Genomic DNA, 144,179 nt, shown 5'->3' on the forward strand with positions numbered 1-144,179 from the left:
AAATATTTTAAAAGAGTAGTGAGGGGTGATGGGAAATTTAGATGTATGAAGCACATGTTCGCTTGCAGGTTTTTTCAGAGGGAGTGGGATTTGGGGCTGCATGGAAACTCCAGCTTGTTTAGGAGATCCAGGCACCGAATCATTCAGGGGCTCCTAATTTTTTTTTTTTGATTTGATTAATTAACAACGAAACCATGAAATAAGCATCTGCATTGGTGTTCCTGTGCTTCTTGAAAACCGACATTTTCACCAAATTTTCACGGTGGCAGTGGTAAACCACCAGTATAATATGCAGTTCACCATTCAATTGCATATAAGCCCAATTCTCAAAAACTATAGATAACTGCATCACCATATTTTCACAGTGGTAGTGAAATACCACTAGGAGATGCCCCTGAAAATTTCGGGCCCCAAATATGAATTCTAAATTTTGAATTGCGAACTGCGTTCTAGAACGCAGTTCACTAATCAATTGCGAACTGCGAACTGCGTTCCAAAAACCGATTGCCCAATGTGACGTATAGCCCAATGTGACGTATAGGCTATACGTCACATTGCTGTTTGACACAACTACACAAAGTCCAAGCTCTTGTTAAAACGGTTCTATATGATGAGACTTCCCCAGTACATGCTTACATTTTTAAGGAATAAGGAATTATTCTTTAAGTATCATGAGGCTTTAATGGATTTCAACCACGCCCCGACCGAAATTATCACCTCATAATATTCAAAGAATGATTCCTCATTACTTATATTTATATTATCTCCAATCTGTACACTTTAATACAACATTATTCTAAAACCACTATTTCTTTAGTAGCACATGCTATGTTTTACTTCGCAGCGCAGCCAATACCGTTTTTTTTTTCGGTTATGCTATATAAGACACGCCCATTTTGTGTCAACCATGTTTTATGAAGCTATTTGGTTTTATGGTTCAAAAATGATTCGCAATGTTATCGCAGACAATTAAAACAGTTGAAAATGTAAATCTTTTAACATTATGCATAAGGATGCTACGAATTTGGTAACAAAGTACTATTATACGTATTGAATCAGTGCATGTACACGACTTCAATGTGGAACGGTTTTCATATCGGTAAAATGTCATTAAAAATTGCGCAGGTACCTTTGATAGATTTAGTTTATAGCATAATTTCCTCATAAACATGCTGAATTAGGTTAAAAAAAAACTCAATGATAACTTAAGTCGACTAGTTTACGTGCAGAAAACTTGTACAATCATTTTTATCAGAGTTATCTTTCTTAACGTAATTCAAGATGACGTTAGTTTTAGAAGAATTTTATTCATACTATATATACATACTGTTACATCATGATACATATAAGCATATAGAGTGAATAGGGATTAAACAGCAGTCAAAGTAGCCTTTATAATATTTATTCTTGCCATTATAAAGATCAAGGTACATAATCGGAACATCGCTCGGCCTTTTCCGTCAATTCTCGACTTGATGGAAAAGCCCGAGCGATGTTCCGATTGGGTACATATACAAATGTATAACAATAGTAAACTGTTCTTCGTTGCTTAAAATGAACCGAGATTTATACTTGTTTTTAACTACGTGTTTAAAAGAAACAATCAAAAATGAAAAAAAATAAATGTAGTTTTTCATTTCAATCAAACCCATTTATTATTTCTTTTAATTGCATTGATATGAGGGCAACTTTCTTCAAAATCGGATGAAGCGCAATGTAATTCTAGATACACGTGCAAACTTTGAACATGTAGGTTAATGTATTTTTATGATCAAGATAACAAAATTACATCACAACATTTAAACACGGTTAGTGATATTTTTGGTATCAAGCAATATACAGAAAAGGCAAGGATAACGATTCCCTATCATTCAGTATATTGCATAACCCATGCTTCGTATAATTCAATAAACATTGATCGTTTTTAAAAAAAATTATCCTGGGCTTGCAGACGGTATTGTTCTGTATATTTCCTGTATTACGTAAGGTGCATTTACATTGTAATACACGTAAAGTCAATGCAGTCTGCTGGGGTATACACATATTAAACCGTGCTAATTTTATGAATATACATTTCATGCGCGAAGCCAGACATTTTTTTTTCGGGGGGGGGGGGGGGGGGGGGAGAGAGAGAGAGAGGGGTATTTAAGTTTGCCAGGGGGTCTGAGGCATATTTTCGGTAATTTTAAATCAAAGAAATTTTGAACCAACCCCCTCCCCCTTCCAGGTCCGCGCATACATTTCACATAACAAATATTGATACAATACTTGTATGATTAAAAGAGAGGAAGTTGTTTTAAGTTAGCTCGTATTTACATCTGCAAGCCAGAACAATGTCAATGACTTTTTAAGCCGCATGATTTGATGAAGTCGTCAAACGATAGCTTCCCGTCGCCATCTTTGTCTGCCTTTTTCATAACTTCATCCATATCAATCTCAAGCTGTCTCATATTGCGCTCTTCAAGTGTCGTCTGCAACTCTTCGCGCGTGACGTAGCCATCTTTGTTCCTGTCAAACTTTCTAAAGATGTCCAACCAGTCAGCTTCCCTATCAAATATGAATGTGTAACATGTACTAGGTGTTCCAGGCATTACTTAGAACTGCTGTTACGGTACATTTAAATATATGGTTTCTAATCAGAGAAATGATACTAAACTCTCTCTCTCTCTCTCTCTCTCTCTCTCTCTCTCTCTCTCTCTCTCTCTCATATGTATAAGAAGGCTTAAAGATTGCTCGGTAAGGTACCAGATTTCAATTTGGGAGCCATTTGCAACTATTAATTTTGTCTAAATCCTTTTTTTTTATAGTTATGAGAAAACGTCTAAAAGATTAATGATGTTCATGATGTGATTACAACTGACGTTAAGAATCTGAAGTCTCTCTTCCCCATCTCGTCCATATATTCCTCTAAGGTCACCTCGCAATCCCTATTGGCATCAAGGTCAAGAAACATTGTCTGCAATACAAAGAGAGTTAATTCTTTTTATTCCCAAATATTTTCTAAAGCCACATAAGTGTGTCTCTCAATGTCATTGGGTATATACAGGAACATAGTTAAACATTACTTCGATAATTACCGGAAGTGTTCATTACATGGGGTGTTTTTTTTCAACTAACGATATTTACACATATTTTGCCGAATTGTACATGTCATCTTGTCCCCAAGCAAAATTACCTCATCACCCCCCCCCCCCCCCTCCCCCCCCCCCCCAAAAAAAAACCCCCAATAAATAAATATGTTTTAGCTACGAACAGAACAAGCATTCTAAGTATATTGCATAAGCAATAGATGTCCCCTATCTGCACCCCAATTGTTTGACATTTCTTCTTCACATGGTTATCAATCTTAAATAAAAAACCTAAACTTGATTTGTAGTTTCTCATTATGAACTACACACAACAAGTTCCGAATCAATTCAACAAAACTTATTTAAATTACCAACAGCAACAAAAGAGTTTATTATACTTTCATGTTAAATACTGAAATCTGATTGGTTTAGACGCATTTGATAATTCGTTCTATTACCCTCAGCGTTAATAACACACTTGGCAACGGGTAACACAACGAATTGTTACATGCGCGTAAATTATGCGCGAACGGTTCGCTATAGAATTTTTAAAATTAAGACATTCAGTATAATACTAGTGCCTGCATGTTTGGGAGGGTAAGAGTTGAAATTGACACCCCTCGAAAACCATTGTCAACCTCCACTTCGCGTCGTTTGACAATAGTTTTCTCGGGGAGTCAATTTCAACTCTTACCCTCCCAAACAGGCACTATTTATATAATAGCCCCCTCCGGTTTCGTAGGTTGGGAACTCAATTCCGATTAGCTGTGCATGCCATTCTGTGGATCAACGGGATTGCCGGAGATTAAAAATTCCTCCCATACACTCAATTTACGGCGCAGAATAGCTTGTGTGAGTTTGGGCAGACTAACCTAATTTTCTAATACATATATTATGAGCACAAATATTCAGTACCAAAAATTTGTGCTGCAGTTATTAAATTAGAAATGCATTTCTGAACAACTTCGTATTCTAATTACATAATCGCTTTGTTAGTCCGATGAAAGGAAAATCTTTATTAAAAACACGATGGCTAACAATTACGTAATATTGTAAAGGTATATGCTGCATGAATTAGCACAGTTTTGATTCAGGAAGATTTAAAATGTGCTAATTTTACAGACGGAGAGTATTTTTAAAGACGTGTTAAACGAACATTCTGACTCGGTTTTACATCTAATAGCATTATGCCTACAGTATACGCATGTTGCTTTCATATTTTTTAAGAGGCTGGGTGGTAAACACATTAGATATCAGATCTACCTTAAAATGTTCATATATCAAACTCTTCCTCTCAAGGAGATAAAAAAATTGCCACGACTATTGATCCCTCTTAAAAACTACAGCTCATTATGCGCGGATCTAGAATGGTCTAGAACAGGGTGGCCCGGGGAAAAAAATGATGTAATGTTTGTTTGCTAAAGTCAATATAAAAGTGGTTAAAGTGTCTATATAATATTCTACCAAGTTAAAGCCAAAAATAAGTTCATGTGTTTTTATGGATTTAAATTTTTTTCGATTGTTTGAAGAGAAAGTGATTTATAACAAAATATGCATGGTGTGTGATATATACGTAATAAGAAATTTAGATTTTAACATGGAATCAATGTTGAAAATATTCCTTTTCCATTACCGTTATTTCTGAGTCCTTTCCCGAGAATCCTTGCTTGCGCACAGCTGCAGCAAACTGACTAATTGTCAAAAATCCCAAATTCTGCGTGTCTGCTTTTTTAAAGAATTTATAAATCACGTCCTCTTGCAATTGTTTATTTTCTTCTTTCGTATCTTTAAAATTTGTTAAACTTGCTTTTCTGTCTGGTTTTTCCTCTTTCTTTGCGGTGTACATATCACCTTCTTTTTCATTTTCTTCTTTCGTGTCATTCGCCGAATTTGCGATTCTACCGGATAGTCCGGAATCCTCTACAGTAATAACATCTTCTTTTTCGTTATCTTTGTTTTCGTTTCCTTCTTCCGTATCCTTCTCTAAATTTGCGATTCTGTCGGCCTCCTCTGCTGTGATCAAATCTCCTGTTTCGTCGAATACGAAACCAGCTTCCTTTGCGGTGATCGGATCTCCTATAATTTTGACTTCTTGTTTTTCATTTTCTTGTTTCGTTTCTTTCGTAAAATTTGTGATTCTGCCTTCCTCCGGGGTAAACGTATCATCTTCTTTTGTGTCTTCTTCTTTTTCGTCCTCTTCCTTTTCATCTACTACATTATCATTTCCTTCTGTCGTTTCTTTCGGGAAAAGTGTGTTTCTGTTCGATAAACCTAGATCCTTCACCGGGCTCTTCTTGTCCAATTCTCTATAGTTCTCTTCAAATCTCTGGGCGATACTTTTTACGTTGACCTTTAAAGGGGTCGAATCGTCCGAGGTCCCATTGACTTGGGTCTGTATCACCAGGGTATCATTTTCGTCGTTTACCTGTGGCTTGTCTTCATCCATTGTATAACTAAATGCAAACTGGAAGGTATTTACTTCTGCATGCCTTTATATACCAAGCAAGGAGATCCTCGATTCGGTCAAACATTTTTATCTACGTTTGTTTGAAAAGACATTTAAATCCACAAAAACGCAGTAAACAAATGAAATATGAATTAACAAATTGCTTCCTGTTACATATTTTTTTCATGACAATGTGGGTATTTATTAACTCCCACGTTAAATAAAATGATTTGTTTTACCCAGTAAGAAACATTATAGTGACACTGTTAAAAAAAAAAACAACCAAAAAAACCCTCGGGATTTCCTCGAGTTGAAATGAGAAGAAGGATTTGACATAATCACGTGTATGTATACATTTTTTTTACACAAACGGATCTTTTCATAGATATAGATTATACTCTTGTTTAAAAACTTTATCTGATGGTTACATGTAGAAACAGTTAAATAAGAATTTAATTCATTTCTGGGATGCAATTACAACTTACATTTGTATATAGGCATTCTAAAATATACGTAGTTGCTATGCTTTTAATTATGACAGATTTAACAACTCGAGTATTAGCATATAGTAACTTATATATATATATATATAGAGAGAGAGAGAGAGAGAGAGAGAGAGAGAGAGAGAGAGAGAGAGAGAGAGAGAGAGAGAGATCTCCATTTAAAGATGTACATAGTATATATAAGTAGGTGTCTGTTATCGTATATCTTACGTTCATTATGTAGACACTGATATTTGATACTGAAACTATGTAACAATTTAATCTATTTCACAATGAAGGTTATGAGGATGTGTATAGGACATGTCAATGTCGCCCAAGTCTCTCTCTCTCTCTCTCTCTCTCTCTCTCTCTCTCTCTCTCTCTCTCTCTCTCTCTCTCTTATATTTTCTTCCCAAGTTACGAAGTCTAAAACAAAGGAGGATAAATTATGCAATAATCATTAATCTATCAAAATAGCACTATGTGTCATTTAAACTGACCGCATGAACACTGATAAAAGCTTAAAAAATCTTCGTGGATTTCTTGGAATCCTTCAGCGTTACTTAGAGTCTATATTAGAATTTGATGAGTAATTCCGGCTACTCCTCATATATGTTTCAAAGCAAAACAAAGCTTCCAAATCAGGGTATTGTAGCTATAGGATTACATGTACCTGCAGTACAATACATTGCCCAAATATTCTAAGAAACCTGTAAGAATAAATCGTCCTTAATTTAAAAATTCTACGAAATAAAACAAAATGACGCACATGCCGCGGTTTTGTCCCGATTATTCATGGAATCATCGATATTCTGGTTATAAGGTAATCAATTGATTTTTTCTGAGAAAAAAAAAACTGGTTCTTATGTGTCAGTGTAATAAAACAGACAGTCTTTACTGCCTAGTTAGGCATACTATGAACTTTTTTCTTCTATATAATATAATTACATGTATTACAGTCATGTTGAAATGAAGTGATACAATAAAATTTATTGAAATCCAAGACATAGCATGTGCAAAGCCCTTCCTGAATTTTGCTAGGACTCATCGATGATTTGATTATAAGTTATAATTGATTGATTCTTTTTCTGAGAAATAAAAATTGGTTCACAGTAATAAAACGGACATTAACCTATAATTATATTAAACATGGAATAGGACACGTTAATGGTATTGGATCCCGGGTAAATTTTTAATGGTGATAATGTACTGTTGGCAATGAGAATGCACAATGAATTAATGACGATAAAGGATAATATATATGTACATAATGCATGCGCGGATCCAAAAAAAAATCAAGGAGGGGGGTTGTTCCGATGGTTATTTGAGTTTGCCAGGGGATCTGAGACATATTTTGGTAATTTTCTAATGTTTATATAAAGAAATTAGAATTTTTCAGTTTTGCAAGGGGGGGGGGGGGGGGGGGCCAACATAATCTAGAGATCATGAAAAATCCGTAACTATTATATTCAAAATAAAAAAATTAATTAAAACGAAACTAATTTACGTACTTTTTAATAACATGAGGCTACTAAGAGCATGGTTTGCTGGACTGAATGAACCATTTACCATTTGAGATTTGTAAACGCGAGGAATCAAACAAAGATGAAACTTGTTACATAAATTACATAAAATGCTTTTTTTTGGGTGTAACTTACAATAATCAGATATTTTTCAAATACATGTAGTTCTTAAGTTATATGCACGAGGGATATAAATTACATGTGCTAAAGTATAAACTTCGGTGAGAACACTGCATAGGGCAATTAATCAGAATTTATCTTGTTGATCATTTTGGTTTAAAATATTGATTTCTTTTAGCGTCAAGAATTTTTCAGCAGATTCATCAGGGGCTACAATTTCAGCACATGCGCGATTAATTAGAAATGGTCACCTTATACATGTATGCATGTCTCAGAAACCTTCCTAATTATCAAAACTATATTTTGAAATGTACAATTGTCATTTTTTTCAATTTTATAAACAAGATTGCCCTTTGCGGACGCCATGTACATGTAAATACATGTATAATCTTCCTTGGCCCTATGGGTTAAATCCAGGCGAGCTAAAAAGTGCCGATAGATGTTTCACTTGTGCATCATACAAAATAAGAATTGCTACAAGAACCGAAAAATTGGAGTCGATTCAAAATTTAATACCATGACAAGATTTTTTTTCAGTTCAAGAGACATTCTTATAGTGTATGAAGTTTGTTTTTTTCTTTTTTTTTGGGGGGGGGGGGGGGGGGGGGTGGGGTGGGGGTTCTAAATGTATAAAAAGAGGCCCATGGGTCACATCGCTCACCTGAGAAACAATAAGTAGGTATGATTAAATATGCTTAATGGAGTCATAATACAAACTACACTGTATCTGGACAATGTAGTGTTATACATGTACATGTAGATCCCGAATAAATAAAAATCCATTTTTTCACCCTGGATATTCTAATGTTAAAATTCAAGTCCCTTTTCTAACAGGATGATTTCATTGTCATATCACATGTTGAGCATTGCAGCTCTCAAAATGATCCGAAACAACTTTTAATATATGGGATATAAACCTACATCAAACTCTGAACCCCTTGTGAGGGACAAGAATCGTCTAGGGACCAAGTGTAAACAATTTCAAAGATCAGCAAAATGTCAAAATGCTTGCATGTAAGTATTAACCAAATATGGTAAGATTTCATTTTTTTGGGAATAATTAAAATATTTTCCTTTGTAAAATTGGATCCTCAATGTGGCCCTACCCTACTTCTCAAGATTTTGATTTGAAAGAATTTGAATCTACATTATCTATTGTTATACTTTCATGTTAAATACTGAAATCTGATTGGTTCGGACGCAGTTCATAATTCGTTCTATTACCCTCAGCATTAGCAACGCACTTAGCAACGGGTAACATTAAAAATTGTTACATGCGCGAAAATTATGCGCGTACGGTTCGCTGTAGAATTCACGTTATTCCTATATAAAAGCAGTAAAATTTTCTTAAAAATTAAGACATTCAGTATAACAAAATAAATAGTGCCTGTGTGGGAGGATAACAGTAAAAATTGACACCCCTCGAAAACCATTGTCAACCTCCGCTTCTCGTCGGTTGACAATGGTTTTCTCGGGGTGTCAATATCAACTGTTACCCTCACAAACAGGCACTATTTATATAATGTTGCTTTTAGTAAAGTTACAGCTTTTCAAGGAAAATGGTTTTTGGTAAAAAAAAAAATTAAAGATACTTCTCTTTATATTCCTATGTAAATTTTGCCCCCCCCCCCCCCAACATTGTGTCCCAATCCATCCTCAGAGGATCATGATTTGAACAAATCTTGAATCTACCCTACCTTAGTTTCAGCTTTCCTGGCTGAGTAGTTTCTGAGAAAAGGATTTTCAAAGATTTACAAAATATATTCCTATGTAAAATTTCGAACCATGATTTTCACAGCTTTGAATCTACACTACCAGAGGATGCCGCCACACAAGTTTCAAATTTGGGTTCTTGAGAAGATATTTTTTATTTCTCAAGATATTTCAATAATTCCTCATTAACTCCCCTTGAAAAAAGGTCCTTAATTTTTACAACTTTGAATCCCCTTTACCTAAGGATGCTTTGTGCCAAGTTTGGTTGAAATTGGCCAAGTAGATCTGGAGAAGATGTTGAAAATGTGAAAAGTTTACAGACAGACAGACTGACAGACCAGACAGACAGACAGACAGAAGACAGACAAAATGTAATCAGAAAGGCTCACATGAGTTTTGAGCTAAGGTGAACTAAAAATGGAATCATCCAAAACTTCATATATCAAATTTTCAAATAAATCACTGACTATGGTGACATTGTTTTTCAATTTTTTTCAGACAATCTAGATCTGATCCAGTAGTACTGTAAAACATAATAATTTTTTTAGTATGGATTGGCACATCATTGAACCAAACTTAGAGAAACTTACTGACATTGGGCTAACTTTTTACAGTTTTTTATTCTAATGTAAACCAACTTTTATTCACGTACAAGAAAATTTTGCGAGAACCTCGTCGTCGCAAATATTTCTCACCACAAACCACCCTTTGTCGTATATGGTTTTGATAACAACATGGGGCTTTATAGGGCTAACTCGGGAAATCAGTCGTCGCAAACCAGTTTATCATCAGTAAATCACCAAATTTATATACCGTCTTGAATAAAAGTGTACTTTATGCCCATTTACATTTGGCTCCTTCACATTTTTGTGGCAAGAATCTCTCAAACATATTTTAATCATAATATTAACAGTAGCATGTTTTTAAGAGGGCTGAATGCATGGTTGTGGCCATTTTCTGACTAAATAAATATCCTAAACTTATGAAAAAGAGCTCTGTCTGAACTTATACATATATATGTAAACATTCAAAGTCTGACTGGCCAAGAGTTTCTCATTATGACAGAAAAACAGAACTAGACACAATTAACTATATAATCACTGGTTGAGAGTTTCTGACAATAAAAGAAACAAAACTAGACACAATTAATTTACTATCACATTTTTATTACAATCATTTCACATCTGTACACAGTTATAATTAACAGTCTTTATAATGTGCGCTCTCCGCTCTTCCCATCGACACTGAAAAAATCAACCTCATGGGTCTCTGTCACGATAACAACACAGCACATTCTATATACATGAACTTCCTATGCCTCTATATTTGTGTGCATCTCTACATAGCTGTCCATGTTCTCGAGTTTTTCCGTGATGCTGTCAATCTCCTTTTGTTCCGCCTCCGAAGGCGTGACTGGTGCCAAGGGCTCGTATTGCTCGTAGAAATTCTCCACGGTCAAACTCCGTCCCTCCAGCATGGTTTTGACCTCAGAGAGTCGAGCAGGGTCACATAAAAACTGAAAAAAAAGTAGAAAATTAATAGATAATAAAGGATGGAATGATTAATATTCAAGGTGGCTTAATTTGATTTGTTTAATTAACTTAACATGGTTTAAATTTTAGAGCAAAGAGCAGGGTCGCAAGGGAAATTCAGAAAGGGAAATCTCAAAAATGGAAAATTCAGACAAAAATACTATGAAATCATTGATATTTATGGAAGCTCAGAAAATTTATTCCTATTTAATTTCTCTATAATGTAAAAAAAAAAAAAAACCTCTGAAAGTAGGAATGGGTTTAGGTTAGGCCAAAAAAAAATGTATTGGTTCTCAAGGAAAATGTTCAAAATCTAATGAAGCAGGCAGGTATTTTTTTTTTTTATTACAGGAATTGCAAAGGGGAATAATATTTTACCTTAAATTGAAAATTAAGTTATTTTTCTTTTCAATATGGCAATAAAATGAAGCATTTTGATGCATTTGACCTTAAGTGGCGGTGCCTGAAAAATAAAACATTTACAGTCAAAACTGCCGAAGCGGTCACCCCTATTAAAGTCCCTTTTTGTATGGGGTCTTTTTATTTCCACCCAATGAAATCTCCTATATGATTGTCCACTAAAGAGTGGTCACCTACTTAAAACGGTCAGCGGTCATCGTATTTTTATCCAAGACTGTACAGTCGACATGCATTAGGCGGCCATTTTGGTCGGTCACATGATTTACATGGGGGATTTTAAACATGGCTCCCAAATGTCAGGTAATTAATGTAAACAATAACTATAGGCCTGAGGCGAGAGAAACCAAATCCATTGATGTATTTATAAAATTGGCAGTTCAGATACAAATGGGTATCAAGCAAATTGCTTAAGCATGTAGTAAAGTTTGTTTGATATACAAACTCATGAAATAAATGTGAAAAATGTCCGCAACGAGGCACGAGAAAATCGTTTGATTGAAAAATTTGATTTTGAGTTCAGATACGGTCGGTTAAAAAATAAATTGTTGAATTGTATTAACAGTGTTTGTTTCCTAAATAATCGTTACTCACGAATATAGTTAGTGATATTATTCTGAAAATGTCAATGACCAGCTTTACCACTTAACCAATTTTTCAAAAATTTAAAAAAAAAATAACAATTGCATGTACAATGCATTGTTATGTATTTGTACTTTTTTGTAAATATAATGAATCCTATAAAAAAACATAGGTAATCACAGATTACAAAGCTCACCGAGACGAGGCATCAACTTTATGAGGCATCACCTTTAAAACCACCTTTATCATATGATATGAAAATCATAGTTAATGATCTTGGATATTCATGGATACTGTTTTGACACAATATCGTATATCATATGTAAAAAATTGTATGATAATCCTATGTTCATTTCATACATTATTATAAGATACAATGTTTATCAATACAATAATATAAAATATGATATTGCATCCAATGATACTTACAATATATATCATTTAATACAATATAATACTGTAATAAATATTGATGCAATATGATTTTGTAACATATAATATGACATTGTATCGTGTTATACATTATTGTATTTAATCACATAATACAATATCATAATATCTAATATAAATACAATATAGCATTATTTGATACTATATCATATCACATAATACATCACAATATTGTAACATATGATATTATATTGTATAATATAGTATAATTTTGTATTGTATGATATTGTATCATATTTGATACACAATATTGTATCATATGATACAATATAATTTGATAAAACATTGTTTCATATCATATGATACAATATCATCTGATACAGTACGATATTATATAATACAATATCATTTTATACAATATCATATCATATGATACAATATCATATTATACAATATCATATTATATGATATCTTATAATATCATATAATACAATTTCATGTATTATATAACAATATATTATATAAACCAATATCATATTATACAATATTTTATCATACGATATGCTATAATTATAATATACAAAATCGTATCATATGATACAATATCATATATTGCAATATAATATGAAACAATATCATTCGATAAAATAATATATTATACAATATCATATTCTACAATATTGTATAATAATATACAATACTATACATAACAATATCATAATACAATATCATATAATAATGTACAAAAAAATTGATACAATATCATATCATATCATATAACTTTTTACAATATAATGTATGATATTACATTGTATCATATAAAACAATAGTGTATCATATCATAGAATACTATATCATAGGAATCATGTTAAATCATTTAACAACAAACACATCTATCAAGCAGGTTTGAGTGAGGTAGGAGAATTTTTAGCATCCTTGATAATGGAGATCAGGCTCTGCATCTGAAGCTACCTCTGCAATTCATTTATATTATAGTTAAATCAATTATGCAAGCTATTATCTATAAAACATGTAACCTGTTCCAAAAAACTAAACCTCATCCAGCATCCGAAACCTATGGCTCAGATTCAGCATTCAAGCCTGTCAGATGCATCAGTATCATGAGATGCATCATCCCTGCAAGTTTGGTGATGTAAGGACCAGTAATAACTAAGATATAATCATCAGAGGGCACCTGCTCTAAAAACTTTAACCAGCTCTTAAAACCTTAACCTCATCCAGCATCCGAAACCTATGGCTCAGATTCAGCATTCATGCCTGTCAGGTGCATCAGTATCGTAAGACGCACCATCCTTGCAAGTTTGGTGAAGTTAGGACCAGAAATAACTAAGATATATTTTTTAGCATCCTTGATAATGGAGATCAGGATCTGCATCTGAAGCTACCTCTGCCATTCATTTATATTATAGTTAGATCATATATGCAAGTTTGAAATAGTGCTATTACCTACATATATTAAACATGTGACCTGTTCCAAAAAAACTAAACCTCATCCAGCATCCGAAACCTATGGCTCAGATTCAGCATTCAAGCCTGTCAGGTGCATCAGTATCATAAGACACACCATCCATGTAAGTTTGGTAAAGTTAGGACCAGTAATAACTAAGATATGATCATCAGAGGGCACCTGCTCTAAAAACTTTAACCAGCTCTTAAAACCTTAACCTCATCCAGCATCCGAAACCTATGGCTCAGATTCAGCATTCAAGCCTGTCAGGTGCATCAGTATCATAAGACGCACCATCTATGCAAGTTTGGTGAAGTTGGGACCAGTAGTAACTTAGAAATGGCTATCAAAGGGCACCTGCAACAAAAACTTTAACCTGCTCGAAAAACCTAACTTCATCTAGCATCCGAAACCTTCGGCTCAGATTCAGCATTCAAGCCTGTCAGGTGCAAAAGTATCATAAGACACACCATCCATGCAAGTTTGGTGAAGTAAGGACCAGTAGTAAGTAAGATATAATCATCAGAGGGCACCTGCTCCAAAAACTTTAACCAGCTCTAAAAACCTTAACCTCATCCAGCATCCGAAACCTATGGCTCAGATTCAGCATTCAAGCCTGTCAGGTGCATCAGTATCATAAGACACACCATCTATGCAAGTTTGGTGAAGTTTGGACCAGTAGTAACTTAGAAATGGCTATCAAAGGGCACCTGCAACAAAAACTTTAACCTGCTCCAAACACCTTAACCTCCTCCAGCATCTGAAATTCATGGCCCAGATTCAGCATCCAAGTCTCTCAAGTCCATTAGTAGGTCCAGATGCATCATTCATGCAAGTTTGGTGAAGATAGGACAAGTAATAAGTTAGATACAGGACCTGCAACAAAAACTTTAACCAGGTCCGGACGCCGACGCCGACGCCGACGCCGACGCCGAGGGTATAGCATAAGCTCCCCCCGACTTCGTCTCGGTGAGCTAAAAATCAAATCAATTACTTTATCAATCATTTTGATACATTATTGTTTTATTGTGATAATTCTTTTAATAAGGTATATGATGTTGGCAAATTCACAAGTCTTTATTCAAAGGTCACCTCTGTTGAGAGGTCACTTTGGGTGCCACCCGCAGGTGACTGCTTGGTACAAGTTTGACTGTATTTTATTTTTTTGGTCTTAGCGAACAAAAACCCAGAACTGACCTTGATCACTTCTTGACCTTCTTCATTTGTTTCCTTGGTTACGTCCTCAGCCTCACACTCGATAGCAATCTCCTCAAGGTCAAGGTTGGGGCGTTCGGGGTCAGGGGTCACGTACAAAATTCCCTGCTGCTTGAATAAGTGCAGACTTGAAGGGGAGTTGCTGACTTTCACTCTGTATTAAAATCATAGCATGAAATCAAAGCCGAATTATAATCAAAGGGATTATACTGATCTCACAGTGGTAAATATGGACATGAGACAATTATTAAAATATACAAGACTATTAGTGTATTTTGATATCTAACTTTAGAAGTTAAGATTTATTCATATATATTTACATTTTTCAGTGTCTTTGCCTGTGATAACACTACGTATCAATTTTGTACTATATAACCCATAATTTCAAATGACGCCATTTGCTTTTTTATATTTAAAAATTCAATCGTACGATGCCTTAAAATTATATAAATATAAGTAATAAGGAATCATTCTTTGAATATTATGAGGTGATAATTTCGGTCGGGATGTGATCAAATCTATCATAAAGCCCTTCGTATATGTCATCTTTGCTAGCCAAGGGTTTTCGGTCCACTTCTCTCCCCATATACCCTTGGCAGATCTCATTACAAAAACTCTGTGATGTGGTGGTGAGCAACTTGAGTTGCGCCTTGCATATGTACTTTACATTTTAATCGAATAAAAAAAGGGGTTACATACACGCTACAGCATAAACACAACTTAAAAACATGTTGACTAGAGAGTTTCGGAACATAATTAATAATGCTATTAAATACAGGGATCAACATTAACGGTTGCCCAGTTGCCTGGGGCAAGTAAAAATGTCATTTTTGGAAAGTGAAATTATAAACTTACTGGCAAGAGAAAATTTTGATAGAAATATTTAGTGAAAATAATTTAAAAACGTAAAAATAAACTTTCACTGTGCATCTTTGCATATGGAAACTCGGAAAGGCCTCTGTTTTGATTTGAGATATGTAGTCCAGTATTTCCGCATAATCAATTATCAAATTTAATTCTACGTGCCCTGCTAGATCAAATAAATTATACCCTCATCTCATGAATATGTTACATTCTTTTGATAAAACTGTACTTTACCTTATTTGCTTACTCACAGAATTTATAAGATCTTATTTTATAATGTCTTTTTTGTTAATAAATTGTTAGGGGAGAAGCATCCATCAAATAATAAACAAGACATGTTACTAAATGTTAGCAAGGTTTAAGATGCCAAAAATTGTGGTCCAGCAACTGAGCTTACGAAATGAAACGTATTTGGTTATCATATTTGTGAGTTACTCAAATAAAATTAAGGAATGTGGTGTTGTCTTCTTACTACAGCGTAATTTCGGGCTACCAATTTTTATATTCGGGAAAGTCAGAATTTCAGTTCACTTGCCCGAAAGGCAAGTGGACTGAAAAGTTAATCTCTATCCCTGAAATAGGAATGAAGATATAACCTAAAGAAAGCAAGGAATGTTTTATTTGTAGTATTTGTAGGGACCTGTACTGGGAGTGAAAAAGTCGCCGATATATGAAAGCATTCATTCTATAAAACCAGGTATCATCTTCGTGAATATTGCGGACAAAAGAAATTTAATAAAACACAGCTCATTGAACATCTAAAAGCAATAGCCATAAGCAGGAACTTACACACTAACGGGATAGGCAACTTCCGAGGCTACTTTCGCCATGTTTACTTCCCATACTATCACACTAGCCTTGACAAGTTTGTAAATCTCAGTTCAATGCAGTTAATTATATCGTTTTTTAGAGCAATCTGGTTAGACCGTCGTTTGGGAGGCAATGTACTCAAGCACTTGTGTCTCAACTTGTTAAAGCACCGAATATATTACAAAAGATCACACGTGTGTTTCTTTAAACGTTTATTGACAAGCGACTGTTGTAAATGCTGCGATTGGATCAGCTACTGACGGCTGCAGCCAATCATAAAGCGGAGCTTGTCATCAAGATTTCGTAACGAGATCTGCCAAGGATTAATGGGGAGCTGAGTGGACCGAAAACCCTTGGCTAGCGAAGATTGTCTACAGTAAAATTCATCATTATGTAGAGATTTGAACTAGTAATCTGCTTTGACTTAAATTAATACAGATTTGCACAAAAATTTCTACATAGCTGCTTTAACAACTCATACAAACTTTAATACAGATAATGTTTCCATTTCTACCTGAACAACAAACAAACTTACGGATGTTTCCTCATTGCAGCTTTCACCTCTGTCCTAGCACTGACTTGGTTCGTTGCGTCTACCATAACCAAGAAAATGGAGTTGGCTGGTCCACAAACTTCTATCATAATATCTTTGTATTCTTTATTTTTCTTTCAAATAAAAAAAAGTTCAAAAGTAACATATTCTATTCAAATCATAATCTTTAATTTGATAATGTTGAGAAGGGGAGACTTGTTCATATCCAGTCTAATCAAAATTGGATCTTTGATTCACTGCAAATAGATCAGTACACAAAGTTTGAAACATGACAAGGAAGTTGTTTAGCGATCCATTAAAAGCACGGATCAAAGATCTAATTTTAATTAGATTGGTTCATCTCCTATCAATCATATACATGTACTGAACATGTATATAATTACGTGTATATATGTTTTATGTCATGAAGGGTGTTAAATTGTATATTACCTATTTATTTTGTAGGTCATGAAAATCTAAATCAATTTTAATGTTACAAAATCCAGCAAATCTAAATCAAAGTTCTTCCTACCATTCTTTCAAGTAGTTTTTTTATGGTTTCAACACCCAGGCTGCTCTTCTTTGCACTTTCTATAACCTGGGCCAGCTTGGGGTTAAGTTTGGGATCAGTAGAGCCACCCACTGAAATAGAAATAACACCAAATGTAACTATTTAAACAATAAAATGCCTTCTTGATTATTAATTCATGCAAAGATGGTGACATTGCAGAAAAAATACATAACCCACATGAATCGTCAATTTTTCTTAATAGGTGGCGGAAAGTTTCAGCCAATCAAAAAATGGGGCAAGTAGATTTCAATCTTGTCAGTTTCTACATAGCTTATATGAATCATACATGTACTTGGTGGATGTAAATATAATACAGTTAACCAACTTTAGCTCACATGGCAGGGTTTTTAACTAACTTGAATTTTTTGCTAGCCATGTGGGCTACTAAACTTCGTCATTCCAGGGGCCCACATCAAAATTTAGTTGCCCACACTTTTCATTTAAAAAAGATAAAATAAGAGGGGTTTTTTAAATCTCATTTAATAACATGCCATTGTACATATATATTCATTCATATTAATTTTCGATTTTTGTTCAAATTTTCAAACACTTCATTTTCTAAAATTCATAACTCAAGTCTTCTGAATTAACCACATGTCTTGTTGTTCCTTTACATCTAAATTGGTTAATCTATCTCCTATTACAAATAAAAATCCTTTTCTTTTGGCTGGCTGATACAACCATTGCCATAAATCGAAATATTATAACAATGCCGAAATCAGACGCTTTGAAAGTAATGTTTCTTGGTACACTAGCTATGAAACGCTTGACTGATGAAGACCTTGAGTATTCTTGATCATCAAGACGTTTAGACTTCACAGTGAAGATAGGTAAAGATAAGCATCTGAGTGATTAACCTAAATTAAAATACGAAACATTCAGACAAATTTGGAAAGAAGATGTGTTGGCATCAGGAATTGTTTAATCCCCATGTGGGCCCCTGGAATTGCATTTTCAAATCACCCACACGAAAACTTAGTCGCAAATGGCGAGTGGGCGACTGTTTATTTCAAACCCTGCATGGTAAACAAATTAAAATTTTAAGTTTTCCAACACACTTTTCATAAAAACAAATACTTCCAGCCAAAGAAGTAATAAAATATTTTAAAATTTATTTTGATTATTTTCAATGCCCAGCTCTTGGTCTTGAAAACTAGTTTATCTATTAATAAAAAATCAATGAATAAACTCATTAAAATTAAAAGGTGCATATCATATATATAGAGTGTGTGAATTATATTTTTTTTGGGGGGGGGGGGCTGTAAATGGGTTGATTTATTTTTTTTATGAGTGTCGAACACCTACCTCAGCAGAGATTTTTTTAAGAATATAAATTAAAAGTTTAATTACTGGTATGTGAGGTTTCAAAAAATTAAAATTTTAAGTTTTTCATAAAAACAAATACTTTTAGCCAAAGAAGTAATGAAGTATTTTTGTACTTATTTTGATTACTTTCAAGGCTCAGGTCTCGGTCTTGTAAACTAGTTTATATATTGATAAGAAATCAATGAATAAACTCATTAAAATTAAAAGATGGTATGTGAAATTTCAATATACAATACAATCTAGGAAGCTTTCTCTACTTACTTTTTACAGCTGACTGTGCTAGCTTGACATACTGTCCCATCAGTGCTGACTTTTTACTGTCCTGCGCCTCTTTCCGATGTTTGATGTTAGAGAATTTACTGTGCCCTGCCATATGTCTGTTAGTCTGCCAGTAAACGACAGGCAACATTTGGAACAGAGTCCTCTCGGCTACAATATCTGACTTTGTGCTCAATCTAGCTGCAACTAGTGACTTTTCATTCACACGATTTTGAAAGAGGCGTGTGTGACACAGGCTGATTCTAAGGCAACTCACAGTCTGGGTTTTGTGTAAAACACGAGGTAAAGTTCTCAATGTTAATTCCATTTTCAAAATATCACAGTCACTATCTGCAAAATCAATAGACATGTTGAAAAAATTCTATAAGAAAAAAGAAATGAGGTTAATAAATTTAATTTATCAAGCTTTTGGTAAAGTTAGAATTCAGAAATAAAAATTTGATATTTAATTTAGAGATAATGGAAAATCTTGAACAACACAGACATATGTCAATAAAAACAATTTTACAATTAATAGCCCCAATGGGATAATAGGATATAAATTTAAAGTGCAAAAATTAATTTTTTTTGGATTAGGTAATTTTTTACATGCAACACCTTTGGGTAGCAAGTTTTCCAGAAAGCATATAGTTTGCAAAATTGACCCTCAAGAAGTTTTGGATATACTGAGGGAACAATCTGTGTAATAGAACGGTTACAGAAAAAGTTGTTAATCATAAGTTGTTCCATTTCATGTACATGTATTCCTATGCGGATTTACCATATTTTTAGCTAATTTCAAATTTTTAGCACTTAAAATTCATATCCCATTGAAGATAATATCTCCCAAACGACAATAATATTCCATTTAGGCGACTGGTCCCAACCTGTTTACATAATTCTTCAGATATTGTACTGTTGTACCTCAACTTGATCTTGAGAGTGATGAGACAGGGTATATTCAACAAGATAGAAGCGTCTTTTTCTTTTGTCAGGGAGATGAGTTTGGAAATAAATCTTTAAAAATAGTACCTTCTAGTCAGCAAACAATTTTTTTTCCTCCAAAGTAACTTTGTACCGAATATGTTATTTAGAGGAAATTCGAACTAAACACGTTTCGTAATGTTTACGAAGAAAACAATGGTTAGAACTTTATCATTAAAAGTCTAGATTAAGCATCATCAACTGGTTTGTAAAATGCATACCTGTCAATATTCACTCCTTAGTTATCTACATTTGGGCTCTGTCTAAACGACCATAACGGCTAACTGGCCTTGGTCGGGCAAACAAATTTACTCTTTTTAAAAGAAGGTAATTTTAGTACATTATTCATAAAATTTAAACCGTAAGCGATACGGTATAATTCCGGATTAGAGAATTAAAAAAATTGTGACATAAAAGATTTCAAATATAACTGAATAGTTTTTGTATGCCTCTCTTTATATTTTTTCTAAACAGAAAACAAACATTCAGAGAGAGAGAGAGAGAGAGAGAGAGAGAGAGAGAGAGAGAGAGAGAGAGAGAGAGAGAGAGAGAGAGAGAGAGAGAGCTTTGACTAATCACATAAACAAATTTTGCACCTCAATTAAACTGTTATACAAGAAGGTGAAATACCCGAAGAGTTTTATTGATTTAGCTCCTTACATTTCCATGACAGAATTTCTTTTTGATAATTGTTATGGTTTTATCGTTAGTTAATAAATAAGACATAACCTGCTATTGAAACTGCTTTTTTATAGTTTTAGGATTTTCAGAGTCTCGTGATATCTAACGTTACAAAACTGCATGTTTCTTTAAATCTGCTGAGGAGGAAAGTTCACTGACATAAAATAATAAGTGAATTGATCGGGGGGGGGGGGGGGGGGGGGGGGGGGGGGGGGGGGGGGGGTGGGGGGGGGTGATGTGTCCAAACCTCAATGGAGAAATCAAACATGGTATTAAAAAATAGACATAAGCCTCGTCACCCCCCCCCCCCCCCCACCGCTTATTCCTTTACCCCCTTTCAACTCCCAATGAAAATACAATGTACTAGTATATCACTTTCTCTTGAAGTGAAATTTGTAGAATACTGTGTCACATGATCAATGTATGAGACGCTGTAAACAATTGTTGGATCCTAATAGATCCAATATCAGTTAGACATAATTCGTCATGTTATCTATAAGACAATCACCTCCGTGTAGCCCCCCCCCCCCCCCCATCCCCCCCACACATTCCCTCCATGCGGACGAAATCACAGGGACCGAGCCCGTTTTAACATTAATTTCAATGTAACCATATGATAAATGAAGAAAATTTATGGTTACATTGAAATTAATGTTAAAACAGACTTGGCCCCTGTGGATAAAATGCCTAATTTTGATGAATCATTTGCCGCCACCATGTTAATGTACAAACAAAAACAATTAATTAATCTGGTTGCTATACATGATTTGTTGTAATCTTAAATTTACATGTATTGTACTGTGTGCATTCTACTATTACAATAGTATATCATATATCATAAGTAAATATCAAATTAGTTATGTATGTGTGAACATTTCCTTTAGTCGTACAATAACTCAAAATGTGTGATGAAGTTTTTATTTGAGCTCATGACGCATGACTAGGCTAAGTGTATTCAAATGAAATTGAACATCGCAGATTTTCAATGCAATCATAATAATATACACTGAATGTAAATATTTATTAATACATAGTATGAAATACACGTGTTCTGCACCCCTGATGTGAACAAAGTTTACTTTACTTGCAACAAATCATCAAATTCATGGAAATAGTCTTGCTTAATTTCTATCACCCAGTTTGGTGTCTATCTGAGAAATTTTATTTTCTTTACATTGCCGTTAAAATGTTCTGATACAAACAGATTGTCATTGTTGTCCACACATAAACCACACGGATACTCTAGATCACAGTTATCAATGGAACGGAGAAACTGTCCATCCTGATCCAGAATGTGGATACAATGGTTGTAACAATCTGCTGTCAGGATACGACTTTGACTGTCTGTTGTAATACCAACTGGTTCAAATGGTTCCTTTTTGGTAACTGAGGGATGACCGATGTATCTCCATCTGAGTTTCCCGTCCTGATTAACCACTACAACTGCATTAGCCTCAGAGTCAGCTACACAGATGTCATGGTTTCTGTTCTCAGTGATGTATTTAGTCTTTAATTTCTCTGAGTACAGAGGTTTACCTTCATCATCAAATTGAATTGTTTGTTTCTCTGTAGATCCCGAGTAACGGATAACTTTGCATTGAGTGAAATCATCACTGAACATGGTAACCAGGAGATCACCATTAGAGGTGACACACAGGTTACAAGGACTCCATCCCCGTAATCTGATCAACACTTCTGTCTGTCCATTCTTTACTTTATTCACTGTCCTTGATATCCCGTCAATGAAAAGTAAATTCCCCTCACTGTCTACAGCTATATCATTGGGTCGTTGTTTTGATTTGTTGCTAACTGTATGAAGCAATTCACCTTTAATGTTAAAGCATTTGATATCCTTTGTCGATCCAAATGTCCAAACACAATCTTCATTTAGATAGGTAACATTGTAAACCTTTTCATACCCTGTCTGTATTGTGGCAACAAGCTCCGGTTCATCCAGTAGTTCTCTCACTGAAGTGTTTGGTTGGTTTAATGACAAGACATTCTCTTCTGTAGCAGTAGACAAAGGAGTGATCTGTCCAAACAAGCGATTCAACTTTTTATGGTCTAATGGTTTTGGAATGAATGTTGGCACTGTGATCTTCAATTTGGGAGGCAGCTTGCTGAACTCTCTGATCTTAGAGCTGTATTCAATGGTAGGAGATACTTCAGTGGATTTCTTGAGTTCCTCAATGGCTAGTAATGTATGTTTTATGAGAGCCTGTGTCTGTTTGATTTCATCTAAGTGTTTCTTTAAAAGGTCTCTGTGTTTTACTTTCATCTCACTGATTTCAGTTTTCATTTTATTGACAACGATGTCAATTTCTCTGTGCCATTGCTCTCCTTGTTTGGACATTGCTGTCGTAAGTTTCTCATATCCTCCATCCAGGTTGGCAAGCTGATTTTCCAAGTCGAGTGCACTTTCTTCATATGAAGGAGAAATAAGTTTTTCTAACTTATTTGCCTCGTCCGCAATAACATTTTTCTTTGTCGTGTACACTTCGGAAACTTCTACAAAAATATGTCCTTTATGTGTTTCTGATGCAGTACAAGAAGAACAAACAAATATGTCGTTGCAATTCTTGCACTGCAAGTCACAGTTTTTGCGTGAATGTGTCGCACATTTTGGGTAAATCAGAGTTGATCTTCGCTCCCTAAAAGGGACTATTTTATGTTTGTCATATCCATCTGAGATGTGATCTACTACACAGGGCTTGCAGAGGTTGACATGACAAAAGTCACAGTAGCTGTGTACTATGGCAGTCTCACAAAGGTCACATCGGTGCACGTCCTGGGCACTAGAACGAGGATCCATCGCTTTTCTAAAAATTTAATGAAAAATTAAGCGAAAAATTAAAATGTACTGTTTGTAGAAAATGTAGTATTATTTGTTAATATATTAAGAGCCAACATGAAAAACATATGTTGCCGTCCTGCTTTATCCAGATAGAATAATTATAAAACTTGCATTAATTGATGAGTATTTATTCATAAAATATATTTGTTAAAGGTCAACTCATGCAGAAAATTAAAACGAAAGTACTTATCTGAAAGATATTAATTTAAAACAACTAACATTACATGTAGGTATCTCAATTTTTGTCTAATAAATAGGCAATTATTAGCGGCACAAACCTTGTTTATAGTCAATCAATTTACATATTCGTCAAATTGGACATCAAACATGCAGACGTCTACACGTAACTTAAACATGGCTGAGCTTGCTTGTATGGAATGTGGTCACCTGACATCAAGAATTCAAAACAATTAGAGTTATTCCCCGTGTATTATAATTCTGCACCCCCCCCCCCCCTTTCCTTACGAAACAGTTAATACGATGACTTAATTTTAAGTGAACTACATGGAGGAGTTTTGACAGATATTGTATACAGTATAGAATTCAAAATAAACCAATGCAGCGTTTTATGCATGAATCTCATTGTGTTTCTAGTATGAATTAAATCTTCTGGCACGTACAATATTCAGCGGCCCATTTTTTAAATGACAGCTTGTAATGTAATACTTCTTACATTCTTTAGATAATACATTATAATGGGTAACAAAAGTGCATGCTGCCATGTTTTACTAATTCTTTTATTTTTTTACTTATTTAACCTACTTGTATCTGAACAAAGGAGTACACGTGCCTAATTGCGCTTAAGTATTCTATGGGTTTAAAAATAAAAGGCGATTAATTATATGTAAAAATTACACACCTACATAAATAAAGTAAATAGAAGTTCTGTAAACAAGTTATCGTTCTATCTTGGATAAAAAAAAAAAATCCCATACAGGTTGATATAGATTAAAAATAAACCATGACTTCCAACATTTATATTTTGCCAGCTTACTGAAGGCTGTATAAGCATATTTAATTAAGGAGGTTCTTAAAATAATTAGCAACTGACATGGAGGTGGAATCCGATTTTTGAAAACAAAATGAAGATGCAGGAAGAGCTCTGGAGAACATGGGGGAATAGCTGCTCACTGTTCAAAAGCTGTTCCAAGTATACAAGACAAATTATGAAGTTTTTAAGATGTTCATAGTTTTACCTTCTGTTATAAGATATAAAATATCAAAAAATATTCATTGATAAAATTATCAAAAGTAATTCAAATCAAATCAAAAAATTCTTGAAATTTATAAAATGATCATTTTTCATTATTTTCATTACTATTTGAAATCGGAGTGTCTCTTATTCAAGAATGACAATGCATACCATCCAAAAGATGTGGAATGTGTTTAAGATATCACATTCTTGAATGATTGTTAAGATTACATGGGTTGGATAATGCTTCTTTATATAAAAAGTTGACCTTGTTGACATTCCAAAATTCTCTAAAACAGTGGTTTAGCCTGGACAAAATTGCACAAACAGACTGATAGATTTATTCCAAAATTCTCAAAACTTTTTCATTTACAAATTCAGAACACAAACCTATGCATATAATTGTATAATTTGTCAAACTATGTAATTTATAAAATAATTACCTAAATTAAGGTCTATGTACAGTGCATGTGTTTCATGATACTTACATTTATGTTCAATTTTCAGCACTGTCTACAAAAAATAAAAATTCGGCAACACGAACCAACTGTAAAGATGAATGCAGGTATATGCAACATCGGAGTGTACAAATATTGATTTTTGATTCAAACTGAGTTTCGATGAATATTTTCATAATTCTGGCTCTCACGCTATATTGAATATTTTTTAAAAAAATAGGTGTGTATGAATTGGCCAAATTCCCATTACTATTTAGAGTTGAAGTACATGTATATGGGCGTGCTTGAAAAACATATAAAACAATGTACATGTAATATATATATATATATATTTAAAGTTACCTACATTAAACTGATCATATTAACACACGATATTGACCATTTCTTATATTTTATTCTTGTATCAACACGAGAGTCTATTGTTTTTGTTTTGTCTTTTAAAAACTTGAAATCTTTTCCCTGGCCGTGGTTCATGGATGGACGGAAGATAACTTGGAAAATCTCTTCCGCGTAAAACATTTACAATTATTATACTTCCCTGTTAAATACTGAAATCTGATTGGTTTAGACGCAGTTGATAATCCGTTCTAATACCCTCAGCCTCAGTAACACACTTGGGAACGGGTAACACAACGAATTGTTACATGCGCGTAAATTATGCGCGTACGGTTCGCCGTAGAATTCACTTCATTTCTATATAAAAGCAGTAAAATTTTCTTTAAAAATAAGACATTCAGGATAATAAAATAAATAGTGTCTGTTTGGGAGGGTAACTGTTGAAATTGACACCCCTCGAAAACCATTGTCAACCCCCGCTTCGCGTTGGTTGACAATAGCTTTCTCGGGGCATCACTTTCAACATCTACCCTCCCAAACAGGCACTATTTATATAATGTGCATAGTTCTATTAGAAAAGCATACCAGTTTAAATGATGTAGAAAGTAGACCACATTTACTACTAATTATGCCTTTTAAAACGTAATGCGTAATATGTTGTACAAATGAATACAATCATATTTTTTAGAATATCACAATATCAAACAAGCAATACATGGAAATCTCATTTTTATGAAGATGTAAAGTTTCGTATCTCTATAGCCATTTCGTATTGCTCAAACTTCACCAACAGGGTGTCTCTTCGTAATAGATGTAGATCTGTAGCTCTCTGGTTGAAAAATAATCGGATAAACAAACTGATTTGTCTATACAAATTTTTTCAACCAGAGAGCTAGTAAACAGATCTGCAGCTTTCCTTCGTAACAAACGTACTATGCCCTTGAACCAAAGTCATATCACATCGCTGAGTAAATCTTAGTCAGGAGCATATTTTTTTACTACTTTGCTCAAACAGTCAAAGAATACTCACATCACCTAAAGGATTCGAAGTTTCCATAGCCAGAGGTCAAGGTCACTTGGTCAGAGGTCAAGGTCTTATGAATTCATGCAAAATCCTTGTCCAAGAATATTTTCTCTTCCTTTTGTGCGACTCATTCTTCATCTTCAGTGTTAACATGAAGAGTGCAGTGACCTCGAGTTGTTTCTAATGCCAAGGTCGAAACAACACTTTTTCTCTTTTCCTTTGTCCTTATTTGGTCATACATGTACCCATCCCTCCCCCGGTCAAAATGAGCATAAATGAAGGATGTACAAAACTCATGGACTTTGTTCTAGAGTGGTACTCATGGAATGGCATGATAGCAATCCTTGCCCCAAGCAAACTATCTCCCCCTTTTACACTATCTGACTCGCACTTAACCTTTTGAGGTGTTCACCCCCCCTATTTAGTTACACCTCCATCTCGACATCAACAAATCATCTATCTTGTTTTAATTTGCCCCCCCCCCCCTTAGTTATAGGTTGTTTGTTGCCCTTATTTTTCACGTTATACATGCAGAATACAGAGATATGTAACAGTTCTGTTTTCTCACAGATTTCAAATCGGTTGTAAAAAAACAAAACACCAGTATCATTTGTAAGTTGAATTTATTAAGGCACACTTGGCTGGTTACCAGCCCTCGCTTCCCCAGTCATACACCACCAGTTTTATCTTTATATATAATAAACATATGTATATACCACATTATGAAAAAAAAAAATTACAGAAAATCTTTACAGACTTGCAATTCTGACAAGTTTATACAAGTGTGCACATATTTATTGCATTTCTATCCTTTTTTGATGTGCACCAGAATTGATACATACATAAACATCTAAATGACCCCTCCCCCTTTTTTGCCATTGAAAAATAAAATAAATAGATGGTTTTACATTTATATAATACAGTCAATGCATTTTTTTTTCAAATTCTGACAATTATATTGATGCACCTGATTAGATACATGTATATACTTGTACCATATGGTATATACCATAAAAGACAAGATAAATGAAAACAAGCAGATTAAATTATACATTTTCAGTTAATGATGTATTCTATTATGAAACATCAACAAGACTTGAGAGTGAAAAATATCAAATATTTTAGTCTTAATTAATATACTGAAAAGTAAAGAATACTGAAACATCATTATGTAGATATAGACAATTATTTTGAAAAATTAGAAAGAGAGAAAAAAAAAGAATACAGTTTTAATCAATACTTATTCAAAAATCAACATGTGAATTTGAAGGATAATACATGAGATTAAATTTACATATAGATCACACAGGTTTAGTTTTCAGTCATTCTTAAAGACTTGTAATGAAAAATACATAATGAAAACTGATTATAAAACTGTTAAATAACAATAATAAATGAATTAGACATGAATTGTGCTTCAGAATAGAGAGAAACTCAAAATAAAAGATCTTCTCATGCATACATACATGTACTACTAGTTTATACATATTTAGAACAAGAATCAGAATGCCATTTTAACTGCTTTACTATTTCTCAAAAACATGTGAAGATTGAAAAAAGGCATTCATATTAATTTCACACATGCTGATCAGAATAATCTTGCTCAACAGCTTGAGGATATTGTCTTTTTTAAGCAATTTCATAAGTTCCAAATTCAATAAATAGGACTAGTTGCTCGTTGCCATTTTTAGACTATAATAATCTCCTTGAAACAAAGAGCTCTTTACAGAGAATTAGGCAAAATATGAACATTTTAGAGCTAAAATATTTGAATTTTTGTTTCACTAAATAATAGTTATAAGCCAAAAATATTATAATACAGGTAATTGTTTTTGACAGATCTGATGAATAACTTGTTGTTTCACTAGATACAATGCAATGGCTATTAGCCAAAAATATCATATTACCATAAACTATTTTGAGAGATCTAATGGATAATTTGTTAACCGTCCACCCTCCTTAAGTAGGATTGTTGTAAAAAATAAAAAAAAGGTGTTTGATAGATAAACATAAGTAAATGTGCTTCAAAATTGATTACATGTATTTCAATTAACTTGTATTTGCAGATCAACCACATGTGTAAAGGAAACAGAACAAATTCTAGACCAAACTCAGCAGACTGAAGAAAACAGGTGACAGATAATTTAGGTATCCAGTTATAATTTTTCAACATTAACCTATGTTGGCTCTTGCTCTCCTTTCAACAGAGAGAGAGAGGGAAAAAGAGAGAGAGAGAGGGGGATTATATAATCTGGTCAGTCATATCTGGTCAGAATACACATTACAGGGCACAGCCTCTAGTACATGTAACATATGCAAATTAGTACATACATTCTAAAACAAAAAATAACCAATTAAGTTTATTATATCAAATATTCGCCCACTTCTACAGAATCACATATATAACACAATGGGTATTGGATTTCATTGGTACTGATTAAAGAAGTATGTAATACTAATTCTTACATATATATACATTAAAATATACAAAACCAAAGACGTTCCACATTATTCAATAGCATATAACAACATCAAAGTAAATATATACTCTTCATTATACACAAAGTAAAAAACAAACATGGAATGTATCGTATAAAGGAGACTTTTCTTACTATACTTAAGGCTTTAAGCAGACACACAGTTTGACCTTAAGTGGATGGCATGTCCATAATATATATGCCTATTTTTTGCAAATAAAGGCTGGATAAAGGGATGTTTAAAGCTTGGACCCCTAAAATTCTACAACAAAACTGTCCAAGACCTTTAGCTGGGTCTATGCAGTAAGAAATGCAAGCTATCTGCTTAAAGTTTGACAGTCTGGATTTCTCCTTCATGTATTCATAGAGGCTTGTCAAAAAGAATTAAAAGTCACTAAAATATTAGTCAATCTCACTTCATATTCAAAACCAAGCTAAATGCCAAATACATACACTTGAAAAATCCCACCAATGAAGATCACATATTGTGTGTTTAACTGGAATTTTCAGAAGATAAAGGGATATTTTTGCTGCTAGAAAGGTCAATAGCCAAAGAGAAATTATAAACTTATTCTTATATAAAATTTGAGTCATTAGTTTAAGATTGGAAAAAATAACAAAATATAAATGTACCTACTTTTTGGATCCTAACATGTCTGCATTAAAAACCAGTTCTACATTGTACAATACTTCGGGATAAGGCTATGTTAGTGTATTGTGTCAATTCAGATACCGGTATACAGAAAAAATACTGAAGCTATTTGAAAAAATATTCTTTTAAGAAAAAAAAGTGATAAATAAATACACATGCATGAACAATCTTTAACAAGAAAAACAACGCTTTGAATATATTGCCAAAATATTTTGTAGCCGACAATTAAAACACAGATACATAATTTAAGATAGTTTTAACAAACAAGCATATCCTTTAATCAACTTTAAAGTCAACTTTTTGTGTAGTTTGTGATTCTCTGAGCAAAATCAACAACAATGGGGCAGGAATGTCTGGCAAAAAATCACAGACTTCTCTGTATGACAAATATAATTATCGCAAAATGTGAACAATATAATTCTTAACTAACTAGCACCAATTAGATCTTGAAAGCTTGAACGCTACTTTGAAAAATTAAATGATAATTGCAATAAAACGCTGGCAGGTACCTTATACATTAGTTTTTATGATAAAGCATTGTAACATGATAAATAACCCCAAATGAAAATAACTGATCATTAAGATACTTTATTTCGTCTCAAGATTTTTGAATACCTATGAAAAAATTCATGTGCTTTATCATCTGAGCAAAATCAATTCTTTAATGAAAGATAAATCAATCAATTAATTTTTAATTCCATATAGGGTAGGCCAGACAAACAAAATTAATGTATTGGTTCTCAAAGAAAATGTTCAAAATCTAATGAAGTAGGCAGGTTTATTTAAGGCAAGTGGATTGAAAAGTTAATGTCTATCCCTGAAATAGGAATGAAGATATAACCTAAAGAAAGCAAGGAATGTTTTATTTGTAGTATTTGTAGGGACCTGTACTGGGAGTGAAAAAGTCGCCGATATATGAAAGCATTCATGCTATAAAACCAGGTATCATCTTCGTGAATATTGCGGACAAAAGAAATTTAATAAAATACAGCTCATTGAACATCTAAAAGCATTAGCAGGAACTTACATACTAATGGGATAGGCAACTTTCCGAGGCTATTTTCGCCATGTTTACATCCCATACTATCACGCTAGCCTTGACAAGTTTGTAAATCTCCGTTCAATGCAGTAAATTATATCGTTTTTTAGAGCAATCTGGTTAGACCATCGTTTGGGAGGCAATGTACTCAAGCACTTGTGTCTCAACTTGTTAAAAGCACCAAATATATTACAAAAGATCACACGTGTGTTTCTTTAAACGTTTATAGACAAGCGACTGTTGTAAATGCTGCGATTGGATCAGCTACTCACGGCTACAGCCAATCATAAAGCGGAGCTTGTCATCAAGATTTCGTAATGAGATCTGCCAAGGATTAATGGGGAGCAGAGTGGACCGAAAACTATTGGCTAGCGAAGACTGTCTACGATAAAATTCATCATTATGTAGAGATTTGAACTAGTAATCTGCTTTGACTTAAAATAATTCACAATTGCACAAAAATTTCTACATAGCTGCTTTAACAACTCATACAAACTTTAATATAGATAATTTTTCCATTTCTACCTGAACAACACACAAACTTACGGATGTTTCCTCATTGCCGCTTTCACCTCTGTCCGAGCACTCACTTGGTTCGTTGCGTCTACCATAACCAAGAAAATGGAGTTGGCTGGTCCACAAACTTCTATCATGATATCTTTGTATTCTTTATTTTTCTTTCAAATAAAAAAAAGTTCAAAAGAAGCTAACATGTTCTATTCAAATCATAATAATTTACTTTGATAATATTGAGAAGGGGAGACTTGTTCATATCCAGTCTAATCAAAATTGGATCTTGATGATCACAATTGGATCACAAACATGACAAAGTAGTTGTTTAGCGATCCATTAAAAGCATGGATCAAAGATCTAATTTTAATTAGATTGGTTCATCTCCTATCAATCATATACATGTACTGAACATGTATATAATTATATAATATATGTTTTACGTCATGAAGGGTGTAAAATTGTAAAATGCCTATTTATTTTGTAGGTCATAAAAATTAAACCTTTAATTAAGGTCAGACGACACGTTCCTCAATTTTAGATAACTTTTTCCAGGAATTTGTTAATGGTTTACTACTACTTTGACAAGCTTTCTTGTAAAAAATTAGGGTAACCTACCAGGCATTTCTGCAAAATACTAGAGTATGCAATTTCCTATATAATCTTCTTGAAAATACACTTGAATTTCTGATATAAAAATAAATACATCTACAGCAAAGCGAAATTCACTAAATTAGAACTATATCTCCCCCGGGGCGGGGCTTTGAACTCACGACCTCTAGAACCCATACGCTACTTACAGTGCGTGGCCACGGTTCTAACCACTCGACCATGTACCCATATAACCAAATTGAAGTAAATTTTGATCATTTTTAAAGTAATTATGATATTAATATTTTTTATTGGAACTCTTTATTACGAGGAGATACAAAAAAGATTCTCGAGGAACGTGTCGTCTGACCTTAATGTAATGGTATAAATTATTTACTGGTAATAATATATATGTACATGATCTTTGAATTTGTATATCAATTTGAATGTAACAAAATCCAGCAATTCTCAATCAAAGTTCTTCCTACCATTCTTTCAAGTAGTTTTTTTTATGGTTTCAACACCCAGACTGCTCTTCTTTGCACTCTCTATAACCTGGGCCAGCTTGAGGTTAAGTTTGGGATCAGTAGACCCACCCACTGAAATAGAAATAACACCAAATGTAACTATTTAAACAAAAAAATGCCTTCTTGATTATTGATTCATGCAAAGATGGTGACATTGCAGAAAAAATACATAACCCACATGAATCAAATTTTTCTTAGGTTGCTGAAGGTTGATGAAGGTTTCTACCAATCAAAAAACGGGGCGTGTAGATTTCAATCTTGTAAGTTTCTACATAGGTTATATAAGTCATACAATATATGACTTTGTGCTCAATCTAGCTGCAAGTAGTGACTTTTCATTCACACCATTTTGAAAGAGGCGTGTGTGACACAGGCTGATTCTACGGCAACTCACAGTCTGTGTTTTGTGTAAAACATGAGGTAAGGTTCTCAATGTTAATTCCATTTTTAAAATATCACAGTCACTATCTTCAAAATGAAAGGCATGTTGAAAAAATTCTATAAAAAAAGAAATGAGGTTAATAAATTTAATTAGAAAAGCTTTGGTAAAGTTAGTATTTAGAAATGAAAAATTGATATTTAATTTAAAGATAATGGAAAATCTTGAACAACACAGATATATGTCAATAAAAACACTTTTACCAATAATAGCCAAAATGGGATATAAATTTAAAGTGCAAAAAAAATGTTAATTCCATTTTTAAAATATCACAGTCACTATCTTCAAAATGAAAGGCATGTTGAAAAAATTCTATAAAAAAAGAAATGAGGTTAATAAATTTAATTAGAAAAGCTTTGGTAAAGTTAGTATTTAGAAATGAAAAATTGATATTTAATTTAAAGATAATGGAAAATCTTGAACAACACAGATATATGTCAATAAAAACACTTTTACCAATAATAGCCAAAATGGGATATAAATTTAAAGTGCAAAAAAAAAAATTTTTTGGATTAGGTAATTTTTTACATGCAACAACTTTTGGTTAGCAAGTTTTACTGTAAGCATATAGTTTGCAAGATTGACCCTCAAGAAGTTTTGGATATACTGAGGGAACAATCTGTGTAATAGAACGGTTACAGAAAAATTTATTAATCTTAAGTTGTTCCATTTCATGTACATGTATTCATATGCAGATTTACCATATTTTTAGCTAATTTCAAATTTTTGGCACTTGAAATTCATATCCCATTTAAGATATTATCTTCCAAACAGACTATAATATTCCATTTATGCACTGGTTCCAACCTGTTTACATAATTCTCCAGATATTGTACCTCAACTTCATCTTGAGAGTGATGAGACAGTGAAAATTCCACTAGAGAGAAGCGTCTTTTTATCTTGCCAGGAAAATAAGTTTAGATCTAAATCTTTAAAAATATTACCTTCTAGTCTGCAAACAATTTTTTTATACTCCATAGTAACTTTGTACCGAATATATTATTTAGAGGAAATTCGGTTTAAACACGTTTCGTAATGTTGACGAAGAAAAAAATGGTTAGAACTTTATTATTTAAAAGTTTAGATTAAGCATCATTAATTGGTTTGTAAAATGCATACCTGACAATATTCACTCCTTAGTTATCTACATTTGGGCTGTACCTAAACGACCCTAACTAACCGGCCTTGGTCGGGCAAACAAATTTACTCTTTTTACGGGAAGGTAATTTTAGTACATCATTCATAAAATTTGAACCGTAAGCGATACGGTGTAATTCCGGATTGGGAAGTAAAAAAATTAGTGACATAAAAGATTCAAAATATAACTGAATAGTTTTTGTATGCCTCTCTTTATATTTTTTACTAAACAGAAAACAAACATTCAGAGAGAGAGAGAAGGAGAGAGAGAGAGAGAGAGAGAGAGAGAGAGAGAGAGAGAGAGTTTTGACCAATCACATAAACAAATTTTGCACTTCAATTAAACTGTTATTCAATAAGGTGAAATACCTGAAGAGTTTTATTGATTTAGCTCCTTATATTTCCATGACAGAATCTCTTTTTGATCGCCAAAAAGCTGTAATATTGCTGTAATTGTTATGCTTTTACCGTTAGTTAATAGATAAGACCATAGATATAAATAACATAACATAATAAATTGTAATTTATGTCTCTGATAAGACATAGCTAAACTGCTAGAGAAACTGCTGTTTTATAATTTTATAATTTTCAGAGTCTCGTGATATTTAACGTTACAAAACTGCATGTTTCTTTAAATCTGCTGAGGAGGAAAGTCCACTGACATAAAATAAAAAGTGCATTGATCTAGATTGGGGGGGAGGAGAAATCAAACATAGTATTAAAAAATAGACATAGGCCTCGTCACCCCCCTCCCCCCTCCAATTCCTTTTCCCCACTTTCAACTCCCAATGAAAATACAATGTATGAGTATATCACTTTCTCTTGAAGTGAACTTTGTAGAATACTGTGTCACATGATCAATGTATGAGATGCTGTAAACAATTATTGGATCCTAATAGATCCTATGTCACTGTAAACAATTATTGGATCCTAATAGATCCAATGTCACTGTAAACAATTATTCGATCCTAACACAGGTCATGGTTACATTGAAATTAATGTTAAAACGGGCTTGGTCCCTGTGGATAAAGTGCCTAATTTTGATGAATCATTTACCGCCACCATGTTTAGTACAAACGAAGACAATTAATTAATCTGGTTGCTATACATGATTTCTTGTAATCTTAAGTTCATGTGCATTGTACTGTGTGCTTTATACTATTACAATAGTATATCATATAGCATAAGTAAATATCAAATTGGTTATGTAAGTGTGAACGTTTCCTTTAGTCGTAACTCAAAAATGCGTGATGACATTTTTATTTGTCCTTTGACGTATCTAGGCTAAGTGTATTCACATGAAATTGAACATCGCAGATTTTCAATGCAATGATAATAAATTAAACTGAATGTAAATATTTATTAATACATAGTATAAAATATAAGTGTTCTGCACCCCTGATATGAACAAAGTTTACTTCACTTACAACAAATTATCGAATTCATAGAAATAGTCTTGCTTAATCTATATCACCCAGTTTGGTGTCTATCTGAGAAATTTTATTTTCTTTACATTGCCTTTAAAATGTTCTGATACAAACAGATTGTCATTATTGTCCACACATAAACCATACGGATACTCCAGATCACAGTTATCAATGTAACAGAGAAACTGTCCATTCTGATCCAGAATGTGAATACAATGGTTGTGACAATCTGCTGTCAGGATACGACTCTGACTGTCTGTTGTGATACCAACTGGTTCTAATGGTTCCTTTTTGGTAACAGAGGGATGACCGATGTATCTCCATCTGAGTTTCCCGTTCTGATTAACCACAACAACTGCTTTAGCCTCATAGTCAGCTACACAGATGTCATGGTTTCTGTTCTCAGTGATGTGTTTAGCATTTATATTCCCTGAGTACAGAGGTTTATCTTCATCATCAAACTGAATTGTTTGTTTCGCTGTAGATCCCGAGTAACGGACAGCTTTGGATTGAGTTTTATCACCACTGAACATGGTAACCAGGAGATCACCATTAGAGGTGACACACAGATAACCAGGACTCCATCCCTGTAATCTGATCAACTCTTCTATCTGTCCATTCTTTACTTTATTCACTGTACTTGATGTCCCATCACAGAAAAGTAAATTTCCATCCCTGTCTACAGTTATATCATTGGGTCGTTGTTCTGATTTGTTGCTTACTGTATGAAGCAATACACCTTTAATGTTAAAGCATTTGACATCCTTCGTCGATCCAAATGTCCAAACACAATCTTCATTAAGATAGGTAACACTGCGTAGTTTTTCATATCCTGTCTGTATTGTGGCAACAAGTTCCGGTTCATCCAGTAGTTTTTTGACTGAAGTGTTGGGTTGGTTAAGTGACAAGACATTCTCTTCTGTAGCAGTAGACAAAGGAGTTATCTGCCCAAACATATTATACAACTTTTCATGGTCTAATGGTTTTGGAATGAATGTTGGCAGTGTAACCTTCACTTTGGGTGGCAGTTTGCTGAACTCTATAATCTTTGAGCTGTATTCAATGGTAGGAGATACTTCAGTGGATTTCTTGAGTTCCTCTATGGCTAGTAATGATTGTTTTATGAGAGCCTGTGTCTGTTTGATTTCATCTAAGTGTTTCTTTAAAAGGTCTCTGTGTTTTACTTTGATCTCACTGATTTCAGCTTTCATTTTATTGATAACGATGTCGATTTCTCTGTGCCATTGCTCTCCTTGTTTGGACATTGCTGTCGTAATTTTCTCATATCCTCCATCCAGGTTGGCAAGCTGATTTTCCAAGTCGAGTGCAATTTCTTCATATGTAGGAGAAATAAGGTTTTCTAATTTATTTGCCTCGTCCGCAATAGCATTTTTCTTTGTCGTGTAAACTTCTGAAACTTCTACAAAAATATGTCCTTTATGTGTTTCTGATGCAGTACAAGAAGAACAAACAAATATGTCGTTGCAATTCTTGCACTGCAAGTCACAGTTTTTGTGTGGATGTTTCCCACATTTTGGGTAAATCAGAGTTGATCTTCGCTCCTGGAAAGGGACTATTTTATGTTTGTCATATCCATCTGAGATGTGATCAGCTATACAAAGCTTGCAGAGGTTGACATGACAAAAGTCACAGTAGCTGTGTACTATGGCGGTATCACAAAGGTCACATCGGTGCACGTCCTGGGCACTAGAACGAGGATCCATCGCTTTTCTAAAAATTTAATGAAAAATTAAGCGAAAAATTAAAATGTACTGTTTGTAGAAAATGTAGTATTATTTGTTAATATATTAAGAGCCAACATGAAAACCATATGTTGCAGTCCTGCTTTATCCAGATAGAATAATTATAAAACTTGCATTAATTGATGAGTATATATTCATAAAATATATTTGTTAAAGGTCAACTCATGCAGAAAATTAAAACGAAAGTACTTATCTGAAAGATATTAATTTAAAACAACTAACATTACATGTAGGTATCTCAATTTTTGTCTAACAAATAGGCAATTATTAGCGGCACAAACCTTGTTTATAGTCAATCAATTTACATATTCGTCAAATTGGACATCAAACATGCAGACGTCTACACGTAACTTAAACATGGCTGAGCTTGCTTGTATGGAATGTGGTCACCTGACATCAAGAATTCAAAACAATTAGAGTTATTCCCCGTGTATTATAATTCTGCACCCCCCCCCCTTTCCTTACGAAACAGTTAATACGATGACTTAATTTTAAGTGAACTACATGGAGGAGTTTTGACAGATATTGTATACAGTATAGAATTCAAAATAAACCAATGCAGCGTTTTAGGCATGAATCTCATTGTGTTTCTAGTATGAATTAAATCTTCTGGCACGTACAATATTCAGCGGCCCATTTTTTAAATGACACCTTGTAATGTAATACTTCTTACATTCTTTAGATAATACATTATAATGGGTAACAAAAGTGCATGCTGCCATGTTTTACTAATTCTTTTATTTTTTTACTTATTTAACCTACTTGTATCTGAACAAAGGAGTAAACGTGCCTAATTGCGCTCGAGTATTCTATGGGTTTAAAAATAAAAGGCGATTAATTATATGTAAAAATTACACACCTACATAAATAAAGTAAATAAAAGTCCTGTAAACAAGTTATCGTTCTATCTTGGATAAAAAAAATCCCATAGAGGTTGATATAGATTAAAAACAAACCATGACTTCCAACATTTATATTTTGCCAGCTTACTGAAGGCTGTATAAGCATACTGTGATATTTAATTAAGGGGGCTCTTATAAAAATTAGCAACTGACATGGAGGTGGAATCCGATTTTTGAAAACAAAATAAAGATGCAGGAAGAGCTCTGGAGAACATGGGGGAATAGCTGCTCACTGTTCGAAAGCTGTTCCAAGTATACAAAACAAATTATGAAGTTTTAAGATGTTCATAGTTTTATCTTCTGTTATTAGATATAAAATATCAAAAAATATTCATTGATAAAATTATCAAAAATAAATCAAATCAATTCAAAAAATTCTTGAAATTTATAAAATGATATTTTTTCATTATTTTCTTAACGTTTTGAAATCGGATTCACCGGAGGGCACTTTATTTTTCCTCTGCGTCCGTCAGTCCGTCCGTCAGTCTGTCTCTCTGTCCGTCCGTCTGTCCCACTTCAGTTTTCCACACTTTTTTTTATGCATTTGAGGAATAATATGACATTTGCTGAACAGCTTCAAAATGTCGAACTTCAGATCAAATTTACACTATTGTATAGTCTAGTTCTGGTTGGCATATTTTCGGAATAACAATGCATACAATCCAAAAGATGTGAAATGTGTTAAAGATATCACGTTCTTGAATGATTGTTAAGATTACATGGGTCAGATAATGCTTCTTTATATAGGAAGTTGGCATTGTTGACATTCCACAATTCTCTAAAACAGTGGTTTATCCTGGACAAAATTGCACAAACAGACAGATTGACTGATGGATTTATTAAAAATATTCTTAAACCTTTTTCATTTACAAATTCAGAACACAGAGCTTTGCATATAATTGTATAATTTGTCAAACTGTGTAATTTATGAAATAATTACCTAAATTAAGGTCTACGTACAGTGCATGTGTTCCATGATACTTACATTTATGATCAATTTTTAGAATTGTCTACAAAAAATAAAAACTCCGCAAAACGAAACCCAAACTGTAAAATGATGAATGCAGTTATATGCAACCTGGGGGTGTACAAATATTGATTTTAATTCCGAGTTTCCATAAATTGTTCATAAGTCTGGTTCTCACGCTATATAGAATATTTTTTTAAAAAATAGGTATGTATGAAATGGCCGAGTTCCTATTACTATTTAGAGTTGAAGTACATGTATATTGGCATGCTTGAAAAACATACAAAACAATGCACATGTATTATATATTTCTTTAAAAAGTTGCCTACATTAAACTGATCATATTAGCACACGATATTGACGATTTCTTATATTTTATTCTTGTATCAACACGAGAGTCTATTGTTTTTGCTGTCTTTTAAAAAAATTAAATGTTTCCCATGTGGTTCATGTATGGAGGGAAGATTACATCATAACTTGGAAATTCCCTTCCGCATAAAACGTGTACTAATGTGCATAGTTGTATTCGAAAAGCATACCAGTTTAAATGATGTTGAAAGTAGACAATATTTAGTGCTGATTATGACTTTTAAAACGTAATGTTTAATATGTTGTACAAATGAATACATATATTTTTGGAATATGATCACAATATCAACCAAACATTACACAGAAATCTCCTTTACATAAAGATGTAAAGATTTGTCACCTCTATAGCCATTTCGTGTTGCTCAAACTTCACCAACAGTGTGTCTCTTCGTAATAGCTGTAGATGTGTAGCTCTCTGGTTGAAAAAAATCGGAGAAACAGACTGATTTGTCTATCTGAATTTGTTCAACCAAAGAGCTAGTATACAGATCTGCAGCTATCTTCGTAACAAATGTACAATGCCCTTGAACCAGTCATATCACATCTCTGGGTTGAACTTAGCCAGGAGCATATTTTATCTCTATTTGGCTCAAACAGTAAAAAAAATACACACATCACCTAAAGGATTTGAAGTTTCTATAGCCAGAGGTCAAGGTCACTTGGTCAAGGTCGTATGAATTTTCCATTCAAATTCCTTGTCCAAGAATATTTTCTCTTCCTTTTATGAGACTCATTCTTCATCTACAGTGTTAACATGAAGAGTGCAGTGACCTTGAGTTGTTTCTAATGTCAAGGTCGATACATTTTTTTCTCATTTCCTTTGTCCCCATTTGGTCATATGTGTACCCACCCCTCCCCCGGTCAAAATGAACATATATGAAGGATGTGCAAAACTCATGGACTTTGTTCTTGAGTGGTAGTCATGGAATTGCATGATAGCAATCCTTGCCACTAGCAAACTATCTCCCCCTTTTACACTATCTGACTCGCACTTTACATTTTGAGATGGTCACTTTCCTATTTAGTTACACCTTCATCTCTACATCGTCTATCTTGTTTTACCCCTCCCCCCCCCCCATTTCAGGTTGTTTGTTGTCCTATTTTTCACGTTACATTTACCTTTTGAGATAGTTAGTCACTACCCTATCATGCATCTATCTTGTTTTAATTTGCCCCCCCCCCAGTTAATGGTTGTTTGTTGCCCTATTTTTCATGTTACATACGTGCAGAATATAGAGATATGTAACAGTTCTGTTTTGTTACAGATTTCCATTCGGTTGTAAAAAAAACCAAAAAACAAAACACCAGTATCATTTGTAAGTTGAATTTATTAAGGCACACTTGGCTGGTTACCAGCCCTCGCTTCCCCAGTCATACACCACCAGTTTAATCTTTATATATAATACACATGTATATGTATATACCACATTATTAAAAAAAGAATTGAAGAAACTCTTTACAGACTTGCAATTCTGACAAGTTTATACAAGTGTGCACATATTTATTGCATTTCTATCCTTTTTTGATGTGCACTAGAATTGATACATACATATACATCTAAATGACCCCTCCCCCTTTTTTGACATTGAAAAATAAAATAAATAGATAGGTTTACATTTATATACTACAGCCAATGCATTTTTTTTCAATTCTGACAATTATATTGATGCACCTGATTAGATACATATATATACTTGAAACATATGGTATATACCATAAAAGACAAGATAAAAGAAAACAAGCAGATTTAATTATACATTTTCAGTTAATAATGTATTCTTTTATGAAACATCAACAAGACTTGAGAGCGAAAAATATCAAATATTCTAGTCTTAATTAATATACTGAAAAGTAAAGAATACTGAAACATCATTATGTAGATATAGACAATTATTAAAAAAAAATTAGAAAGAGAAAAAAAAAAGAATACAGTTTCAATCAATACTTATTTAAAAATCAAGATGTAAATTTGAAGGATAATACATGAGATTATAATGACATATAGAAGAAACAGATTTAGTTTTCAGTCATTCTATATGACTTGAAATGAAGAATACATAATGAAAACTGATTATAAAATTGTTACTAAGTAACAATTATAATAAATGAATGTATCATGGATTGTGCTTCAGAATAGAGAGAAATTTAAAAAACAAAAAGATCTTCTCATGCATGCACACATACTACCAGTTTATACATATTTAAAACAAAAATCAGAATGCCATTTTAACTGCTCTACTATTTCTAAAAAAACAAACGTGAAGATTCATTCATATTAATTTCACACATGCTGATCAGAATGATCTTGCTTAACAGCTTGAGGATATTGTCTTTTTTAAAGCAATGTCATAAGTTCCAAATTCATTAAGTAGGGCTAGATGGTCGTTGCCATTTTTAGACTATAATAATCTCCTTGAAACAAAGAGCTCTATACAGAGAATTAGGCAAAATATTAACATTTTAGAGCTAAAAGATTTGAATTTTTGTTTCACTAAATCATAGTTATAAGTCAAAAATATTATAATACAGGTAATTGTTTCAGAAATTTCTGATAGATAATTTGTTGTTTCACTAGATACAATGTAATGGCTATTAGCCAAAAATATACTATTACCATAAACTTTTTTTGGAACAGATCTAATGGATAATTTGTTAACCGCCCACCCTCCTTAAGTAGGATTGTTGTAAACAAAAAAAGGTGTTTGATGGATAAACGTATGTAAATGTGCTTCAAAATTGATTACATGTATTCCAATTAACTTGTATTTGCAGATCAACCACATGTGTAAAGCAAACAGAACAAATTCTAAACCAAACCAAGCAGACTGAAGAAAACAGGTGACAGATAATTTAGGTATCCAGTTATGATTTTTCAACATTACCTATGTTGGCTCTTGCTCTCCTTTCAACAGAGACAGAGAGAAAAAGGGAAGAGAGAAGGACAGAGAGAGAGAGAGAGAGAGAGAGAGAGAGAGAGAGAGAGAGAGAGGGAGGGGGAGGGGGGTTATATAATCTGGTCAGTCATATATGGTCAGAATACACATACAGGACACAGCCTCTAGTACATGTAACATATGCAAATTAATACATACATTCTAAAACAAAAAACAAGAAATAACCAATTAAGTTAATTATCTCAAATAGTCGCCCACTTCTACAGAATCACATATATAACACAATGGGTATTGGATTTCATTGGTACTGATTAAAGAAGTATGTAATACTAATTCTTACATATATATACATTAAAATATACAAAACCAAACACGTTCCACATTATTCAATAGCATATAACAACATCAAAGTAAATATATACTCTTCATTATACACAAAGTAAAAAACCAACATGGAATGTATCGTATAAAGGAGACTTCTTTCTATACTTAAGGCTTTAAGCAGACACACAGTTTGACCTCAGGTTGATGGCATGTCCTTAATATAATATATATGCCTAATTTTTGCAAATAAAGGCTGGATAAAGGGATGTTTAAAGCTTGGACCCCTAAAATTCTACAACAAAACTGTCCAAGACCTTTAGCTGGGTCTATGCAATAAGAAATGCAAGCTTTCTGCTAGAAGTTTGACAATCTGGATTTCTCCTTCATCTATTCATAGAGGCTTGTCAAAAAGAATTAAAAGTCAATAAAATATTAGTCAATTTGACTTCATATTCAAAACCAAGCTAAATGCCAAAAACATACACTTGAAAAATACCACCAATGAAGATCACATATTGTGAGTTTAACTGGAATTTTCAGGAGATAAAGGGGTATTTTTGCTGCTAAAAAGGTCAATAGCCAGAGAGAAATTTTATACTTATTCTTATCTAAAATTTGAGTCATTGGTTTAAGATTGCAAAAAACAACAAAATATAAATATACATGTACTTCCTTTTTGGATCTTAACATGTCTGCATTATTTACCAGTTATACATTGAACAATACTTCAAGATAAGGCTATGTTAGTATATTGTGTCCATCAAGATACCGATATACAGAAAAAATACTGAAGCTATTTGAAGAAATATTCTTTTAAGAAAAAAAAGTGTGATAAATAAATACACATGCATGAACAATCTTCAACAAGAAAAACAATGCTTTTAATAATTTGCTAAAATATTTTGTAGCCCACAATTAAAACACAGATATAGAATTTAAGATAGTTTTAACAAACAAGTATATACTTTTATCGACTTTAAAGTCAACTTTTTGTGTAGTTTGTGATTCTCTGAGCAAAATCAACAACAATGGGGCAGGAATGTTTGGCAAAAAATCACAGAATTCTCTGAATGACAGAATTTATATAATTCCTACAGGTCCAGATCTGTCTGTCTATCCTTGTGCAGGTCTTCATGGTCAGCTTCTGTCCGTCCACGCTGGTCTCCATGCACTTCTGTGTGTTGGCATGGTAAATGGAGTTGTCCTGTTCATGAAAGTTACATGTGTGAAAAGGAATGTACATGAATACATGTACTGTTCACCCCACTTTAATTGATGGAGCCAACGTTCATTAAATGCCATAATTTACAATATAAATGTACTAAATATTATCTACTTGGGGGAGAGTTGTTTAAAAAATTAAAAAATCTGAAGTGTAGAGCTAGCTAAGCACGTTTTATTCATTCAAACGTAGTTAATATGATAACGTTGCCCAGCTCTTGCCACGTGGAGGCCATCCATTTTAAGAGCCAAAATTTAGTATTTTTGGAAAAACAAAAAGCCAAAGTTCCGATATGTCATCTAAATTATTAATAAAAAATGAATTTCTTGATAAATAAGTTAAATCGAACTTGGTCATTATCGCATGTGGATCAAACTGACACAGTGTTCTTATACTACTTAAGAGGTTGGTCGCTAGAATAATTACGAATTGAATTGACTGAAATAATTGGGAGAAGCCATATCACTTATCAGCTGCTTATAGTTAAATTATTAAAACAACAAGATAATCATTGTGTTGTTTTAAGAATTAACGGCACGTGTATGGGTAGCCCTCCTTTATACATACAATTATATCATAATTGATATTAATGGGCTATGCGGAGTCGACAATTTGAACTGTTAAATATCTAATGAGATATTTCATTATTATGTATAAAGTTTAATAGGCTGACTTTTCTAAATTTTAATATTAATATTCACATTAATATTCACATTCATTCTCTTAAGATGTTACTGACTATTTATTAAACATCCATCAATTTCATGTATATTATAGACGTAAGAAATTACTGATCCGATAGAAGTTTAAGAATTTCTTTGCTCACTTTTTCACAATCACTATGAAACCATTTTTTAACAAACGGCACAGAACAAGCAAGAACGTAAACAGTTCTTTTTGCACGCACCGCATGGCCACTCGTTCTTCTTTTTGATAGTCTGACGGCGAACCATGATGAAAATCTGAAAATACCAAGCGACAAAAAAAAATTCAAATAAGAAAAAAAAAATCCGGTCTTATAACAGTTATCTTTTTCTATAAAATCAACTTAGTAAAATTTTACTAGAAAAATAAATTTGTGGTTGAAAAAAAAACTATCTGGGAATATTAATAAATGTAAGCCAAGGGCTTATTTCTTATATCGGCTAAGTGATTCAAATTCCAGTCCGAAACTTGTGTGATGAGAGATAAGTGAAATGAGAACCTGCTTTTATAACACCAATATCTCATAATTAAGTTCTCATGTTTTAATTAATGAAATTCTATTGAATATTTTAATCAACTCAATTATGCACGATCATTTGATTGGAACAACTTATAATAAGTAATTAGTTAATTACATTACTAAAAATAATAAATTTTAACATTTTTATCGAAATAAATATAAAATCTTTATAAAATCATTCCCAGTAATTCCTTTTGGGTCCTTTTGTGTTCCTTTTAGAATATAAACACAGAAAAAGTTCTTAATTTTAACATTTTTTAAAATAAATATAAAATCTTTATAAAATCGTTCCAAGTAACTCCTTTTGTGTTCCTTTTGGGTCCTTTTGTTTTCCTTTTGGGTCCTTTTGGGTGTCTTTTGGGTGTCTTTTGGGTCCTTTTGGGTTCTTTTGGGTCCTTTTGGGTAAATCGATGTACCGAGTAGCGAGTCTCGGGTGCGTCGATTTACCCAAATGGACCCAAATGAACCCAAATGGCGATTAAAGTGGAAAACAATTATAATAAAATCCTTATTACTAATATTATCACTTGTTTTAGTCATTTCATGGGGTGGTTAGCCGTTATTAAGAAAAATAAAGACCCAAATGGCGACCCAAATGGCGATTCAAGCGGAAAACAATTATAATAAAATCCTCATAATTTAGGGAAATTTGGAAAAATAGAAGCCGAAGGTCTAAAACAATAATTAAAATTATTTCAGTATATCTTTAAAAATTGTTTTTGAAAAATAAAGATGAGCATTTTATCTCGATTTGTAAAAGTATATAATGTATGTAATTATATTCAAATAATATAAATATATATATTATATAAAAATAAAACAACTTTTTAAAAATTTTTAATTATTGTTATGGACCTTCGGCTTTTATTTTTCCAAATTTCCCTAAATTATGAGGATTTTATTATAATTGTTTTCTGCTTGAATTTGGGTCCATTTGGGTAAATCGACGCACCCGAGATCTCGCTACTAGGTAAACATGGCTGTCATAAGGCGAGTTTTTTAAAACGATGACATTCCAAGGCGAAGGATGGCCGTTGTGAACCATTGAAAGGAAAACAAAGTAAGCAGAGTTAGGGTAAACTATATGTTTAATTAAAAAATCCAATTTTTTAGGCGGTTGAATGCTTTTAAAGTCGGATATAATTCCCGAAGCGAGCGACACAAAAACGGCGGCGTAAATCGGAGGTTTTTACAACGCTTGGAACTGTAGCTCTCTGGTTTGTCTATCCGAATTTTTTCAACCAGAGAGCTACAGATCTGCAGCTAGGATTAAAGTTACTGCAAATATAAAGTCACTGCAAATAACTGTGGAAACATAAGATTTTATGGTGGCTCAATTTTCGTGGAATTCGTGGGTACCTCTCATCCAAGAATTAACATCCTCCATAAATTTATATGTTAGGATAAAATAAGCCATATTTTCGTTGAAGGTTTTAGAGAATACACGAAATTAAGTCCCCATGCATGAATATTTAAAATTTAAGCAATCCATGAAAAAAGGCCCCCTACTAAATTTATTGATTCCACAGTAATTAAATTATGATATTTTTTTTCTTTATTTGACCTTGACCTACCTCTCTGTATTGCCACTCCTGATTTCCTTTCTGGCCGTGACACGGATAAACAATGACGCTCTCTCCTCCAGAATAATCCAGGCATCCATCGTCTCGACGGATTTCTCCATTCTTACTCAACATCCAATACTACAATTATACAATAAAATCATCAATTCCTGTCGGATTTGAAAAGCCATAGAATCTTGCACTCCAGACTTCAAATACTATACTGTTCTTAATATTTATAAATCTTCATTGAATTAGTGTATACCCTTCAACTATAACATTATTGGTAAGTCCCAAACATATCTTGAAATTTGATTTTTTTTTTTTAAAGGCATTTTAAGTACTACTAAGGACAATTTATTTTCACAAAACCATTTTCAATAAATAGTAGATAATTTGTAATTTTAATTTTAATAATCATATTCATATCAATTTAAAATAATTTTAGGAGAGAACATTTATAGGCATTGTGCCTGCTGTTCAATCCAATTCAATGTATTCCTTTATGCTTGAATAAGATAATTATCAAATCAAATCAATTAATAAATCAATCAATAAATCAATCAATATCTGTGAATTTGACCACACCCACCTGGTTGCCCCCCTGGTTGTGACAAGGCCACATGTTGACCGGTTTGTGGTAGTTGTGGTTATCCACCGCACTGTCGATACACATCGGCTTGGCCTTGCTGCGGATCTGTAACCAATGCATAACTAATAAACGTTAAAATTTAAGCAAACTTTAAAATTGCCAATTTTCTAATATATTAGGCTTCAATGGCAGTGGGTACGCGTGTTGAATAAGCTAAATATATGTAGTTTGTTATGCAGTATTATCATAGTATTGCTAACATTTTAAATAACCTGATTATGCGTGTTACTCTTCATTTGAGAAAATTAACTGTACTGTTGTGGCTGACCTATCCAACATTGAAATTCAATATAGCAACATAAACTAGAACTGTCCTAATGGGACTAATACCCCCGCAAGGCTAATTTCAAATGGGACAAAAATAAAGGTTTGGAACACATACAAAAAAAAAATTCTAGAATTGTAAAAAAAAAAATTAGTTAACAAAGAAAAATTAATATCAAAATTGTCAGAATTTCACTGTAAATACATATCTATAACAGTAATACATTTACAAATGTATGTATCTGATGATATATTTTTTTTTTAAATTTAATTGATTTAAAGAAAAACCAACAAAATGACAATAACCCCTTCCTTTGCAGTAAATGGAAATACCGGTAGCCAAGCAATGCTCATATGTTGATAAAACTTTCAATATCTTTCTAATAAGAGTCTTGACACATGCAATTAGTTGTTTCAAATTTTCCTCACTTTCTCCTATGGCACAATGGAACTCCATATCAGAAAATTGATCCCATAGGACTATGATTTTCTTTGATGAACTTGTTAAATTTAATAAACTCCCAAAACATTACCATAATTACCCTACTATGTAAAAATATGTAAAAAAGAAAATTTAAATATTACAAACAATTTTAAAATTACCAAAACACTACAATCATATCAGTAATTTTGAATTTCATTTAAATTAATGCCCAATAGGGTCACTTCATCAACTTACTTGACAAATAAATTTAAACAACCTCTAAAAATAGTTTAACTTCTTTATTAAAAATGATATAATTATTTATTTCCTTATAATGATAGAACTTTTTGTTTACATGAAACAGTTTTATAATAGCCCAAAAACCATCACCCATTTTACAGATTATCAATTTCCCCTAAACACATGCTCCATCTGAACCATGGCTCAGATAATGGCTCCCTTGGGACAAATGAATTCAGCCACACTTGTCTTTGATGTTCTTATTAGCTCCTAAGAATTTATCACTGACAAACAACAACTTTGCATTGTCAGTTGATAGAATACTTATAAAAAAATTTTTTTTTTTTATTAATTAAGACATAAAGACAAAAAATCTCCATCTGGATGTATTTATATAAATATATTTTAGAGTGTTTTCTATTAATTAATTAATAAAATCTGTAAGGATTACCTCCCTTACTTTTCAACATTAGTGTACAATATATAGAATAAGGAAAATGAAAACTGTCATAAAATCATTAAATCTTGTCTGATCTCAAAAAAAATTGCAGGTGCACATCTTCAGATGGTGTTCAACATATGTACAAATTTTCAAACTGTTCCATGCAGTAATAAAAAATTCTTTAGGGGGGACAAAGTTGCGTCTACAGACAGACGGACAGACGGACAGGGTGAAACCAATATACCCCCCTAAACTTCGTTTGCGGGGGTATAATTAAAGCAAGTCTATTTCTTAGGGCCGTAAATATCCAATATGGCACAGGATTAGCTCTTTGTTTACTTCAATCTTGTCTGTATTAAAAAAAAAACATGAAAACAATGAAAGATGAGACGATAAAATGATGATATTATCTTCCGTACCTCTCTAGAAGCAATGGCTTCCCCTGGAACAAACAGGTCTGGGTAGACATTTTTGACGAACCAGTCAAAGCTATGGCACTGCAAACGTTCCCGGAGCTTCTTTCTGTCGGTGACATCTCCGTAATCTCCCTATGGAAAACAATGTATTTATCTATTATTCATCTAAATTTGTTTAATTAGATTATTGTTGACTTCATATTATACAAATTATTTTCCAGATGAATATCCTTAATTTGTTATTCAAGAGTATGTCACTTTTCACACTCTTAATCTAACTGTAGAAACAAAACATATATTATAAATCGAAGTGAAATAAAAATGTCTTAATCATAACAAATTGAAAATTTTGAGAGTATTGCACAACCAAAACATAATCTACAAGCTGCCAAAATTTCTATTTCTGAATCAGTTCTTAAATTCATCCAGAAAAAAATAAGCTAAGATAAGAGGGGCGGGCCAGACTAACTGACAAACAGACACACATATAATCATTCTCCTTTAGCTTCACATTCAGGGAACTAAAAATCAAAAGAAATTTTTTAAAAATTCCATACCAGATCATAGTTGAATCTTTCATAATAATAGTTCTTGTATTCGTCCATCCAAACTTCGGCCAATCAGATTGAGTTTTTCTTGACAACGTTGACACCAGTCCTCCACTTGTACGGACTTCTCTTTCTGAAGATGTGACCAACATGAGAGCATGGAATGATTTCTAAGTTACCACCACACATCCAGACCTTCAAAATGAAAAATAAAATCATAACAAACTGTCATGATATCATAATAATTTATAGTAACCAGTTATAAAACAGTATCACAGAAAATGAGTTTTGAAAAAAGTTGAGATTCATCAAACATGAATTTAAATTATATCACAAACTGTAAATGTTCTTTCAATATATCAGAATGGACAAGAAAAAGAAATTTGGTGCCATGACCAGGATCCTGCTTACTCTAAATGACAGTTCTAAGTTTTCTCCTCCCCAGATATTCATTCCAGGGTCGTAGGTTCCGAGTTTCGTAAAATATTCTCTACTGATGGAGAAAAGACCTCCGGCCATCGTGGGCGACCTGTGATATCATTAGTTTAAGAATAACATAGGATTAAAATATTAAATGATGTTTCAAAGTTCAGTATATAAATTTTGCTTGTCATTTACTTTTATTCAGGTCTTTGTCGAAACATACGTGAAAGTTAAAGATTCTAAGCTTTTAAGTGTCTTAAATTCATTAAACAAAACAAGAATATTGGAAGACAAAAAAATTTTACAACTTAAAAATTCTATAATATTTGATTATGTTTAAAAATCTTACAAACACATATTTTTTTTCAACATTTTTGTTGCATGTATTGGAAAAAAAATTCTATAATTAGCAGAATAATGTCACCGTGATTATATTTTTCTAGCAAGCAGATGAAAAAGTATCGGAAGAGACGATACAAAATGCATGCACTTCTAATTTGGATTCTAATTAATACAGTAAAACTACTTCAATCAACAAAATCAATAATCTTTAAATCTAAAAAGATTATTGAATAATTGAGTGATAAGTAAGTTGTTTTAAACAGTTGCACTGTATGTAATGTATTTTAAGGTACATTATCCCTTTCCTCCATTAACTTAATTTCTTACCTGTCTGATGTACACTGCAAAGAGGACTGAGACGATTGGTAGAAATACGGGTATACAGGTGTCAAATTTCACCGTTGGTGACAAGACAGCATCCCGCATTGTTTATGCGCCATTGTTGAACTTTAACAAGGGAGACAACTCCTGAAATTAGAAAAAATGAAGTTTAAACAAAAGTTACATGTTTCTCTTAAGGTCTCACACAAGGAGTTAATTTCACTATAAGTTACTATAAAGCTTTAATTCAGTTAATTATTTAACTATACTCTCAACATATAATTCATGAAAGAGAAATTATAGTTAAATGCTTCAAGAAAAATTTTAGATCAGAAAAATAACGCATTATGCGGCTTCTAAGAGAGATAATTGAGAGTAAACATACCTACCCCCGAACACACTTATAATGAACTGACACTTACAGCAAAGTGAATTTCGTTCCCCGTGGCTGTATTACATGTTGTAAACTTAACGGATATAACGAATTATGCATATAACGAAGTAAAATTGAACGTCCCTGGGACTTCGTTATAAGCGTGTTTTACTGTAATTGAGAGTAAACATACCTACCCCCTAGTACATGGAGGTTCTACATGTTGACAAACAAGCTCAGCACCATCCAGGAAGTTGCATCATGCGCATCTAAAAAAATAGTTTCATTGAAATTTGTGTGACAATTCCACTAAAGTAATAATTCTCCTAGCCAATGGGTCTAAATTAAAATCAATACTATAGGCCTAAAATAAGGTGCCAAAAAAGGAAGAAAGAAAAGAAATTGTCTCTATATATATGGAACTACAATTGACTAAGTTCAGTTCGATTGGCTATTTCCATGCGTACGACCTTTAAGACAACTAAATGTTCATGAAATTTGCAGTAAATGTCTAGTAGGTATCTATTTTCTATATGCTAGTGTATGAAAATCTACTTTTGACCGGAAGGGATTAAAAAAGTAGGAGATAACTCTTCTTAACAGATTGCTGAAATCTGGAGTAAATTTCTGTTAAAATTCATCTACAGTACATGTTTTCAAAACTAAATAAAATTTGATTAGTGAGATGTTGTGAAAAGAGCTTGGAATGAAATGAAACCTGAATTGTTGGAGTTTATGTGTATGTGCTTTTAAAAAATTCAGCTCTAATAACATGAATAAATAGACATTAATTAGCTAGGAAAAAGGAATTTGACTTAAACATTAGAATTAATTGGCAAAAAGTTGTTAATTTTAATTCTAAGACAAAGACAGAGACTGGAAAAAATAGTGCCAGAAGAGTCTTCAATAATGTACCTTGGAACTTTGATAACGGTGGTCACTGATTAATGGCTAGTGATTAAGATAAGGGGTTCTTAAGCAATGGGGGGTAATGAAGCTTTTCCATCAGTCATCAAAGATGGGGTTCCTCTTAGAAGACATGGCAGCTCTAAAATAAATAAACAGTATGGAAGTTTACAATACTTAAAAATTTGCAACACATACAACATCATATTCTTAGAAAGTCTACAAGTGTACAGTTCAATATAAATCATGCCAAAGAAAGGACCAAAGTGGCTGCATCGACATCAGTACAAAAAAGAAACCATTCCTCACAACAAGGGCCAGAAAAGTACAGGGACCACCAGCCCAGTACAGTGTCTATGTCCTATAAGAAGGCTGAGTAAAGAAGAGTTTCAGGACGTCGTACAGCAGCAGAAGGATGGAATATTCACAGTAAGCGATGCTTAGCGTAGAAGCAGTCAAATGAAGATTTTGCAACCCAGGCTGAGTGAAGTGCAGCCGGTAGACTCCTGCATGAATGCAGAGTCACCGAGCCCTAATTCCAGACTTTACAAAGTACTCCATCAAGAAAAAACTGCTAAACTATGTGTGACGATTGTGACACGATATAGAATTGTATTTTGATATTGCACATGCATGTACTACTTTTGACATGTCCCCCTTATTTACCATTTGCATTTCACAGCGAGATATCATAATTTGTACTATTATTACTTACTGCATCAGATGAACGTGATTATTTGATTGTATTTCAATCTTCCAGGTCTATTATTTTCGTTGGCAAACTCCACTTTAAATGTTTTCATGATTTTTCCAAGCATGTACTTTTCGTTTTTACATACCGCCATTAGTGTTATGGAATTTCAGTATATCACGCCCGATGCAAATCATAACTTTTGTGCACTAGGTTTTATTGCGATTTCTGTATTAAATTGTATTGTTGTATGAATTGCAATAATTTTACTTGTCATGTGTTGTGTAAATCACCTAATTTAATTGTTGAATTATATTTTATACATTAGTCTATGTTATTGCCGGGGACTGCCAGTGATCCTTAGGGAAGCGCTTGGGTCATCGGGGGGCTCCGTATGTGTATAAAAAGGGGAGATCACTCTATCCGGTGGACTTGGGGTTTACCAATTGAGGTTCAAGGGTGTTTTTTAACTACTTCGATTATTTTAGGTATAATTAGGGGATTTTTAATAATTTATTTTTTTAATACATTGTGGTATTACAGGTTAATCTTGTTGACACGATATTAATTTATATTTAGGGAGTTTGTATTGGATTAATTTCGATACAGATGACATAGTTCATTTTATTTACAGTTAGACGAAGTCTTACCGATTAAATAATTAGTAATCGTTAATAGTTCTTTGGAATTTTATTATTTTTAATAATTGAATTATCGATATTTTATAATGGAATAATTTATACATATATTCAGATTTATTGTTGAAAATAATTGGCAAAGTTTTGCGTTAACAGTTAAGTCAGATATAGTCTGGTAATTCTAGATTATTTCTCGATTTTTATAATATTTATTTGTACAATATTCAGGTCATTCTCGTTTAGTGCAACCCCCCCCCCCCCTTTTTTGAATTAATGTACACACGAAGGTTGTGCTGTATTATCACTGTTTGATTTTGGTAATCCCGATTGACAGTGAATTAATTATTTCTTAAATTTACGTAAACTTTAAATAAGTCTTATATTCAATTACCCTCGGTAATAACTTAAATACGAGTCCAAACACAGGTAATTCTTGTGTTTTAACGAAAGGGGCAATATTTACGAGAAATTCGTAATTTGGTAGAATTATATTCATGGGTTATTCTAGTGCAGGATTGCGTATATATACTTGTGCAATAGCAAGCACTCAGGTCCATTACATTTGGAACCATGCATTTTAAGAGCACTTACAGAAATTACAGGACTACGACGGTTCACTGGACTGGAACCAGCATGGGGAGGAAAATAGAAGCCTGGCATGGATCCTTTCCATTCGATGTAAGAAGTGTCATTACACCAGTCACCGTGAAAAGCTGTACGAGGAAGTCAGTCGATCAGGAAGGGGACGGAGAGCCACACAGCTTTATGTTGCCATGGCTGTCATCTACTTGGGTACCAGCCTTACAACAGAGGGTATGAGTGGTATGCCTCTTGGCGCAAACATCAAACCAGCATCAGCCACCAACATTCATCAGACCTGCAACAAAGTACGCAAAATCATCACTGATGTGAACAAAAACAGCATGAAGAAAATAAGGCAGGGCATTCAAGAGCTTAACGAGAAATGTGGACTTGCCAATACACCTACATGTATAAGGGCCCGCTATAACAATGCCACCTTCAGTGCAATCGGGAAAACACCATTTCAAGCTGCCACACAAGTGACATACACCTTAAGTGAAAATGTTACCAAGAAGAAGAATGTTATGGCAGTGTTTTGCAGCAATAAACTGTGCAAGAAAAGCACCCATCTTAGGGCCAAAGGAAAGGAAGTTACCTGCCCAGGACATGAAGACTGCACTGCAACCATTCCTCCAGAGACCACCATTGGACACAAAAAGAGATCGGCTGCGGAATGCATCAGTGAGCTGCAAAGTGATGACCGCCCATCGTCATTTCCCATTTCACCAGTGATGGAGATAGTGCCGCTGCTTTCGATGCATCTAAAAAGCAAGGGCATATGATTGAAAACCTCAAAGACTTGCGCCACTTCTTTGGCTCTCAAAGAAAACAGACTGCTAAGGCTCTTTTCAGCAGCCACATGTTTCCTGGAAGAACAAAAGCTATGAGAGAATTCATGCAGAGAAGATTTGCCCTTGACCTCAAGCTTAGATGCAGGACCGAGTACGAAAACTGCTTCGAACACTTCTCCAGTGACTTACCTTTGATGAAATGAGCCATGTCAACTCTGTCCGTTCCATCATCAGCTGCTACCAAGGACAGTGCGGAAAGTCCTGCCAACTTCATTCCTTCTCCTGTCACAGACTGAAAAACAACAAGTGGAACTCTTCAGTGTTGCCTCGTGATTTTGAATTAAGCATGACAGAAGAAGACATCTGGTTGTTAAAAGACTGTATAAATCTGACTTTGGGACCTAATAATCTTGATAGAATTAAATATCACACTTGTACACAAAAATCTGAATCTGTGAATAGGGCATATTTAAAATCAAATCCAAAATGTATTACAAGTAATAGAGATTTTGAAAGTGGAATACATAAAGTTGTGCACTCACTCAATCGAGGTCATGGAAATTTAACATTGGAACTTTGTGAATCCGTAGGGGCACCTGTTGTAAAAGGTAGTAGAGTGGTCCATCATCTAAAACAACAGCAAAATAGGCAAAATTACTTTAAAATGAAACAAAAACTATTAAAATATAAATTCCAAAGAAAATTTTACAGAATGATCTAAAAGATATCAGCTCTACGATAAAAAGTCTAAAAACACTTATAGTAAGTCACTAACAGATCCAAAGTGAAACAGGAAGTAGCTAAGTGTGAAAGGGGGGGTGTGTGTTATCATGGGTAGGTGGGGGGGTGTAGTTAGCATGTATGAATTATTCGTTATAATATACCTGTCATGTGAATTTTGTATTACATTTAATGATTGCTATGTTTTAATAATGTGCACTGAATGTATGGTAATGTGTGAATGATGAGAGTGTGTAACATGTGACATGTCCTTTTATGAGGTGCTCTGCTCATGTAAATATGTTATTTTTCTCATTGTTTATCTTATTGAAATATTTGCAAACAATTATCTTGATTTTCAGGGTATGTTCTACTAGAGAGAAGCGTCTTTTTTTGTCAGGGAGATGAGTTTGGAAATAAATCTTTAAGAATGTTACCTTCCTGTCAGCAAACAATTTTTCTTTACTCCAAAGTAACTTTGTACCGAATGTTATTTAGAGGAAATTCGGTCTAAACACGTTTCGTAATGTTGACGAAGAAAACTATGGTTAGAACTTTATTATTAAAAGTTTAGATTAAGCATCATTAACTGGTTTGTAAAATGCATACCTGTCAGTATTCACTCCTTAGTTATCTACATTTGGGCTCTGCCTAAACGACCCTAACGGCTAACCGGCCTTGATCGGGCTTTTTAAAGAAAGGTAATTTTAGTACTGTGAACCGTAACCTATACGGTATAATTCCGGATTGGAGAAGTAACAAATTAGTGACATAAAAGCAGATACATAAATTATTTATGTCTCTGATAAAAGATTCCAAATATAATTGAATAGTTTTTGTATGCCTCTCTCTATATTTTTTCCTAAACATAAAACAAACATTGAGAGAGAGAGAGAGAGAGAGAGAGAGAGAGAGAGAGAGAGAGAATTTTGACCAAACACACAAACAAGTTTTGCACGTTAATTAAACTGTTATTCAATAAGGTGAAATACCTGAAGAATTTTATTGATTTAGTTCCTTATATTTCCATGACAGAATTTCTTTTTGGTTGCCAAAAAGCTATAATATTGCTGTATAATTGTTAGAGTTTTACATGTGTCGTTAGTTAATAAATAAGACATAGCTAAACTGCTAGAGAAACTGCTATTTTATAATTTAATGATTTTCAGAGACTCGTGATATCTAACGTTACAAAACTGCATGTTTCTTTAATCTGCTTAAGAGGAAAGTCCGCTGACATAAAATAATAAGTGCATTGATCTGGGGGGGGGGGGGGGGGGGGGGCGAGTCCGAACCTCCCTGAAAAATCAAACATAGTATTAAAAAGATTGACATAGGCCTCGTCACCCCACATCCCTTTTTCCCCTTCAACTCCCAATGAAAATACAATGAACTAGTATATCACTTTCTCTTGAAGTGAAATTTGTAAAATACTGTGTCAGAAGATCTATGTGTGAGATGTTGTAAACAATTACTGGATCCTAAAAGATCCAATACTGTGGTTTCATTAATATTCAAGGGCATCAATTTTCGTGGAAGAAATAAAAATCACAGTTTCAAGGATAGGTAAATTCGTGGCAAATGACCCTATCAATATAAAATGTTAATAGAAATTGCACTTCGATGAACATTTAATTTCGTGGATCAACTAAACAACGAAATCCACGAAAATTGGTATTCAACGAATATTGATGAAACCACAGTATTCAGTTAGACATAATTTGTCATGTTGTCTATAAGACAATCATCTCCGTGTAGCCCCCCCCCCCTCCCCCAACCAAGAGACACTCCCTCCATGCGGACGAAATCACAAGGACCGAGCCCGTTTTAACATTAATTTCAACAAATTGTAACCATATGATAAATAAAGAAAATTTTATGGTTACATGGAAATTAATGTTTTAAAACGGGCTTGGACCCTGTGGATAAAATGCCTTATTTTGATGAATCATTCACCGCCACCATGTTTAGAACAAACAAAGGCAATTTATATAATAATTAATCTGCTTGCTATACATGATTTCTTGTAATCTTTAGTTTACATGTATTTTACTGTGTGTATTATATTATAGCATATGATATTATATATCATAATAAATATCAAATTGATTATGTAAGTGTGAACGTTTCCTTTAGTCTTACAATACATGTAACTCAAAATGCGTGATGACGTTTTTATTTGTGCTCTGACACATGAATATATACTAGTATAGGCTAAGTGTATTCACATGAAATTGAACATCGCAGATTTTCAATGCAATCATATTAAATAATATACACTGAATGTAAATATTTATTAATTATTAGTATGAAATACACGTGTGCTGCACCCCTGATATGAACAAAGTTTACTTACAACAAATCATCAAATTCATGGAAATAGTCTTGCTTAATCTATATCACTCAGTTTTGGTGTCTATCTGAGAAATTTTATTTTCTTTACATTGCCTTTCTTTACTTCTGATACAAACAGATTGTCATTATTGTCCACACATAAACCATACGGATTCTTTAGATCACAGTTATCAATGTAGCGGAGAAACTGTCCATCCTGATCCAGAATGTGAATACAATTGTTGTAAAAATCTGCTGTCAGGACATGACTCTGACTATCTGTTGTGATACCAACTGGTTTAAATGGTTCCTTTTCGGTAACTGAGGGATGACCGATGTATCTCCATCTGAGTTTCCCGGTCTGATTAACCACCACTACTGCACCAGCCTCATAGTCAGCTACACAGATGTCATGGTTTCTGTTCTCAGTTATGTATTTTACCGTCATATTCCTTGAGTACAGAGGTTTACCTTCATCATCAAACTGAATTGCTTGTTTCTCTGTAGATCCTGAGTAACGGACAACTTTGGATTGATAGTCATTACGACTGATCATGACAACCAGGAGATCACCATTAGAGGCGACACACAGATAACCAGGACTCCATCCCCGTAATCTGATCAACTCTTCTATCTGTCCATTATTTACTTTATTCACTGTACTTGATGTCCCGTCACTGAAAAGTAAATTCCCCTCACTGTCTACAGCTATATCATTGGGCCATTGTTTTGATTTGTTGCTAACTGTATGAAGCAATTCACCTTTTATGTTAAAGCATTTGATATCCTTTGTCGATCCAAATGTCCAAACACAATCTTCATTTAGATAGGTAACACTGAAAATGTTTTCATACCCTGTCTGTATTGTGGCAACAAGTTCCGGTTCATCCAGTAGTTCTCTCACTGAAGTGTTTCTTTGGTTTAGTGACAAAACGTTCTCTTCTGTAGCAGTAGACAATGGAGTGATCTGCCCAAACAATTTATACAACTTTTTATGGTCTAGTGGTTTAGGAATGAATGTTGGCAGTGTAATCTTCACTTTGGGTGGGAGCTTGCTGAACTCTCTGATTTTTGAGCTGTATTCAATGGTAGGAGATACTTCAGTGGATTTCTTGATTTCTCCAATGGCTAGAAATGTTTGATTTATGAGAGCCTGTATCTGTTTGATTTCATCCAAGTGTTTTTGTAATAAGTCTCGGTGTTTTACTTTTATCTCACTGATTACAGTTTTCTTTTTATTGATAATGATGTCGATTTCTGTGTGCCATTGCTCTCCTTGTTTGGAAATTGTTGTTGTAAGTTTCTCATATCCTCCATCCAGGTTGGCAAGCTGATTTTCCAAGTCGAGTGCAATTTCTTCATATGTAGGAGAAATAAGATTTTCTAACTTATTTGCTTCATCTGCGATAGCATTTTTCGTTCTCATGTAAACTTCGGAAACTTCTACAAAAATATGTCCTTTGTGTTTTTCTGATGCAGTACAAGAAGAACAAACAAATATGTCCTTGCAATTCTTGCACTGCCAGTCACAGTTTTTGTGTGGATGTGTCGCACATTTTGGGTAAATCAGTGTTGATCTTCGTTCCTGGAAAGGGACTATTTTATGTTTGTCATATCCATCTGAGATGTGATCAGCTATACAAAGCTTGCAGAGGTTGACATGACAAAAGTCACAGTAGCTGTGTACTATGGCGGTCTCACAAAGGTCACATCGGTGCACGTCCTGGGCACTAGAACGAGGATCCATCGCCTTCTAAAAATTTAATGAAAAAAATTAAATGAAAAATTAAATATATTGTTTGTTTTCCATCCAGAAGAAAATGTAGTATTAACAGAGACATAAATAACATTATTTAATTTATGTCTCTGGGTGTTAATGGTTAATATTAAGAGCCAACGTGAAAGCCGTATGCTGCAGCCATGCTTTTATCAAGGGTTTACAATAACCAGATAGAATAATTTTAAAACTTGCATTAATTGATAAGCATTTATTCATAAAATATATTTGTTGAAGGTCAACTCATGCAGAAAATTAAAACGAAAGTACTTATCTGAAAGATATTAATTTAAAACAACTAACATTACATATAGATATCTCAATTTTTGTCTAATAAATTAAGTCAATTATAAGCGGCACAAACCTTGTTTAAAATAAATCAATTTACATATTCGTCGAATCGGACATCAAACATGCAGACGTGTACACGTAACTTAAACATGGCTGAGCTTGCTTGTATGGAATGTGGTCACCTGACATCAAGAATGGAAAACAATTAGAGTTATTCCCCATGTATTATAACCTTTTATCAAAACCACCCCTCTCTTTCCTTACTGAACAGTCAACATGGTCACGATGCGATGATTTAATTTCAAATGAAGTACCTGTATGCAAGAATGAAGTAAATGGAGGGGTTTTGACAGATACTGTATACAGTATAGAATTCGAAATAAATCAATGCAGTTTGTTATGCATGAATCTCATTATGCTTATATTATAAGATGAAATCTTATAGCACGTACAGTTCAGCGGCTTATTTTTTATACAGATTATATATTTTGTCAAACTATGTAATTTATGAAATAATTACCTAGATTAAGGTCTTCCTACAGAGCATTTGTTCCATGATACTTACATTAATGTTCAATTTTTCAGCATTGTCTACAAAAAATAAAAACTCGGCTAAACCCCAGCTGTAAAGAGGAATGCAGGTATATGCAGCCTGAGAGTGTACAAATATTGATTTCAATTCTAACTGAGTTTCCATAAATATTTTCATAAATCTGGCTCTTACGCTATATAGAATATTTTTTTAAAAATAGGTATGTATGAATTGGCCGAGTTCTTATTACTATTTAGAGTTTAAGTACATGTATATTGGCGTGCTTGAAAAACATATAAAACAATGTACATGTATTATATATTTCTTTAAAAAGTTACCTATATTAAACTGATCATATTAGCACAAGATTTTGACCATTTCTTATATTTTATTCTTGTATCAACACGAGAGTCTATTGTTTTTGTTGTCTTTTAAAAAAATTAAATGTTCCCTTGTGGTCCATGTATGGACGGAAGATTACATCATAACTTGGAAAATCCCTTCGGCATAAAACGTATACCTATGTGCATGGTTGTATTCGAAAAGCATACCAGTTTAAATGATGTTGAAAGTTAACCACATTTACTGCTAATTATGACTTTTTAAACGTAATGTTTAATATGTTGTACAAATGAATTCATTTTTTAGGGAACATGATCACAATATCAACCAAATATTACACAGAATTCTCCTTTACATAAAGATGTAAAGTTTCGTCCCCTCTATATCCATTTCGTATTTCTCAAACTTTGCCAAGAGGGTGTCTCTTCGTAATAGCTGTAGATCTGTAGCTCTCTGGTTGAAAAAAAATCGGATAGACAAACTGATTTGTCTATCCGAATTTTTTCAACCAGAGAGCTAGACATAAGTTTACAAATCTTCATAACAAATGTACAATGCCCTTGAACCAAAGTCATATCACATCTCTGGGTAAATCCTAGCCAGGAGCATATTTTTCCTCTACTTCGCTCAAACAGTCAAAGAATACTCACATCAACTAAAGGATTTCAAGTTTCTATAGCCAGAAGTCAAGGCCACTTGGTCAGAGGTCAAGGTCGTATGAATTCTCCATGCAAAATCCATGTCCAAGAATATTTTCTCTTCCTTTTTTTGCGGCTCATTCTTCATCTACAGTGTTAACATGAAGAGTGCAGTGACCTTGAGTGTTTTCTTTTGTCAAGGTCGAAACAATATTTTTTGCCCCTATTTGGTCATCCATGTACCGACCCCTCCCCCGGTCAAAATGAGCATAAATGAAGGATGTTCAAAACTCATGGACTTTGTTCTAGAGTGGTAGTCATGGAATGGCATGATAGCAATCCTTGCCCCACGCAAACTATCTCCCCCTTTTACATTATCTGACTCGCACTTTACCTTTTCAGATGGTCACTACCTTATTTAGTTACACCTTCATCTCGACATCGTCTAATCATCTATCTTGTTTTAATTTGCCCCCCCCCCCAGTTAAAGGTTGTTTGTTGCCCTATTTTCATGTTACATACATGCAGAATATAGAGATATGTAACAGTTCTGTTTTGTTAAAGATTTCAAATCGGTTGTAAAAAAACAAAACACCAGTATCATTTGTAAGTTGAATTTATTAAGGCACACTTGGCTGGTTACCAGCCCTCGCTTCCCCAGTCATACACCACCAGTTTTATCTTTATATATAATACACATATGTATATACCACATTATGAAAAAAAAAGAATTACAGAAAATCTTTACAGACTTGCAATTCTGACAAGTTTATACAAGTGTGCACATATTTATTGCATTTCTATCCTTTTTTGATGTGCACCAGAATTGATACATACATAAACATCTAAATGACCCCTCCCCCTTTTTTGCCATTGAAAAATAAAATAAATAGATGGTTTTACATTTATATAATACAGTCAATGCATTTTTTTTTCAATTCTGACAATTATATTGATGCACCTGATTAGATACATGTATATACTTGAAATATATGGTATATACCATAAAAGACAATATTAAAGAAAACAAGCAGATTAAATTATACATTTTCAGTTAATGATGTATTCTTTTATGAAACATCAACAAGACTTGAGAGCTAAAAATATCAAATATTCTAGTCTTAATTTATATACTGAAAGTAAACAATACTGAAACATCATTATGTAGATATAGACAATTACTTTAAAAAACATAGGTAATCACAGATTACAAAGCTCACCGAGACGAGACATCACCCTTATGAGACTTCACCTCTATGAGACCACCTTTATGATATTAAATGAAAATCATACTTCATGATCTTGGATATTCATGGATTCTGTTTTGACACAATATCGTATATCATCTGTTAAAAAATTGTATGCTAATGATATGTTCATATGTTAATCAATACAATAATATAAAATTAATATATTTACAACTTATATCATATAATTCAATAAAATACCATAATAATCAATGATGAGATATGATATTGTAACGTATGATATGACATTGTATTGTGTTATACGTTATTGTATTTGATCAAATAATACAATATCATAAAATATAAAACAATATAGTATTATATTACAATATCATATTACATAAAACATCATAACATTGAAACTAATGATATTATATTGTATAATATAGTATGATATTGTATCATTTTTGATACATAATATGATATTGTACCATATGATGCACTGTAAAATATTATTTGATACAACATTGTATCATATCAAATGATACAATTTTATATGATAAAGTAAAATATTATATAATACAATATTATATTATACATATTGTATCATATGATACAATAATATATTTTACAATATCATACAATACAATTTCATGTGATGTGATAATATATCATATTATAAAACAATATCATATTAAACAATATCGTATGATACGATGTTATATAACAGTATCATATTATACAATTTCATGTGATATTATTCTATATTACAGAAACCAATATCATATTATACAATATTGTATGATACAATATCATAGAATATACAATATTGTATCATATGATACAATATAATATTTTGCAATATCTTATGTAATTGTATCATGTGATAAAATAATAAATTAAAAAAACAATATAATATTATACAATATTGTATCATAATATACAATACTATACATAGCAATATCATGATACAATATCATATCATAAAATATAAAAAAAAAATTGATACAATATCATATCGTATCGTATAACTTTTTATAATATAACATATGATATCATATTGTATCATATCAAACAATACTGTTTCATATCATACAATACTATATCATAGGAATCATGTTATATCATTTATCAACAAATACATCTATCTATCGAGCAGGTTTGAGTGAGGTAGGAGATTTCTTTAGCATACTTGATAATGGAGATCAGGCTCTGCATCTGAAGCAACCTCTGCGTTTCATTTATAATATAGTTAAATCAACTATGCAAGCTATCATCTATAAAACATGTGACCTGTTCCAAAAAAACTAAACCTCATCCAGCATCCGAAACCTATGGCTCAGATTCAGCATTCAAGCCTGTCAGGTGCATCAGTATACATAAGACGCATCTCCATGCAAGTTTGGTGAAGTTCAGACCAGTAATAACTAAGATATCATCATCAGAAGGCACTAGCAATTAAAACCTTAACCTGCTCCAGCATCCGCAACCTATGGCTCAGATTCAACATCCATGCCTGTCAGGTGCATCTGTATCATAAGACACACCATCCATTCAAGTTTGGTGAAGTTAGGACCTGTAATAACTAAGATATATTTTTTAGCATCCTTGATAATGGAGATCAAGCTCTGCATCTGAAGCTTCCTCTGTGATTCATTCATACTACAGTTTAATCAACTATGCAAGTTTGAAAAAGTACTATCATAAATTGAACATGTGACCTGTTCCAAAAAACTTAACCATATCCAGCATCTGAAACCTATGGCTCAGACTCAGCATTCAAACCTGTCAGGTGCATCAGTATCATACGACGCACCATCCATGGAAGTCTGGTGAAGTTAGGACAAGTAATAACTAAGATATAATCATCAGAGAGCACCTGTTTCAAAAACTTTAACCAGCTCTAAAAACCTTAACCTCCTCCAGCATCCGAAACCTATGGCTCAGATTCAGCATTCAAGCCTGTCAGGTGCATCAGTATCATAAGACACACCATCCATGGAAGTCTGGTGAAGTACGGACCAGCAGTAACTAAGATATAATCATCAGAGGGCACCTGCAACAAAAACTTTAACCAGCTCTAAAAGCCTTTACCTCCTCCAGCATCCGAAACCTACAGCTCAGATTCAGCACTCAAGCCTGTCTGGTGCATCAGTATCATAAGACACACCATCCATGCAAGTTTGGTTAAGTACGGACCTGCAGTAACTTAGTTATTGCTATCAAAGGGCACCTGCAACAAAAACTTTAACCAGCTCAAAAAACCTTAACCTCCTCCAGCATCCGAAACCTATAGCTCAGATTCAGCACTCAAGCCTGTCTGGTGCATAAGTATCATAAGACACACCATCCATGCAAGTTTGGTGAAGTATGGACCTGCAGTAACTTAGATATTGCTATCAAAGGGCACCTGCAACAAAAACTTTAACCTGGTCCAACAACCTTAACCTACTCCAGCATCTGAAATTTAGGACTCAGATTCAGCATCCAAGCCTTTCAAGTCCATAAGTAGGTCCAGATGCATCATCCATGCAAGTTTGGTGAAGAGAGGACAAGTAATAGCTTAGATACAGGACCTGCAACAAAAACTTTAACCAGGTCCGGACGCCGACGCCGACGCCGACGCCGATGGTATAGCATAAGCTCCCCCTGACTTCGTCTCGGTGAGCTAAAAATTAGAAAGAGAAAAAAAGAATACAGTTTTAATCAATGCTTATTCAAAAATCAACATGTGAATTTGAAGGATAATACATGAGATTAAATTGACCTATAGATCACACAGGTTTAGTTTTCAGTCATTCTATAAGACTTGAAATGAAGAATACATAATGCAAACTGATTATAAAATTGTTAAGTAACAATTATAATAAATGAATGTATCATTGATTGTGCTTCAGAATAGAGAGAAATTTTAAAAAAAAGATCTTCTCATGCATGGACACATACTACTAGTTTATACATATTTAAAACAAAAATCAGAATGCCATTTTAACTGCGTTACTATTTCTCAAAAACATATGTGAAGACTGAAAAACAGGCATTCATATTAATTTCACACATGCTGATCAGAATGATTTTGCTCAACAGCTTGAGGATATTGTCTTTTTAAAGCAATTTCATAAGTTCCAAATTCATTAAGTAGGACTTGTTGGGCATTGCCATTTTTAGACTATAATAATCTTCTTGAAACAAAGAGCTCTATACAGAGAATTAGGCAAAATATTAACATTTTAGAGCTAAAAGATTTGAATTTTTGTTAATAATAGTTATAAGCCAAAAATAATATAATACAGGTAATTGTTTTAGACAGATCTGTTAGATAATTTGTTGTTTCACTAGATACAAGCCAAAAATATCATATTACCATCAACTTTTTTTGGAACAGAATTAATGGATAATTTGTTAACCGCCCACCCTCCTTAAGTAGGATTGTTGTAAACAAAAAAAGGTGTTTGATAGATAAACATATGTAAATGTATTCCAATTAACTTGTATTTGCAGATCAACCACATGTGTAAAGCAAACAGAACAAATTCTAAACCAAACTCAGCAGACTGAAGAAAACAGGTGACAGATAATTTAAGTATCCAGTTATGATTTTTCAACATTAACCTATGTTAGCTCTTGCTCTCCTTTCAACAGAGAGAGAGAGAGAGAGAGAGAGAGAGAGAGAGAGAGAGAGAGAGAGAGGGGGGGGGGTTATATAATCTGGTCAGTCATATATGGTCAGAATACACATACAGGACACAGCCTCTAGTACATGTAACATATGCAAATTAATACATACATTCTAAAACAAAAAACAAAAAATAACCAATTAAGTTAATTATTTCAAATATTTGCCCACTTCTACAGAATCACATATATAACACAATGGGTATTGGATTTCATTGGTACTGATTAAAGAAGTATGTAATACTAATTCTTACATATATATACATTAAAATATACAAAACCAAACACGTTCCACATTATTCAATAGCATATAACAACATCAAAGTAAATATATACTCTTCATTATACACAAAGTAAAAAACAAGCATGGAATGTATCGTTTAAAGGAGACTTTTCTTTCTATACTTAGGGCTTTAAGCAGACACACAGTTCGACCTTAGGTCGATGGCATGTCCATAATATATATGCATATTTTTTTGCAAATAAAGGCTGGATAAAGGGATGTTTAAAGCTTGGACCCATAAAATTCTACAACAAAACTGTCCAAGACCTTTAGCTGGGTCTATGCAGTAAGAAATGCAAGCTATCTGCTTAAAGTTTGACAGTCTGGATTTCTCCTTCATGTATTCATAGAGGCTTGTCAAAAAGAATTTAAAGTCAATAAAATATTAGTCAATTTGACTTCATATTCAAAACCAAGCTAAATGCCAAATACATATACTTGAAAAATCCCACAAATGCCAAATACATATACTTGAAAAATCCCACAAATGAAGATCAAATATTGTGTGTTTAACTGGAATTTTCAGGAGAAAAAGGGATATTTTTGCTTATAAAAAGGTCAATAGCCAAAGAGAAATTATAAACTTATTCTTATATAAAATTTGAGTCATTAGTTTAAGATTGGAAAAAATAACAAAATATAAATGTACCTACTTTTTGGATCCTAAAATGTCTGCATTAAAAACCAGTTATACATTGTACAATACTTCGGGATAAGGCTATGTTAGTGTATTGTGTCCATTCAGATACCGGTATACAGAAAAAATACTGAAGCTATTTGAAGAAATATTCTTTTAAGAAAAAAAAGTGATAAATAAATACACATGCATGAACAATCTTTAACAAGAAAAACAACGCTTTGAATATTTTGCTAAAATATTTTGTAGCCGACAATTAAAACACAGATATATAATTTAAGATAGTTTTAACAAACAAGCATATCCTTTAATCAACTTTAAGTCAACTTTTTGTGTAGTTTGTGATTCTCTGAGCAAAATCAACAACAATGGGGCAGGAATGTCTGGCAAAAAATCACAGACTTCTCTGTATGACAAATATAATTATCGCAAAATGTGAACAATATAATTCTTAACTAACTAGCACCAATAAGATCTCGAAAGCTTGACCACAACTTTGAAAAATTAAATGATTATTGCAATAAAACTCTGGCAGGTACCTAATACATTAGTTTGTATGATAAAGCATTGAAACATGATTAATAACCCAAAACGAAAATAGCTGATTATAACAGAGACTTTATTTCATCTCAAGATTTTTGAATACCTATGAAAAAATTCATTTGCTTTATCATCTGAGCAAATTAATTTTTAATTCAATATTTTGAATTAAAATTAAAGTACTTTCTAGATTCCAAAAATCTAAAGCTATAAGTACATTATGTTAAAGTACTGTCAAGTTAGCATATTTCCTTCTTTGAATGACTGACTTCTTCAAGATATATGAATACATCTTCATCAGCCATCAATTTCAATGAAATCTGCAAACTGACACAAGTTGATATAAACATGATTTTTTTTCTCTAATGACAATGTATTTCCTCTTCTATCCCTCCTGCAGTTTAATGGCATACAGTAAAAAATCACAGATCTAGCAAAGTGCTTACGACTAAGAAACCATCGTCACATCAACATAGAAAAATACTGTTTGCATAGAAAAATATTCCTCTTTCTTTTTTTTTTTCAAATATACAATCAAGTTTATCACACATGTTGTTTAAGCAGTATGATGTTAAACTGTTATCCCAAATATTGGGGTTTGGCAGTTGAACATTTTTTTTTGGTGGGTGAATATTTCTCTCTCCAAAGGGAGAGAACCCTTCACACCACAGCAGCAGTAGTTGTCTGCCCCTTAGTTGTTCCTGATTATCCCACTAGGTGACTTCCTCTTCCAGGTCCAGATCTGTCTGTCTATCCCTGTGCATGTCTTCATGGTCAGCTTCTGACCGTCCACGCTGGTCTCCATGCACTTCTGTGTGTTTGCATGGTAAATGGAGTTGTCCTGTTCATGAAAGTTACAATGTGTGAAAAGGAATGTAAATGTATGCATGTACTGTTCACCCCACTTTAATTGATGGAGCCAATATTGTTAACCAAATTTTATCGTGTACAAGAAAAAAATTATAAAAGTTGATAAAATATCTTCCGCAAACCAGTCATTTTAATAATTTGAGTCATTCTAAAACATTTAATCTCTAGAAAATTATTAATAAAAAGCAGCGTAAATAAAAGCTGAATAACGATAATTTTTTTATTGGTCACCCTAAACCATTTATTTTAAGTAAATCATGGATTGAAGTTGCCACAAATATAAAGTCACTGCATATTACTGTGGAAACAATAGATTTCATGGTGGCTCAATTTTCGTGGAATTCATGGGTACCTCTCATCCATGAATTAACATCCTCCATGAATTAATAAAATAGGAAAAAAAGGCATATTTCCTTTGCAGGTTCAAGAGAATACACGAATAAAGTCCCCACAAACCTTTACAATTTCAGCAATCCATGAAAAATGGCCCCAACGAACTTTAATGATTCCACAGTAATTAAATTATGATAATTTTTTTCTTTACTTGACCTTGACCTACCTCTCTGTATTGCCACTCCTGGTTTCCTTTCTGGCCGTGGCACGGATAAACAATGACGCTCTCTCCTCCGGAATAATCCAGGCATCCATCGTCTCGACGGATTTCTCCGTTCTTACTCAACATCCAGTACTACAATTATACAATAAAACCATCAATTCCTGTCAGTTTTGAAAAGTCATAGAATCTTGCAGTCCAGACTTCAAATACTATACTGTTCTTAATATCTATCAATCTTCATTGAATTGGTGCATACCCTTAACCATAACATTATAGGTTAATCCCAAACAAATCATTTTTGATTTCATGAAAAAAAAATTAAGTACTAGTCTGAAAGGACAATTTATTTTTACAAAAACAATTTCAATACATTGTAGGTAATTTTATAATCATATTCATAATTTGAAATAATTTTATGAGAGAACATTTAAAGGCATTGTGCCTGCTGTTCAATCCAATTCAATGTATTCATTTATACTTGAATAAAATAGTTATCAAATTAAATCAATCAATAAATTAAGTAATATCTGTGAATTTGACCACACCCACCTGGTTGCCCCCTTGGTTGTGACAAGGCCACATGTTGACCGGTTTGTGGTAGTTGTGGTTATCCACCGCACTGTCGATACACATCGGCTTGGCCTTGCTGCGGATCTGTAACCAATGCATAACTTAACGTTAAAATTTATGCGAACATTAAAATGGCCAATTTTCTAATATATTAGGCTTCAATGGCAGTGGGTACACGTGTTGAATAAGATAAATATATGTAGTTTGTTATGCAGTATTATCATAGTATTGCTAACATTTTAAATAACCTGATTATGCGTGTTACTCTTCATTTGAGAAAATTAACTGTACTGTTGTGGCTGACCTATCCAACATTGAAATTCCTTATAGCAACATAAATTAAAGCAAGTCTATTTCATAGGGCCATAAATATCCAATATGGCACAGAATTAGCTCTTTTTTTACTTCAATCTTGTCTGTATTTAAAAAAAACATGAAAACAATGAAAGATGAGACGATAAAATGATGATATTATCTTTCGTACCTCTCCAGAAGCAATGGCTTCCCCTGGAACAAACAGGTCTGGGTAGACTTTTTGACGAACCAGTCAAAGCTATGGCACTGCAAACGTTCCCGAAGCTTCTTTCTGTCGATGACATCTCCGTAATCTCCCTATGGAAAACAATGTATTTATCTATTATTCATCTAAATTTGTTTAATTAGATTATTGTTGACTTTATATTATACAAATTACATTTTCCAAATGAATATCCTCAATTTGTTATTCAAGAGTATGTCATTTTTTAAACTCTTAATCTAACTGAAGAAACAAATCAACATATTATAAATCGAAGTGAAATAAAAATGTCTAAATCATAACAAATTAAACATTTTAAAAGTATTGCACACCCAAAACATGTAATCTACCAGCTGACCCCATTTTTATTTCTGAATCAGTTCATTAAACCATGTACAAAAAATAAGCTGAAAACCAAGAGGGCCGGGCAAGACTAACTGACAAACAGACAGACAGATAATTATTCTCCTTCAGTTTCACATTCAGGGAACTAAAAATCAAAAGAAGTTTTCAAAATTCCATACCAGATCATAGTTGAATCTTTCATAATAATAGTTCTTGTATTCGTCCATCCAAACTTCGGCCATTCGGATTGAGTTTTTCTTGACAACATTGACACCAGTCCTCCACTTGTAAGGACTTCTCATTCTGAAGATGTGACCAACATGAGAGCATGGAATGATTTCTAAGGTACCACCACACATCCAGACCTTCAAAATGAAAAACATAGGTAATCACAGATTACAAAGCTCACCGAGACGAAACATCACCCTTACGAGACTTCACCTTTATGAGACCACCTTTATCATATTAAATGAAAATCATACTGACAAATACTTTATGATCTTGGATATTCATAGATTCTGTTTTGACACAATATCGTATATCATCTGTTAAAAAACTGTATGATAATCATATGTTCATATGTTAATCAATACAATAATATAAAATTAAATATTGCATACTATCATATTTACAACATATATCATATAATACAATAAATATCATAATAAACAATGATGAGATATGATATTGTGATGTATGATGTGACATTGAATTGTGTTAATATAGGTTATTGTATTTGATCACATAATACAATATCATAATATATAAAACAATATAGTATTATATTACAATATCATATTACATAATACATCATAACATTGAAACATATGATATTATATTGTATAATATAGTATGATATTGTATGATACTGTATCATTTTTGAAACATAATATGATATTGTATCATATGATACAATATAATTTGATACAAAATTGTATTATATCAAATGATACAATATTATGTATAAAGTAAAATATATAATACAACATTATATAATACATATTGTATCATATGATACAATAATATATTTTACAATATCAAACAATACAATTTCATGTGATGTGATAACTTATCATATTAAAAACCAATGTCATATTATACAAAATCGTATGATACGATATTTTCTAATATTACAGTATCATATTATACAATTTCAAGTGATCTAATTCTATATTATAGAAACTAATATCATATTATACAATATGGTATGATACAATTTTATAGAATATACAATATTGTATCATAGGATACAATATTATATTTTGCAATATCTTATGTAATAGTATCATGTGATAAAATAATAAATTAATAATACAATATAATATTATACAATATTGTATCATAATATACAATACTATACATAACGATATCATGTTACAATATCATAACATAAATTATAAAAAAAAATTGATACAATATCATATCGTATCATATAACTTTTTATAATATTACATATGAAATTGTTTTGTATCATATTAAACAATATTGTTTCATACCATACAATACTATATCATAGGAATCATGTTATATAATTTATTAACAAACACATCTATCTATAGAGCAGGTTTGAGCGAGGTAGGAGATTTCTTTAGCATCCTTGATAATGGAGATCAGGCTCTGCATCTGAAGCAACCTCTGCGTTTCATTTATAATATAGTTAAATCAACTATGCAAGCTATAATCTATAAAACATGTGACCTGTTCCAAAAAAACTAAACCTCATCAAGCATCTGAAACCTATGGCTTAGATTCAGCATTCAAGCCTGTCAAGTGCATCAGTATACATAAGACGCATCTCCATGCAAGTTTGGTGAAGTTCAGACCAGTAAAAACTAAGATATCATCATCAGAGGGCACTAGCAATTAAACCCTTAACCTGCTCCATCATCCGCAACCTATGGCTCAGATTCAACATCCATGCCTGTCAGGTGCATCTGTATCATAAGACACACCATCCATTCAAGTTTGGTGAAGTTAGGAATTGTAATAACTAAGATATATTTTTTAGCATCCTTGATAATGGAGATCAAGCTTTGCATCTGAAGCTTCCTCTGTGATTCATTCATATTACAGTTTAATCAACTATGCAAGTTTGAAATAGTACTATTAAACATGTGACCTGTTCCAAAAAACTTAACCATATCCAGCATCTGAAACCTATGGCTCAGACTCAGCATTTAAGCCCGTCAGGTGCATCAGTATCATAAGACGCACCATCCATGGAAGTCTGGTGTAGTTAGGACAAGTAATGACTAAGATATAATCATCAGAGGGCACCTGCAACAAAAACTTTAACCTGCTCCAAAAACCTTAACCTCCTTCAGCATCTGTAACCTATAGCTCAGATTCAGCATCCAAGCCTGCCTGGTGCATCAGTATCATAAGACACACCATCAATGCAAGTTTGGTGAAGTACGGACCAGCAGTAACTTAGATATTGCTATCAAAGGGCACGTGCAACAAAAACTTTAACCTGCTCCAAAAACCTTAACCTCCTCCAGCATCTGAAACCTATAGCTCAGATTCAGCACTCAAGCCTGTCTGGTGCATCAGTATCATAAGACACACCATCCATGCAAGTTTGGTGAAGTACGGACCTGCAGTAACTTAGATATTGCTATCAAAGGGCTCCTGCAACAAAAACTTTAACCTTTTTTTTTTTTTTTTTTTTTTTTATTTTCAAATTTTTATAGTATATAGACAGACAGACAGAACACTCCTTTCTCACAGACTCTCACACACAGCAAGTTGGTACAGTGAATTTGTATACACCTATATATATTTAAAGATACATACAGTACAAATTATCTAAAGAAAAAGAAGAAGATTAATATCTACATCATCATTGATGTGTTAATTAAATATTTATACTGGAAAGAGACAACTCCATGGTGACCATCTCTTAGTAAAGTCTACAGTAGTAAATAGTTTCCTTTCAGTATTGTAATAGGTTTGTAAATAGGACATTAACATTTCAAAACATATCTTTATATCTTTTCTCGACCTTTGAAAAATAAATTTTTTTACTAATATAATAATCAAATTAATTACATGATCCATATCTGGATCACCTAATAGTACACTCTGGATATCAAATGTTATTCTCTTGCCAGATCTATTAAAAATATAGTCTGACAATTTTGTCCAGAGATTAAAGATTAGTGGGCATTGGTAGAATAAGTGCTTAAAAGTTTCAGGTTCCAACATACATATTGCACATAAGTTATTGTTTTTTATCTTAGAAAGATACAAAAATTTATTTATACCTAAAATTCTATGAATTATTCTGTAATTAAACCATACCAGTTCTGTATCTTTTGTGATTAACTTAGAGTTGAGATATATGAGGTTCCAATTAAAGTCTGGTTCGAGATTTAAGTCAATTTCCCACTTAGACTCACATATTGGCCTATGCTGTAGTTTTGAGATAAAAAAGTCATATAATGTTCTTGAGCCTTTTTTATCTTTACACAGAATTATTATAGATTCTAACTGGTACGGTTTTACTACTAATTCATGTGAAAATTGCCTGATACTGGGCCAGGAGCTTAATATAGCCTTTTTTAAGCCTTCATATTTAGTAAATGGTAGCTTAACTAGGTAATCATTAGTTATTTGTTCATAACTAATAAAATTCCCCTGCTTATCCAGCAGATCATATAAAATATAAAAACCCTTTTCATATAAAGACTTATAAAAAATATAGTTATTTTGCACACTGATCTTCTCATTAAACCAAAGTGGTTCTAATAATATATCATGTTCACATTTTGGCTCTATAGAATCCAGAAAATCAGCAAAGTAAGAAAGAGTTTCTTTCCAAAATAGATTTGTTGTTGAATTAGCTTTTTGTTTAGAGTACTTTGATCCAAATTGTATGAGATGAGCAGTGTTACAATTAATTACTTCATTGAAAAACATGGACCATTCCGAATTAGAGTGAAGAAGCCTTCTTATCCAAGTAAGTTTAAGAGATTTTATGTATGTATCAATATGAACCATTCTACATCCCCCTTTATCATAGTCCAACTGTAAAGTTTTCCTAGATACTTTATCAATTTTATTACCCCAGATATATTTATAGAAAACTTGCTCTAATTTTTTAATCCACTGAGAGTTTGGTTTAGGTAACACTGTAAATAAATGGGTAAACTTGGATAAGAATAAGCTTTTCACAACTGTAATTCTGCCAATAGGAGAGATGTTTCTCTTTGACCATTGTGTTATTTCTTTTTGTACCAGATTAAATTTCTCATTAAAGTTCAGATGTTCCATGTTTTCCAGATTAGCTGTATAAGTTACACCTAAAACTGTAAAAGGTTCATATGTCCACTGGAGCCCAGTATCTTGACAAAGGAAAACTTGACTGTTAATCATGGATCCTATCCAGATTGCTTTAGTTTTGTTAATATTAGGCTTAAGCCCTGAAAATTTTGAAAACTGGAAGAGTAGGTCGAGAGCAGACTTGAGAGATTTTTCTGATCCATCTAAAAACAAAACTGTGTCATCAGCATACTGTTGTAAACAAATTTTTTCTTTTCCTATTTTAATACCTTTAATATTTATATTTTGTCGTATCATGTGTCCCATGATTTCGACACACAGGTTAAAAAGATATGGAGAGACAGGGTCACCCTGTCGACAACCCCTTCCAATTTCAAAAAATTCTGAGAAGATCCCATTCTGGATAACGCATAATTTTGCCTTATTATATAATACTGATATCCATTTGATGAGTTCATGACCAAAATTAAAAAATCTTAACGTATCATACATAAATCTCCAAGATATGGAGTCAAAAGCTTTTTCGAAGTCAATAAGTAAAATCATTCCTGGAATTTGTTCTTCTTTAGTGATGTGAAGAGCATCATATATAAGCCTAGTATTTTCTCCAATAAACCTATCTTTGAGGAAGCCCTTCTGATTATCATGAATTAAAAAGTTTAAGACTGTTTTTATTCTGTTTGCAATGCATGCTGATGCTATCTTATATGTAACATTTAGTAAAGATATAGGACGCCAGTTACTCAGGTATTCTCTTGGCTTAGTTCCTTTTGGTAGTATTGATATTATACCTTGTTTTTGAGTTATAGATAATTCCCCTTTACTAAATCCAAAATTTAATGATCTAATCAAAAAGTGGCCAATATCCTTCCAAAAAAATTTAAAAAATTCTGCAGAGAAGCCATCAGTACCAGGGCTTTTATCATTTTTCATTCCCTTCAAAGCAGCAAGGGCTTCCTCTCTAGTGATAATACCCTCTAATTTACATGACATATCATTATCTAATAAGTTAACCTTTGTCTTATCAACTATTGTACTAATATCAACATCATGTAATTTGTTATCACAACTGGAGTACAGATTTTTGTAAAAATTTTCAATTTCCGACAGTATGTCAGATTGATCTGTAATAGTATCACCATTGCTCTGCACAAGTTTGTTTACTGTTTTATTTACATAATTTCGTTTTTCTAAACTTAAGAAATATTTTGTAGGTTTTTCTCCATGCTCAATCCATTTGAGTTTTGTTCTTACAAATAATCCTTTGATATAATCTTTTCGAAACTCTTCCAGTTTGGTTTGAGCAATGGATAATTTTTCTAAAATTTCTTCCGAATGATCAAAGTTTCTTAATTCTTCCAACCGTTTAATTTCTTCTTCAAGGAGTTTAGTATTCTCATTTCGAATTCTTTTTTTATTAGAACAATAACTTATTGTGATTCCTCTTATGCATAGCAATAGTTGTTCAAAAAAGGATTGGTCATTAATAGTGAATAATAGTTGTTCGTCCTGAATAGAGGTGACCATTGAAGGATTGAAGGGAGGGGCAATATATTGTGCTTTTATTTTTGATAATGTGTCTTTAATTAAGTCAACATAAGTTTTGTCATGAAGAATTGAGTTATTAAATTTCCAAAAACCCTTTCCCTTTTCGAATTTAGAAAGAGATATGTCAAGTTCAATCATTGAGTGGTCTGATCTATATCCAGGACTAATATCAGCTTTGTCAACTAAAGACATCAGCTCACTAGAAATTAAAAAATAATCTAGTCTAGCTTTTTTAACTGGTTTTGCCTTAAACCATGTAAACCTCTTTCGTTGTTGGTATTTTAACCTCCATGGATCAACCAGACCATGTACTTCTTTCATATTTAAAACTACATCACGTGCTTTTTTGTTGTTAGTATTGACATAATTGTAATAATCTAAAGTTGTATCTTGGACAAGATTAAAATCACCTGCCATTATAACAAAGTCACCATCAAAATTATCTACTAACTCAGATAAGGATACAAAAAAATCTGGGCTGTCTGTATTGGGCCCATAAATATTTGCCAGTAAAAAAGTATATTTGTCAACAATTTCGACCTCAATAGCCAACAGGTTACAATCATTATCCTTAAGTACATTTAAGACTTTATATTCAAAGTTATTGTTAAAAAGTATGGCTGTGCCTCTGGCATTTGAAGCACTTGGGGAGATATAAACATCATGCCCCCAGAACGATCTAATTTGTACATAATCATCAGCAGTAAAATGTGTATCTTGAAGAAAATAAATAGAGCAATTTTTTTGTTTAATATAGTTTAAAACGTCTCTTCTTTTTTCCATTCCTGCAAGTCCCCTGCAGTTCAATGACATAATCTTAACACTCATTATAGGTTAAGACATAGTGGATAAAAAAATAATATTGTACACACATATATATAAATAGTTGTAAGAGTAGTGTACATGTTATTCAGGGGACGAGTTGGGTTTAAAACATTCAAATACTCCACGACTAAGGAAAAATCTATACCAACCTGCGACGCACACACACCATTCACTCCGAGACAAACATATAGAAGCAAGAAAACACAAACAGAAAGAAAAACGATTACAGTTAATTCCATTATAGAAATCGCACAGTGTTTTTTTTTTGCGTTGGCCAGTTCAGAAACTACTGAGTCGCCACCGGAAGTTGACACTGGTATCATAATACCACTTGGAGAAACCCACTCGGAATGGGTTATTTATTTCCGGGATTGTTTTTCGCGCAGTTTCTCGGTAACATCGTCAAATATGTCGAATCTAATGCGACGTTTTCCATACTGTCCGTACACATGTCCATTGAAATACCACGCTGATGATATCCGTTGGTCACTACTCAGTCTGGAAATGAGGGTCGCATTATCTCTGGTGACGTCATCGGTGATTTTGACTCCTCTAGTTGTTGTCTTAATATCGGACCTCTTTCGCATTATGGTTGTCTTAGCATCCATGGTCCGCATTTTGATAAGAATTGGTCTTGGTCCTTCTTTTCCTCCTGGAATTCTGTGTACAGCTACGACATCCTGTGGGTCTATGGCAATGCTCACGCTCTTTGACAGAGTGTCGTTTATCAAATCCAAGCAGTTTTCTCCTTTATTTTCAGTGATTCCGTGAAATTTTATATTAAATTTCCTTGAATATTGCTCGTTGTAGTTTGCTTTTGAGAGAGCGTTTTGTGCCATGTTCTCATTTTCTTCTACCTGTACATGAATTCTGTTTAGAGCCTCGCTTTGTTCTTCTAATTCTTTTCTAAGATCTCTATTTTCTCTCTCTAATTCTAAAATTTTTTCATCGTATTTCTGTTCTATTTTTTCTTGATGTTTTTGGAATAGCTCCTCAACAATGCCTTTTATTAGTTTTTTCACATCATCGCCTTTAATAGTTTTTTTTAGTTCATCCTTTATTTCGCCTAGTTGGGCATGTATCGAGGCCCATTCACTCTCGACCGTTTTTGCAGTAGTTGCTGATTTTGTAGTTTTTGGTGTTTGAGGTGTTGTGGGCGTTTTGTCAACTGTTTTTTCAGTGTTAAGTCGGCGAGTTGTGACACCATCTTTCGGCATGTTGAAATATTGCTTAATTGTATTCGGCCTATTCATGTACATGAAAACATGTATACACAGTGAATCTATTTATAGATCGGACGTGAACAATACCCAGTGTTAATAAAGTACTCACGGCGTCAGAGAAACCTTTCTAATTCCACCTTTCCATGCAATATTACGAGTTTCAGTTGAAGATAGTTAATCCCCGACTCACTACACACAGAATTGGAAAAATTCGAGGGTCTCGCTAGTCTCTAGTTCCCTAATTTTGGCCACAGTTGCACCGCTGTTACTGACCGTGACCTACCTGGTCAAGCGCCATATTTGGAATCTTTCAAAAAAACTTTAACCTGGTCCAACAACCTTAACCTCCTCCAGCATCTGAAATTTAGGACTCAGATTCAGCATCCAAGTCTTTCAAGTCCATAAGTAGGTCCAGATGCATCATCCATGCAAGTTTGGTGAAGATAGGACAAGTAATAGCTTAGATACAGGACCTGCAACAAAAACTTTAACCAGGTCCGGACGCCGACGCCGACGCCGAGGCCGACACCGACGCCGACGCCGAGGGTATAGCATAAGCTCCCCCTGACTTCGTCTCGGTGAGCTAAAAAATCATACAAAACTGTCATGATATCATAATATTTTTTTTTTAACCAGTAACCAGTTATAAAACAGTATTGCAGAAAATGAGTTTTGAAAAATGTTATGATCCATCAAACATGAATCTAAATTATATTACAAACAGTAAATTTTCTTTCAACATAATAATGAGAATGGACAAGAAAAAGAAATTTGGTGCCATGACCAGGATTCTACTTACATGTACTCTGAAAGACAGTTCTAAGTTTTCTCCTCCCCCGATATCCATTCCAGGGTCGTAGATACCAAGTTCCGTAAAATATTCTCTACTGATGGAAAAAAGACCTCCGGCCATCGTGGGCGACCTGTGATATCATTAGTTTAAAAATAACATAGGATTGAAATATAACATGATGTTTCAAAGTTCAGTATATAAATTTTGCTTATCATTTACTTTTATTCAGGTCTTTGTTGAAACATACATGAAAGTTATAGATTCTAGGCTTTTAAGTGTCTTAAATTCATTAAACAAAACAAGAATATTGGAAGACAAAAATTGTTTACAACATAAAAATTCTATAATATTTGATTATGTTTAAAAATCTTATAAACACATTTTTTTTTCAATATTTTTGTTGCATGTATTGGAAAAGAAATTCTTTACTAGCAGAATAATGTCACTGTGATGATATTTTTCTAGCAAGCAGATGAAAAAGTATCGGAAGAGACGATACAAAATGCATGCACTTCTAATTTGGATTCTAATTAATACAGTAAAACTAATTCAATCAACAAAATCAATAATCTTTAAATCTAAAAAGATTATTGAAAAATTGAGTGATAAGTAAGTTGATTTAAACAGTTGCACTGTTTGTAATGTATTTTAAGGTACATTATTCCTTTCCTCCATTAACTTAATTTCTTACCTGTCTGATGTACACAACAAAGAGGACTGAGACGATTGGTAGAAATACAGGTATACAGGTGTCAAATTTCACCGTTGGTGACAAGACAGCATCCCACATTGTTTATGCGCCATTGTTGAACTTTAACAAGAGAGACAACTCCTGAAATTAGAAAAAATGCAGTTTAAACAAAAGTTACATGTTTCTCTTAAGGTCTCACACAAGGAGTTAATTTCACTATATGTTACTATAAAACTTTAATTCAGTTAATTAATTAACTATACTCTCAGCATACAATTCATGAAAGAGAAATTATAGTTAAATGCTTCAAGAAAATTTTTAGATCAGATAAATAACGCCTTATGCGGCTTCTAAGAGAGATAATTGAGAGTAAACATACCTACCCCCAAGTACACGGGGGTTCCACATGTTGACAAACAGGCTCAGCACCATCCAAGAAGTTGCATCATGCGCATCTAAAAAAAATAGTTCCATTGAAATTTGTGTGACAATTCCACTAAAGTAATAATTCTCCTAGCCACTGGGTCTAAAATCAATACTATAGGCCAAAAAGGAAGAAAGAAAAGAAATTGTCTATATATATATGGAACTACAATTGACTAAGTTCAGTTTGATTGGCTATTTCCTTGCGTAAGACCTTTAAGTCAACTAAAAGTTCATGAAATTTAATGAAATATGCAGTAAATGTCTAGTAGGTATCTATTTCCAATATGCTAGTGTATAAAAATCTACTTTTGATGGGAAGGGATTAAAAAAGTAGGAGATAACTCTTCTTAACAGATTGCTGAAATCTGGAGTAAATTTCTGTTAAAATTCATCTACAATACATGTTTTCAAAACTAAATAAAATTTGATTAGTGAGATGTTGTGAAAAGAGCTTGGAATAAAATGAAACCTGAAATGTTAGAGTTTATGTGTATGTGCTTTAAAAAAAATTCAACTCTAATTAATAGACATTAATTAGCTAGGAAAAAGGAAGTTGACTTGAACATTAGAATTAATCAGCAAAAAGTTGTTAGTTTTAATTCTAAGACAAAGACAGAGACTGGAAAAAATAGTGCCAGAAGAGTCTTCAATAATGTACCTTGGAACTTTGATAACGGTGGTCACTGATTAATGGCTAGTGATTAAGATAAGGGGTTCTTAAGCAATGGGGGGTGATGAAGCTTTTCCATCAGTCATCAAAGATGGGGTCCCTCTTAGAAGACATGGCAGCTCTAAAATAAATAAACAGTATGAAAGTTTACAATTATACTTAAAAATTGGCACCACACACAACATCATATTCTTAGAAAGTCTACAAGTGTACAGTTCAATAGAAATCATGCCAAAGAAAGGACCAAAGTGGCTGCATCGACATCAGTACAAAAAAGAAACCATTCCTCACAACAAGGGCCAGAAAAGTACAGGGACCACCAGCCCAGTACAGTGTCTATGTCCTATAAGAAGGCTGAGTAAAGAAGAGTTTCAGGACGTCGTACAGCAGCAGAAGGATGGAATATTCACAGTAAGCGATGCTTAGCGTAGAAGCAGTTAAATGAAGATTTTGCAACCCAGGCAGAGTGAAGTGCAGCCGGTAGACTCCTACATGAATGCAGAGTCACTGAACCCCAATTCCAGACTTTACAAAGTACTCCATCAAGAGAAAACTGCTAAACTATCTGTGACGATTGTGACACGATATAGAATTGTATTTTGATATTGCACACGCATGTACTACACTTTTGACATGTCCCCCTTATTTACCATTTGCATTTCACAGCGAGATGTCATAATCTGTACTATTATTACTTACTGCATCAGATGAACGTGATTATTTGATTGTATTTCAATCTTCCAGGTCTTTTATTTTCGTTGGCAAACTCCACTCTAAATGTTTTCATGATTTTTCCAAGCATGTACTTTTCGTTTTTACATACGGTCATACCGCCATTAGTGTTATGGAATTTCAGTATATCACGCCCGATGCAAATCATAACTGGTGCACTAGGTTGCTATAATTTTACTTGTCATGTGTTGTGTAAATCACCTAATTTAATTGTTGAATCATATTCTATACATTAGTCTATGTTATTGCCAGTGACTGCCGGTGATCCCTAGGGAAGCGCGTGGGTCACCGGGGGGAATCCGTATGTATATAAAAAGGGGAGACCACTCCATCCGGTGGACTTGGGGTTTAGCAATTGAGGTTAGAGGGTGTTTTTTAACTACTTCGATTATTTTAGGTAGAATAAGGGGTTTTGAATAATACATCGTTGTATTACTGGTTAATCTCGTTTACACGATATTAATTTATATTTAGGGAGTTTGTATTGGATTAATTTCAATACAGACGACATAGTTCATTTTATTTACGGTTAGACAAAGGGTTAATCTCTGAAGTCTTACCGATTAAATAATTAGTAATCGTTAATAGTTCTTTGGAATTTTATTATTCTAAATTATCGATATTTTATAATATTGTTACAGTAGGAATAATTTATACATATATTCATATTTATTGTTGAAAATAATTGGCAAAGTTTTGCGTTAACAGTTAAGTGAGATATAGTCTGGTAATTCTAGCTTATTTCTTGATTTTGGTAATATTTATTTGTACACTAATCGGGTCATTCTCGTTTAGTGCACCCCCCCCCTCCTTTATTGAATTAACGTACACACGAAGGTTGTGCTGTAGTATCACTGTTCGATTTGGGTAATTCCCGATAGTCAGTGAATTAATTGTAGGTGTACTTGTTATTGTTGATTAGTTATACGTCTTGTAATTTCTTTGTTGAATAAATTTACGTAAAGTCTTATATTTAATTACCCTCGGTAATAACTTAAATACGAGTCCCAACACAGGTTATTCTTGTGTTTTAACAAAAGGGGCAATATTTACGAGAAATTTGTAATTTGGTATAATTAAATTCACAGGTTATTCTCGTGCAGGATTGCGTATATATACTTGTGCAATATCAAGCACTCAGGTCCGTTACATATGGAACCATGCATTTAAAGAGCACTTACAGAAATTACCGGACTGTGACGGTTCACTGGACTGGAACCAGCATGGGAAGGAAGAGAGAGGCCTGGCATGGATCCTTTCCATTCGATGTGAGAAGTGCCATTACACCAGTCACAGTGAAAAGCTGTACGAGGAAGTCAGTCGATCAGGAAGGGGACAGAGAGCCACACAGCTTAATGTTGCCATGGCTGTCGGTCACTTGGGTACCAGCCTTACAACAGAGGGTATGCGTGGTATGCTTCTTGGCGCAAACATCAAACCAGCATCAGCCACCAACATTCATCAGACCTGCAACAAAGTACGCAAAATCATCACTAATGTGAACATAAACAGCATGAAGAAAATAAGGCAGGGCATTCAAGAGCTTAATGAGAAATGTGGACTTGCCAATACACCTATAAGGGCGGAAAGAGATGCCCGGTATAACAATGCCACCTTTAGTGCGATCGGAAAAACACAATTTCAAGCTGCCACACAAGTGACATACACCTTAAGTGTAAATGTTACCAAGAAGAAGAATGTTATGGCAGTGTTTGGTGGCAATAAACTGTGCAAGAAAGGCACCCATCTTAGAGCCAAGGGAAAGGAAGTTACCTGCCCAGGACATGAAGACTGCACTGCAACCATTCCTCCAGAGACCACCATTGGAGACGAAAAGAGATCGGCTGCGGAATGCATCAGTGAGTTGCAAAGTGATGACCGTCCACTTGTCATTTCCCATTTCACCAGTGATGGAGATAGTGCCGCTGCTTTCAGTGCATCTGAAAAGCAAGGGCATATGATTGAAAACCTCAAAGACTTGCGCCACTTCTTTGACTCTCAAAGAAAACAGACTGCTAAGGCTCTTTTCAGCAGCCACATGTTTCCTGGAAGAACAAAAGCTATGAGAGAATCCATGCGGAGAAGATTTGCCCTGGACTGAAGCTTAGATGCAGGACCGAGTACGAAAACGGCTTCAAACACTTCTCCAGTGACTTACCTTTGATGAAATGAGCCATGTCAACTCTGTCCTTTCCATCATCAGCTACTACCAAGGACAGGGCGGAAAGTCCTGCCAACTTCATTCCTTCCCCTGTCGCAGACTGAAAAACAACAAGTGGAACTCTTCAGTGTTCCCTCGTGATTTTGAATTAAGCATGACAGAAGAAGACATGTGGTTGTTAAAAGACTGTATAAATCTGACTTTGGGACTAATGGAATCATTCATTATTACGAGTGTGGGATAGTGAAATTCCACCGAGGGGGCAAGATTCACTGTCAAGGACGAGGCTTTGCCAAGTCCTAGACCGTGAATCTTGGCCCCGAGGAGGAATTTCACTATCCCACACGAGTATATAATGAATGATTATTTTTCTCGCATTATATTAGCTTAAAAAAATGATGTTTGACAACTTTCTGTTATGACGTTCAAAAGATTACTTTCAGTTTATCCCTCCGCGTGCTTCAAATAGTGCAAGTTAAATGAAAGCATACAACAGTTTTTTTCAATTAAAATATGAAAAATTGTAATTAACTATGCAACACAATTACTTAATGGATAATCTCAATGCACTATTTTGCATTTCCCTACAGCAGACAACGTTTGTTTACGTTTTAAAACAGCGTAGTAATACACAGTGTAAGACAGAAAAATCTCACACTGCAGTCTCACACCGGACAAACCGATCTCACACCGGTGATAATGCGAGAAATAATAATCTTAATCTAGAATTAAATATCACACTTGTACACAAAAATCTGAATCTGTGAATAGGGCACATTTAAAATCATTCCAAAATGTATTACAAGTAGTAGAAATTTTGAAAGTAGAATACATAAAGTTGTGCACTCACTCAATCGAGGTCATGGAAATTCAACATTGGAACTTCGTGAATCTGTAGGGGCACCTGTTGTAAAGGTAGTAGAGTGGTCCATCATCTAAAACAACAGCAAAATAGACAAAATTACTTTAAAATGAAACAAAAACTACTAATATATAAAACAGAATGATCTAAAAGACATCAGCTCTTCAAGAAAAAGTCTAAAGACACTTATAGTAAGTCACTAACAGATCCAAAGTTATACAGGAAGTAGCTAAGTGTGAAGGGGGGGGGGGGTGTTATCATGGGTAGGTGGGGGGGGTGTAGTTAGCATGTATGAAATGTTTGTTATATTATACCTGTAATGTGAATTTTGTATTACATTTAATGATTGCTATGTTTTAATAATGTGCACTGAATGTATGGTACATGTAATGTGTGAATGATCAGAGTGTGTAACCTGGACATGTCCTTTTATGAGGTGCTCAGCTCATGTAAATATGTTATTTTTCTCATTGTTTATCTTATTGAAATATTTTCAAACAATTATCTTAATTTTCTTACCTGTCTGATGTACACAACAAAAAGGACTGAGACGATTGGTAGAAATATGGGTATACAGGCGTCAAATTCCACCGTTGGTGACAAGACAACATCCCACATTGTTTATCCGTGATTGTTGATCTTTAACAAGGGAGACAATTCCTGAAATTAGAAAAAATGCAGTTTAAATGTTTCTCTTAAGGTCTCACACAAGGAATTAATTTCACTATATGTTACTATATATCTTTAATTTAGTTTTAAATTAATTAACTATACTCTCAGCATATAATTCATGAAAGAGAAATTATAGTTAAATGCTTCAAGAAAAAATTTAGATCAGAAAAATAACGCCTTATGCGGCTTCTAAGACAGATAATTGAAAGTAAACATACCTACCCCCAAGTACACGTGGGTTACACATGTTGACAAACAGGCTCAGCACCATCCAGGAAGTACGTTGCATCATGCGCATCTAAAAAAAATAGTTCCATTGAAATTTGTGTGACAATTCCACTAAAGTAATAATTCTCCTAGCCACTTAGTCCAAAATCAATACTATAGGCCTAAAATAAGGTGCCAAAAAAGGAAGAAAGAAAGGAAATTCTCTACATATATGGAACTACAATTGATTCAGTTTAATTGGCTATTTCCTTGCATAAGACCTTTAAGACTATATAAATCTCCTTTTAAAAAAGAGCTCTATGTAAAGATATAGGGGAAACATTGAAATTTTAAAGTGAAAATAAATGATTTTTTTTACTAAATAATAGTTAATAGCTAAACAAATCATTTTTTAAAATAAAATGTAGATCTGATGGTTAATTTGTTGACTACATGCCTCCTTTGAAGTAAATCTGCATTTATAATAAATAATGTAAGTTGTATAAGATGTGTACTTTAAGTTTTTTAACAACCCCCCCCCCCCCCAAAAAAAAATGGAAAAAAGGGATTTATAATCTTAAATGGTAGAGAGAACCGATTATTCATTTCCCCATTTTTCCCTTAAATGTCAATATCTTACTTCATATATCTATATTACAAAATCATTGATATTCATGGAAGCTCAGTTGATTTATTCCTATCTAATTTTTCTATTAAAAAAATACCCCTCTGAAAGTAGGAGTGGGGAGCCGGTTTAGGGTAGGCCAGACAAACAAAATTAATGTATTGGTTCTCGAACAAAATGTTCAAAATCTAATGAAGTAGGCAGGTTTATTTAAGGCAAGTGGATTGAAAAGTTAATGTCTATCCCTGAAATAGGAATGAAGATATAACCTAAAGAAAGCAAGGAATGTTTTATTTGTAGTATTTGTAAGGACCTGTACTGGGAGTGAAAAATTCGCCGATATATGAAAGCATTCATGCTATAAAACCAGGTATCATCTTCGTGAATATTGCGGACAAAAGAAATTTAATAAAATACAGCTCATTGAACATCTAAAAGCATTAGCAGGAACTTACATACTAATGGGATAGGCAACTTCCGAGGCTACTTTCGCCATGTTTACATCCCATACTATCACGCTAGCCATGACAAGTTTGTAAATCTCCGTTCAATGCAGTAAATTATATCGTTTTTTAGAGCAATCTGGTTAGACCATCGTTTGGGAGGCAATGTACTCAAGCACTTGTGTCTCAACTTGTTAAAAGCACCAAATATATTACAAAAGATCACACGTGTGTTTCTTTAAACGTTTATAGACAAGCGACTGTTGTAAATGCTGCGATTGGATCAGCTACTCACGGCTACAGCCAATCATAAAGCGGAGCTTGTCATCAAGATTTCGTAATGAGATCTGCCAAGGATTAATGGGGAGCAGAGTGGACCGAAAACCCTTGGCTAGCGAAGATTGTCTACAGTAAAATTCATCATTATGTAGAGATATGAACTAGTAATCTCCTTTGACTTAAATTAATACAGATTTGCACAAACATTTCTACATAGCTGCTTTAACAACTCATACACACTTTAATACAGATAATTTTTCCATTTCTACCTGAACAACACACAAACTTACGGATGTTTCCTCATTGCTGCTTTCACCTCTGTCCTAGCACTCACTTGGTTCGTTGCGTCTACCATAACCAAGAAAATGGAGTTGGCTGGTCCACAAACTTCTATCATGATATCTCTGTATTCTTTATTTTTCTTTCAAATAAAATAAAGTTCAAAAGTAGCTAACATGTTCTATTCAAATCATAATCTTTACTTTGATAATGTTGAGAAGGGGAGACTTGTTCATATTCAGTCTAATCAAAATTGGATCGTTGATCCACTGTAAATAGATTGGTACACAAACATGACAAAGTAGTTGTTTAGTGATCCATTAAAAGCACGGATCAAAGATCTAATTTTAATTAGATTGGTTCATCTCCTATCAATCATATACATGTACTGAACATGTATATAATTATATAATATATGTTTTACGTCAAGAAGGGTGTAAAATTGAAAAATATCTATTTATTTTGTAGATCATGAAAATTAAACAACCTTTAATTAATGTAATCGTATTATTTATTTACCGCGGTAATAATATATATGTACATGATCTTTAAATTTGTATATCAATTTGAATGTAACAAAATCCAGCAAATCTCAATCAAAGTTCTGCCTACCATTCTTTCAAGTAGTTTTTTTTATGGTTTCAACACCCAGACTGCTCTTCTTTGCACTCTCTATAACCTGGGCCAGCTTGGGGTTAAGTTTGGGATCAGTAGACCCACCCACTGAAATAGAAATAACACCAAATGTAACTATTTAAACAATAAAATGCCTTCTTGATTATTGATTCATACAAAGATGGTGACATTACAGAAAAAATACATAACCCACATGAATCAAATTTTTCTTAAGTTGCTGAAGGTTGATGAAGGTTGATACCAATCAAAAAATGGGGCGTGTAGATTTCAATCTTGTCAGTTTCTACATAGGTTATATAAATCATACATGTACTTGGTGGATGTAAATATAATACAGTTAACCAACTTTAGCTCACATGGTAAACAAATTAAAATTTAAAGTTTTCCAACACGCTTTTCATAAAAACAAATACTTCTCGCCAAAGAAGTAATGAAATATTCATTTTGATTCTTTTCAAGGCCCAAGTCTCAGTCTTGAAAACTAGTTTATCTATTAATAAAAAATCGATGAATAAACCCATTAAAATTGAAAGGTGCATATCATATAAATACAGTGTGTGAATTATTATTTTTTTTTTTTTTGGCTGTAAATTGGTTGATTGATTTTTGTTAATGAATGTCCAACACCTACCTCAGTAGAGATTTTTAAAAATATAAATTAAAAGGTATTTGAAGTTTCAATATACAATACAATCTAGGAAGCTCTCTCTACTTACTTTTTACAGCTGACTGTGCTAGCTTGACATACTGTCCCATCAGTGCTGACTTTTTACTGTCCTGCGCCTCTTTCCGATGTTTGATGTTAGAGAATTTACTGTGCCCTGCCATATGTCTGTTAGTTTGCCAGTAAACAACAGGCAACATTTGGAACAGAGTCCTCTCAGCTACAATATCTGTCTTTGTGCTCAATCTAGCTGCAACTAGTGACTTTTCATTCACACGATTTTGAAAGAGGCGTGTGTGACACAGGCTGATTCTACGACAACTCACAGTCTGGGTTTTATGTAAAACACGAGGTAAGGTTCTCAATGTTAATTCCATTTTCAAATATCACAGTCACTATCTGCAAAATCAATAGACATGTTGAAAAAATTCTATAAGAAAAGATAAATGAGGTCAATAAAATTTAATTAGTAAAGCTTTTGGTAAAGTTAGTATTTAGAAATAAAAAATTTATTATCTAATTTAAATCTTGAACAACACAGACATATGTCAATAAAAACAATTTTACCAATAATAGCCCAAATGGGATATGAATTTAAAGTGCAAAAAATAATTGTTTTTGGATTATGTAATTTTTTACATAAATCTGCATTAATGTACATCAAATACAACAACTTTTGGTTAGCAAGTTTTCCTGTAAGCATATTGTTTGCAAGATTGACCCTCAAGAAGTTTTGGATATACTGAGGGAACAATCTGTGTAATAGAACGGTTACAAAAAAAGTTGTTAATCATAAATTGTTCCAATTCATGTACATGTATTCATTTGCAGATTTACCATTTTTTTTTCGCTAATTTCAAATTTTTTGCACCAGATATTGTACCTCAACTTGATCTTGAGAGTGATGAGACAGTGTAAATTCCACTAGAGAGAAGCGTCTTTTTATCTTGCCAGGAAAATAAGTTTGGAACTAAATCTTTAAAAATATTACCTTCTAGTCTGCGAACAATTTTTCTTTACTCCAAAGTAACTTTGTACCCTGTAACGAATATGTTATTTAGAGGAAATTCGGTCAAAACAAGTTTCGTAATGTTGACGAAGAAAACAATGGTTAGAACTTTATTATTTAAAACTTAGATTAAGCATCATTAACTGGTTTGTAAAATGCATACCTGTCAGTATTCACTCCTTAGTTATCTACATTTGGGCTGTATCTAAACGACTATACAAGGTATCACACCGGTAATTGTTTTCACTATATAACACTATAGAGGGGAAAAAATTCTTAAAAATCAGTTTGTATTTTTCATGACAAAATATTCGGAGGAAATGTTATTTGTTACCTATCTCATCAGCTAACACCATAAAAAGGGCAAGCGATACTGCATTTTCTCAAAATATCTAGCTCCAAACAGGTCTACCCTCAAAACCACGTGTTTTCCATTTGTATGTAAACAGACTGCACACTCCCCAGGAAGCTGCTGCATGTGCCATGAAAGAAGTAGTCCCTGTGAAAAAAAATCATCACCTAACAAAATACATGAAATATCCTACTCAGTGGTACAAAAATTTTTAAAACTGAGTAAAGGAAAATGTAAAAATTCAGTCAAGGAAAAAAATAATTCTGAAGTATATATGGAACTACAATTGACTAAGTTCATTTTGATTGGCCGATTACCGGTGTGATACCTTGAAGAGACTCTAAAGATGCCAGATCCCTTTCAAATTTGCACCTGAGAATTCCCAATCAACTGTCACCAAATCCCTAAAACCCTGTCCCCAAGCTCCCAATATTTCTTAAGCTATTGAGGATTTATCTCCCTTACTCAGACTGAAGAAAATAGCACAGATGAAACACATTTGGAGCCTCACACCATGCATGACCTGAAGCCAATTTTTATCCTTAAAACAACAAGATACAAAATCATCTTGGTACCAAATCAGAGCATATACATTTTTCTTTACATCAAAATAAAAATATTCCATTAGAGTCACTTCATTATGCAATCATTGCATAACAAAGAAGAAATTTACCCCTATTGTTCACACATTTCATAACTATATTGTGAATTATCAGGTCAAAAATGAAATCTGTATCTGGTAAATTTATATATCAGGTAAAGCCTGTTTACTTGTCTACACACTGCCATACTCACTTTTATCTAAAAGCAGCATGGTAACACAGGACAGCCCAAATGATATCAGCATGTAATGGAGCTCAGATCTGCTCTGACAAACATAAATCTTGCTTTGATGATAAGAAATGTAAAAGAAACAACTGGGATGCAACTTCATTCTGTGATTTATGTAACATTCTGTCTGTAGAGCAAAAGTAGCCATGAAATTTCAATTGGACACACTTAATTATACCCCTCATCAGGCTATCCCTATAGAATTTGAAGAGAATTACTGATCAATGATGATTGACACATGTTAGATAATTTACAGCAAGAGCAATAAGCATATACATGAAGTAATTCAATAAAGCAATGCATTTCTGATGCATATTTACAAGAGAAATCACATAAGTGCATGCCATATCACAATACTAAAACAAGAATCATACCAACCCCCATAGTTGTGGATATGGGTGGGGCATCTATATTGTACCCATACATGTTACATGATATGATTTCATTCAAATTTTGATTTTCATTACATAGAATAGGACAGGCGTGCTGAGGTTACCATATAAAAAATAGTAATATCTCCTTCTAAACATTTTAACAATGACTAATGTTTCAATATCTTAGGTCATTCAAACATAAATATCAGTATTTGTATTTTGTAAATAAGGAAATCCCCTTAAAATGTGGGAAGAAACTGATTTTTGGGCTATAATGCATAAAATCACTTTCTGGTAAGCTGAAATTCATCAGTTTTTAAGGATGAAAACCATGAAAAGCTCCTAGATTCAATCATGATGATATTATATATACTTGACTCATAATGACCTTCTCAACTAAATGCATGAAACCTCTTTTCTACACAAAATATGCATCTGTGTGATCTTGTAAATGGTGTTAAAGCATGTTTTTGCCTTAAACTATTACAAATGGATAATTCAGTGTAAAATAAACATAAACATATAGCACATATTTGCCCAAATCCCTTAATTCCTTGAATCATGACTATGTAGGAAATGAAATTAAATCTCACATAAGGTGAGCAGAAATCAAAGAAATTAAAGTTTTTGTCAAAATAATCCTTCGATAGACTGTTCATGTTCTTCTTCGCAATGTTTCGCACTTGTCGCTTAATTCTGAGACTTGCACGTAAACTCAAAATTGGTCATTCGATGAAAAACTAGTCGCTGCGTGCTCTTACGACAAAGTCTGAGGGCATCATATATGACTGCGACAACTGATCTGCACACTTTTACAGCATCTAGAACACAGAAACCAATATTCTAAGCTCCAGTGACTTCATATCACCCATTTTTAAAGGTTTTTATTATTATATATTAAAAATTACATGTTTTCCACACCAAAAATCATCCTTTTTCATATTTTTTTCCTTACAAAATTTTAAAAGCATTTTTCTATCTTCAGACTACAGAAACTAATTTATGTTAACAAGATTTGACATAAAATACTGAAAACTGGCACCTGCATGCATTTTTTCAATTTGACACACAGCCCTTCAAGGTATCACACCGGTAATTGTTTTCACTATATAACACTATAGAGGGGAAAAAATTCTTAAAAATCAGTTTGTATTTTTCATGACAAAATATTCGGAGGAAATGTTATTTGTTACCTATCTCATCAGCTAACACCATAAAAAGGGCAAGCGATACTGCATTTTCTCAAAATATCTAGCTCCAAACAGGTCTACCCTCAAAACCACGTGTTTTCCATTTGTATGTAAACAGACTGCACACTCCCCAGGAAGCTGCTGCATGTGCCATGAAAGAAGTAGTCCCTGTGAAAAAAAATCATCACCTAACAAAATACATGAAATATCCTACTCAGTGGTACAAAAATTTTTAAAACTGAGTAAAGGAAAATGTAAAAATTCAGTCAAGGAAAAAAATAATTCTGAAGTATATATGGAACTACAATTGACTAAGTTCATTTTGATTGGCCGATTACCGGTGTGATACCTATAACGGCTAACCGGCCTTGGTCGGGCAAACAAATTTACTCTTTTTAAAGGAAGGTAATTTTAGTACATCATTCATAAAGTTTAAACCGTAAGCGATACGGTTTAATTCCGGATTGGAGAAGTAAAGAAGATTTCAAATATAACTGAATAGTTTTTGTATGCCTCTCTCTATATTTGTTCTCAACAGAAAACAAACATTCAGAGAGAGAGAGAGAGAGAGAGAGAGAGAGAGAGCTCTTTGACCAAACACACAAACAAGTTTTGCACCTTAATTAAACTGTTATTCAATACGGTGAAATACCTGAAGAGTTTCATTGATATAGCTCCTTATATTTCAATGACAGAATTTCTTTTTATCTCCAAAAAGCTATAATATTGCTGTAATTGTTATGCTTTTACCGTTAGTTAATAAATAAGACCAGAGATATAAATAACATAACATAATAAATTGTTATTTATGTCTCTGGTAAGACATAGTTAAACTACTAGAGAAACTGCTGATTTATAATTTGATAATTTTCAGAGTCTCGTGATATTTAACGTTACAAAACTGCATGTTTCTTTAAATCTGCTGAGGAGGAAAGTCCACTGACATAAAATAAAAAGTGCATTGATCTAGATTGGGGGGGGGGGGGGGAGGAGAAATCAAACATAGTATTAAAAAATAGACATAGGCCTCGTCACCCCCCCCCCCCAATTCCTTTTCCCCACTTTCAACTCCCAATGAAAATACAATGTATTAGTATATCACTTTCTCTTGAAGTGAAATATGTAGAATACTGTGTCACATGATCAATGTATGAGATGCTGTAAACAATTATTGGATCCTAATAGATCCTATGTCACTGTAAACAATTATTGGATCCTAATAGATCCAATGTCACTGTAAACAATTATTCGATCCTAACACAGGTCATGGTTACATTGAAATTAATGTTAAAACGGGCTTGTTCCCTGTGGATAAAGTGCCTAATTTTGATGAATCATTTACCGCCACCATGTTTAGTACAAACGAAGACAATTAATTAATCTGGTTGCTATACATGATTTCTTGTAATCTTAAGTTCATGTGCATTGTACTGTGTGCTTTATACTATTACAATAGTATATCATATATCATATTAAAGTAAATATTAAATGATTATGTAAGTGTGAACGTTTCCTTTAGTCGTAACTCAAAAATGCGTGATGACATTTTTATTTGTCCTTTGACGTATCTAGGCTAAGTGTATTCACATGAAATTGAACATCGCAGATTTTCAATGCAATGATAATAAATTACACTGAATGTAAATATTTATTAATACATAGTATGAAATATAAGTGTTCTGCACCCCTGATATGAACAAAGTTTACTTCACTTACAACAAATTATCGAATTCATAGAAATAGTCTTGCTTAATCTATATCACCCAGTTTGGTGTCTATCTGAGAAATTTTATTTTCTTTACATTGCCTTTAAAATGTTCTGATACAAACAGAATGTCATTATTGTCCACACATAAACCAAAGGGATACTCCAGATCACAGTTGTCAATGTAGCGGAGAAACTGTCCATCCTGATCCAGAATGTGAATACAATGGTTGTAACAATCTGCTGTCAGGATACGACTTTGACTGTCTGTTGTGATAACAACTGGTATAAATGGTTCCTTTTTGGTAACTGAGGGATGACCGATGTATCTCCATCTGAGTTTCCCGTTCTGATTAACGACCACTACTGCTCCAGCCTCAGAGTCAGCTACACAGATATCATAGTTTCTGTTCTCAGTGATGTATTTAGCCCCTAATTTCCTTGAGTACAGAGGTTTACCTTCATCATCAAACTGAATTGTTTGTTTCTCTGTAGATCCCGAGTAACGGACAACTTTGGATTGAGTTTTATAATCACTGTACATGGTAACCAGGAGATCACCATTAGAGGTGACACACAGGTTACAAGGCCCCCATCCCCGTAATCTGATCAACTCTTCTGTCTGTCCATTCTTTACTTTATTCACTGTACTTGATGTCCCATCACAGAAAAGTAAATTTCCATCACTGTCTACAGCTATATCATTGGGTGGTTGTTTTGATTTGTTGCTAACTGTATGAAGCAATTCACCTTTCATGTTAAAGCATTTGATATCTTTCGTCGATTCGAATGTCCAAACACAATCTTCATTTAGATAGGTAACGTTGTAAACGTTTTCATACCCTGTCTGTATTGTGGCAACAAGTTCCGGTTCATCCAGTAGTTCTCTCACTGAAGTGTTTGGTTTGTTTAGTGACAAGACATTCTCTTCTGTAGCAGTAGTTAAAGGAGTGATCTGTCCGAACAAATTATACAACTTTTCATGGTCTAATGGTTTTGGAATAAATGTTGGCAGTGTAACCTTCAATTTGGGTGGAAGCTTGCTGAACTCTCTGATATTAGAGCTGTATTCAATGGTAGGAGATACTTCAGTGGATTTCTTGAGTTCCTCAATGGCTAGTAATGTATGTTTTATGAGAGCCTGTGTCTGTTTGATTTCATCTAAGTGTTTCTTTAAAAGGTCTCTGTGTTTTACTTTCATCTCACTGATTTCAGTTTTCATTTTATTGACAACGATGTCAATTTCTCTGTGCCATTGCTCTCCTTGTTTGGACATTGCTGTCGTAAGTTTCTCATATCCTCCATCCAGGTTGGCAAGCTGATTTTCCAAGTCGAGTGTAATTTCTTCATAGGTAGGAGAAATAAGATTTTTTAACTTATTTGCCTCGTCCGCAATAGCATTTTTCTTTGTCGTGTACACTTCGGAAACCTCTACAAATATATGTCCTCTGTGTATTTCTGATGCAGTACAAGAAGAACAAACAAATATGTCGTTGCAATTCTTGCACTGCAAGTCACAGTTTTTGTGTGGATGTGTCCCACATTTTGGGTAAATCAGAGTTGATCTTCGTTCCTGGAAAGGGACTATTTTATGTTTGTCATATCCATCTGAGATGTGATCTACTACACAGGGCTTGCAGAGGTTGACATGACAAAAGTCACAGTAACTGTGTAATATGGCGGTCTCACACAGGTCACATCGGTGCACGTCCTGGGCACTAGAACGAGGATCCATCGCTTTTCTAAAAATTAAATGAAAAAATTAAGCGAAAAATTAAAATGTACTGTTTGTAGAAAACGTAGTATTATTTGTTAATATATTATAAGAGCCAACATGAAAACCATATGTTACAGCCCTGCTTTTATCAAGGGTTTACAATAACCAGATAGAATAATTTTAAAACTTGCATTAATTGATAAGCATTTATTCATAAAATATATTTGTTGAAGGTCAACTCATAAAGAAAATTAAAACGAAAGTACTTCTCTGGAAGATATTAATTTAAATTATAACTAACATTACATGTAGGTATCTCAATTTTTGTCTAAAAAACAGTCAATTATTAGCGGCACAAACCTTGTTTATAGTCAATCAATTTATATATTCGTCGAATTGGACATCAAATACAGGTAACTTAAACATGGCTGAGCTTCCTTGTATGGAATGTGGTCACCTGACATCAAGAATGGAAAACAATTAGAGTTATTCCCCGTGTATCATAATTTTGTATCACCCCCCCCCCCTTTTTTCTTCCTGAACAGTTACGATGACTTGATTTCAAATGAAGTACATGTAGGAGTTTTGACAGATATTGTATACAGTATAGAATTCAAAATAAACCAATTCAGCGTTTTATGCATGAATCTCATTATGCTTCTAGATTGAAATCTTATAGTATGTAATCTTATAGCACGTACAATTCAGCGGCCCATTTTTATATGACGCCTTGTAATCTAAAAAATCTTACATTCTTTAGATAATGCCATATATATATCGGGTATTTTGTACGTGCTGCCATGTTTTACTAATTTTTTTTTTTACTTGATTAAACTACTAGTATCTGAACAACGGAGTACACGTGCCTAATTGCTCTTGAGTATTCTATGGATTTAAAAAAAAAGGCGATTATTTATATGTAAACGTTACACACCTAGATAAATAATGTAAATAAAAGTCCCGTAAACAAGATATCGTTTTATCATGGATAAAAAAATTCCATGCAGGTTCATAGATTAAAAATAAACCATGACTTCCGACATTTATATTTTGCCAGCTTTCTGAAGGCTGTATAAGCATATTCAAATTAAGGGGATTCTTATAAAAATTAGCAACTGAAATGGAGGTGGAATCCGATTTTTGAAAACAAAATGAAAATGCAGTAAGAGCTCTGGAGAACATACAAATACAAGACAAAATGATGTTTTAAGATGTTCATAATTTTATCTTCTGTTATAAGATATAAAATGCCAAAAAAAAAATATTCATTGATAAAATTATCAAAAAGAAATCAAATCAAATCAAACAATTCTTGAAATTTATAAAATGATCATTTTTCATTGTTTTCATTACTGTTTGAAATCGGAGTGTCTCTTATTCAAGAATGACCATGCATATAAGCCAAAAGATGTGAAATGTGTTAATGATTGTTAAGATTACATGGCTCAGATAATGCTTCTTTATATAGGAAGTTGACATTGTTGACATTCCAAAATTCTCTAAAACAGTGGTTTAGCCTGGACAAAATTGCACAAACAGACAGATTGAATGAAAGATTTATTCAAAAATTCTCAAAATTTTTTCATTTATAAATTCAGAACACAGAGCTATGCATATAATAGTATTTTTGTCAAACTATGTAATTTATGAAATAATTACCTAGATTAAGGTCTATGTACAGTGCATGTGTTCCATGATACTTACATTTATATTCAATTTTTCAGCATTGTCTACAAAAAATAAAAACTCGGCAAAATGAAACTTCAACTGTAAAGATGAATGCAGGTATATGCAACCTGAGATGGTATAAATATTGATTTCAATTCTAACTGAGTTTCCATAAATATTTTCATAAATCTGGTTCTCGCGCTATATAAAATAATTTTTCTAAAAATAGGTATGTATGAATCGGCTGAATTCCTATCACTATTTAGAGTTTAAGTACATGTACAAAAAAATTGGCGTGCTTGTAAAACATATAACACAATGTACATGGAAGATATAAATACATATTTTAAAAGTTACCTACATTAAACGGATAATAGTAGCACACGATATTGACCATTTCTTATATTTTATTCTTGTATTAACAGGAGAGTCTATTGTTTTTGTTGTCTTTTAAAAAATTAAATGTTTTCCCTAGTGGTTCATGAATGGACGGAAGATTACATCATAACCTGGAAAATATCCTTCCGCATAGCATAAAACATGTACTAATGTGCATAGTTGTATTCGAAAAGCATGTAACAGTTGAAGTATACCACATTTACTGCTGATTATAACTTTTAAACGTAATGTTTAATATATTGTACAAATGAATACGTATGAATACGTATTAATCACAATATCAATCAAACATTACACGGAAATGATGTAAAGTTTCGACCCTCTATAGCCATTTCGTATTGCTCAAACTTCACCAACAGAGTGTCTCTTCGTAATAGCTGTAGATCTGTAGCTCTCTGGTTGAAAAATAATCGGATAAACAAACTGATTTGTCTATCCGAATTTTTTCAACCAAAGAGCTACATGTAGTATACAGATCTGCACCTTTCCTTCGTAACAAATGTACAATGCCCTTGAACCAAAGTCATATCACATCGCTGAGTAAATCTTAGTCAGGAGCATATTTTTTCACAACTTTGCTTAAACAGTCAAAGAATTCTCACATCACCTAAAGGATTCGAAGTTTCTATAGCCAGAGGTCAAGGTCACTTGGTCAGAGGTCAAGGTCGTATGAATTCTCCATGCAAAATCCTTGTCCAAGAATATTTTCTCTTCCTTTTGTGCGACTCATTCTTCATCTACAGTGTTAACATGAAGAGTGCAGTGACCTCGAGTTGTTTCTAATGCCAAGGTCGAAACAACACTTTTTCTCTTTTCCTTTGTCCGTATTTGGTCATACATGTACCCATCCCTCCCCCGGTCAAAATGAGCTTAAATGAAGGATGTGCAAAACTCATGGACTTTGTTCTAGAGTGGTAGTCATGGAATGGCATGATAGCAATCCTTGCCCCAAACCAAACTATCTCCCCCTTTTACACTATCTGACTCGCACTTAACCTTTTGAGGTGTTCACCCCCCTGTTTAGTTACACCTCCATCTCGACATCATCAAATCATCTATCTTGTTTTAATTTGCCCCCCCCCCCCCCTTAGTTATAGGTTGTTTGTTGCCCTTATTTTTCACGTTATACATGCAGAATACAGAGATATGTAACAGTTCTGTTTTCTTACAGATTTCAAATCGGTTGTAAAAAAACCCAAAACACCAGTATCATTTGTAAGTTGAATTTAGTAAGGCACACTTGGCTGGTTACCAGCCCTCGCTTCCCCAGTCATACACCACCAGTTTTATCTTTATATATAATACACATATGTATATACCACATTATGAAAAAAAAAAGAATTACAGAAAATCTTTACAGACTTGCAATTCTGACAAGTTTATACAAGTGTGCACATATTTATTGCATTTTATCCTTTTTTGATGTGCACCAGAATTGATACATACATAAACATCTAAATGACCCCTCCCCCTTTTTTGCCATTGAAAAATAAAATAAATAGATGGTTTTACATTTATATAATACAGTCAATGCATTTTTTTTTTCAATTCTGACAATTATATTGATGCACCTGATTAGATACATGTATATACTTGAAATATATGGTATATACCATAAAAGACAATATAAAAGAAAACAAGCAGATTAAATTATACATTTTCAGTTAATAATGTATTCTTTTATGAAACATCAACAAGACTTGAGAGCTAAAAATATCAAATATTCTAGTCTTAATTTATATACTGAAAGTAAAGAATACTGAAACATCATTATGTAGATATAGACAATTACTTTAAAAAAAATTAGAAAGAGAAAAAAAGAATACAGTTTTAATCAATGCTTATTCAAAAATCAACATGTAAATTTGAAGGATAATACATGAGATTAAATTGACCTATAGATCACACAGGTTTAGTTTTCAGTCATTCTATAAGACTTGAAATGAAGAATACATAATGCAAACTGATTATCAAATTGTTAAGTAACAATTATAATAAATGAATGTATCATGGATTGTGCTTCAGAATAGAGAGAAATTTAAAAAACAAAAAGATCTTCTCATGCATGCACACATACTACCAGTTTATACATATTTAAAACAAAAATCAGAATGCCATAATGATTTTAACTGCTCTACTATTTCTAAAAAAACAAACGTGAAGATTCATTCATATTAATTTCACACATGCTGATCAGAATGATCTTGCTTAACAGCTTGAGGATATTGTCTTTTTTAAAGCAATGTCATAAGTTCCAAATTCATTAAGTAGGGCTAGATGGTCGTTGCCATTTTTAGACTATAATAATCTCCTTGAAACAAAGAGCTCTATACAGAGAATTAGGCAAAATATTAACATTTTAGAGCTAAAAGATTTGAATTTTTGTTTCACTAAATCATAGTTATAAGTCAAAAATATTATAATACAGGTAATTGTTTCAGAAATATCTGATAGATAATTTGTTGTTTCACTAGATACAATGTAATGACTATTAGCCAAAAATATCATATTACCATAAACTTTTTTTGGAACAGATCTAATGGATAACTTGTTAACCGCCCACCCTCCTTAAGTAGGATTGTTGTAAACAAAACAAAAAGGTGTTTGATAGATAAACGTATGTAAATGTGCTTCAAAATTGATTACATGTATTCCAATTAACTTGTATTTGCAGATCAACCACATGTGTAAAGCAAACAGAACAAATTCTAAACCAAACCAAGCAGACTGAAGAAAACAGGTGACAGATAATTTAGGTATCCAGTTATGATTTTTCAACATTACCTATGTTGGCTCTTGCTCTCCTTTCAACAGAGACAGAGAGAAAAAGGGAAGAGAGAAGGACAGAGAGAGAGAGAGAGAGAGAGAGAGAGAGAGAGAGAGAGAGAGAGAGAGAGAGAGAGAGAGAGAGGGAGGGGGAGGGGGGTTATATAATCTGGTCAGTCATATCTGGTCAGAATACACATACAGGACACAGCCTCTAGTACATGTAACATGTGCAAATTAATACATATATTCTAAAACAAAAAACAAGAAATAACCAATTAAGTTAATTATCTCAAATAGTCGCCCACTTCTACAGAATCACATATATAACACAATGGGTATTGGATTTCATTGGTACTGATTAAAGAAGTATGTAATACTAATTCTTACATATATATACATTAAAATATACAAAACCAAACACGTTCCACATTATTCAATAGCATATAACAACATCAAAGTAAATATATACTCTTCATTATACACAAAGTAAAAAACAAACATGGAATGTATGGTATAAAGGAGACTTTTCTTTCTATACTTAAGGCTTTAAGCAGACACACAGTTTGACCTTAGGTCGATGGCATGTCCATAATATATATGCATATTTTTTTGCAAATAAAGGCTGGATAAAGGGATGTTTAAAGCTTGGACCCCTAAAATTTTACAACAAAACTGTCCAAGACCTTTAGCTGGGTCTATGCAGTAAGAAATGCATGCTATCTGCTAAAAGTTTGACAATCTGGATTTCTCCTTCATGTATTCATAGAGGCTTGTCAAAAAGAATTAAAAGTCAATAAAATATTAGTCAATTTGACTTCATATTCAAAACCAAGCTAAATGCCAAATATATACATACACTTGAAAAATCTCACAAATGAAGATCAAATATTGTGTGTTTAACTGGAATTTTCAGGAGAAAAAGGGGTATTTTTGCTTATAAAAAGGTCAATAGCCAAAGAGAAATTATAAACTTATTCTTATATAAAATTTGAGTCATTAGTTTAAGATTGGAAAAAATAACAAAATATAAATGTACCTACTTTTTGGATCCTAACATGTCTGCATTAAAAACCAGTTATACATTGTACAATACTTCGGGATAAGGCTATGTTAGTGTATTGTGTCAATTCAGATACCGGTATACAGAAAAGATACTGAAGCTATTTGAAGAAATATTCTTTTAAGAAAAAAAAAGTGATAAATAAATACACATGCATGAACAATCTTTAACAAGAAAAACAACGCTTTGAATATTTTGCTAAAATATTTTGTAGCCGACAATTAAAACACAGATATATAATTTAAGATAGTTTTAACAAACAAGCATATCCTTTAATCAACTTTAAGTCAACTTTTTGTGTACTTTGTGATTCTCTGAGCAAAATCAACAACAATGGGGCAGGAATGTCTGGCAAAAAATCACAGACTTCTCTGTATGACAAATATAATTATCGCAAAATGTGAACAATATAATTCTTAACTAACTAGCACCAATAAGATCTTGAAAGCTTGACCACAACTTTGAAAAATTAAATGATTATTGCAATAAAACTCTGGCAGGTACCTAATACATTAGTTTGTATGATAAAGCATTGAAACATGATTAATAACCCAAAACGAAAATAACTGATTATAACAGAGACTTTATTTCATCTCAAGATTTTTGAATACCTATGAAAAAATTCATTTGCTTTATCATCTGAGCAAATTAATTTTTAATTCAATATTTTGAATTAAAATTAAAGTACTTTCTAGATTCCAAAAATCTAAAGCTATAAGTACATTATGTTTAAAGTACTGTCAAGTTAGCATATTTCCTTCTTTGAATGACTGACTTCTTTAAGATATATGAATACATCTTCATCAGCCATCAATTTCAATGAAATCTGCAAACTGACACAAGTTGATATAAACATGATTTTTTTTCTCTAATGACAATGTATTTCCTCTTCTATCCCTCCTGCAGTTTAATGGCATACAGTAAAAAATCACAGATCTAGCAAAGTGCTTACGACTAAGAAACCATCGTCACATCAACATAGAAAAATACTGTTTGCATAGAAAAATATTCCTCTTTCTTTTTTTTTTCAAATATACAATCAAGTTTATCACACATGTTGTTTAAGCAGTATGATGTTAAACTGTTATCCCAAATATTGGGGTTTGGCAGTTGAACATTTTTTTTTGGTGGGTGAATATTTCTCTCTCCAAAGGGAGAGAACCCTTCACACCACAGCAGCAGTAGTTGTCTGCCCCTTAGTTGTTCCTGATTATCCCACTAGGTGACTTCCTCTTCCAGGTCCAGATCTGTCTGTCTATCCCTGTGCATGTCTTCATGGTCAGCTTCTGACCGTCCACGCTGGTCTCCATGCACTTCTGTGTGTTGGCATGGTAAATGGAGTTGTCCTGTTCATGAAAGTTACAATGTATGAAAAGGAATGTACAGGTATGCATGTACTATTCACCCCACTTTAATTGATGGAGCCAATATTGCTAACCAACTTTTATCGTGTACAAGAAAAAATTTATAAAAGTTGATAAAATATCTTCCGTAAACCAGTCTTTTCAATATGAGTCATTCTAAATCATTTAATCCCTAGAAAAGTGTTAATAAAAGTCGGCGTAAATAAAAGCTGAATAACGGTGATTTTTTTTATATGTCACCCTAAACCATTTATTTTAAGTAAATCGTGGATTAAAGTTGTCGCAAACATAAAGTCAATGCAAATTACTGTGGAAACAATAGATTTCATGATAGCTCAATTTTCGTTTATTCGTGGGTACCTCTCATCCATGAATTAACATCCTCCATAAATTAATAAATTGGGATAAATTTGCAGGTTTAGGAGAATACACGAATAAAGTCCCCACAAACCTTTAAAATTTCAGCAATCCATGAAAAATGGCCCCAACGAACTTTAATGATTCCACAGTAATTAAATTATGATAATTTTTTTCTTTACTTGACCTTGACCTACCTCTCTGTATTGCCACTCCTGGTTTCCTTTCTGGCCGTGGCACGGATAAACAATGACGCTCTCTCCTCCGGAATAATCCAGGCATCCATCGTCCCGACGGATTTCTCCGTTCTTACTCAACATCCAATACTACAATTATACAATAAAACCATCAATTCCTGTCGGATTTAAAAAGCCATTTAAGAAATAAACAACGTTATTTAGTGAACATGGCGTTATGAATAGCAATTGCTCTGTTGGCATATTCCATGATGCGCGCTAGCGTATCATGGAAAATATGCCAGCAGAGCAGTTGCTATTCATAACGCTATGTTCACTAAATAATCGTTGTTTATTACTTATATTTGCATTTTACCACTCGCAAATACCCTGTATTAGCCTAGACCTTGACATTTAGCTATTACATCAAAAGTAAACATTCAGACTGTAATGTATCTTTTTAATTTAAAATGTTATCAAAAACATGTTTTAATATTGCATGTAAATACGTTAATTTTAATGGAGTTGGAGAAAAACACATGATCATGATGTATCGTATAGTGGTTTAAATCTATAAAGTCATGGAAAAGTATATATACCGTTACACCTTTATGACGTCATAGTATACTGACAGAGCAATTGCGATTATAGAGAAATAATTGCAGCTCCTCCGTATGGGCTTACAGTGGGAAAGAACAATGGAAATGCAAATATAGAATCTTGCACTCCAGACTTTAAATACTATACTGTACTTAATATATATAAATCTTCATTGAATTAGTGTATACCCTTCAACCATAACATTATAGGTAAATCTCAAACATATCATGAAATTTGATTTTAAAAAAAAGACAGTTTAAGTACTTCTAAGGACAATTTATTTTTACAAAACCAATTTCAATAAATAGTAGATAATTTGTAACTTTAATGTTTATAATCATATTCATAATTTAAAATAATTTTAGGGGAGAACATTTATAGGCAATGTACCTGCTGTTCAATCCAATTCATTGTATTCATTTATACTTGAATAAAATACTTATCAAATTAAATCAATTGATAAATCAATCAATACTGTGAATTTGACCACACCCACCTGGTTGCCCCCCTGGTTGTGACAAGGCCACATGTTGACCGGTTTGTGGTAGTTGTGGTTATCCACCGCACTGTCGATACACATCGGCTTGGCCTTGCTGCGGATCTGTAACCAATGCATAACTTAACGTTATAATTTATGCAAACTTTGAAATTGCCAATTTTCTAATATATTTCTAAAAATGTATGTAAATTTACTTGTGTGTATGCATGTGTATAAAATTTATAAAAACTGAATTTATTAATGTCAACATTAGTATTAGTATGGAACAAAAACAATAAATTAAATTTAAAAAAAAATTTGAATTTTTTTTTTTTTTAATATATTAGACTTCAATGGCAGTGGGTACATGTGTTGAACAAGATAAATATATATAATTTGTTATGCAGTATTATCATAGTATTGCTCACATTTTAAATAACCTGATTATCATGTGACTTTTCATTTCGTGTAAAGAATGTGTCTTAACTGCTATATTTTATTTATAATTTTGTCATTTTTTTTTATTATGGTGATATTTTATAATTTTATGACATCATTTTTATAATAGTAAAAGGAGGAATTTTTTGAGAAAATTAACTTTACTGTTGTGGCTGACCTATACAACATTGAAATTCAATATAGCTGCAACATAAATTAAAGCAAGTCTATTTCTTAGGGCCATAAATATCAAATATGGCACAGGAGTAGCTCTTTGTTTACTTCATTCTTGTCTGTATTTAAAAAAAAAACGTGAAAACAATGAAAGATGAGACAAAAAAAATTATGATACTATTTTTCGTACCTCTCCAGAAGCAATGGCTTCCCCTGGAACAAACAGGTCTGGGTAGACATTTTTGACGAACCAGTCAAAGCTATGGCACTGCAAACGTTCCCGAAGCTTCTTTCTGTCGGTGACATCTCCGTAATCTCCCTATGGAAAACAATGTATTTATCTATTATTCATCTAAATTTATTTAATTAGATTATTGTTGACTTTATATTATACAAATTACATTTTCCAAATGAATATCCTCAATTTGTTATTCAAGAGTATGTCATTTTTCAAACTCTTAATCTAACGGTAGAAACAAAACATATATTATAAATCGAAGTGAAATAAAAATGTCTTAATCATAACAAATTAAACATTTTGAGAGTATTGCACAACCAAAACATGTAATCTACCAGCTGTCCCCATTTTTATTTCTGAATCAGTTCTTTAAACCATGTAGAAAAAATAGGCTGCAAACCAAGAGGGCCTGGCCAGACTAACTGACAGACAGACAGATAATTATTCTCCTTCAGTTTCACATTCAGGGAACAAAAAATCAAAAGAAGTTTTTGAAATTCCATACCAGATCATAGTTGAATCTTTCATAATAATAGTTCTTGTATTCGTCCATCCAAACTTCGGCCAATCAGATTGAGTTTTTCTTGACAACGTTGACACCAGTCCTCTACTTGTACGGACTTCTCTTTCTGAAGATGTGACCAACATGAGAGCATGGAATGATTTCTAAGGTACCACCACACATCCAGACCTTCAAAATGAAAATTAAAATCATACCAAACTGTCATGGTATCATAATAATTCATAGTAACCAGTTATAAAACAGTACCACAGAAAATGAGTTTTGAAAAAAGTTATGATTCATCAAACATGAATTTAAATTATATCACAAACTGTAAATGTTCTTTCAATATATCAGAATGGACAAGAAAAAGAAATTTGATGCCATGACCAGGATCCTACTTACTCTAAATGACAGTTCTAAGTTTTCTCCTCCCCAGATATCCATTCCAGGGTCGAAGGTTCTGAGTTCCGTAAAATATTCTCTACTGATGGAGAAAAGACCTCCGGCCATCGTGGGCGACCTGTGATATCATTAGTTTAAGAATAACATAGGATTGAAATATAAAAGGATGTTTCAAAGTTCAGTATATAAAATTTGCTTGTCATTTACTTTTATTCAGGTCTTTGTTGAAACATACATGAAAGTTAAAGATTCTAGACTTTTAAGTGTCTTAAATTCATTAAACAAAACAAAAATATTGAAAGACAAAAAGTTTTTACAACATAAAAATTCCCTAATATTTGATTATGTTTAAAAATCTTATAAACACACAATTTTTTTGTCAATACTTTTGTTGCATGTTTTGGAAAAGAAATTCTATACCTAGCAGAATAATGTCACTGTGATGATATTTTTCTAGCAAGCAGATGAAAAAGTACATGTATCGGAATTGATGATTCAAAATGCATGCACTTCTAATTTGGATTCTAATTAATACAATAAAACTAATTCAATCAACAATATCAATAATCTTTAAATCTAAAAAGATTATTGAAAAATTGAGTGATAAGTAAGTTGATTTAAACAGTTGCACTGTATGCACTGTATTTTAAGGTACATTATCCCTTTCCTCCATTAACTTAATTTCTTACCTGTCTGATGTACACAACAAAGAGGACTGAGACGATTGGTAGAAATACGGGTATACAGGCGTCAAATTCCACCGTTCGTGACAAGACAGCATCCCACATTGTTTAACTTTAACAAGGGAGACAACTCCTGAAATTAGAAAAAATGCAGTTTAAACAAAAGTTACATGTTTCTCTTAAGGTCTCACACAAGGAGTTAATTTTCCTATATGTTACTATAAAGCTTTAATTCAGTTAATTATTTAACTATACTCTCAGCATATAATTCATGATAGAGATATTATAGTTAAATGCTTCAAGAAAAATTTTACATCAGAAAAATAACGCCTTATGCGGTTTCTAAGAGAGATAATTGAGAGTAAACATACCTACCCCCAAGTACACAGGGGTTCCACATGTTGACCAACAGGCTCAGCACCATCCAGGAAGTTGCATCATGCGCATCTAAAAAAAATAGTTCCATTGAAATTTGTGTGACAATTCCACTAAAGTAATAATTCTCCTGGCCACTGGGTCTAAAATCAATACTATAGGCTAAAAAGGAAGAAAGAAAAGAAATTGTCTCTATATATATGGAACTACAATTGACTAAGTTCAGTTTGATTGGCTATTTCCTTGCGTAAGACCTTTAAGACAACTAAAAGTTCATGAAATTTAATGAAATATGCAGTAAATGTCTAGTAGGTATCTATTTCCAATATGCTAGTGTATAAAAATCTACTTTTGACGGGAAGGGATTAAAAAAGTAGGAGATAACTCTTCTTAACAGATTGCTGAAATCTGGAGTAAATTTCTGTTAAAATTCATCTACAATACATGTTTTCAAAACTAAATAAAATTTGATTAGTGAGATGTTGTGAAAAGAGCTTGGAATAAAATGAAACCTGAAATGTTAGAGTTTATGTGTATGTGCTTTAAAAAAAATTCAGCTCTAATTAATAGACATTAATTAGCTAGGAAAAAGGAAGTTGACTTGAACATTAGAATTAATCAGCAAAAAGTTGTTAATTTTAATTCTAAGACAAAGACAGAGACTGGAAAAAATAGTGCCAGAAGAGTCTTCAATAGTGTACCTTGGAACTTTGATAACGGTGGTCACTGATTAATGGCTAGTGATTAAGATAAGGGGTTCTTAAGCAATGGGGGGGTGATGAAGCTTTTCCATCAGTCATCAAAGATGGGGTTCCTCTTAGAAGACATGGCAGCTCTAAAATAAATAAACAGTATGAAAGTTTACAATACTTAAAAATTGGCACCACACACAACATCATATTCTTACAAAAAGTCTACAAGTGTACAGTTCAATATAAATCATGCCAAAGAAAGGACCAAAGTGGCTGCATCGACATCAGTACAAAAAAGAAACCATTCCTCACAACAAGGGCCAGAAAAGTACAGGGACCACCAGCCCAGTACAGTGTCTATGTCCTATAAGAAGGCTGAGTAAAGAAGAGTTTCAGCACGTCGTACAGCAGCAGAAGGATGGAATATTCAAAGTAAGCGATGCTTAGCGTAGAAGCAGTCAAATGAAGATTTTGCAACCCAGGCTGAGTGAAGTGCAGCCGGTAGACTCCTGCATGAATGCAGAGTCACCGAACCCCAATTCCAGACTTTACAAAGTACTCCATCAAGAAAAAACTGCTAAACTATGTGTGACGATTGTGACACGATATAAAATTGTATTTTGATATTGCACACGCATGTACTACTTTTGACATGTCCCCCTTATTTACCATTTGCATTTCACAGCGAGATGTCATAATTTGTACTATTATTACTCACTGCATCAGATGAACGTGATTATTTGCTTGTATTTCAATCTTCCAGGTCTTTTATTTTCGTTGGCAAACTCCACTTTAAATGTTTTCATGATTTTTCCAAGTATGTACTTTTCGTTTTTACATACCGCCATTAGTGTTATGGAATTTCAGTATATCACGCCCGATGCAAATCATAACTTTTGTGCACTAGGTTTTATTGCGATTTCTGTATTAAATTGTATTGTTGTATGAATTGCAATAATTTTACTTGTCATGTGTTGTGTAAATCACCTAATTTAATTGATGAATTATATTTTATACATTAGTCTATGTTATTGCCGGTGACTGCCGGTGATCCCTAGGGAAGCGCTTGGGTCACCGGGGGACTCCGTATGTGTATAAAAGGGGGAGATCACTCTATCCGGTGGACTTGGGGTTTACCAATTGAGGTTCAAGGGTGTTTTTTAACTACTTCGATTATTTTAGGTATAATTAGGGGATTTTTAATAATTTATTTTTTTAATACATTGTGGTATTACGGGTTAATCTTGTTTACACGATATCAATTTATATTTAGGGAGTTTGTATTGGATTAATTTCGATACAGATGACATAGTTCATTTTATTTACAGTTAGACGAAGGGTTAATCTCTGAAGTCTTACCGATTAAATAATTAGTAATCGTTAATAGTTCTTTGGAATTTTATTATTCTTAATAATTGAATTATCGATATTTTATAATGGAATAATTTATACATATATTCAGATTTATTGTTGAAAATAATTGGCAAAGTTTTGCGTTAACAGTTAAGTCAGATATAGTCTGGTAATTCTAGATTATTTCTCGATTTTTATAATATTTATTTGTACAATATTAGGGTCATTCTCGTTTAGTGCACCCCCCCCCCCCCCCCCTTTATTGAATTAATGTACACACGAAGGTTGTGCTGTATTATCACTGTTTGATTTTGGTAATCCCGATTGACAGTGAATTAATTATTTCTTAAATTTACGTAAACTTTAAATAAGTCTTATATTCAATTACCCTCGGTAATAACTTAAATACGAGTCCAAACACAGGTAATTCTTGTGTTTTAACGAAAGGGGCAATATTTACGAGAAATTCGTAATTTGGTAGAATTATATTCATGGGTTATTCTCGTGCAGGATTGCGTATATATACTTGTGCAATAGCAAGCACTCAGGTCCGTTACATTGGAACCATGCATTTTAAGAGCACTTACAGAAATTACAGGACTGTGACGGTTCACTGGACTGGAACCAGCATGGGGAGGAAAATAGAGGCCTGGCATGGATCCTTTCCATTCGATGTAAGAAGTGTCATTACACCAGTCACCGTGAAAAGCTGTATGAGGAAGTCAGTCGATCAGGAAGGGGACGGAGAGCCACACAGCTTTATGTTGCCATGGCTGTCATCTACTTGGGTACCAGCCTTACAACAGAGGGTATGAGTGGTATGCTTCTTGGCGCAAACATCAAACCAGCATCAGCCACCAACATTCATCAGACCTGCAACAAAGTATGCAAAATCATCACTGATGTGAACAAAAACAGCATGAAGAAAATAAGGCAGGGCATTCAAGAGCTTAACGAGAAATGTGGACTTGCCAATACACCTACATGTATAAGGGCCCGGTATAACAATGCCACCTTCAGCGCAATCGGGAAAACGCCATTTCAAGCTGCCACACAAGTGACATACACCTTAAGTGAAAATGTTACCAAGAAGAAGAATGTTATGGCAGTGTTTTGCGGCAATAAACTGTGCAAGAAAAGCACCCATCTTAGGGCCAAGGGAAAGGCAGTTACCTGCCCAGGACATGAAGACTGCACTGCAACCATTCCTCCAGAGACCACCATTGGACACAAAAAGAGATCGGCTGCGGAATGCATCAGTGAGCTGCAAAGTGATGACCGTTCACTTGTCATTTCCCATTTCACCAGTGATGGAGATAGTGCCGCTGCTTTCGATGCATCTAAAAAGCAAGGGCATATGATTGAAAACCTCAAAGACTTGCGCCACTTCTTTGGCTCTCAAAGAAAACAGACTGCTAAGGCTCTTTTCAGCAGCCACATGTTTCCTGGAAGAACAAAAGCTATGAGAGAATTCATGCAGAGAAGATTTGCCCTTGACCTCAAGCTTAGATGCAGGACCGAGTACGAAAACTGCTTCAAACACTTCTCCAGTGACTTACCTTTGATGAAATGAGCCATGTCAACTCTGTCCTTTCCATCACCAGCTGCTACCAAGGACAGGGCGGAAAGTCCTGCCAGCTTCATTCTTCTCCTGTCGCAGACTATAAAAAAAAGTGGAACTCTTCAGTGTTCCTCGTGATTTTGAATTAAGCATGACAGAAGAAGACATGCGGTTGTTAAAAGACTGTATAAATCTGACTTTGTGACATAATAATCTTGATAGAATTAAATATCACACCTGTACACAAAAATCTGAATCTGTGAATAGGGCATACTGTAAATGAGAAAATTTGGCGCATACGTATTTTAGCGCAAAAGCAAGTGCCATTACATTAGCGCAATTATATTTTAGCGCATGCATCTTTTTTAAAACAAAGAATACAAAAATGTTGTTGTTTGATAAACGATCACGCCCAAAATTTAGTTCTGTGTTCACTCAAGCACGTGAACACAACGACTTTTATTTCTTTCTCGCATGCACAGTAAACTGTTGTTGAGAACAATACACTTACTTTTGTGTAAATCGTTAGTAGATAGATAGGAAAACTTCATTTATTGGCGATTATGTGTAATTTTTGTTGGTAAACAAATTGAGTTATCGGACTTTGAATTTAACGTGTCGACTTGGATAACACTAGAAGAGTCCCGAAACTAAAAGTGAAATCGAATGCTACATCTACCATGAGTTTCGATCACCATGAGAACATCTTTTTCACAGTATTTTTACATTAAAAAAACACAAAAAATAGATATCGTCTTGTTATATCCACTAATCAGAAACCAAAGAAATTATGATCAATCATGTATTGTCAGCGTTAACGATCGCCACGCTTAATCACATTTTCACCTCGAGGCGCTAAATGGAAGTGGAATGGGGAGAAGCCCAATTTTCAAGGTGCTAGTGAGAGATATTAAAAAGAAATTAAAACTTAATTAATTAATCCATTTTTACCCGATAACGAATACCGTTTACCTGTGTAAATGTTTAAACAAAGAGAAACGACAGCGTCTGATATTTAAATGAACACTTCTATATAGCACAAAAAATAGACTGACGTTATTGTTTTGCAACTTGAAGAAATTTAATACATATGGAAAATCGTTGGCGCACTATTAATTTTAGCGCTCAGAGGCAGTTGCGCCAAAGACACTAAAATTTGTAGTGCGCCATATTTTCTCGTTTTACAGTATTTAAAATCAAATCCAAAATGTATTACAAGTAATAGAGATTTTGAAAGTAGAATACATAAAGTTGTGCACTCACTCAATCGAGGTCATGGAAATTCAACATTGGAACTTTGTGAATCTGTAGGGGCACCTGTTGTAAAAGGTAGTAGAGTGGTCCATCATCTAAAACAACAGCAAAATAGGCAAAATTACTTTAAAATGAAACAAAAACTACTAATATATAAATTCCAAAGAAAATTTTACAGAATGATCTAAAAGATATCAGCTCTTCAATAAAAAGTCTAAAGACACTTATATTTCATACTATGTATTAATAAATATTTACATTCAGTGTAATTTATTATCATTGCATCACTGCACCCCTGATATGAACAAAGTTTACTTCACTTACAACAAATTATCGAATTCATAGAAATAGTCTTGCTTAATCTATATCACCCAGTTTGGTGTCTATCTGAGAAATTTTATTTTCTTTACATTGCCTTTAAAATGTTCTGATACAAACAGATTGTCATTATTGTCCACACATAAACCCCACGGATACTCCAGATCACAGTTATCAATGTAACGGAGAAACTGTCCATCCTGATCCAGAATGTGAATACAATGATTGCCACAGTCTGCTGTCAGGATACGATTCTGACTGTCTGTTGTAATACCAAAGGGTTTAAATGGTTTCTTTTTGGTAACTGAGGGATGAACGGTGTATCTCCATCCGAGTTTCCCGTTCTGATTAACCACCACTACTGCACAGGCCCCACAGTCAGCTACACATATGTCATGGTTTCTGTTCTCAGTGATGTACTTAACACTATAATTTTTCGAATACAGAGGTTTACCTTCATCATCAAACTGAATTGTTTGTTTCTCTGTAGACCCCGAGTAACGGACAACTTTGGATTGAGTGAAATCATCACTGACCATGGTAACCAGGAGATCACCATTAGAGGTGACACACAGATTAATAGGCCTCCACCCCTGTAATCTGATCAACTCTTCTGTCTGTCCATTATTTACTTTATTCACTGTCCCTGATTTCCCGTCAATAAAAAGTAAATTTCCATCCCTGTCTACAGCTATGTCATTTGGTCGTTGTTCTGATCTGTTGCTAACTGTATGAAGCAATTCTCCTTTCATGTTAAAGCATTTAATATCCTTCGTCGATCCGAATGTCCAAACACAATCTTCATTTAGATAGGTAACACTGGTAACCTTTTCATACCCTGTCTGTATTGTGGCAACAAGCTCCGGTTCATCCAGTAGTTCTCTCACTGAAGTGTTGGGTTGGTTTAGTGACAAGACATTCTGTTCTGTAGCAGTAGACAATGGAGTGATCTGCCCAAACATATTATACAACTTTTTATGGTCTAGTGGTTTTGGAATGAATGTTGGCAGTGTAACCTTCACTTTGGGTGGGAGCTTGCTGAACTCTCTGATTTTTGAGCTGTATTCAATGGTAGGAGATACTTCAGTGGATTTCTTGATTTCTTCTATGGCTAGTAATGTTTGATTTATGAGAGCCTGTGTCTGTTTGATTTCATCTAAGTGTTTCTTTAAAAGGTCTCTGTGTTTTACTTTCATCTCACTGATTTCAGTTTTCATTTTATTGACAACGATGTCAATTTCTCTGTGCCATTGCTCTCCTTGTTTGGACATTGCTGTCGTAAGTTTCTCATATCCTCCATCCAGGTTGGCAAGCTGATTTTCCAAGTCGAGTGTAATTTCTTCATATGTAGGAGAAATAAGATTTTCTAACTTATTTGCCTCGTCCGCAATAGCATTTTTCTTTGTCGTGTACACTTCGGAAACCTCTACAAATATATGTCCTCTGTGTATTTCTGATGCAGTACAAGAAGAACAAACAAATATGTCGTTGCAATTCTTGCACTGCAAGTCACAGTTTTTGTGTGGATGTGTCCCACATTTCGGGTAAATCAGAGTTGATCTTCGTTCCTGGAAAGGGACTATTTTATGTTTGTCATATCCATCTGAGATGTGATCTACTACACAGGGCTTGCAGAGGTTGACATGACAAAAGTCACAGTAACTGTGTACTATGGCGGTCTCACACCGGTCACATCGGTGCACGTCCTGGGCACTAGAACGAGGATCCATCGCTTTTCTAAAAATATAATGAAAAAATTAAATGAAAAATTAAATATACTGTTTGTTTTCAATCCAGAAGAAAATGAAGTATTAACAGAGACATAAATAACATTATTTATGTCTCTGGGTGTTAATGGTTATTATTACCTAATCAAAGGGATTTTGTTGTTTTATTACATATTAAATATTTGCGTCTATTTTGAACTGCCGGTCAATAGACTGCGATCTATTAGACCGCCGGTCAATAGTCTTCGATCTATTGGACCGACGGTCAATAGACTGCGATCTATTGACCGCCGGTCAATAGACTGCGATCTATTGGACCGGCAACGTATTTCAGAACGCTGGTATGTTAATGTTACATCCTTTCGATAGTTCTCATGGAATGTATATTCCTTTACATAGACGCTGTTTTTAGTACTTGGTGAAACCAAATTCAATGTTATCAAAATGAAGTATCAAATAATTAATAGTTTTAAAGCCTGATATAAGGTAAAAGACTACATGTATTTAAAATCTAATAGGTTGAAGATTCCCCCTTCTTTGTGTAAACTATTAAATTGAGATGTTGTAATGCATGCAACAGGTTTTGTGCATGTAAAAGATGGAAAAAAAATCTTAGTATATTGCATAATGGCACGAAAATCATTGCAATATGCAAATTGTAAACCCCGAAAACTAAAAAAGGAATTAGGTAATAAAACAATTATTTAACGCTTGAACAGTCAATAGACCAGAATTTTTTCCCTTGGTGCAGGGAACAGCTCAGTATGATCTATTGCCCTCGGCCGTTGGCCTCGGGCAATAGATCATACTGAACTGTTCCCTGCACCTCGGGAAAAATATTCTGGTCTATTGACTGCTAAAGCATTAAATAATTGTATAATATTAAGAGCCAACGTGAAAACCGTATGATGCAGCCCTGCTTTTATCAAGGGTTACAATAACCAAATAGAATAATCAACTTGCATTAATTGATAAGCATTTAAGTATAAAATATATTTGTTGAAGGTCAACTCATAAAGAAAATTAAAACGAAAGTACTTATTTGAAAGATATTAATTTAAAACGACTAACGTTACATGTAGGTATCTCAATTTTCGTCTAATAAATTAAGTCAATTATAAGCGACACAAACCTTGTTTAAAATAAATCAATTTACATATTCGTCGAATCGGACATCAAACATGCAGACGTGCACACGTAACTAAACATGGCTGAGTTTGCTTGTATGGAATGTAGTCACATGACATCAAGAATGGAAAACAATTAGAGTTATTCCCCATGTATTATAACCTTTATATCAAAACTACCCTTCTCTTTCCTTACTCAGTTACTGAACAGTCAACATGGTCACGATGCGATGATTTAATTTCAAATGAAGAACATGTATGCAAGAATATTGGAGTTTTGACATATACTGTATACAGTATAGAATTCGAAATAAATCAATGCAGTTCACTGGCGTCGGAAGCAAATTGAAAGTGGGGGGGGGGGGGGGGGGGGCTAAACTAATCCTCAGAAATGTTGAGAAAAAAGTAATTCCCAAAATCATGGAAATCCTAATCCGTGGGGAGGGGGGGGGGGGAGTATACCTATACTTACAAGCGAAAAAAAAAACTTACTTACCCAAAAAAAATTTTCTTCCAAAATCATGAAATTCCTAATCCGTGGGGGGGTGGGGGGGGGGTGGGCTAGTATGCTTCTGAATCCAACTTCTCTATCTTTCAAGGTAAATTTAGGAACAAAAATCTTTCCTGCGAAAAAAAGTGGGGGGCTGAACCCTCTATCATGCTATGTTTCTAACGGTTAGGTATACCTTTGCAAAAAAAGTGGGGGGGCTAAGCCCCCCCTAGCCCCCCCCCCCCCGGTTCCGACGCCTATGCAGTTATGCTTATATTATACGATGAAATCTTATTAGCACGTACAATTCAGCGGCCCATTTTTTAAATGACGCCTTGTAATGTAAAACATCTAATGCCGTATATCGGATATTTTGTACGTGCTGTCAAGTTTTACTAATTTTGATTTGTTTTTATTTAATTAACCTACTAGTATCTGAACAAAGGAAAACACGTGCCTAATTGCGCTTGAGTATTCAATGGGTTTAAAAATAAAAGGCTATTAATTATGTGTAAAAATTACACACCTACATAAATAAAGTAAATAAAAGTCCTGTAAACAAGTTATCGTTCTATCTTGGATAAAAAAAAATCCCATACAGGTTGATATAGATTAAAAATAAACCATGACTTCCAACATTTATATTTTGCCAGCTTACTGAAGGCTGTATAAGCATACTGTGATATTTAATTAAGGAGGTTCTTAAAATAATTAGCAACTGACATGGAGGTGGAATCCTATTTTTGAAAACAAAATAAAGATGCAGGAAGAGCTCTGGAGAACATGGGGGAATAGCTGCTCACTGTTCGAAAGCTGTTCCAAGTATACAAGACAAATTATGAAGTTTTTAAGATGTTCATAGTTTTACCTTCTGTTATAAGATATAAAATATAAAAAAATATTCATTGTTCAAATTATAAAAAATAATTCAAATCAAATCAAAAAATTCTTGAAATTTATAAAATGATCATTTTTCATTATTTTGATTACTATTTGAAATCAGAGTGTCTCTTATTTAAGACTGACCATGCATACCATCCAAAAGATGTGAAATGTATTTAAGATATCACATTATTGAATGATTGTTAAGATTACATGGGTTAAATAATGTTTCCTTGTATAGGAAGTTGATATTGTTGACATTCCAAAATTCTCTAAAACAGGGGTTTAGGCTGGACAAGTTCCACAAATAGACAGATTGACTGATAGATTTATTCAAAAATTCTCAAACCTTTTTCATTTACAAATTCAGAACACAGAGCTATGCATATAATTGTATAATTTGTCAAACTATGAAATTTATGAAATTATTACCTAAGTTAAGGTCTATGTACAGTGCATGTGTTCATGATGCTTACATTTATGTTCAATTTTCAGCACTGTCTACAAAAAATAAAAATTCGGCAACACGAACCAACTGTAAAGATGAATGCAGGTATATGCAACCTCGGGGTGTACAAATATTGATTTTTGATTCAAACTGAGTTTCGATGAATATTTTCATAATTCTGGCTCTCACGCTATATTGAGAATTTTTGTTAAAAAATAGGTGTGTATGAATTGGCCAAATTCCCATTACTATCTAGAGTTGAAGTACATGTATATGGGCGTGCTTGAAAAACATATAAAACAATGTACATGTAATATATATATATATATATATATATATATATATATATATATATATATATATATATATATATATATATATATATATATATATATATTTATATTTAAAGTTACCTACATTAAACTGATCATATTAGCACACGATATTGACCATTTCTTATATTTAATTCTTGTATCAACACGAGAGTCTATTGTTTTTGTTTTGTCTTTTAAAAACTTGAAATCTTTTCCCTGGCCGTGGTTCATGGATGGACGGAAGATTACATCATAACTTGGAAAATCTCTTCCGCGTAAAACATGTACTATTATTATACTTCCCTGTTAAATACTGAAATCTGATTGGTTTAGACGCAGTTGATAATCCGTTCTAATACCCTCAGCCTCAGCAACACACTTGGGAACGGGTAACACAACGAATTGTTACATGCGCGTAAATTATGCGCGTACGGTTCGCCGTAGAATTCACTTCATTTCTATATAAAAGCAGTAAAATTTTCTTTAAAAATAAGACATTCAGGATAATAAAATAATAAAATAAAATAATAAAATAAATAGTGTGTGTTTGGGAGGGTAACTGTTGAAATTGACACCCCTCGAAAACCATTGTCAACCTCCGCTTCGCGTTGGTTGACAATAGCTTTCTCGGGGCATCACTTTCAACATTTACCCTCCCAAACAGGCACTATTTATATAATGTGCATAGTTCTATTAGAAAAGCATACCAGTTTAAATGATGTAGAAAGTAGACCACATTTACTACTAATTATGCCTTTTAAAACGTAATGCGTAATATGTTGTACAAATGAATACAATCATTAACTTTATATGTTCCGCAGAAACCTCTGCCCCTCCCCCTTATGCACATGTGGTTCAATTGAAAGTAATGACCACTATCTTTTATATTGCCCAAATTATAATGTAATACGTAGTGAAACAATTAACAAACTTCGAGATTCAACAAATGTAAACATATTACTCTTTGGGTCTCCCAATCTTAGCGATAATGATAATAAATACATTTTTTATATGGTCCAAAAATTTATCATCAACAGTAAACGATTTCAGGGTACCTAGTGTAACCTCGACACTGTTTTTTTTACTTAATTATATTCTCTAAATATGTAAATAGCGTCTAGGATATATTAATACAGGGATGTATTTCATACATGTATTTCCTTTGGTGTTTTACTTCAAATTGTTCTGAACATAATTGTATTGTTTTCCTTATAGTATAACATGAAGTTATACGTTCGTGGGTCGATTAGCTCACTAGTTTAAAAATAAATGCACTTGTAATTCCAACTCTCAAACTCATGCATATGTCAAAATGTCTAGTCTTGATTGATACATATATTGGATGTCTTTATCTCCTCTTTTATATAAGCTTTCTGGTTCTTTATTTAATCATACATACATGTAATTTGCACCTCTCATATTTTTTCTTATCTAAGAGAGGGATTTGTATAAGCCTTTTGGCTTGTTTCCCAATCTTATTGTACTTTATGCCAAATACATGTACCTGCTATTGTAAATTATCAATAAAAAATTGTTTAAACTAATCATATTTTTTGGAATATGATCACAATATCAAACAAGCAATACATGGAAATCTCATTTTTATAAAGATGTAAAGTTTCGACCCTCTATAGCCATTTCGTATTGCTCAAACTTCACCAACAGGGTGTCTCTTCGTAATAGATGTAGATCTGTAGCTCTCTGGTTGAAAAATAATCGGATAAACAAACTGATTTGTCTATACAAATTTTTTCAACCAGAGAGCTAGTAAACAGATCTGCAGCTTTCCTTCGTAACAAACGTACTATGCCCTTGAACCAAAGTCATATCACATCGCTGAGTAAATCTTAGTCAGGAGCATATTTTTTTACTACTTTGCTCAAACAGTCAAAGAATACTCACATCACCTAAAGGATTCGAAGTTTCCATAGCCAGAGGTCAAGGTCACTTGGTCAGAGGTCAAGGTCTTATGAATTCATGCAAAATCCTTGTCCAAGAATATTTTCTCTTCCTTTTGTGCGACTCATTCTTCATCTACAGTGTTAACATGAAGAGTGCAGTGACCTCGAGTTGTTTCTAATGCCAGGGTCGAAACAACACTTTTTCTCTTTTCCTTTGTCCTTATTTGGTCATACATGTACCCATCCCTCCCCCGGTCAAAATGAGCATAAATGAAGGATGTGCAAAGTGCAAAACTCATGGACTTTGTTCTAGAGTGGTAGTCATGGAATGGCATGATAGCAATCCTTGCCCCAAACCAAACTATCTCCCCCTTTTACACTATCTGACTCGCACTTTACCTTTTCAGATGGTCACTACATGTACCCTGTTTAGTAAAAAGTTCATCTATACACCATCTATCTTGTTTTAATTTGCCCCCCCCCCCCACCCCCCGTTAAAGGTTGTTTGTTGCCCTATTTTCACGTTATATACGTGCAGAATATAGAGATATGTAACAGTTCTGTTTTGTTATAGATTTCAAATCGGTTGTAAAAAAACAAAACACCAGTATCATTTGTAAGTTGAATTTATTAAGGCACACTTGGCTGGTTACCAGCCCTCGCTTCCCCAGTCATACACCACCAGTTTTATCTTTATATATAATACACATATGTATATACCACATTATGAAAAAAAGAAGAATTACAGAAAATCTTTACAGACTTTGCAATTCTGACAAGTTTATACAAGTGTGCACATATTTATTGCATTTCTATCCTTTTTTGATGTGCACCAGAATTGATACATACATAAACATCTAAATGACCCCTCCCACTTATTTGCCATTGAAAAATAAAATAAATAGATGGTTTTACATTTATATAATACAGCCAATGCATTTCTCTTCAATTCTGACAAATATATTGATGCACCTGATTAGATACATGTATATATTTGAAACATATGGTATATACCATAAAAGACAATATAAAAGAAAACAAGCAGATTTAATTATACATTTTCAGTTAATAATGTATTCTTTTATGAAACATCAACAAGACTTGAGAGCTAAAAAATAGCAAATATTCTTGTCTTAATATACTGAAAAGTAAAGAATACTGAAACATCATTATGTAGATATAGACAATTATTTAAAAAAAAAATTAGAAAGAGAACAAAAGAATACAGTTTTAATCAATACTTATTCAAAAATCAACATGTGAATTTAAAGGATAATACATGAGATTAAATTGACATATAGATCACACAGGTTTAGTTTTCAGTCATTCTATATGACTTGAAATGAAGAATACATAATGAAAACTGATTATAAAATTGTTAAGTAACAATTATAATAAATGAATGTATCATGGATTGTGCTTCAGAATTGAGAGAAACTCAAAAAAAATATTCTCATGCACGCAGACATACTACTAGTTTATACATATTTAAAACAAAAATCAGAATGCCATTTTAACTGCGTTACTATTTCTCAAAAACATATGTGAAGATTGAAAAACAGGCATTCATATTAATTTCACACATGCTGAACAGAATGATTTTGCTCAACAGCTTGAGGATATTGTCTTTCTAAAGCAATTTCATAAGTTCCAAATTCATTAAGTAGGACTTGTTGGTCATTGCCATTTTTAGACTATAATAATCTTCTTGAAACAAAGAGCTCTATTCAGAGAATTAGGCAAAATATGAACATTTTAGAGCTAAAAGATTTAAATTCTTGTTAATAATAGTTATAAGCCAAAAATAATATAATACAGGTAATTGTTTTAGACAGATCTGTTAGATAATTTGTATTTTCACTAGATACAAGCCAAAAATATCATATTACCATCAACTTTTCTTGGAACAGAATTAATGGATAATTTGTTAACCGCCCACCCTCCTTAAGTAGGATTGTTGTAAACAAAAAAAGGTGTTTGATAGATAAACATATGTAAATGCGCTTCAAAATTGATTACATGTATTCCAATTAACTTGTATTTGCAGATCAACCACATGTGTAAAGCAAACAGAACAAATTCTAAACCAAACCAAGCAGACTGAAGAAAACAGGTGACAGATAATTTAGGTATCCAGTTATGATTTTTCAACATTACCTATGTTGGCTCTTGCTCTCCTTTCAACAGAGACAGAGAGAAAAAGGGAAGAGAGAAGGACAGAGAGAGAGAGAGAGAGAGAGAGAGAGAGAGAGAGAGAGAGAGAGAGAGAGAGAGAGAGAGAGGGGGAGGGGGGTTATATAATCTGGTCAGTCATATCTAGTCAGAATACACACACAGGGCACAGCCTCTAGTACATGTAACATATGCAAATTAATACATACATTCTAAAACAAAAAACAAAAAATAACCAATTAAGTTAATTATTTTAAATATTTGCCCACTTCTACAGAATCACATATATAACACAATGGGTATTGGATTTCATTGGTACTGATTAAAGAAGTATGTAATACTAATTCTTACATATATATACATTAAAATATACAAAACCAAACACGTTCCACATTATTCAATAGCATATAACAACATCAAAGTAAATATATACTCTTCATTATACACAAAGTAAAAAACAAACATAGAATGTATCGTATAAAGGAGACTTTTCTTACTATACTTAAGGCTTTAAGCAGACACACAGTTTGACCTTAAGTGGATGGCATGTCCATAATATATATGCATATTTTTTGCAAATAAAGGCTGGATAAAGGGATGTTTAAAGATTGGACCCCTAAAATTCTACAACAAAACTGTCCAAGACTTTTAGCTGGGTCTATGAAGTAAGAAATGCAAGCTATCTACTAGAAGTTTGATAATCTGGATTTCTCCTTCATCTTTTCATAGAGGCTTTTCAAAAAGAATTCAAAATCAATAAAATATTAGTCAATTTGACTTCATATTCATAACTAAGCTTAATGCCAAAAACATACACTTGAGAAAAATCCCACAAATGAAGATCACATATTGTGTGTTTAACTGGAATTTTCAGGAGATAAAGGGATATTTTTGCTTCTAAAAAGGTCAATAGCCAAAGAGAAATTATATACTTATTCTTAAAATTTGAGTCATTGGTTTAAGATTGCAAAAAATAACAAAATATAAATGTACCTACTTTTTGGATCTTAACATGTCTGCATTAATAACCAGTTATACATTGTACAATACTTCAGGATAAGGCTATGTTAGTATATTGTGTCCATTCAGATACCGGTATACAGAAAAAATACTGAAGCTATTTGAAGAAATATTCTTTTAAGAAGAATAAAGTGATAAATAAATACACATGCATGAACAATCTTCAACAAGAAAAACAACGCTTTGAATATTTTGTTAAAATATTTTGTAGCTGACAATTAAAACACAGATATATGATTTAAGATAGTTTTAGCAAACAAGCATATCTTTTAATCAACTTTAAGTCAACTTTTTGTGTAGTTTGTGATTCTCTGAGCAAAATCAACAACAATGGGGCAGGAATGTCTGGCAAAAAATCACAGACTTCTCTTTATGACCAATAAAATTATCGCAAAATGTGAACAATATAATTCTTAACTAACTAGCACCAATTAGATCTTGAAAGCTTGACGGCAACTTTGAAAAATTAAATGATTATTGCAATAAAAATCTGGCAGGTACCTTATACATTTGTTTGTATGATAAAGCATTGAAACACGATTAATAACCCAAAACAAAAATAACTGATCATTACAAAGACTTTATTTCGTCTCAAGATTTTTGAATACCTATGAAAAAATTCATGTGCTTTATCATCTGAGCAAATTAATTTTTAATTCAATATTTTGAATTAAAATTAAAGTACTTTCTAGATTCCAAAAATCTAAAGCTATAAGTACATTATGTTTAAAGTACTGTCAAGTTAGCATATTTCCTTCTTTGAATGACTGATTTCTTCAAGATATATGAATACATCTTCATCAGCCATCAATTTCGATGAAATCTGCAAACTGACACAAGTTAATATTAACATGATTTTTTTCCTCCGATGACAATGTATTTCCTCTTCTTTCCCTCCTGCAGTTATATATGGCATACAGAAAGAGATCACAGATCTAGCAAAGTGTTTATGACTAAGAAACCATTGTCACTTCAACATAGAAAAATACTGTTTGCATAGAAAAATATTCCTCTTTCTTTTTTTCAAATATACTATCAAGTTTATCACACATGTTTTTTAAGCAGTATGATGTTAAACTGTTATCCCAAATATTGGGGTTTGGCAGTTGTACATATTTTTTTGGGTGGGTGAATATTTCTCTCTCTCCAAAGGGAGAGAACCCTTCACACCACAGCAGCAGTAGTTGTCTGCCCCTTAGTTGTTCCTGATTATCCCACTAGGTGACTTCCTCTTCTAGGTCCAGATCTGTCTGTCTATCCCTGTGCATGTCTTCATGGTCAGCTTCTGACCGTCCACGCTGGTCTCACTTCTGTGTGTTGGCATGGTAAATGGAGTTGTCCTGTTCATGAAAGTTACAATGTATGAAATGGAATGTACATGTATGCATGTACTATTCATCCCACTTTAATTGATGGAGCCAATATTGCTAACCAACTTTTATTGTGTACAAGAAAAAAGTTATAAAAGTTGATAAAATATCTTCCGTAAACCATTCCTTTCAATATGAGTCATTCTAAATCATTTAATCCCTAGAAAATTGTTAATAAAAGTCGGCGTAAATAAAAGCTGAATAACAGTGATTTTTTTTATAGGTCACCCTAAACCATTTATTTTAAGTAAATTGTGGATTAAAGTTGTCGCAAACATAAAGTCACTGCAAATTACTGTGGAAACAATAGATTTCATGATAGCTCAATTTTCGTTTAATTCGTGGGTACCTCTCATCCATGAATTAACATCCTCCATAAATTAATAAATAAGGATATAAAAAAGCCATATTTCCTTTGCAGGTTTAAGAGAATACACGAATAAAGTCCCCACAAACCTTGAAAATTTCAGCAATCCATGAAAAATGGCCCCAACGAACTTTAATGATTCCACAGTAATTAAATTATGATAATTTTTTTCTTTACTTGACCTTGACCTACCTCTCTGTATTGCCACTCCTGGTTTCCTTTCTGGCCGTGGCACGGATAAACAATAACGCTCTCTCCTCCGGAATAATCCAGGCATCCATCGTCTCGACGGATTTCTCCGTTCTTACTCAACATCCAATACTACAATTATACAATAAAATCATCAATTCCTGTCGGATTTGAAAAGCCAAAGAATCTTGCACTCCAGACTTTAAACACTATACTGTTCTTAATATATATAAATCTTCATTGAATTAGTGTATACCCTTCAACCATAACATTATAGGGAAATCTCAAACATATCATGAAATTTGATTTAAAAACAAGAGGCCCATGGGCCACATTGCTCACCTGAGGAACAACAGGTATGATAAAGTCAGCTTAATGGAGTCATAATACAATCTGGACAATGTACATTAATACATGTAGATCCTGTATAAATAAAATCCATTTTTCCCCCTTGGAACTCGGATAGCCCTGATTGCTGCCAATATTTACAAGAGCAGACTTTAATCACCGCTCCTGCACATATATAGGGACTCAACGTTACGCAGGCAGGGATGACCGCACACCTACGCAACTCAACAGGTACCAACGTTAACGCAAGCAGAGATAACTCAAGCAGGGATGACCGCACACTTGCGCCAACAGCTCAACCTAACGCAGGCGCCGCAATCACCACCAATACAAGCAGGTATGACCGCACACTTGTATTAATGCGATACAGGGCAGAAATGACCACACATTCTGTATCGTTGGTTAGAAAAACACGAAGATTAGATAGACCAGGGATGTTAACACCCTCGATCTCTCCGTACCTGTTCAAGTTTAACCCCAAACAGTCGCTCGGTACAAAGCAATAGACACTGTCCCTATATATGTGCCGGCCTAAAATAATTCATAGTATCTAAAAATTGGAAATCAAAAATAAACAAACTAATCCAGCCTAACCCAAAACTACTTATGCAAAACAACTTATATACATTGAATATTTATTATTGTATAAAAATAATCATCACAATAATTGGTTAACAGTGGATGCATTAATTAAAATAATCAAGAATCAATAAATCAAGGGCAATAACCCAAAACAGTAATACAAAAGATTCTAATGAAAAAATAGCTGCCTGCTTCAATTTTATAGTCATATCACATGTTGAGTATTGCAGTTCTCAAAAAGATCCTTTACAATTGTTTATATATGGGATATTTTGCTACATCAAACTCTGAACCTTCTTGTGAGGACGAAGAATTGTCCTGGAGCCAAAGTCTTATCAATTATAAAGAATCATCTTGCTGATTAGTTTCTGAGAAGAAGATTTTTAAAGATTTACTCTATATATTCCTATGTAAAATTTTAACACCCCCCCCCCTAATGTGGCCTCACCCTACCCCTATGGATCATGATTTTCACAACTTTGAATCTACACTACCTGAGGATGCTTCCACACAAGTTTCAGCTTTCCTGGCTGATTAGTTTCTGAGAAGAAGATTTTTAAAGATTTACTCTATATATTCCTATGTAAAACTTCGACCCCCCATTGTGGCCCCACCCTACCCCCGGGGGTCATGAATTTCACAACTTTGAATCTACACTACCTGAGGATGCTTCCACACAAGTTTCAGCTTTCCTGGCTTTCTGGTTCTTGAGACGAAGATTTTTGAAAATTTCTCGAAATTTTTCATTAATTTCTAATTATCTCCCCTTGAAAACGGGTGTGACCCTTAATGTTCACAACTTTGAATCCCCTTTGCCTAAGGATGATTTGTGCCAAGTTTGGTTGAAATTGGCCTAGTAGTTCTTGAGAAGATGTTGAAAATGTGAAAAGTTTACGGACAGACGGACGGACGGACAGACGGACGGACAGACAGACAGACGGACGACAGACAAAATGTGATCAGAATAGCTCACTTGAGCTTTCAGCTCAGGTGAGCTAAAAAGACATTTTAAGTACTACTAAGGACAATTTATTTTTACAAAACCAATTTCAATAAATAGTTGATAATTTGTAACTTTAATGTTTATAATCATATTCATTATTTAAAATAATTTTAGGAGAGAAGATTTATAGGCATTGTACCTGCTGTTCAATCCAATTCAATGTATTCATTTATACTTGAATAAAATACTTATCAAATTAAATCAATTGATAAATCAATCAATATCTGTGAATTTGACCACACCCACCTGGTTGCCCCCCTGGTTGTGACAAGGCCACATGTTGACCGGTTTGTGGTAGTTGTGGTTATCCACCGCACTGTCGATACACATCGGCTTGGCCTTGCTGCGGATCTGTAACCAATGCATTACGTAACATTATAATTTATGCAAACTTTGAAATTGCCAATTTTCTAATATATTTCTAAAAATGTATGTAAATTTACTTGTGTGTATGCATGCATATAAAATTTATAAAAACTGAATTTATTAGATTAGTATTAGTATGGAACAAAAACAATAAATTATGTAAAAAAAATTTTTTTAATATATTAGACTTCAATGGCAGTGGGTACATGTGTTGAACAAGATAAATAAATATAATTTGTTATGCAGTATTATCATAGTATTGCTCACATTTTAAATAACCTGATTATCATGTGACTTTTCATTTCTTGTAAAGAATGTGTCTTAACTGCTATATTATATTTATAATTTTGTCATTTTTTTTTTAATTATGGTGATATTTTATAATTTCATGACATCGTTTTTATAATAGTAAAAGGAGGAATTTTTTGAGAAAATTAACTGAACTGTTGTGGCTGACCTATACAACATTGAAAATCAATATAGCAACATAAATTAAAGTAAGTCTATTTCTTAGGGCCATAAATATCAAATATGGCACAGGAGTAGCTCTTTGTTTACTTCATTCTTGTCTGTATTAAAAAAAATTATGAAAACAATGAAAGATGAGACAAAAAAATGATGATACTATCTTTCGTACCTCTCCAGAAGCAATGGCTTCCCCTGGAACAAACAGGTCTGGATAGACATTTTTGACGAACCAGTCAAAGCTATGGCACTGCAAACGTTCCCGGAGCTTCTTTCTGTCAGTGACATCTCCGTAATCTCCCTATGGAAAACAATGTATTTATCTATTATTCATCTAAATTTGTTTAATTAGATTATTTTTGACTTCATATTATACAAATTAAATTTTCCAGATGAATATCCTTAATTTGTTATTCAAGAGTATGTCATTTTTCAAACTCTTAATCTAACTGTAGAAACAAAACATATATTATAAATTGAAGTGAAATAAAATTTCTATTTCTGAATCAGTTCTTAAAATCATCCAGAAAAAAAATAAGCTAAGATAAGAGGGGCGGGCTAGACTAACTGACAAACAGACAAACATATAATTATTCTCCTTCAGCTTCACATTCAGGGAACTAAAAATCAAAAGAATTTTTTAAAAATGCAATACCAGATCATAGTTGAATCTTTCATAATAATAGTTCTTGTATTCATCCATCCAAACTTCGGCCAATCGGATTGAGTTTTTCTTGACAACGTTGACACCAGTCCTCCACTTGTACGGACTTCTCTTTCTGAAGATGTGACCAACATGAGAGCATGGAATGATTTCTAAGGTACCACCACACATCCAGACCTTCAAAATGAAAAAAAAATCAAACCAAACTGTCATGATATCATAATATTTTTTTTGTAGGTAACCAGTTAAAAGACATTATTAAAGAAAAAAAAATTTGAAAAAAAGTAATGACTCATCAAACTTTCCTGAATTAAAAACATTACAAACTGTAAATGTTCTTTCAACATATAGAATGAACAAGAAAAAGAAATTTGGTGCCATGTCCAGGATCCTACTTACTTTAAATGACAGTTCTAAGTTTTCCCCTCCCCAAATATCCATTCCAGGGTCGTAGGTTCCTAGTTTCATAAATTATTCTCTACTGATGGAGAAAAGACCTCCGGCCATCGTGGGCGACCTGTAATATCATTAGTTTAAGAATAACATAGGATTGAAATATAAAATGATGTTTCAAAGTTCAGTATATAAATTTTGCTTGTCATTCACTTTTATTCAGGTCTTTGTTGAAACATACATGAAAGTTAAAGATTCTAGGCTTTTAAGTGTCTTAAATCCATTAAACAAAACAAGAATATTGGAAGACAAAACATTTTTACAACATAAAAATTCCATAATATTTGATTATGCTTAAAAATCTTATAAACACACAATTTTTTTTCAATACTTTTGTTGCATGTATTGGAAAAGAAATTCTATAACTAGCAGAATAATGTCACAGTGATGATATTTTACTAGCAAGCAGATGAAGAAGTATCGGACGAGACAACACAAAATGCATGCACTTCTAATTTGGATTCTACTTATATACAGTAAAACTAATTCAATCAACAAAATCAATAATTTTTAAATCTAAAAAAGATTATTGAAAAATTGAGTGATAAGTAAGTTGATTTAAACAGTTGCACTGTATGTACATGTAATGTATTTCAAGGTACATTATCCCTTTCCTCCATTAACTTAATTTCTTACCTTTCTGATGTACACAACAAAGAGGACTGAGACGATTGGTAGAAATACGGGTATACAGATGTCAAATTTCACTGTTGGTGACAAGACAGCTTCCCGCATTGTTTATGCGCCATTGTTGATCTTTAACAAGGGAGACAACTCCTGAAATTAGAAAAAATGCAGTTTAAACAAAAGTAACATGTTTCTCTTAAGGTCTCACACAAGGAGTTAATTTCACTATATGTTACTATAAAGCTTTAATTCAGTTAATTATTTAACTATACTTTCAGCATATAATTCATGAAAGAGAAATTATAGTTAAATGCTTCAAGAAAAATTTTAGATCAGAAAAATAACGCCTTTTGCGGTTTCTAAGAGAGATAATTGAGAGTAAACATACCTACCCCCAAGTACACGGGGGTTCCACATGTTGACAAACAGGCTCAGCACCATCCAGGAAGTTGCATCATACCCATCTAAAAAAAAAAGGCATAAAATGAGGTGCCAAAAAAGGAAGAAAGGAAATTCTCTATATACCGGTATATGGAACTACAATTGACTAAGTTCAGTTTGATTGGCTATTTCCTTGCGTAAGACCTTTAAGACAACTAAAAGGTCATCAAATTTAATGAAATTTGCAGAAAATGTCTAGTAGGTATCTATTTCCTATATGCTAGTGTATGAAAATCTACTTTTGACCCGAAGGGATTAAAGAAGAGGCCCAGGGGCCACATCGCTCACCTGAGCAATGCCTTAATTCTGATCAAATTAGCATTACAGTATGATCAAAATATCTTGACAACTGAGTACAGTAGATCTTGCTAAAAAAAAAAATTATCCACCTCTTATTTTTTGGTAAATACCAAGCCCCTTTTGTTGTTGTACCTGTAAGAAGATTTTTCTCTATTCCTACATAACCCCCCCCCCCTTTTCGTGGCCCCAATTTTCTCTAGGGAATCATGGTTTCATCAAACTTAAATCTGCATAACCTGTGCTTTTACACTAAGTACTGAGTTTTGGACTGAAAACTTTCCCAGAATATTTTTAAAGATTTTCTCTATATATTCCTATGTAAAAATTCAAACCGCAATCACGGTCCCGTCCAACCACTAGGGACTGTGATTTTGCAAACTTGAATTTACGCTACCCGAGGATGCCTCTACACAAGTTTAAGCTATTAGGCCAAATAGTCTTTAAACAGAAGATTTTTTAAGATTTTCTCTATATATTCCTAAGTAAAAATTCATCCCCCATTGTGGCCTCACCCTACCCCTGGACTATTATTTAAACAAACTTGAATCTATATGATCTGGGGATGCTTCCACTCAAATTTGAGCTTTCCTGGCCTAATAGATTTGAGAAGAAGACTTTTAAAGATTTTCTCTATATATAAAAATTTATCCCCCATTGTGGCCCCGCCCTTCCCCCAGGGACCATGATTTGAACAAACTTGAATCTACATTATCTGAGGATGGTTACACGCCAATTTGAGCTTTCTTGGCCAAATAGTTTTTAAAAGAAATTTTTAAAAGTTTTTCTCTATATATTCCAATATAAAAATTTATCCCACAATTGTGGCCCCACCATACCCCCGGGGACCATGATTTGAACAAACTTGAATCTACACTTCCTGAGGATGCTTCCATTTTAATTTGAGCTTTTCTGGCTTAATAGTTTTTGAGAAGAAGACTTTAAAAGATTTTCTCTATATATAAAAATTTATTCCCCATTGTGGCCCCGCCCTACCCCCAGGGACCATGATTTGGACAAACTTGAATCTACACTATCTGAGGATGCTTCCACTCAAAGTTGAGCTTTCCTGGCCTAATAGTTTTTTAGAAGAAGATTTTTAAAGATTTTCTCCATATATTCCTATGTAAAACTTGATCCCCCTATTGTGGCCCCACCCTACCCCCGTTGAACAAACTTGAATCTACACTACCTGATGATGCCTCCACACAAGTTTAAGCTTTTCAGGCCGAATAGTTTTTGAGAAGATTTTTGAAAAATACTAACAAATTTTCAATAATTTTCAATTATCTCCCCTTTAAAGAGGGCGTGGCACTTCATTTGAACAAACTTGAATCCCCTTCACCTAGTGGTGCTTTGTGCCAAATTTGGTTGAAATCTGCCCAGTGGTTCTTGAGAAGAAGATGAAAATGTGAACAGTTTACAACGACGACAACTACAGACAACGGACAAATTGTGATCAGAAATCCTCACTTGAGCCTTTGGCTCAGGTGAGCTAAAAAGTAGGAGATAACTTTTCTCAACAGATTGCTGAATTCTGGAGTAAATTTCTGTTAAAATTCATCTACAGTACATGTTTTCAAAACTAAATAAAATTTGATTAGTCATACGTTGAGAAAAGAGCGTCGAATGAAATGAAACCTGAAATGTTAGAGTTTATGTGTCTGTGCTTTAAAAAATTCAGCTCTAATTAATAGACATTGATTAGCTAGGAAAAAGGAAGTTGACTTAAACATTAGAATTAATTAGCAAAAAGTTGTTAATCTTAATTCTAAGACAAAGACAAAGACTGGAAAAAATAGTGCCAGAAGAGTCTTCAATAATGTACCTTGGAACTTTGATAACGGTGGTCACTGATTAATGGCTAGTGATTAAGATAAGGGGTTCTTAAGCAATGGGGGGTGATGAAGCTTTTCCATCAGTAATCAAAGATGAGGTTTCTCTTAGAAGACATGGCAGCTCTAAAATAAATAAACAGTATGAAAGTTTACAATACTTAAAAATTTGCACCACACACAACATCATATTCTTAGAAAAAGTCTACAAGTATACAGTTCAATATAAATCATGCCAAAGAAAGGACCATAGTGGCTGCATCGACATCAGTACAAAAAAGGAAGCATTCCACAACAAGGGCCAGAAAAGTACAGGGACCACCAGCCCAGTACAGTGTCTATGTCCTATAAGAAGGCTGAGTAAAGAAGAGTTTCAGGACGTCGTACAGCAGCAGAAGGATGGAATATTCACAGTAAGCGATGCTTAGCGTAGAAGCAGTCTAATGAAGATTTTGCAACCCAGGCTGAGTGAAGTGCAGCCGGTAGACTCCTGCATGAATGCAGAGTCACCGAACCCCAATTCCAGACTTTACAAAGTACTCCATCAAGAAAAAAACTGCTAAACTATGTGTGACGATTGTGACACGATATAAAATTGTATTTTGATATTGCACACGCATGTACTACTTTTGACATTTCCCCCTTATTTACCATTTGCATTTCACAGCGAGATGTCATAATTTGTACTATTATTACTTACTGCATCAGATGAACGTGATTATTTGATTGTATTTCAATCTTCCAGGTCTTTTTTTTTTAGTTGGCAAACTCCACTTTAAATGTTTTCATGATTTTTCCAAACATGTGCTTTTCGTTTTTACATACCGCCATTAGTGTTATGGAATTTCAGTATATCACGCCCGATGCAAATCATAACTGGTGCACTAGGTTGCTATAATTTCACTTGTCATGTGTTGTGTAAATCACCTAATTCAATTGTTGAATTATATTTTATATATTAGTCTATGTTATTGCCGGTGACTGCCTGTGATCCCTATTTTATAATATTATTACAGTTGGAATAATTTATACGTATATTCAGATTTACTGTTGAAAATAATAGGAAAAGTTTTGCGTTAACAGTTAGGTGAGATATAGTCTGGTAATTATAGATTATTTCTCGATTTTGGTAATATTTATTTGTACAATAATCAGGTCATTGTCGTTTAGTGCACCCCTCCCCTTTTATTGAATTAACGTACACACGAAGGTTGTGCTGTAGTATCACTGTTCGATTTGGGTAATTCCCGATTGTCAGCTGTGAATTAATTGTCTGTGTACTTGTTATTGTTGATAAGTTATACGTCTTGTTATTTCTTTATTGAATAAATTTACGTAAACTTTAATAAGTCTTATATCTAATTACCCTTGGTAATAACTTAAATACGAGTCCAAACACAGGTAATTCTTGTGTTTTAACGAAAGGGGCAATATTTACGAGAAATTCGTAATTTGGTAGAATTAAATTCACGGTTATTTTCATGCAGGATTGCGTATATATACTTGTGCAATAGCAAGCACTCAGGTCCGTTACATTTGGAACCATGCATTTAAAGAGCACTTACAGAAATTACCGGACTGTGACGGTTCACTGGACTGGCCTGGAGGAAGTCAGTCGATCAGGAAGGGGACGGAGAGCCACACAGCTTAATGTTGCCATGGCTGTCATCCACTTGGGTACCAGCCTTCCAACAGAGGGTATGCGTGGTATGCTTCTTGGCGCAAATATCAAACCAGCATCAGCCACCAACATTCATCAGACCTGCAACAAAGTACGCAAAAGCATCACTAATGTGAACAAAAACAGCATGAAGAAAATAAGACAGGGCATTCAAGAGCTTAACGAGAAATGTGGACTTGCCAATACACCTATAAGGGCAGAAAGAGATGCCCAGTATAACAATACCACCTTCAGTGCGATCGGGAAAACACCATTTCAAGCTGCCACACAATTGACATTCACCTTAAGGGAAAATGTTACCTAGAAGAAGAATGTTATGGAAGTGTTTTGTGGCAATAAACTGTACACGAAAGGCACCCATCTTAGAGCCTATGGAAAGGAAGTTACCTGCCCAGGACATGAAGACAGCACTGCAACCATTCCTCCAGAGACCACCATTGGAGACGAAAAGAGATCGGCTGCGGAATGCATCAGTGAGCTGCAAAGTGATTACCGTCCACTCGTCATTTCCCATTTCACCAGTGATGGAGATAGTGCCGCTGCTTTCAGTGCATCTGAAAAGCAAGGGCATATGATTGAAAACCTCAAAGACTTGCGCCACTTCTTTGACTCTCAAAGAAAACAGACTGCTAAGACTCTTTTCAGCAGCCACATGTTTCCTGGAAGAACAAATGCTATGAGAGAATCCATGCAGAGAAGATTTGCCCTGGACCTGAAGCTTAGATGTAGGACCGAGTATGAAAACTGCTTCAAACACTTCTCAGGTGACTTACCTTTGATGAAATGAGCCATGTCAACTCTGTCCTTTTCATCATCAGCTGCTACCAAGGACAGGGCGGAAAGTCCTGCCAACTTCATTCCTTCTCCTGTCGCAGACTGAAAAACAAGAAGTGGACATGTGGTTGTTAAAATATTGTATAAATCTGACTTTGGGACATAATAATCTTGATAGAATTAAATATCACACTTGTACACAAAAAATCTGAATCTGTGAATAGGCCATATTTAAAATCAAATCCAAAATGTATTACAAGTAGTAGAAATTTTGAAAGTAGAATACATAAAGTTGTGCACTCACTCAATCGGGGTCATGGAAATTCAACATTGGAACTCTGTGAATCTGTAGGGGCACCTGTTGTAAAGGTAGTAGAGTGATCCATCATCTAAAACAACAGCAAAATAGACAAAATTACTTTAAAATGAAACAAAAACTATTAAAATATAAATTCCAAAGAAAATTTTACAGAAAGATCTAAAAGATTTCATCTCTTCGATAAAAAGTCTAAAGACACTTATAGTAAGTCACTAACAGATCCAAAGTTAAACAGGATGTAGCTAAGTGTGAGAGGGGGAGGGTGTTATCATGGGTAGGTGGGGGGGGGGGGGGGGTGGTGTGTAATTAGCATGTATGAAATGTTCGTTATATTATACCTGTCTTGTGAATTTTGTATTACATTTAATGAATGCTATGTTTTAATAATGTGCACTGAATGTATGGTAATGTGTGAATGATGAGAGTGTGTAACATGTGACATGTCCTTTTATGAGGTGCTCTGCTCATGTAAATATGTTTTTTTTCTCATTGTTTATCTATTAAAATGATTGCAAACAATTATCTTGATTTTCTTACTTGTCTGATGTACACAACAAAGAGGACTGAGACGATTGGTAGAAAAATACGGGTATACAGGCGTCAAATTCCACCATTGGTGACAAGACAGCATCCCGCATTGTTTATCCGCAATTGTTGATGTTTAACAAGGGAGACAACTCCTGAAATTAGAAAAAAATGCAGTTTAAATGTTTCTCTTAAGGTCTCACACAAGGAATTAATTTCACTATATGTTACTATAAAGCTTTAATTCAGTTTTAAATTAATTAACTAGTATACTCTCAGCATATAATTCATGAAAGAGAAATTATAGTTAAAGGGACTTGGACACGATTTGAGATCAAAAATTTTATTTTCATTTTTTATGTATAAAATGGTTTACTTGTGCATTTTAAATGATTGACCAAAATACTAAATGTTAAAGTCAAGTTACAAGCGAGATACAGAGGTAAGAATTGATAGTTATGTAAACAAAGCTCGAGTCTTATAGTAGTTTACAAAAAATGCAGTGTAGAATTTTACCATTTCTTAGACAAAATGACATGTAAAAAACAATTTAAACTAATTCAATATCTTCATAAATACTATTATCAACAAAATAAAGTTACATTTGATTAAAACTTACACCAATACAACACATATGTAAAAATGACAATATTCGAGCTTTGTTTACAAAACATTTAGAATTATGAACTCTGTATCTTGCTTATAACTTGATATTTGAGTTTCAAATTTTGACATGGTATTTTAAACTTCTATATTTATCAGTATAAACATTGAAAATGGAAAAACAAAATTTAAAAATTTTAAGTCAAATCGTGTCCAAGTCCCTTTAAATGCTTCAAGAAAAAATTTAGATCAGAAAAATAACACCTTATGCGGCTTCTAAGACAGATAAATGAGAGTAAACATACCTACCCCCAAGTGCATGTGGGTTCCACATGTTGACAAACAGGCTCAGCACCATCCAGGAAGTTGCATCATGCGCATCTAAAAAAAATAGTTCCATTGAAAATTGTGTGACAATTCCACTAAAATAATAATTCTCCTAGCCACCTAGTCCAAAATCAATACTATAGGCCTAAAATAAGATGCCAAAAAAGGAAGAAAGAAAGGAAATTCTCTATATATATGGAACTACAATTAAGTTCAGTTTGATTGGCTATATCCTTGCGTAAGACCTTTAAGACTATATAAATCTCCTTTTACAAAAGAGCTCTATCTAAAGATATTGGGGAAACATTCAAATTTTAAAGTGAAAATAAATGAAATTTTCTTTACTAAATAATAGTTAAAAGCTAAACAAATCATTTTTTAAAATAAAATGTAGATGTGATGGTTAATTTGTTGACTACATGCCTCCTTTGAAGTAAATCTGCATTTATAATAAATAATTTAAGTTGTATAAGATGTGTACTTTAAGTGTTTTAACCCCCCCCCCCCCCAAAAAAAAAGAAAAATTGAAAAAAAGAGATTTATAATCTTAAATAGTAGAGAGAATTGATAGTTCATTTCCCCATTTTTCCCTTAAATGTCAATATCTTACTTTATATATCATTGATATTCATGGAAGCTCAGTTGATTTATTCCTATATAATTTTTGTAAAAAAAAAAAAAAAAAAAAAAAAAAATACCCCACTGAAAGTAGGAGTGGGGAGGCAGTTTAGGGTAGGCCAGACAAACAAAATTAATGTATTAATGTTATTAATTAATATTTAATAAAATTAATGTATTGGTTCTCGAACAAAATGTTCAAAATCTAATGAAGTAGGCAGGTTTATTTTTTTATTGCAAGAGTTGCAAAGGAGATAAATTAATATTTAAGCCTAAAATTGAGTTTTCTTTTCTTTCCAGTTTAATATCAGTAAAATTAATCATTGCAACAGCATTTGGAGTGACAAAACATTTTTTTTTGGCCTCGCTTAGATAACAAGAACCCAGGACTAACCTTGATCACTTCATGGCCTTCTTCATTTGTTTCCTTGGTTACGTCCTCAGCCTCACACTCGATGGCAATCTCCTCAAGGTCAAGGTTGGGGCGTTTGGGGTCAGGGGTCACGAACAAAATTCCCTGCTGCTTGAATAAGTGCAAACTGGAAGGGGAGTTGCTGACTTTCACTCTGTATTAAAATCATAGCATGAAATCAAAGTCGAATTATGATCAAAGGGATCATACTGATCTCACAGTGGTAAATATGGACATGAGATGATTATTAAAATAAACAAGACTATTAGCGTATTTTGATATCTAACTTTAAAAGTTAAGATTTATTCATATATATTTACATTTTTCAGTGTCTTTGCCTGTGATAACACTACGTATCAATTTTGTACTATATAACCCTTAACTTCAAATGACGCCATTTGCTTTTTTATATTTAAAAATTTAATCGTACGATGGCTTAAAATTATATGAATATAAGTAATAAGGAATCATTCTTTGAATATTATGAGGTGATAATTTCGGTCGGGATGTGATCAAATCTATCATAAAGCCCTTTGGGCTTTATTGGATTTAACCACGTTCCAACCAAAATTATCACCTCATAATACTCAAAGAATGATTCCTTATTCCTTAAAGAAATGCTAACTTGCTAATGGTGTTGGTTCAAATTATTTTGTATAATATTAGATTGTCTATGGTCATCTTCACTAGCCAAGGGTTTTCCACTCCTCTCCCCATATACCCTTGGTAGATCTTATTACAAAAACTCGGTGATGTGGTGGTGAACAACTTGAGTTGCGCCCCTTGCATATGTACTTTACATTTTAATCGAATGAAACAATGGGTTACAAACACGCTACAGCATAAACACTACTTAAAAACATGTTGACTACAGAGTTTCGGAACATAATTAATAATGCTATTAAATACAGGGATCAACATTAACGGTTGCCCAAGTGCATGGGGCAAATAAAAATGTCATTTTTGGAAAGTGAAATTATAAACTTACCGTACTTGTCTGATCTGGCAAGAGAAAATTTTAATAGAAGTACATGTATTTAGTGAAAATAATTTAAAAACGTAAAAATAAACTTTCACTGTGCATCTTTGCATATGGAAACTCGGAAAGGCCTCTGTTTTGATTTTAGATATGTCGTCCAGTATTACCGCATAATTAATTAATATCAAATTTGATTCTTTGTGCCCTGCTAGATCAAATAAATTATACCCTCATCTCATGATTATGTTACATTCTTTTGATAAAACTGTACTTTTATCTTATTTGCTTACGCACAGAATTTATAAGATCTTATTTTATAAGGTCTTTTTTGTTAATAAATTGTTAGGGGAGAAGCATCCATCAAATAATAAACAAGACATGTTACTAAATGTTAGTAAGGTTTAATATGCCAAAAATTCTGGTCCATCAGTGTTTTATCCAGCAACTGAGCTTACAAAATGGAACGTATTTGGTTATCATATTTGTGAGTTACTCAAATAAAATTAAGGAATGTGGTGTTGTCTTCTTACTACAGCGTAATTTTGGGCTACCAATTTTTATATTCGGGCAAGTCAGAATTTCAGTTCACTTGCCCGAAAGGCAAGTGGATTGAAAAGTTAATGTCTATCCCTGAAATAGGAATAAAGATATAACCTAAAGAAAGCAAGGAATGTTTTATTTGTAGTATTTGTAGGGACCTGTACTGGGAGTGAAAAAGTCGCCGATATATGAAAGCATTCATGCTATAAAACCAGCTATCATCTTCCTGAATATTGCAGACAAAAGAAATTTAATAAAACACAGCTCATTGAACATCTTAAAGCAATAGCCATAAGCAGGAACTTACATACTAACGGGCTAATCAACTTCCAAGGCTACTTTCGCAATGTTTACTTCCCATACTACCACATTAGCCTTGACAAGTTTGTAAATCTCCGTTCAATCCCATGCAGTATTAAAATTACATCGTTTTTAGAGCAATCTGGTTAGACCATCGTTTGGGAGGCACTGTACTCAAGCACTTGTGTCTCAACTTGTTAAAAGCACCGAATATATTACAAAATATCACATGTGTGTTTCTTTAAATGTTTAGTGACAAGCGACTGTTGTAAATGCTGCGATTGGATCAGCTACTGATGGCTGCAGCCAATCATAAAGCGGAGCTTTTCATCAAGATTTCGTAATGAGATCTGCCATGGATTCATGGGGAGCGGAGTGGACCGAAAACCCTTGGCTGGATTGTCTCCGGCAAAATTCATTATTATGTAGAGATTTGAACTAGTAATCTGCTTTGACTTAAATTAATACAGATTTGCACAAAAATTTCTACATAGCTGCTTTAACAATTCAAACAAACTTTAATACAGATAAGTTTTCCATTTCTACCTGAACAACACACAAACTTACGGATGTTTCCTCATTGCCGCTTTCACCTCTGTCCGAGCACTCACTTGGTTCGTTGCGTCTACCATAACCAAGAAAATGGAGTTGGCTGGTCCACAAACTTCTATCATGATATCTTTGTATTCTTTATTTTTCTTTCAAATAAAATAAAGTTCCAAAGTAGCTAACATGTTCTATTCAAATCATAATAATTTACTTTGATAATGTTGAGAAGGGGAGACTTGTTCATATCCAGTCTAATCAAAATTGGATCTTGATGATCACAATTGGATCACAAACATGACAAAGTAGTTGTTTAGCGATCCATTAAAAGCATGGATCAAAGATCTAATTTTAATTAGATTGGTTCATCTCCTATCAATCATATACATGTACTGAACATGTATATAATTATATAATATATGTTTTACGTCATGAAGGGTGTAAAATTGTAAAATGCCTATTTATTTTGTAGGTCATAAAAATTAAACCTTTAATTAAGGTCAGACGACACGTTCCTCAATTTTAGATAACTTTTTCCAGGAATTTGTTAATGGTTTACTACTACTTTGACAAGCTTTCTTGCAAAAAATTAGGGTACCTTACCAGGCATTTCTGCAAAATACTAGAGTATGCAATTTCCTATATAATCTTCATGAAAATACACTTGAATTGCTGATATAAAAATAAATACATCTACAGCAAAGCGAAATTCACTAAATTAGAACTATATCTTCGCCAGTACAGGGCTTTGAACTCACGACCTCTAGAACCTACACGCTACTTACAGTGAGCGGCCATGGTTCTAACCACTCGACCATGTACACATATAACCAAATTGAAGTAAATTTTGATCATTTTTAAAGTAATTATAATATATATATATATATATATTTTTTTTTTTTTATTGGAACTCTTTATTACGAGGAGATACAAAAAAGATTCTCGAGGAACGTGTCGTCTGACCTTAATGTAATGGTATAAATTATTTACTGGTAATAATATATATATACATGATCTTTGAATTTGTATATCAATTTGAATGTAACAAAATCCAGCAATTCTCAATCAAAGTTCTTCCTACCATTCTTTCAAGTAGTTTTTTTATGGTTTCAACACCCAGACTGCTCTTCTTTGCACTCTCTATAACCTGGGCCAGCTTGGGGTTAAGTTTGGGGTCAGTAGACCCACCCACTGAAATAGAAATAACACCAAATGTAACTATTTAAGCAATAAAATGCCTTCTTGATTATTGATTCATGCAAAGATGGTGACATTGCAGAAAAAATACATAACCCACATGAATCATGAAATTTTTCTTAGGTTGCTGAAGGTTTCAACCAATCAAAAAATGGGGCGTGTCGATTTCAATCTTGTCAGTTTCTACATAGCTTATATGAATCATACATGTACTTGGTAGATGTAAATATAATACAGTTAACCAATATTAGCTCACATGGTCAAAAACTTAAAATATTAAGTTTTTCATAAAAACTAATACTTTTAGCCAAAGAAGTAATGAAATATTTTTGTATATATTTTGATTATTTTCAAGGTCAAAGTCTCAGTCTTGAAAAATAGTTTATCTATTATTAAAAAATCAATGAATAAACTCATTTAAAAATTAAAAGGTGCATATCATATGAATACAGTGTGTGAATTATTATTATTAATTTTTTTTTGGTAGTAAATGGTTTGATTTTTTTTTTCTTTGAGTGTCCAACACCTACCTCAGCAGAGATTTTTTAAAATATAAATTAAAAGTTTAATTACTGGTATGTGAAGTTTCAATATACGATACAATCCAGGAAGCTCTCTCTACTTACTTTTTACAGCTGACTGTGCTAGCTTGACATACTGTCCCATCAGTGCTGACTTTTTACTGTCCTGCGCCTCTTTTCGATGTTTGATGTTAGAGAATTTACTGTGGCCTGCCATATGTCTGTTAGTTTGCCAGTAAACAACAGGCAACATTTGGAACAGAGTCCTCTCAGCTACAATATCTGTCTTTGTGCTCCATCTAGCTGGCATTGATGACTTTTTGCTCACACAATTTTGAAAGAGGCGTGTGTGACACAGGCTGATTCTACGGCAACTCACAGTCTGTGTTTTGTGTAAAACACGAGGTAAGGTTCTCAATGTTAATTCCATTTTCAAAATATCACAGTCACTATCTGCAAAATCAATAGACATGTTGAAAAAAATTTATAAGAAAAAAGAAATGAGGTTAATAAATTTAATTAGTCAAGCTTTTGGTAAAGTTAGTATTCAGAAATAAAAATTTGATATTTAATTTAAAGATAATGGAAAATCTTGAACAACACAGACATATGTCAATAAAAACAATTTTACCAATAATAGCCAAAATGGGATATAAATTTAAAGTGCAAAAAATATTTTTTTTGGATTTATAGGTATAAATTTTTTACATGTAACAACTTTTGGTTAGCAAGTTTTACAGAAGCATATAGTTTGCAAGATTGACCCTCAAGAAGTTTTGGATATACTGAGGGAACAATCTGTGTAATAGAACGGTTACAGAAAAAATTGATGATCATAAGTTGTTCCATTTCATGTACATGTATTCATATGCAGATTTACTATATTTTTAGCTAATTTCAAATTTTTTGCACTTAAAATTCATATCCCATTTAAGATATTATCTCCCAAACAGACTATAATATTCCATTTATGCACTGGTCCCAACCTGTTTACATAATTCTCCAGATATTGTACCTCAACTTGATCTTGAGAGTGAATTGAGACAGTGTAAATTCCACTAGAGAGATGCGTCTTTTTATCTTGCCAGGAAAATAAGTTTGGAACTAAATCTTTAAAAATATTACCTTCTAGTCTGCAAACAATTTTTCTATACTCCAAAGTAACTTTGTACCGAATATATTATTTAGAGGAAATTCGGTTTAAACACGTTTCGTAATGTTGACGAAGAAAACAATGGTTAGAACTTTATTATTTAAAGTTTAGATTAAGCATCATTACCTGGTTTGTAAAATGCATACCTGTCAATATTCACTCCTTAGTTATCTACATTTGGGCTGTACCTAAACGACCCTAACGGCTAACTGGCCTTCGTCGGGCTTTTAAGAGGAAGGTAATTTTAGTACATCATTCATAAAATTTAAACCATAAGCGATACGGTATAATTCCGGATTGGAGAAGTAAAAAATTAGTGACATAAAAGATTCAAAATATAACTGAATAGTTTTTGTATGCCTCTCTTTATATTTTTTCTAAACAGAAAACAAACATTCAGAGAGAGACTCAGAGAGAGAGAGAGAGAGAGAGAGAGAGAGAGAGAGAGAGAGAGAGAGAGAGAGAGAGAGAGAGAGAGAAAGAGAGAAAGAGAGAGAGAGAGAACTTTGACCAAACACACAAACAAGTTTTGCACCTTAATTAAACTGTAATCAATAAGGTGAAATACCTGAAGAGTTTTATTGATTTAGCTCCTTCATTTCCATGACAAAATTTCTTTATGATTGCCGAAAAGCTATAATATTGCTGTAATTGTTATGCTTTTATCGTTAGTTAATAAATAAGACCAATTCAATTCAATTCAATTTTTTCAATTCTTTATTCGCTCAAGACCAGTTCACTGGTATTTGAGGTTCAAAATCAGTATATACAAATGTACACGAATACAGTCAAGGATCACATGTACAGTAGAAGTAATAATGACAAAAAAAAGTTAAAATCACAATACAATAGGTTGTTAAAGTTGGTTTCTGGAAGAACAGACTTTGAAAATTTTCTTAATAAATATTGACAAGTTTTTTAGTTTTTCTACATTAAAAGTATTCATGAGCTCGTTAAATTTTATAATATTTGGGTTTTCATAATATCTCTTGGGTAAAAACATTTTTCTGTCGTTTACAAAATATGTACATTCTGAAATATAATGAAATTCATCCCCAATACTATTAGAATCACACATTGTACATTTTCTTAAATGTTTTTCAATATTATGCCATCTACCTGTTTCAATGGGGAATCGATGATTACATGTTCGTAATTTTGTAAACGTGATCCGTAGATCTGTAGGTAAAATCAACAAGTACTTTTCTAAATTGAGATTTGTTTTAAAAATTCTATAATTAATACATAATTAATCTATAATTAATACCAGAGACATAAATAACATAACATAACATAAAATAATAAATTGTTATTAATGTCTCTGATAAGACCAGAGATATAAATAACATAACATAACACAATAAATTGTTATTTATGTCGCTAAACTAATAGAGAAACGGCTGTTTTGTAATTTTATGATTTTCAGAGTCTCCTGATATTTAACGTTACAAAACTGCCTGTTTCTTTAAATCTGCTGAGGAGGAAAGTCCACTGACATAAAATAATATGTGCATTGATGGGCTGGGGGGGGGGGGGTTCGAGTCTGAACCTCGGTGATCCCTGGAGAAATCTAACATAGTATCAAAAAATAGACAAAGGCTTCATCACCCCTCCCATTCCTTTTCCCCCTTTCAACTCCCAATGAAAATACAATGCACTAGTATATCACTTTCTCTTGAAGTGAATTCGAAATTTGTAAAATACTGTGTCACATGATCAGTGTACATGTATGAGATGCTGTAAACAATTATTGGATCCTAATAGATTGAATATCACTGTAATTAATTATTGGAT

The 144,179-nt window shown here is 33.3% G+C and overlaps 10 protein-coding genes and 5 long non-coding RNA genes across 18 annotated transcripts in view; all 15 read right to left on the bottom strand.

Moving 5' to 3' along the window:
• Window positions 1-2,291: 2,291 nt before the first annotated feature.
• On the bottom strand, window positions 2,292-5,601 carry LOC117686602 (uncharacterized). Its single transcript, XM_034461903.2, has 3 exons — window positions 4,702-5,601; window positions 2,862-2,956; window positions 2,292-2,547 (listed from the first exon to the last, which is right to left on the bottom strand). Exons 1-3 carry the CDS (start codon window positions 5,512-5,514, stop codon window positions 2,337-2,339), a joined length of 1,119 nt encoding a protein of 372 aa, XP_034317794.2. The 5' UTR covers window positions 5,515-5,601; the 3' UTR covers window positions 2,292-2,336.
• Window positions 5,602-10,501: 4,900 nt separating this feature from the next.
• LOC105324479 (probable transcriptional regulatory protein TC_0742) lies at window positions 10,502-20,645 on the bottom strand. 3 transcript variants are annotated; one of them, XM_034461900.2, is made up of 7 exons: window positions 20,523-20,613; window positions 20,242-20,334; window positions 19,321-19,668; window positions 17,695-17,804; window positions 17,166-17,296; window positions 14,939-15,110; window positions 10,502-10,868 (listed from the first exon to the last, which is right to left on the bottom strand). In XM_034461900.2, the coding sequence occupies exons 3-7, from the start codon at window positions 19,643-19,645 to the stop codon at window positions 10,665-10,667; spliced, it is 942 nt and encodes a 313-aa protein (XP_034317791.1). In that variant the 5' UTR covers window positions 19,646-19,668; window positions 20,242-20,334; window positions 20,523-20,613; the 3' UTR covers window positions 10,502-10,664. The 3 variants fall into 3 exon arrangements, with proteins under 3 accessions (XP_034317791.1, XP_034317790.1, XP_034317793.1); XM_034461899.2 differs by having other exon boundaries at window positions 20,205-20,334; XM_034461902.2 differs by lacking the exon at window positions 20,242-20,334 and having other exon boundaries at window positions 20,523-20,645.
• Window positions 20,646-21,984: 1,339 nt separating this feature from the next.
• Window positions 21,985-24,250, bottom strand: LOC105323897 (uncharacterized). Its single transcript, XM_034461893.2, has 2 exons — window positions 24,115-24,250; window positions 21,985-23,801 (listed from the first exon to the last, which is right to left on the bottom strand). Exon 2 carries the CDS (start codon window positions 23,792-23,794, stop codon window positions 22,130-22,132), a length of 1,665 nt encoding a protein of 554 aa, XP_034317784.2. The 5' UTR covers window positions 23,795-23,801; window positions 24,115-24,250; the 3' UTR covers window positions 21,985-22,129.
• A 10,957-nt stretch (window positions 24,251-35,207) lies between these two features.
• Window positions 35,208-37,922, bottom strand: LOC105334142 (uncharacterized). Its single transcript, XM_011437475.4, has 2 exons — window positions 37,690-37,922; window positions 35,208-37,376 (listed from the first exon to the last, which is right to left on the bottom strand). The coding sequence occupies exon 2, from the start codon at window positions 37,367-37,369 to the stop codon at window positions 35,705-35,707; it is 1,665 nt and encodes a 554-aa protein (XP_011435777.3). The 5' UTR covers window positions 37,370-37,376; window positions 37,690-37,922; the 3' UTR covers window positions 35,208-35,704.
• A 6,942-nt stretch (window positions 37,923-44,864) lies between these two features.
• LOC136271994 (polypeptide N-acetylgalactosaminyltransferase 5-like) lies at window positions 44,865-49,806 on the bottom strand. Its single transcript, XM_066072645.1, has 5 exons — window positions 49,789-49,806; window positions 49,315-49,443; window positions 47,466-47,570; window positions 46,886-47,014; window positions 44,865-45,048 (listed from the first exon to the last, which is right to left on the bottom strand). Exons 1-5 carry the CDS (start codon window positions 49,804-49,806, stop codon window positions 44,941-44,943), a joined length of 489 nt encoding a protein of 162 aa, XP_065928717.1. The 3' UTR covers window positions 44,865-44,940.
• A 1,149-nt stretch (window positions 49,807-50,955) lies between these two features.
• On the bottom strand, window positions 50,956-112,609 carry LOC136272158 (uncharacterized). Its single transcript, XR_010710106.1, has 7 exons — window positions 112,494-112,609; window positions 55,116-55,218; window positions 54,731-54,896; window positions 54,145-54,430; window positions 52,234-52,366; window positions 51,516-51,587; window positions 50,956-51,092 (listed from the first exon to the last, which is right to left on the bottom strand). It is a non-coding gene; the product is annotated as an uncharacterized lncRNA (long non-coding RNA).
• On the bottom strand, window positions 57,821-60,220 carry LOC136269579 (uncharacterized). Its single transcript, XM_066074028.1, has 2 exons — window positions 60,122-60,220; window positions 57,821-59,733 (listed from the first exon to the last, which is right to left on the bottom strand). The coding sequence occupies exon 2, from the start codon at window positions 59,725-59,727 to the stop codon at window positions 58,063-58,065; it is 1,665 nt and encodes a 554-aa protein (XP_065930100.1). The 5' UTR covers window positions 59,728-59,733; window positions 60,122-60,220; the 3' UTR covers window positions 57,821-58,062.
• On the bottom strand, window positions 80,483-83,815 carry LOC136269738 (uncharacterized). The gene is made up of 4 exons (XR_010710108.1): window positions 83,706-83,815; window positions 83,114-83,399; window positions 81,189-81,321; window positions 80,483-80,559 (listed from the first exon to the last, which is right to left on the bottom strand). It is a non-coding gene; the product is annotated as an uncharacterized lncRNA (long non-coding RNA).
• LOC136272157 (uncharacterized) lies at window positions 85,490-89,138 on the bottom strand. 2 transcript variants are annotated; one of them, XR_010710104.1, is made up of 5 exons: window positions 88,813-89,138; window positions 88,073-88,183; window positions 87,472-87,602; window positions 85,850-85,925; window positions 85,490-85,615 (listed from the first exon to the last, which is right to left on the bottom strand). It is a non-coding gene; the product is annotated as an uncharacterized lncRNA (long non-coding RNA). The 2 variants fall into 2 exon arrangements; XR_010710105.1 differs by having other exon boundaries at window positions 85,846-85,925.
• LOC136272457 (uncharacterized) lies at window positions 89,638-92,923 on the bottom strand. The gene is made up of 3 exons (XR_010710464.1): window positions 92,866-92,923; window positions 89,933-89,982; window positions 89,638-89,799 (listed from the first exon to the last, which is right to left on the bottom strand). It is a non-coding gene; the product is annotated as an uncharacterized lncRNA (long non-coding RNA).
• Window positions 94,043-96,414, bottom strand: LOC136272155 (uncharacterized). Its single transcript, XM_066073267.1, has 2 exons — window positions 96,299-96,414; window positions 94,043-95,963 (listed from the first exon to the last, which is right to left on the bottom strand). The coding sequence occupies exon 2, from the start codon at window positions 95,954-95,956 to the stop codon at window positions 94,292-94,294; it is 1,665 nt and encodes a 554-aa protein (XP_065929339.1). The 5' UTR covers window positions 95,957-95,963; window positions 96,299-96,414; the 3' UTR covers window positions 94,043-94,291.
• LOC136272159 (uncharacterized) lies at window positions 107,317-110,547 on the bottom strand. Its single transcript, XR_010710107.1, has 4 exons — window positions 110,257-110,547; window positions 108,326-108,459; window positions 107,621-107,696; window positions 107,317-107,382 (listed from the first exon to the last, which is right to left on the bottom strand). It is a non-coding gene; the product is annotated as an uncharacterized lncRNA (long non-coding RNA).
• Window positions 112,610-112,777: 168 nt separating the features above from the next.
• LOC136272375 (uncharacterized) lies at window positions 112,778-115,750 on the bottom strand. Its single transcript, XM_066073856.1, has 2 exons — window positions 115,662-115,750; window positions 112,778-114,539 (listed from the first exon to the last, which is right to left on the bottom strand). Exon 2 carries the CDS (start codon window positions 114,530-114,532, stop codon window positions 112,868-112,870), a length of 1,665 nt encoding a protein of 554 aa, XP_065929928.1. The 5' UTR covers window positions 114,533-114,539; window positions 115,662-115,750; the 3' UTR covers window positions 112,778-112,867.
• Window positions 115,751-136,076: 20,326 nt separating this feature from the next.
• LOC136272165 (probable transcriptional regulatory protein HY04AAS1_0501) lies at window positions 136,077-142,610 on the bottom strand. Its single transcript, XM_066073301.1, has 6 exons — window positions 142,532-142,610; window positions 141,338-141,685; window positions 140,596-140,705; window positions 139,536-139,666; window positions 137,132-137,303; window positions 136,077-136,173 (listed from the first exon to the last, which is right to left on the bottom strand). The coding sequence occupies exons 2-6, from the start codon at window positions 141,660-141,662 to the stop codon at window positions 136,141-136,143; spliced, it is 771 nt and encodes a 256-aa protein (XP_065929373.1). The 5' UTR covers window positions 141,663-141,685; window positions 142,532-142,610; the 3' UTR covers window positions 136,077-136,140.
• Window positions 142,611-143,951: 1,341 nt separating this feature from the next.
• Window positions 143,952-144,179, bottom strand: part of LOC136272414 (uncharacterized) — a 2,846-nt gene continuing 2,618 nt past the window's right edge. Inside the window, exon 2 of the mRNA XM_066073953.1 lies at window positions 143,952-144,179. This exon is cut by the window's right edge and continues 2,175 nt beyond it. The gene's annotated coding sequence lies outside the window, so the exon portion shown is untranslated.

The sequence above is a fragment of the Magallana gigas genome, chromosome 10 (assembly GCF_963853765.1).
Source record: "Magallana gigas chromosome 10, xbMagGiga1.1, whole genome shotgun sequence".
Classification (NCBI taxonomy): Eukaryota; Metazoa; Mollusca; class Bivalvia; order Ostreida; family Ostreidae; genus Magallana; species Magallana gigas.

Coding starts and splice junctions, on each gene's coding strand:
- LOC136269579 (XM_066074028.1), bottom strand. CDS start 59,727: ATGGATCCTCGTTCTAGTGCCCAGGACGTGCACCGATGTGACCTTTGT.
- LOC117686602 (XM_034461903.2), bottom strand. CDS start 5,514: ATGGATGAAGACAAGCCACAGGTAAACGACGAAAATGATACCCTGGTG. Junction 2,957..4,701: donor GAAAGGACTCAGAAATAACG/GTAATGGAAAAG, acceptor TTTGTATTGCAG/ACAATGTTTCTTGACCTTGA. Junction 2,548..2,861: donor AGAGACTTCAGATTCTTAAC/GTCAGTTGTAAT, acceptor CATATTTGATAG/GGAAGCTGACTGGTTGGACA.
- LOC136272155 (XM_066073267.1), bottom strand. CDS start 95,956: ATGGATCCTCGTTCTAGTGCCCAGGACGTGCACCGATGTGACCTGTGT.
- LOC105334142 (XM_011437475.4), bottom strand. CDS start 37,369: ATGGATCCTCGTTCTAGTGCCCAGGACGTGCACCGATGTGACCTTTGT.
- LOC136272375 (XM_066073856.1), bottom strand. CDS start 114,532: ATGGATCCTCGTTCTAGTGCCCAGGACGTGCACCGATGTGACCGGTGT.
- LOC136271994 (XM_066072645.1), bottom strand. Junction 47,015..47,465: donor ACAACCAGGGGGGCAACCAG/GTGGGTGTGGTC, acceptor GTATAATTGTAG/TATTGGATGTTGAGTAAGAA. Junction 45,049..46,885: donor AGGAGTGGCAATACAGAGAG/GTAGGTCAAGGT, acceptor TGGTATTTTCAG/ATTTTCATCATGGTTCGCCG.
- LOC105323897 (XM_034461893.2), bottom strand. CDS start 23,794: ATGGATCCTCGTTCTAGTGCCCAGGACGTGCACCGATGTGACCTTTGT.
- LOC105324479 (XM_034461902.2), bottom strand. CDS start 19,645: ATGGAATTAACATTGAGAACTTTACCTCGTGTTTTACACAAAACCCAG. Junction 17,805..19,320: donor AGCACAGTCAGCTGTAAAAA/GTAAGTAGAGAA, acceptor TTTCTATTTCAG/TGGGTGGCTCTACTGATCCC. Junction 17,297..17,694: donor AAAAACTACTTGAAAGAATG/GTAGGAAGAACT, acceptor TTTATTTGAAAG/AAAAATAAAGAATACAAAGA.
- LOC136272165 (XM_066073301.1), bottom strand. CDS start 141,662: ATGGAATTAACATTGAGAACCTTACCTCGTGTTTTACACAAAACACAG. Junction 139,667..140,595: donor AAAAACTACTTGAAAGAATG/GTAGGAAGAACT, acceptor TTTATTTGAAAG/AAAAATAAAGAATACAAAGA. Junction 137,304..139,535: donor GCGGCAATGAGGAAACATCC/GTAAGTTTGTGT, acceptor ATTTTAATACAG/AGTGAAAGTCAGCAACTCCC.